Source organism: Corvus hawaiiensis, chromosome 1, assembly GCF_020740725.1.
Source record: "Corvus hawaiiensis isolate bCorHaw1 chromosome 1, bCorHaw1.pri.cur, whole genome shotgun sequence".
In the NCBI taxonomy this organism is placed as follows: Eukaryota; Metazoa; Chordata; class Aves; order Passeriformes; family Corvidae; genus Corvus; species Corvus hawaiiensis.
Window position 1 is genome coordinate 42,894,963 of NC_063213.1, and position 144,179 is coordinate 43,039,141.

At 39.2% G+C, this 144,179-nt stretch overlaps 5 protein-coding genes across 6 annotated transcripts; 3 read left to right on the forward strand and 2 right to left on the reverse strand.

The window, feature by feature from the left end:
- Positions 1-16,346: 16,346 nt before the first annotated feature.
- Positions 16,347-21,365, forward strand: SGO1 (shugoshin 1). 2 transcript variants are annotated; one of them, XM_048302115.1, is made up of 9 exons: positions 16,347-16,611; positions 16,997-17,139; positions 17,223-17,419; positions 17,834-17,938; positions 18,406-18,470; positions 18,631-18,770; positions 19,359-20,195; positions 20,385-20,559; positions 20,814-21,365. In XM_048302115.1, exons 2-9 carry the CDS (start codon positions 17,004-17,006, stop codon positions 20,953-20,955), a joined length of 1,797 nt encoding a protein of 598 aa, XP_048158072.1. In that variant the 5' UTR covers positions 16,347-16,611; positions 16,997-17,003; the 3' UTR covers positions 20,956-21,365. The 2 variants fall into 2 exon arrangements, with proteins under 2 accessions (XP_048158072.1, XP_048158080.1); XM_048302123.1 differs by lacking the exon at positions 17,834-17,938.
- A 1,728-nt stretch (positions 21,366-23,093) lies between these two features.
- Positions 23,094-63,058, reverse strand: KAT2B (lysine acetyltransferase 2B). The gene is made up of 18 exons (XM_048321206.1): positions 62,837-63,058; positions 54,339-54,465; positions 49,421-49,566; positions 48,824-48,913; positions 46,962-47,143; positions 44,536-44,727; positions 41,961-42,067; positions 41,247-41,372; positions 39,715-39,851; positions 38,123-38,331; positions 35,829-35,955; positions 33,474-33,584; positions 32,351-32,494; positions 29,576-29,690; positions 28,778-28,814; positions 28,354-28,417; positions 28,172-28,256; positions 23,094-25,103 (listed from the first exon to the last, which is right to left on the reverse strand). Exons 1-18 carry the CDS (start codon positions 63,056-63,058, stop codon positions 24,910-24,912), a joined length of 2,415 nt encoding a protein of 804 aa, XP_048177163.1. The 3' UTR covers positions 23,094-24,909.
- Positions 63,059-64,364: 1,306 nt separating this feature from the next.
- On the forward strand, positions 64,365-77,906 carry PP2D1 (protein phosphatase 2C like domain containing 1). The gene is given in 13 exon segments (XM_048321217.1): positions 64,365-64,491; positions 69,071-69,228; positions 72,594-72,980; positions 72,983-73,098; positions 73,100-73,297; positions 76,709-76,744; positions 76,746-76,786; positions 76,789-76,827; positions 76,830-76,853; positions 76,856-76,958; positions 77,208-77,354; positions 77,585-77,789; positions 77,791-77,906. Coding segments are annotated over 13 exon segments (1,692 nt in total). The 3' UTR covers positions 77,902-77,906.
- Positions 77,907-78,088: 182 nt separating this feature from the next.
- On the reverse strand, positions 78,089-94,687 carry RAB5A (RAB5A, member RAS oncogene family). Its single transcript, XM_048302137.1, has 6 exons — positions 94,468-94,687; positions 88,496-88,748; positions 85,008-85,159; positions 83,889-84,011; positions 81,963-82,056; positions 78,089-79,575 (listed from the first exon to the last, which is right to left on the reverse strand). The coding sequence occupies exons 2-6, from the start codon at positions 88,656-88,658 to the stop codon at positions 79,460-79,462; spliced, it is 648 nt and encodes a 215-aa protein (XP_048158094.1). The 5' UTR covers positions 88,659-88,748; positions 94,468-94,687; the 3' UTR covers positions 78,089-79,459.
- Positions 94,688-100,818: 6,131 nt separating this feature from the next.
- On the forward strand, positions 100,819-114,763 carry EFHB (EF-hand domain family member B). Its single transcript, XM_048302149.1, has 13 exons — positions 100,819-100,929; positions 101,254-101,316; positions 102,106-102,249; positions 103,563-103,743; positions 104,332-104,442; positions 105,510-105,636; positions 105,996-106,079; positions 107,778-107,842; positions 109,205-109,359; positions 110,182-110,389; positions 110,770-110,973; positions 111,471-111,652; positions 114,512-114,763. The coding sequence occupies exons 1-13, from the start codon at positions 100,864-100,866 to the stop codon at positions 114,674-114,676; spliced, it is 1,755 nt and encodes a 584-aa protein (XP_048158106.1). The 5' UTR covers positions 100,819-100,863; the 3' UTR covers positions 114,677-114,763.
- Positions 114,764-144,179: the final 29,416 nt, after the last annotated feature.

Below are 144,179 nucleotides of genomic sequence, written 5' to 3' on the forward strand. Positions count from 1 at the left end.
TGGAATGTGAAAGGACTATTTTAGCTGAAATGCAGTTCATGAATCTAAATCAGGATTTTAATTTGTGGAGCTATAAATATTGTGTAAATATCTACATCTTCACTCAACACAAGGATGGGGTATTCCAAGCATTGTCACTGAGGTGTCTTTTTGCAAGTATACTGATGAAAATAAAATACACAGGGCCCTGAAGACCCTCAGTTAACCAAAAACTGTTGCCATCTGTTATCCTTTCAGTTAATTCAATCTCTAACTCCAACAGCTACAACTCAGTGCCAAATATATGAAGCAGTGCTGCCATCTGAGAAGCATATGAGTATGTCCTGAGAACAGAGCAGATAATGTACACCACCTTATACTTAGTAAGTAACTTCTGCTTAACATTAAACCTCCTTGTACTTCTGATGCAGTTGCCTAGGTGCAATGTCAAGTATTTTTATCTTACCAAGACTATGCTTCCACGAGCAATTATAATCTAATTAAAGTCATTAATGTTTATGCCCTAGGGAAACATTCAGTTATTTGTAGGCATCTGAGTTTTTCCTTCTTCCGATCCTTGTTGTAATTTATGCTTTGTTGAGCACTTCTAAATATCCACAAGTTACTTCACTTGCCACCTTAAAGCTGTGCCACCTGTAGCCTATGGCACTGTTTTCAGTGCTTCTATTTAGAATTATACTGAATAAAAACGGTTTCAGAAAAGTTTCCTAACTGGAGCTACAGCTTGTAAAACCTTTTGGTTTTTTTCTTTTACCAAGGATGTTCAAGTTTTCATACCGTAAATCATGCCTTAATCAGAGTTCAGAATTGTCTGTGCCTTTCAAATGCAAGCAGAACCCTAGGAGTGTCTGAAAGAACACACCAGTGATTTCAGAACCTAGAGCACTACTATAATCCTCTATAAAAACTATTTTGGAGCTAAGAAGTATCAGTGAGGTAAAGATTTTAAGATAGGGTTGGAAAATTTCCTATTATTTACCAATTATATAGCAAATCTTCTCATCACTAAATTAATAATATTTTGTAAAGTGCTTGAGTATTATTTTCAGAGTTCTACTGGGACTTGATCCATAGACATTAAAGCCAATCCTAAGGATCCCACTGATTTAAGTAAGCTCTGGAGCTAAGTTCGGTGTCTCTCTTAGTGTGAGTCCACAGGCCAAGAGGCAAAAGAAGGAACAGTGGCATCATTACCACAGGGTGTCTCTAATAACTTCCCAGGCTTCCAGATTAGAATTTTTTCTGCTTGGAACTGAAAATGTTTGAGTGCAAGGTGAAGCAGCCAGCCAAAGAGCACATGATTTCATTTCAAGCAATCCAGCTCAATTACTGCAGAGGGTGTGGGAAGTGATCTGTCTGTATCGCTGCTGTCAGCCCAAGGGAGGATCACTGCCAATGGCCTGTGACAAGCAAAACATTTTCACGGCTGTGCCTACTAGTCTATCAGCAAAAAATGTTCCCATAACTTCAGAGGAAAAGGGATTTTAACTACAGCTGTGAAAAAAAGTATTTCCTCATGTAATTCCACATTTCAAACATTTTTCATTCCACATGAGTGTGAAACTAAAACTTCTTGAAGGTTTTCACCAAGAAAAAGCATGTTTTCTCTGACATTTCCAGATCAGGTTCAATATGGTGTACAACCTGGTCTAAACAAGGGGTGTAAGTTTAAACCTTTTTCTAATATATCATGAGCACCGGGCTATCTTGAGGTGGAACTGTTGCATATATACCTTATCTGCAAACACTCAAACATTTCATTGCAGACAGGACTTGATCCCAGTAGAGTTTGTGAACTCAATTGTTGTGATTTGGGACGCCTGCTTGACCATCTTTATCTCTCTCCAGCACGGGGTCAAGATAGCTGTCCCAAACTAAGCTAAATATACTTCAGTTTGACAACCAGTCATTTAATGACAAAAGTCATTTCAGTAAAATATTCCCCACCAGTGGCAGTAATGCTCCTTTTGGAACACATTTAAATAGCAATCAGCATGGCCAGCCTGACCTTGTCTGAAATCTGTTCAGAACAGATTTAATTAATGAGACTAGAAAGCTAGAACAGAGTCTGACATGGCCTGTATTCTCCACAGAGTGGGGTGTTTTTAGCTGGAGTGCCCTTTAGTAGGGGTCTGCTGCCCATACAGTACAGTCCCATGGCCAAGGCAGTATGGGTCATTAATGTGGAGTCAGCAGGATTGAAGCACATATTGTTGCATACAAGTTGTTCTAAATATGGATTATGAAACCATTGATCCTTGGGAATTATTCTTAATATCCGCAGAATTAAGAAATCCAGGTGGACATTCTGTCTCATTAGTGTAAGCATAACTTTATTTACAATTTTTTTAAGCTGACTTCAGAACATGTTCAGAAATAGTCTTCTTTCTACAAACTGTTGCATTCACAATCCTAGGGAAAAAAAGTAAAAGCTAAAATATTTTTCTCTATTTTCAAACTAGAAACATGTCAAGCAGTTCTGAACAGCTGAGTTGCTTGTGTTACTCAGAAGTGTTCATCTACATTTAGGTATGTAAACTCCATATATTTCAGGTTCCTTCAGCATACCTTGTTTAGTGTGCATATCAGGACATCAACATTATGCTGAGCAGGTTTAATTATCTGCTACTTACATCACATATCTTCAGCCCACACTTTATGGTCCAAGCTATTAACAGAAACTTTGGAATATGACTACAGGTTAAAATGGATTTATTTGATTAATGTGTGTATACAAGTGTGCGTTCTCTTGTGAACTATTCAAGTGTTGAGTTTAATTGAGCTACAGCTGGTGCTGACTATGTTTTCAGAGAGCAGGGATTTACTGACTGATTGACTGTCTCTCCCTTTTAACCTGGATGAAGATGCATTCAGTAAGAAGTGAAATTTCCTGATGATACAAAACCACAGGGAGAATAGAAAAAAAAAAAAACAAAACACCAATAATCTGAATGAAAATAAGAGCACATAAAATCAAGTAGTTTATATAAAAGGAATGAAACTAGACATACCAGTTAGAAAATGCATGAAATCAGGGATTTTGTTTGTAAATCTCCAATTCAACTGGGGAGGAAGGAAGAGGGAAAAAAAACCAAATAAGAGCTACTATTCCAATGACAATGCAAATCTCCTTTGGAGAGGCAGAATAAATTAAATTAATGAACTTTTAAAACCCTTCAGCTGAGAACCTCTCTCCCTTGCTGGCAGAGATAGATACAGCTGTTCAAATGGTATCGCAGAGGGAAAGCAGAAAATCAGAAAAAAAAAGAAATATAAAATATTTTCTTCCCTGCTCAAGGATGTCAAACATCCTGTGTGACTTGTCATAAGTACTGCTTATCCAAAGGAAAAGCAGTGAAACCAAATGCAAATTGCCAGGGTGTCACCAAAAGTATAAAAATGAAATAGAGCTATCCAGTTAGAAACAAAACAAAGAAAAGTAAAATCCCCCAAACCTCCATAGGCTTCATTATCTGAAAAAGCACTGCAAAAGGTAACACTTGTCATCATTTTGCCTGAATAGAAGTTCTGGACAATGATCCAGAAAGAGGCCACCACAAGGGCTCTTTCCAGTTATTCTGGATGTGCAAAACCAACACTTCACATCTATCCTGCCCCTATTCCACCTTCCATTAACAGAGCACATCCTGCCCTTCTGTAGGTGGGAAAGCCTATTCTCTATTTCAGGTTTTTCTTCTGTTTGACCTTTCCTCTTTTCACCAGGAATGTCATTGCTGTCTTTCCATAAAACGTGATCTGTTCTTTACATGAAAGTTTAATAAACCATTTTTTTTCCTCCCTTGCAGGGAGGAAATACAGTAATTTTTAATTCTCCTTAACATATATCTTGCTGCTGCCCAAAGTTATAATTTAAGATGTTCTAGAAATATGGTTTGTTTTCATGATGTATGTTTTCATTCACTGAGAAAGAACGGGTTCTATGCCAAAATAATTGAGGAAAGCAATTTATTTAGAAAATCTTACTTGTTCTGAATAATGTCCCTACTATGACTTTGTATGTACAGTCTAGGAAGCTGTAACATCAGATTTTCACGTAGTTTTTCACTTTTTTACGCTAGGGTAGGAAAAGTTATAAGAGCACTGTGTGCCGGGTTTGCCAGTATCTTGAAGGTTTGAAAATCTCAATTGTCATCTGACTCGCCAGGTCATGGAAGCAGATGTACTTCTAAAAACACACACAGGAGCTGGGAGTGAAGACATGCAATGTGTGGGACTGTGATGCCATCATGTCACTGAGAATTTTGTCTTTTAACTTGGATTTCAAAGCATAAACCCCCTCTAGTTGGCCAATCTTAAGCTCCTCTCCTCAGTGTTGCAGCTTCTCTCCTGTTCTATAACCCTGATTGCCAGATATATCTATCAACAGATGGCTGATTGGGAGAATCGGCTCCTTTTGGCACAGGGGGTCACCAACCAGGAAAGAGAGATGTGCTCAATATATTTTGCAATAAAACATAAAGCTTGAGCTCAAATGACAGAGCCTATTCTGGGTAAATGAGATGTGACAAGTCTAAAGAATATATTGAAAGTGTAAGATTTTATTCACATGCTAGTCAGAAAAACCCCTCAAAAATACCTATCCTTATCCATCTGTCTCAGAGGAATTCAATGCATGCAAACACTAAAAAACCAGAGTAATAAAAAAAAACAAACTCCCACAAAACCACCAGAAAATATACACACTCTCAGTAGTAACCTCTGATTGCTGAGTATCACAATGGCAGACAGAGCCATAAATTCCCCAAGTTCTTTGTTACAGTGTGCACAATACATACAGTGCAGAATAAGAATGAGTCGGTGCTTTTACTGTGACACTTCTTTAAAGAGTGTCCCATTCTTACAGATGGAAAAGAAACAAATTGTGAAGAAAAGTTGCTGAGAGTTCTTTATACTTAGCAGAGTATAGAGTAGGTGTTTACAGTGTGGTATCTCCTCCTTTTTTCCTCTAAGTATAGTCTATTCTCTACGCCAGAAATAAATTAGTTGTCTTTCCTGATTTTATGAAGAACATTTAGAAGAGAGATACAAGTATGGAATAAGTTTAAAATATTAGAGGGAAAATGATGTAAAAACATGTATAAACATTAACAAGCTGAATTTTTAAAAATTTTACCAAGATTGACAGCTATTGCTTCATCCTTGCAGGTTTGCATATACATTACCAAAAATACTGTATTCCCACCTTATTCCAAGATAGCCTTTGCTTTGGCCAGCAAGTCTGTTACTTCTTCTGTTCTAGAGTAATTAAAACCAAAGCCATAAAGCTTCTAATTCCTACAAGGATGTATTGAAATTCCACATTTTTTTTATTGTCTTCCTCCAAAGTACTATTTATAAATCTGTCTTTGCTTTTCTGCAAGCTATTTGTAAAGCACATTCACTTGCAGTGTAATCTGGCTCCACCAAGTGACAATCGCTGTGATTGCTGGTCTACACCTGGACCTAAGATAACACAAATGGGTACTAAATATTAAACTAATTTGGTAACATGGGATTTTGTTGAATAGCTTTGAACTTCATTATATCATACATTTTAAATAGATTATCTTGTAGTGTAGATGGTAAGTGAAAACACTGAAGCAATGCAAGGAACTTATTTGTTCCACTGGATGATGATGAAATTTTGTCTTAACAAAAGTACCCATTGGATTACTGTTAGTAACTCCACCAAAAACAACTGTGAGAATAATTGTAGGAAGGTAGGAGGGAGGCAAGAGAGTAAATTATTTTCCTGAAATTCATTCCACACCTTCGAGGTGCAGATAGATAACGAGAGAAAGCCTGCTGGAATATGAGGGATGTGTATGAATGAACTTGCTACACAGTCCTTAATGTAAAGTCTAAAAGAACATGCTCTGGACAGTCAAAAACAAAGTGGATGAAAATCACAGATGTTAGGAAGATTAGTATAAAATGTATTTGGTAATAATATTTTTGAATGATGGCATATTATGAAAGGGAAGTTTTTAAAGCATTTCAGGCGTCCAGGGAGATACCATGAAAAGCCTGACAGTGAAACTGAAATTGCTTTGAATGCTGCCTGCATTGACTTTGTGAACCCACCCAAAGACCCTGGCCTTAGCTTTTGCAAGCTCATGGGGGCATGAAAAAGTAGCTCTGCTGAAATTTGAAACTACCATGATGCAGTTGATAGGTTTTAAATATCACTGTTAGTCAACAGTAAATTTTACCACAAACAGCAGGATTTGCTTTATCATCATTGTTACTTGCAGTTTTTATTTTTGGTGAAAAAGACTATGGAAAGGGTGAGCAAACTGTCTTTTGCTACCTTAGAGTTTTACTTTGATTAATTCTTAACAGAAAAACCAATATAAGGGGTCAGCAGCTATTGGAAAGAATCATAAACCAATGCACATGGATACACAAATGTGCACTCACACATGGGGCTTACAAACTGTTAGAAATTAATTTAATATATTAATATATTTGGATTATAGTTCTCTCTGCCATCGTGCCTAGCTACACAGAACACGGTGTTTGTTTTATTTGTGTGTTCTGTTACATGTTCTGTTCCTTCGAAAAGACTTGTTGAGGAGGAAGCCTGCTCCACGTAACAGGAGATAACTCAGCATGCCCAAGAGAGAGAAAGCCAGAGGGGATCACAAGAAGGAATAGACAGGACATTCACAAGAAAGAACGGCCTGGCTCCAGAAAGACTGGGAAGAACTTGCAAACAGGACTACACAGAAATTGTGGGCACCCAGCAGATCAAACCTAGGGTCTGTCTGCAGCGATAGTGGACGAGAACAATGCCTAAGTCCTTTTTCTATGGTGTCACCTCAAGTTGCCTTAAGTTTTCTTTATATTGAGAAGTAGAAATGGAACTATTTATTTAAATAGAGTATATCTTTTTTTAGTCTAGAACTTTTTGGATCTTTTGGGGGAACTCATTATAAGATGAAAGCCTGAGGCATTTCACAACAAAGCTGCATTCCACACTGCATCTTGTCACAGGAGGGGACAGACAACCTTGCAGGCCAATAGAAGCTGCTACTGTCCTAGATCCTGGTGTTATTCTGAGAAAGGGAAGGGGGGTATGAATAAAATAGCAAGGAAAATCACCTCTGGATCTGAACTGACTCCTTCTGAAGAATATACTCAGTGCTTCTAAAAGCCATATTTTTGCTTGGATTCTTTGTTAGTCTGACACTGTACCTAAGGTGGGGGGGGAATTACACTTACTCTCCTGGAGATCGGGGCAAATAAAAATTTTGGGGATTTTTTCTAGATTTTTACCAAGATTCTGTCCTTAGCATTCTAGGACCTTATTCCTTTGAAGCTGCAGACTTTTTATGATTTATGGACTTAAGTATCAATTAGCGAGAAAAGCAATCCTTGGAATCCTGAACAATTAGTGTTAGTGTTATTGTTGCTAACAAATGCTAGCAACACCAAATTCCACTGGCCCACTCTAGGGTTAAAATCATAGTTATCCCAAACTGTAAATTGACTGTTTAGAAAACAGCAGCTTAATCAGGAAGCAGAGAGCAACAAGCTGGCAGAATACAATACAAATTAAAAGAAGAAAGTATAGATCTTAGTAAAATTTGTTCTGAAGACTGCACTGAAGAAAAGAGATACTCAGTTGAAATATCTGGTAATTTTGCATTAAAAATGGACTTTGGTGCAAGATTTCAGGATTAAAAAAAGCCACAGTGAGTTTTCATGAGGCAATAGATAAGCTACAATAAGCAGTACTAAGGCACAAGAAAATATTATTTCTAGCAAAAGGATTATGGCAACTGCAGACTCCCTCATTGCTTCCTCACTAGTCAGTACTCCAGTTGACTACAGAAGACCACACACTAAGACCTAAGCCTCTATCAAATAATGCACAGTCTGACAAATTATATAAAAATAGCAGAATTAAAATGGGTTTGCAGCTGGGTAATATGTGCTTGTTCAGCTCACAGGCAATCAGATAAAATATGGTGTGCACATTGAGCTCCTATTTTAAGCACAGCAGTATCTTCCTCCTATTTCTAGAACTTCTGTGTTTCTAGACCTCTTTAAAAAAAAAAGAAAAAAAAGAGACACCTAGGTTAACCATAATTTCTTAGATGACCTAAGCTGACCAGGAGTATCTATATGTGTGTGTTTATTTCCTTTGGTGACTGGGGCAGCAGCCAGGGTATCTGATGGAAGTGCAATAGTACCTGTAGGAATTAAACTAGGAAAGGCAGAAATAAATAGCTTTATCTAAATGCCTAAATGTATATAACACAAACCAAAGACTCTTCTGCAACAGTCTACATCTACTTTCCAGCACAAAAACGGTAGGAGAGATGTGTAGGAAGGTGACTGCATGTTGAGTGGGCTCCACATCTGCAATTTCATTTTCTCTTCATCATCTTCACAGAAAACTGTCATTTGAGCATCTCTGTTCAGATTTGTGCTTATTTCTTGGCAAAAAAAGTACTTCAATCTAATTTATCTCATTTACATTTCTATAAAACTCCTTTGTAGTAAAGAATTTTGAAAGTCTTCTATTAGGTCTCCTCCCAACCTTTTATTTTAGCAATTGTTGGCTTAACTACAGTGAAAAACTTTCTGGGAACATACTGATTACATTAAACTTTGTGACATAATAGTTTAATTACTTTTTTCAGTAATATTCCAGCATTTTACAATTATTTTATCATGACAAATGCTGTGCTCTCTTTTTATTGATTTAAATAGTTCAGAATGAAGGAAATTTGGTCACAGTATCTCATTTTTCAAATGTTCTTAAATTTTTAAATATTTGAATTACACAAAATAAACCATGGAACATCCATTAAAACATAGTCTTTTTCAACATACTGGTTTTTTGCTTCCTCTTTCTTAATACAATCTCTAGTTCTTACCATACCAATTGTGTCTGCCTACAAATATAAAATAACAATATGGTATAATTTTATTCTGATTTCTCCAATAAAACTGAGAGAAAATATTCTGAAAGGACAGAAGATCAGATGAAATTGTGGGAATGAAAAGCTGTAACATTGGACACTACAGTACAGTTGCAAAGCACGATAATAGAACGATAAAAGGTACCGAGATACAGGGGAACACAAGAACAGAAAAGTGCAAAGATAACAGACCTTGGAGAATTCTGCCTCTGTTCCACTTTTCTGTCAGTCAAAAACCTTGTCATGTTTGAAGTTCACATCTGCAGCAGTTCAGCTGTCTTTCCATATCTCTTTACCATTGTCATGCCACTTACAGCTTTTGCTGGTGACAGATCTGTTTCAACTGTTCAAGTAAACATCAGGATGTTAGTGGCAGGCTAAGCTACAGAAACAAAACATCCTCAAACCTTAGAAGCCATTTCAATGTCAAATGTTATAATGTCATTTTGGCCATACAGTTATGATTTCAGTTGATCCTCATAAGTATTTGTCATTCAAACCCCTCCCTTCTTCAAAAGGAACAGCAGCCTTTTGGAGTAGATCCATTATCAACAGAAGCACTGAATGATGGTTGCAGTGTATTCCTTTATTCTAGGACTGACCAGTCTTTTATTGCCTTTGTTTGGTGTCTGGTATTACCCACAGCATTTCCCACAAAATGTTTAAGTAATAAAACAATCCTGCTTATTTTAATACGGGCAACATACCTAGAGCAGAACCAAATGGAGTACTACGGAGTAACGGTGTTTGCTTCTTGGTCTATCCTTGCCTGTTATGGCTATATAGTTTATTATACCCTATCGTCCCCCTGTCTACCCTATCTTGTTCTCTGTGGTGGACTGAAGTCAGTAAAAAGTGTTTGTGCAGGACCTCTTGTGAGAGAACAAAGTGTCAATCTATATCTCTGTCTCCTACCTATGAACAATAATTAGCTCTCTGAAAGTCACTCACCCATAACCCAAACCTCAAAGAGCTGACTGCAGCAATACAACCCCAGCAGGAAGGAAAATGCATTTTCCACACTTCATAAAAATCCTCTTCCACCAAATATTCTGATCTAGAAGCAGTGCTGGCTGTCAAGACATTTTTTCCCTACCCAGTACCAGTATGCTCCAGCCAATGAGCATGCCAAATGCTGTGGTTAATTTCCTCATGTCTTTCATCATGTTCCTTCTGTCTTTCATCATGTTTTACCAGTGGCTTTAGGAGCCAGTAAGGATTGTACACACTATTACAAGGCCTCAAATAAATACTTGTATTTAATGTGTACATAAAGAGTAGTTGTGTTTAAAAAGAAAGCTAAAAGCAAAGAGATCAGCTCTAACCCCAGGTTTACCCATATAAACCAAGACCCTCTCCACTGACACCACAGCACCTATAGAAAGAAGGTATGTAAGAGTGGGAAGCTGGTGGCACTCTGCTCCATCGGGATCCAGGATTTCTGCACTTATTATCATATGTTTAATATTCACCTCTCAGATTGTGACAGGTGTATTAGCACTAAGAAAAGCTACACTAAAATACATTCTTGTATACATGAATGAGTTTTGTTCCATTGTGCCTGATAGTATCATCATCATCATCATCAACATATTAGCATAAAGATCCACTATGCAGGTCATTTTTGCTTTTGTATCTTTATGCTACAACTCTAACGGTGGCATATTCTACTCCTGAGCTATTTATTCATCATGAAAAATGGGGTAATAACTGGTGGAAAGCCACATATTTGTACAAACAAGAAGGAAAATAAATAGTTTTGTCAGTAAATATTCCATTTGATGGTTAAAATAAAAAAAAACCCCAAACTTCAAAGCTTAAAAAGTTTACTTACTTAAAACCACCTGGAAACCCAGAACCAGTGCTAAGCTTCACTTCGATACTGTGAGACAGAGGTTGGTAGGAGATTTGGGGGTAGAAAATTTGAGGGAGAAGAGGTTGCTTCTGACTGCATGCTCTGGAACTGCCGTGTACTGGAGAAAGACAGGCTTCTGGCCTACTGATAGGTGGTACAATGATAAATGAAGATATGTACTCAATGGAAACGTTGAGAAAATGTTAAACATTTAATATACACTTGTACTAGTTTGAAAACAAACCAGTGGGAGGCACCAAGTCAGAATAACAATTTAATAGGGAAATTAAAGAAAAGGGAAAAAAAAAAATAAGAGAACACTGGTTCAAACTGACAGAGTCAAGATACAACCTGACTCCCTGTTGGAGCAGTCTGGTAGAATGGTGGCTGCAGTCCTCTGAAGGGGTGATCCTGTAGAAAAGGGTCTGCTCTTCCTCAGGAGGTCCAGTGGTGGCTATGTAGCTCCTGTCCTCTGGAAATCCAGTGGAAGGGTTGTCCCTGAGTCATGAGGCAAAGTGTTGATTAGGCTCATTAACAGAAGATAGTCCGGAGGGAGTTATCTCTGAGTCAGGCGGTAGGACAATGATGGGCAATTAACAGAAAGATAGTCTGGGGGGAGGAGGCAAGGAAACACTGCCCCACCTGGTTTCAACAGCTCATGAGGATGGTAATAGAACACACTGCAACCCAGGACAACACTTTTGACTCATGACTCCTCCTCGCTCATTAGATCTATGTAATTTCAAGGTTTCAGATTGGTACTTATATTGTTGCAATACTGCTACAGATTAAAACACTCTTTTGGGATTCTGGATTTTCCCTGGCACTAAAAGGAAAGATTTTGTGGCAACTCTGACATGTATAATTCAGAGTGTCTAAAGTGAAAGACACAGCTGTATCTGACCCATATAATAACCATTATTTTTATATATATTAAATTATATATTTATATAATAAAATTGTACATTTTTGTCTCTGAAATATCTCTCATGAACAGATCAAGATACTTATTAATCTTTCACATCCTCACTTGCATTAAACTGACTAATAATTAAAACATTTTAATTTAGATTTAATTAGAACATAAAGATTTATGTCTGTATATGCATTTAGAACAATTTAGAATACATATGTACATCAAAAAGACACTGATACAACTAATGTAGGTATGCTGATTTATAGCTCATTAATTTTAGCTTAATGAAACCCATGTTGCCTCATGCTTCAATTAACTCCGGCTTCTTTTCCTCTTACATTTATGGTTTTGGTTGTAAGTAGAACAAAGTTATTTTTGAGAAAGAAAAATAATAGCATCGTAATTAGAAAGTGCTTATGGACAACTCAGAATAGAGAATGTAATACTAATAACATATTCCAAAACAGAAATGGTCTGAATTTAAGGAATTTATGGCTCCTATTTGATAAATCCTTCTGAAATGTGAAAGAAATAGCACATATGGACATACATAAAAATAATGACACCCCAATAATGCTCACATTTCTTTTTAACCTTGCTGAAGGAAAAATATCAATTATCTGGTCATTATTTCTACATAATTTTCAGCCAAACTTGGTCAAGCTAGTACAACACCTTTTTTGCTCAAATACGTCTGTGTCAGCTTCTTCAAAAAATGTTTGCTATTTTTCTGTTTTCAGGGAAGAAGAGGCTGCATCAGCACCTTGCAGTCCCCACAGTTCTCACACACCAAATATTCTTAGACTCCTGTCGTGATACTTCCACGATGATGACAGCTACAAACATCCTACTCCAAACTGATCAGAGCTGAACAGTCTGAAGGCAGTTCACAAATGAGCCATCCGATGGGCAAGCAGAAAAGCACTGCAAGGCACCATCAGTGTGCAAGTCACAGCAAATGAGAACAGAACTGACTCAGCAAGACATAAATGATCTTCCCAAACCCCAAAAGTAATGGAAAGTCCTGTGTGCCTGTAGCGGGTTCAGTTTGTAACCGTGCACTCATCAGTCTCTCTCTCTCTCAGTCTCTCTCTCTTGCTAAAGGAAATAAATACTGTAGGTGTGTAAGAGCCACTTCTAAGGATGTCCTCTAACAGAGAACATCAGTATTCATTAATTTGCTACTACACATAATTTTATATTGTATACACTTTTCTTTCTGTCCTCACAGTATGCACTGTATTACATTCATTGTGACTTCCAGCTCTGTACCTTTTTGTGATAGAGGTAGTAAAATATGAGTCATATGATGGTTAACACCAGACAGTACAAACATCATCATTGCGGTTGCCAGATGCAGGGTTGGATGTGGAGCAGCTGGAAAGATGGGTGGGGTGTTTAAGTTGGGTATCTGGAGGTTATCCAGCTGCCTGCATCAACAAAAGTTTGCCATGAGTCACCACATCATGGCTGCTCTTTTGTGCCCTACTGGTGATCACCAAAATCGAGTGAAAAAGTAGATTCAGCAAGTCTAAACGTCTGTTCTTATAGAGCCATACACTCCATCCTGTTATTGAAACCAGTAGTTTTAAAAATATTTTCCATCAAGTACCAGATTATCAATGCCTCTCATAGGCATCCACTCAAAAAGTTAAAGTTCCATTTATTTGAAGAGTTTGGTGTTGGTAGCAATAGAAGTAACTAATTAAAATTGCATTGGATATCTTATATCTGATTGTTTGCTTAGTTGGAAAAATCAACAATGTCCTGACTTTGAGCCCTAACAGAATGTATTGGACCTCACCATGTAACACCATACTCAGAGGTGAACTCTGATAAGAAGTATCGAGAATGCTCCCAGAATCACAGCTCTGATTCCTGTAATATGCTGTCATTATATCAAGCAACTCTTGCCTTGTAATGCAAGACAATAAATCTAAGATGAGAGCAAATCTTTTCATACTGCAATTCCAGTTGCAGTAGCAGCTGTTTTGCCACATGAGTACACCCGCTAGAAATAAACTAATAATCCACAGCAACTCTGGCATCAATGACAGCATCAATCTTTATAGAGGAAATTGTGAAATTGCTTACAGCAAAGATTCAGTTGGGCTAGAAAAATTCACTACTTGGAATACTCCGCTATAAATAAATAAAATTATACAGTGGATGTAACCTGCAAATAATCTAATAGAAACACAACTGTCTAGAGATGAGACTAATGCACAAATGAGCACACCTCAGTAGCAGTGAAAATGTGATTATCAGGATATAGAAATTCAAATCCAGGAAATCAAAAATAATCTGCAGAAAGATTCCAAAGTGTTTCTGAAAGAGGTGTAACAAAATTGATGGAAACAATAGAACACAAAAAGGCGAAGAGAGGATTTTTAATCTTGATATAGGTATACTCAAGACCAAAACCAAAATTTAATTAAGAGTAGCACTTAGATAGTAACGAGGAAAGTATTATTTTTTAATCAAAACAGGGTTCATTTAATCACAATCAGTGCATTTGTGTCAAGCTAATAAATGACTAATGGATAAAAGACCTTACCAGCATTGCTGGGAACTATCAATTGCTACTTGGCCAAATGCAAAACACCTGCTGCCTTTAAACAAGACAAAGTTTGTAGGGAAGGGCCTTGCTTTGGGTTAGAATAGCTGTGCTTAGCTGAAAAAAAAAAAAGCTGAAAAACAACCCCCCAAGCCCCCAGGAGCGGAGTTCAACTAGATAGTTTCATCTATGTTTAGAGACAGAGAGATTTGCAAGGCTCCAGGTGACACTTGGCTGCAGCTGAGTGGAGGAGCGTGCCCAATTATTGCCTTTAAAACAGTGAGAGGCCTGTGGGAAGGGGATGGGAAATTAATCGTACCAGAAAATCAGTATTTCTACAGACTATGTGACTTTTAATGTCCAGTACACATATATTTTTCTGCTGCTTTGGGGAGGGGGGAGTTGGGGTGGTTTGGGGTTTTTTTGGTTGCTTGGTTGGGTTTTTTAAAATCTTTGTTTTCTTTTTCCCCCAAGCCTGTGAGATTTTGTTTTGTTTTGGGGGAGTTGTTTGGGGCTGGAAGGGTGGGTTGGTAGAGGTTACTTAGGCAAAGCAAGCAGACAGGAAAAAAGCAAAAAACATGTAAAGAGAAACTAAGATTGTGGGTTGCTGTGGTTTTGTGTGTTACTAGTAAGTAAGTGGGTCTAATGTGTGTATATTGCTCATAATCTTTCATGTTGAATCCTAAAGAAAATATGGGGTTTTTTACATCATCTCATGTCTCCAAAGGGGATTGTCAGACTGCATCAAGGGCTGGGTTTGCAGGACAACTTATTTGGTAACAGGAATGCAACACCAACTTTAACGATATCTATTGATGAAGTAGGACAGTAAGCTAAACATTTATTTATACTACTGTAAAAAATACATAGATGAGGCCAGCAATGCTGAACTGGACAAACAAAAATTACATGATCTTGCAAGGAGTGGGAAAGGACAAATGCATGCATATCATGGTTTCTGTCATGATCCACGAGAATTTTTCAAGTTTGAAATCAGATTGCCACACCACATCCAAGCTGTAATGAATAAAACCAGGAAATTGGGAATAGCTGTAAGAAAAAAAAAAAAGTGTAGCAGCTAGGAAATGCTGACTTAACACAATCGAGAATACCATTTATTCTGTTAGTAGGACATCGTTTAGCTGATTTTTTCTCTCCCGTTTCTCTCAGTGTTTAATCAACGTTCAGCACGCCACAGCCAAGATGCATATGAGCACACAGAAGATACAGCTCCCTGACGCTTGTCGGGAAAATCCACAAACGCCAGAGGTTTATGTCCAAAGAGGAGACAGAGGAATCCTGCAACTTTATTCGAATAAAGGGAGAGAGTCCACTGGGCCACACGCCTGCAGGGTGTTCTCTCTCGAGGTTTCGGAGGGCGCAGCCTCCTTTTATCCTGAACTCCGGGCCGCATGTTGCCGTCTTCCTTTCCCCAGTGGCTGAGGTACTAGGAAGGTACAGCCTTCCCGGACTGCCTACCCCATATCCCCCCTTGGACCTGTCGTTCTACCCCAAAGTTCAGAAGCTCGGGACTGTGCAGACCCACTTGTTTCAGCAGCCAAGCTGTCAGGGCTCTGCAACAAACCTGCTGGCCAGAGTTAACAGAGACATTAAGACCCATTTCAAAGACGTGAACACCCATACCTTCACCCATCAAATTGTTTGTAAAGACATTCGCTTTCCTTTTACGTTTGTCCTACACTTCACGGCCTGGCTGTGGGCAGCCCTCGCAGCGCAACTCTAGAATGCGAAAGACTCATCCTGCTGCTGCTGCTGCTGTTGCTGCTGCTGCTGTTGCTGCTGCTGCTGCTGCTGCTGCTGCTGCTGCTGCTGCAAGAAGCGGCCACTGAACTAAAGCACCGCAGATGACAGATTTCCATCTCCCGGCCCCGCCATTTACCCGCACTCGTTCGCTCCGCCCCCGCCGCTGCCCCGCGGCTGCTGAGGCGGTGCCGGGGGTGGGCGGGGCCAGGGGCGGATGCGCGCGGCGCTCGCGCCGTGACGCGGCGCTGGGACGCACCAATGGGAGGCGGCGGCGGCGGGGTTTGAACGGCGCGTGGCGGCGGGCGCGGGTGGTGCCGCCCCGCGGGGCCGAGCGGTCGCTCCTGCGCTTCCCCGGGCGCGGCCGGAGCGGGACCCGAGCGCAGAGCGGAGCGCAGCCGGGCCGCGGGGAGACAAGGAGCCGGACGTGCGGAGAGAGGGAGGAACGAGCTGCGGGAACAGGAAAACTCCGGGCCGCTGCTGCCGCTGCGCCTGGACCCTTGCGGGCCCTCCCGCCGCCGCCGGGGACTCGGGCGGCCGCGGCCGGTCGGTAGGAGGTGCCCGGCTCTGCACTCGCCCTTCCGAGGAGGTACGGCCGGTCGGTGTGGGGTGCTGGGACGCTGTGCCTGCAGCGTTAGAGGAGCAGGGGGCCGGCTGCCGGCGCCTCGGGAGACCCCTCCCCAGGCCTTGGCTCCGGTGCCGGTGCTTTAAGCCCTCCCCGGGCCCGCCGCGGGCGCCGAGCGTTCTGCAGTTCAGACAACGCGCGGCCGGGAGAGCGGGCACGCTGCAGCAAATGGGGTGAGAAGGGCCAGAGCTGCGGGTCTTTTCCGGGTTGCGGGTCTTTGCCGTGTGTGTATCTCCGCCTAAAACTGCCACGAGCTTTACTCGTGTGTCCCTGTGCCTTTTCTTTTGGCGTTGGAGGAGCGTGGTGCAACCCCAGCTTCATGGGTTCTTCACCTCTTCTACTTTTAAAGGTAGAAGATGGCAGAATACTCGAGGAAGTCCTTTAAAGACAGTCTGAGTGACATCAAACAACGTATGAGAGAGAAAAGAACTCAGAAATGGTCAAGGCTGGGTAAAACTATCCAGTTCTCCACCGTAAAGGCCAAAAGAGCAAGTAAGATGCTTAAATATCTTAGGATTTATAATTTATTTATTTTCTTTTGAAACCCAATTGAAACACTCACTGTTCTCTTGCAGCCAACGACTCCAACAAAATCAAGATCATTCAAGCAAACAACAGAGATCTGGCTCTGTCCTTGCAAGAACAAAAGCTCAAACTGAGGGAAGCTGAAGCTACCATTCTTCAACTAAGGAAAGATTATCACATTTTGAAGATTCAGATGTTTGACTTGCAAAGAAATCATAGGTTCCAGCGAGAACAAGGACTTGTGGAGGTATTTTTAATAATAACTTTATGAGCTAGTGAAGCTGAAAATTAGAATCTGCACCAATCCACTGATTGATATCTTTATATGTTTTGATGTGTTTCATAAAACATTAATTCAGTACATACAACAGGGGTTTTTTAACCTAACTTGGTATGCTGGTTTGGATACCATGACGTCTGGTAATGAACTACTTTTTTTCTCACTAGTCTTTTTTATTTACTTAAAATATGAAAGAGTAAACCTAAAATCTTAATTTAAAAAATATTAAAGTCTATCTTCTGTGAATTTCATAGGGGTTTTCTCACAGGTGAGGGCAGCTGACAGGTTTCTTCAGATTTTAGTTATCATAATGCTGATAAATTTGTAGTTGGTACTAGAGTATGATAGTAACAGTGTTACTGTCCTTCCATTGTCCATTAGAATCGACTATCAGCCTTGAATGAGATAATTTCCAAAGTCTCTCAGAATTTACTGGACTCAGTCACTCTCCTTGGCCCAGCAAAGAATTTGTGTTCCATAGATGTGGTAGGTACCTCTTCCTCTTGAGGAGCAGGACTTCTGTTACTGATTGCCCTCACTCCTTCCACCATAGATGCACACAGATTTTTAGATCTGAGCCTTAATTTAGTGGAAGGACTACTCCCACAATTCCCAGTATGCCATGGTGTGCACACTGTGGGGCTGTGTCAGTAGGCTGTAAGTAGGACTGAGGCTCTGCTAGGAGGTGGTTGGGGCACCCTGATTTTCTGGGGTTTTGTGCACAGTTCCTTCCCCTGTCCACTTGCTCTAGGATTGGGCTGGTGATGAATGTGCTGATGTGCAGAGGCTGAGAAGGTGGCTGGCTAACAGCCACAGCACTTGGTGCTAGCAAGACAGACAGAGTCAAGGGCCTCTTTGGTCCTTCCTTGGGTAACTTGGCTGTTGTCTAAAATTTGTAGATGGTGCAAGCTTGTTTCACCCATTTAATCACAGTAAGATTTATTTTTTGACAGAATCAAAGAGTGCTTTCTTCAGGTCCTGGAAGCAGTTGCAGTGTCACAGGACCAACACATTCAATGTAAGTATCATTGATTAATGCCTGCTTATGTTTGGAAATTCTGTTACAGGAAGTTTAATTTTCTGACTGGAAAAAGGGAAGAAACCCAATGTAATGAAACTGTTCCTTGTCATAAATTTTATTGCTGTTCAGTAAATACTACCTTTGGTATTTTCTCTAGAGGACCTCTAAAGTGTGTTCTTGAAGACAATCCTGTACCTCCAAGTGGGATGGAAGCTGGTGGTGACAGAAATTCTTTGTCAAAGATCTGTGTGGAATCTGACAGTGACATTTCCTTTACCAAAATAATTCCAAGCGAAGGTAACTAAATCAAAGTATCAGATACTGCTCTATTTTGAATTAGGAAAAAAATGTGTGAGTACAAGTTTAAATAACTGCTGCTTTTGAAGGAACTGACAAGTAATTTTCTGCTTATTTGCATAAGGGGGGAATACTAATGCTGTCCACTGGTAAAATGTTTGAATGAAGATGCCCAACAAAATGGGGAGGAATTTGAAGCTGCTTTATCTTCTCTATACCTGCAGTCCAGTTTCATTATCTACTGAACTGTTCAACCAAGTAAAATTACCTTTAGACAGGCATTAGCATTTTATGAAATCAATAAAAAATTGTTAACAAAGCGAAATACCCAGGAAAATAAATGACCTGTAAATAACCTTTCCAAAAGGAACAGTTTATAGGAAAATACTAATGTTATATACCTAACTGCTTTCTGCCTGGAACCTGCATTAAACAGAGCTTATCTCAGTTGCCAAATCCTAGTTTATAAAAATCTGGAGAAAACCCAAAGAATAGTCTGAATTTTTGACAGGTTCAGAATTTTTGCACAAAACCTTAACATGGTGTTTCTGTTTGGCTTTAATATGACATTTTTTCTTCAATCACAAGGACAGCCATCTGATTTTCATCTGAACAACACAGAGTCAGAGCTGGAAAACGTTTCTTCAAGTGTAAAGTTTGGATTTGGTAGAGCATTACCAAAAGGTGTGTCCACCAGACGTCACTTTTCAAAGATGAGGAACCTTGATATAATTTGTACTGGTGTCTTGGACCATTTAGAAGCACCTGATTCAGTAAAAGAACTTTCTGAACAGAATGAAATTAGGCTTGAGGAAAGTCTAGAGGAGTGTGCTGCAGAAAACATAAATGCAGCTATGCCTGACTTGAATGAAAGCAAGGTCGATTCAGGGCTCGTGTTGAGCCAGAAAAATTCTGGAACTACACAGTTCAAATTAAAACGTAATTCTGATCTTAAACAACTGGAGTGTAAAAGCAGAGAAAACCCTCAAAGAAAAGAAAAGCGCCAGAAAGGAAAACCGCAACGGCCGCTTACTTCCCAACAAAGACCAGGAAAACAAGGTAAAGAGGCTTCTAAAGAAAAGCTGAATTTCTTGGGTGGTAGCAGTGATGCTTATGACTTCTATTTGGAAGAGAGTGTCCATCTTACACCTTTCCGACAAAACAAGGTGAACAGCAGTGATACTGAAGTGGAGGACGAAGAAGACTCAGCTGAAACCAATACCACTGAGTCAAGCAGTACTGCAGAGGACTCTGATGACAGCCTCTATGAGCCTTACAAGAAGAAAAGGCGAAGTTCAGTGGACAAGAACCCTACATCACCAATCCATGCAAGGCCAAGGTCTAAAAGATGTTTGGCACAGCGTGAGCAGAAACCCTGTCATGAAGAAGAGACTGAAAACAACAAATCAAATGATAAGTCTACTAGTAAGTGCAGAAAGTGTTCTGTAATTGGTTTTGTTTCCTTGAAAGATAACATTGCTTAAGAGGTTTAGGCCTTTTTATTTTAGGGGGGTTTTTTTTAATAGCAACTAAAACTAATGTTTTAAGAATGGTTGGATTTTCTTTTAAGCTTGCTTACCTGAATGACCGGACCTGTGCCTTATTTCTTCACAGGGCAGCCTTCTGAGCCATCTCGTGGGCATCTCTGTGATGTTACCAATACAGCTGCAGTGCCCCCCAGCACTGGGGATGCAGCAGCTGTCCCTGAAGGTGAAGAACCTCAGACTCCAAAACGCAATCGGCGAAGCTGTACTGTTACTGTGAACTACAAAGAACCAAGTATTGTAGGGTAGGTTTCTTTACTTTCCAGTTTGATACAAAGTTCATGATATTCCATCCAACAGAGGACTTGAGAGGCCTATTTAGATCTTGAAAACAAGACCTTAACAAAAGAGCTCATTCAAAAAAGTCTGGAGTTAGTAACACAGCCTAGTTCATGTGGAATGGAACTCAGTAGCTAAAAGTTACTGTTTTAAGTGATGTCGGGAAAAAAACCTCAGTTTTGCCTTTTTTTTTTTTTTTTTTTTTTTTTTTCCCAAACAGGAAACTCAGGAGAGGAGATCCATTTACGGATACAAGCTTTCTGTGCTCTCCAATTTTCAAGCTGAAAAAAGACGCTAAACGACATTCTCTTAAGAAAGATTCTACAAAAAAATACAACGAGAAATTGGTTAGTTGTCTTTGAGATTTTCTGCAAAACCATGCTTGTACCATGAAGAAAGTAATTTTCTGGATGGAATATTTTGTTGCACAATCTGTTATATAAATATGTAAATAGCTGTGTATCTCATATTAAGGATATCAGATGAAGGGGGCCTGGATTTTTTCTAGTGACATGTTTTTAATGATACAGATTGATTACTTTTATAACTGAAGTGATTCTATTCAAGCTTCTTTTGAATGGATCTGGCAGTATATGAGAAATCTGTGATGGATAAGATGGTGAATGTTATTTCATGGGTGAACCTTAGGCACTTAAGATGTTTTGGGCAGGAAGTATTTTTAATACAGATCTGTGTTTGTACAGATCTTGTTTATGTGATGGTTGTAGTTTCATGTTGAATCTTACAATAAACATCTTAGTGTTTGGAAACAGCTCTGAGTGGGTTGGTGTTCCTGTGGCAGTTTCCATAGTTACTCCAAGGGCACTAATATCAGCACTGGGCATTACAGAGGCCTGTATACTCTGTCCCCATCTTGTGTGGTGGCATAAGCAGTGTTCAGAAGCAGTTTACCAGCTGTAATTTGATTCTGTAGCTGCAGCTCTCAAAAGCAGCAGTTTAGGCTTAGTCGGTCCTGCACTGAGTGCAAGTTAGAATCAACCAGATGGAAACAAAGCAAATTTCTCGTGAAGGTTGGTGAAGAAGGCTCCACGTGGGTGGAATGTAAACTATTAGTCCCAACTGTTGCAGGACATTCATAACAGTTTATAATAATTTTGTCCCTGCTTTGCACAGTGCCTTTCCCAGAGGAAGAGCTGCCACATTGGAGCTTGTGCTATCTATGAGAACAATTGCATTATCAGCTGTCCACCATTCAAACTACTTTTACTTTGCCTAAGACACACTTAAGTATTAAAGGGTACAATAACTACCCAAATGAAAGCTACATTCCAAATAACTAATGGGAAAGTACAAAAACTACACACTCTTCATTTGTTTTGCAAGATTGCCTGTCCCACTTCAATAGGTGCAAGATCTCTCCCTTTCTGTAATAAAAATGTTAATTACTCTTTTACTTGTAACTTCTTGCATGACTCTTAACAATAACACTAGCTGCAGCTACTGAGTGTTTGATAGTTGTTCACAATACAGCCTTCGAATGTTTGAACGGAAACTTAACTTTACCTTTGTATCCTAAAATTCTAGCCACAAGGCCTCACCATCTCAGTCTGGAATTCTAGTACTAGAGCAACTTGAGCAGAGTGGTTGAGTTGGTTAGAGCCTAGTGCTAATAATGCCTACCTTGTGGGTTCAATCCCTGTATAGGCCATTCACTCAAGAGGTGCACTTAAAGATCCTTGAGGGTATTCTGTGAATCTCAGGTGCTTTCATGAAGCAAATCTGCAACAGCTGTCTTATCAGGGACAGAGAAAGAACAGGGTGATTGCAAAGCAGCGCATGGCAGGTGTGGTGGGTCTGGGTGGGTTTTTTTTCTTATTGGATTGAGCAAGCTTGAAGAATTGAAGTGAGGGAACTGTGTAAGGAAGAAATCAGTCCTTCCTGATCTCAAATGCTTTCTCTAGAAGTGTTCAGTAAAACAACTCTTGGCCACTGTTGCTACCCTTTGAACAGAACACTTTCACAGGACCAAATCTGAGGGGATGGGGAAAAAAAAAAAAATCTCTTCCTCGATCTATAATTATCTGTCACATATTGGACAGGTGCAGGCTTTGTTTATGTGACCATCTCAGTACCATTATGGTGATGGTGCAAGCTCAACCTGGACTGTAGTTTGCTGCTATATAGATTACGTATTGTGAGTAAAGGACTCCTGAAGGCAAATACCAGCAAATAGCATAAGCATGCTTTGAGGTGAAAAACCCGAAACTTTGGAACAGCTAAGTCAAGGAACTGTTGAGGAGGTGGGAGTAACAGCACTGTATCCCAGTTACCATAAAGCTGGGAATGCTACTTGGACTGGTCACAGCTCAGCCCATTGTCCTCTTGGTGAACTCAAAGGCCATTTCACATATTTTCTATCCGACCTGGAAGAGGCACTGACAGCACTCCTGTAGCTTCAATGTGCTTGGTTGTGAAATTGCTTCAGTATGTATGTTTGTATCATAAGTACTAAGTAATGAAAAAAAGAGACCAAAATAAGTAGGGTTTTGTACATATATAATTTAAAACTATTCTGTACCAGTACAATATATTAATTTGACAAATGTAAGGTTCATCAGCTGTTAAAGCATTTGCAAAACCACATATCCTACCATAACTTTATTGCACAGTATCTATGAAAATATCAATTCTTAAATTAGAAAACACGTTTCAATATAGAAGAGACAATCTGATTGAAAGACGATAAGAAAATCTACTCTGAAAATAAGAAAAATTCACAGGTTACCAAGCTTAACAGGTGCATCTGTAGGCCCAATCTACAAAACAGGTTTATAGCATCCTGTTCTGGCTATTAAAGAAAAAGTACTCACTGTACCTTTGTTATAGATCCCAATGCAGGTCAGACTAAATTCATACAAAACACGATGGCAAGTCCAGCATTAACATTTTGAATACCTTGGGTAGCACATTTACTACTTCTAGATAGTTCTGACATCTCCTTGCTGAATTGATCTGTGATCTAACATTGCACAGGCATTTTGCAGGAATAGATTCTTTGACTCAGCACAGGATTGCTTTTCTCAGTCCCATAACTTGAATTTTACCAGTGTAACGTCTGTAAATATAAAACACCAAGAATGAAAGTTTAATCTGTTTTTCACAAAAGTAGTTATAATTTACAGTTACAAACTCTAATTAGAAAATGTCAAGGGACAGCTTTTTGGCCTGTACTGATCTCCATTAAGGATTTAGGTGTACCTCTCAAATGTAGTGTAAGCAGCAAAATATATATATATATTATATATATATATATATATATATGAGTGTGTGTGTTCTTTTTGAAGATATAATAAGAGTTGTAAAATGTTAATATGTTCCTGGGTCTAAATAATCACAGTTAATAAGCATTTACAATAAAGCTTAGTAGAAAATCCAGTTTACCACAGAGCCAAGTATCTAAGCTTGAAGCTGTCCTATGTTGTCTTCTTTTGTGTACAATAGTCTTATTTCTGCTGAACAATCTGAAGAATTTAGCAGTGAAGAGTAGTAACTAGGGTGGATCATGAAGTGCATCAAAACCTTAACTCTACTAAGCCAATTAAAATTGTCGAGTAGATGCGAAATAGTCTCTAAAGTTATTTTGGGTACTTATGTCCTGCATAAGCCAAGTCACTATGACCTTACGCATCTAGCGAGATTTTTTTCTTTTTCTTTTTTTTTTTTTAAAGAGTGGTTATGAGATTACAATTTGCAGGTAAAATATTTATCAAAACTGAAAATGAATAGAAAAACTTGCATCTATCAATGATTATAGGCAGTCCTTTTTCAGAACTGACTGCTCTTCTCTCACAGCTTCTCAACCAGCTGAGTGTTTCTTTTAAAAAATAGTATCTTATAAAAAGATTCTACAAAGAAACAAGTGTTTCAGAACCCCCCCACACCTGTTGTTTTCCCTTACGATTTTCTTTTTTACTGGAAAAAATAATAAAACTTTATCAAATAGGTACTGCATTAGGTAAGCTATAACATTTGTTGTCTGGGAATTTTCTTCATCTTCCCAAACATGTGCAACTTCCCCCATGTTTGTGGGGTTTCTGAGGCTGTAGCTGATAAACTTATTAGGAACATAAGGTAATCGGCACACAAAAGAAATTTTCCGTAATTAAATACATTATAAAGCATTTTAATAAAATAATTTTTGTAACTTCAGTATAATACATGTTTGCAAAACTAAAAGGGTTTTAAAAAGTGCTAAGTATTAAACAGAAGTTTCTTGAAAGTCCCACAACTCGGATATAGAACGACTTTCCCTGTCCATAACATAGGCACGCTATTTGGTTGTAAAAAAGACAGTGTCACTTGTCAATTAATCCAGCTTCTTTAATTTTTGTGTAGAAGAATTTCTCCAGTATATTGGCACATTTGTAGTATTCACTCTCGGGGGGGTTGTACTCTCTGCAGTTTGTAAAGACTCGCTGCAAGTCTGCCATGAATAATTTCTTAGACACGTAGTACCTGTTCTTGAGTCGCTCGCTCATTGTTTTGAGATCTGCACAGAAGAAAAATAGATTAACAGCGTTTGATTCAAATACTTTTTGTGTGCAATATCCCTTCAGACTGATTTGCCATTTAACATGAACTGGCAAAGGTAGGATTTGGAATGGAAATTGCTTTCATCTAAGGCATGGTCCAACTGACCTGCTGGAACTAAGTAATATTTCACTGTAAGGATGAATTCATGTAGAGTTTATTTTTAATTCTTTAAAACATTAAAGCTTTTTTTTTTCTGTTCTCATACTTAGAGCTCTGAGTTTTCTGCAGGTAGTAGATGTCTCTAATGCTCTTCTGACTGTCCTGAAACAACCTATTCTCAGCTCTGCTGGAGGAGGCCTTACGGGTATATAGGCAAAGAATTCAAACATCACAAAACATATATGTTAACCTAAAATCCTTACTGCTGTGCAAACACAGCAGAGAAGATACACTGGTCTATACCACAGGCAGGATTTGCAGCTTTGAAAAAAAGATTCAATTTTTTCTACACTCTGCATATGTTTTTATTACCTCTTCAGAGTTTATAGTTGTATATCCTTTTTAAGAATCATGTGAGAACTGATGTCCCCTGCTTTCAGAGCATCATGCAAAACATTTACTTACAGAATATTCTTTAAGAACTGTTCTCCTTTATACTAAAATCAGTCAACATAAAATATGCTAATCATCTCAGTGCTCTCCACATAGTCACTTTCCCAGTAATTCTCATCAGGCATTTAAAAATTCTGTCTACATTACAAGTGTTATAGGAGTGAGTACAGGAATAGAAGTAGTGGGAGGTGTGCTGGATGCCTTGGCTTTTCTCACCTCAGATGCTCCAACAACTATTTTTTTAGCAATGCTTGAGCCAGGCATCAGCAGCACGTTTGTGAAACTGTAACAGAAGTAGCTGTAATGAAGAAGACTTAATGTCCACGAGTATTTGCAAGGACAACAGAGACCAAAGACCTCCAATGCAAAGGAATTAAACTTTTTAACTTCAGGTTTAAAAATATGGTTGTATTTTTGTTTCGGTACTGTTTTTGGGGGCTTTGAGGGGTGGCTTTTGTTTTTTTTAAGGGAGATTTGAATTTATTAAAAGAGAGGAAAACCCTGTCAACTTGACAAGATGGGATTATTTAAAGAAAGTTTGATGGATGCTCTCAAATACCTTTTCCAATGATACAGAACTTGCCACTCCCTAATTTTGCACTATACTGTGCAAAAGTAAATGCTCATTCAGCTCTCATTAAGTCTGAAATTCAGGTACCTATATCTAAAGTAGATATCCATAGACTAATTATAGCACCCAGCTGAGAAGGCTGTTCAGCTCACCCTAAAGGAAATGCTGCCTGGCTGGAGAGTTAAGCTATTCTCCTCTAAGTGCAGTGAAAGTTTGGTTCCATCTGTCACTCAGCCATACAGCTTTTGAATGGCAGATAAAAAGGGAAAAAAAACCCCAAAGAGTATTGCTTAAAAGAGCACCTGAAGAGCACTTAAAACAGGGGTAAAAAAGCATTTATACATGAGAACTGACCTAAGGAGGTAGTAAAAAAATTTACAGCCATACCTCTCAAAAACTACAATTTAGTCTGTACACAAACATAAAGGCAACTGTTATATCTTGTCTGAGCAACTTTTTACAGCATCAGCATGCTGGCAGGAAGAGCAGAAAGAAATCTGAAGTTAAACACAAATCAGGGCAGTTTAGTCATGCTGGGTTCCTTAGCTGAAAAAAACAAAACAAAACTGAACCAAAGACCTCAGTTTAATCCTCACAGTAAACTGCTGCCCTCACCTCTAGTGTAATGCATCTGAACAAGGAAAGGACAGACAGCATTCCTACTTTGGGTTTGCCAACTCAGGTAAATTCTTTGTAACCACTGTTCAGATTAAACAGTCAGCTAGATCTGCTCAAAAAAGCAAATAGAGAAAACTCTGACACAGAAGGGGATTAACATTCTTTTTCTTCACTGGTAGAAAATACATTTATGACAGGGACACAGGAAGGCAGTGATTAGTTTATAAAGTATATGTACATCTGCTACTTGGGAATGATAAATTGAATAGAAAAAAATAATTAAATTGATATACATGGGCTTGGAGCCTATGCAAAGCAACATGAGCAAATACTTTTATTCTCTGAGAAACTGATGGCTAGTAGCCTGCCATGAACCTGTGTTTCATTTTCTAACAATATTAAAGGGTTCAGAAACTCTAATCAGAATGATAGAGGTGAGTATTGCATAAAGGAGGGAGTGCCAGAAATCAGTTTTAAATCTGGTGCAGTACAAATCAAGCATCCATTTAGAGTATCACTGAATTATCATTGAAATTATATGTCCCAGAAGTCAAAAACTGGGTCATAAGACAAGCAGTCAAAAGAAAAACATTATTAGCAGTTGTGTACTTCCCTTTGCAAGCAATCCTACATAAACAATAGCTGCATTACTTATGAGTAAGAATAAATAAATAAATAAATAAATAAATAAATATAACACCTCAGACAACTGTGGCAGATCTAAAAGACAATGATAAAAGTTAGCTTACAATCAGTTGTATGAAGCATTTTCCTAAACTTAAATTGGAGCAAAGTGTTAAGACTTAGTTAGAAAACCCTGGGACCTTTGAAAATGTTTTCTCTATGTGATTTAGAAATCTTAAATCTCTTTTTCAAAGCAACTCAAATGCTCAGGTGTTCCTGAAAATTTGCCTTCAGGTCTTTTAACATATGAGTAGGATCTGCAATGACCAGTTACGACACACAGGAACATATTCCTACAACTCACCTACACCATCTCAGTCCTAAAAGCTTCCAGCTGACTGCACCATTTAAGAGCTTGTTAGGGTTCTCTAGGGCACGCTGAGATTTCCAATATGTACAACATACATGTTTCACAAAGGTCACAGAGCACTCATCAATCTCAAATGACAGCACCACACTCTTGACACTTTAGAACTTTGTATTCAGCTGCAAGTAACATACATCTTTTTTCATAAAACAATCAGATTAAAATTTATCTGCTAAGTCTGCAGCTATAATGATTTTTAAACGCTATACTTAAAAAATGTTAATGGTATTACCCATGGGAAACCTTATAACTTCATAATATCCAGGAGCTTCTGTTCTCTTCACGGGTTCCATGAAGGGCCAAGCGCTTTGATGGCTCTTTGGTAAAGAAAAAAGTAAGGTATCTAATATGGAAACTAGATATTGGAAATAATTTTAAAATCTTTACAGAAAATAAACTAGAACTAGCACTCACCTTCACTTGCTGCAGGATGGTTTTTAATGTGCTGTAAAGTTGATCTGGATCCTTGGGCTCCTTACTTGAAGAAAAATATGAATACAAAAAAATTAGTTTGAATCCCTTATCTTCATTCCTACAATTTGCATCTTACCTAAAAGCAACTCCAAATTTTCAAGCATTTTATGAAAGAAATAAAATTTAAAACAACCAAACAAACACAAATGAAAATACTCAAAAAAGAACCCCACTACCCAAATCACACTTGCCCACAATAAAAAGAAAAACAAACAAAACCAAAAAACTACTTAAGAACTCATCTCTTGCAGATTATTTATCTGATTTCCAGGGGATGGAAGGAAATATCAAGTGACATTGTTTAAAGACTCTTCTCAAAGGAGTATCCCAACTGCTTCAACATTTTACTTTGTCTAGCACTTACCCTCTTTCTTTTCCACTTGGTTTCCAGCCAGTCTCTCCTGTACACCAACAACATGAGATATTATATGGGAACTACAGTAGGTCAAAATATTAACTGAGTTATTGCAACTCAAAGAAGAAAAGCCATTTCAGCACTACTGCAGTAAAATTGGTTTGTTATAATAAAAGCTACTCCTAATAAATAACATAACCATCTAGGCCACAGCGCCATTCAATTTCCTACATGACTCTTCCTGCAGACTTGAAAAGATTCTAAAATATTTCTATATGAAACACATTTCTTTTCAATAATTCATACATATTTTACTGCAACCCACCCCTGTAAAGAATAATGAGGACAAAGTTATCCAATCTGATTCCCCAGGGACAAAGAATAAATTGCAGAAAAGCACAGCTGAAAAAAAATTCCCCAGAATATGATACTTAATTTTTTTAAATTCTGTTTTGTCCTGTGAGTTCACACCTAGCACAGAAATCATTGTTGTTCAGGAGTGCAGTGCATTAAAATGGTGCTGAAGGGAAACTGCTGCCTATACTGTGATACAAATCAAAGAGGGATCACATGTAAGTAAAATTATACACACATACATAAAAGAGGATCAGCCTGGGATGCCTTGGGGAAATCTCAAAGACAGTAGTTGCAATGGAAACACAACAATCTTCACAGAAATCAAATCAGCAGACCAAAACAATTACATTCTAATCAAGAAGAACTATGTGACTACATTAGTATTTCTAGTCTTGGACCTTTCTTGGGCTATTCTGCTTCTGTTCTACATTAAAAGAGATTGATACATACTAATTCCAGGAATGCTTTCTATAGGGATCTGCCGTACTCCGTCTTTGAAGCAAGAAAGGCCAGGATAAACTTTTCGTATTTGAGCTTGCTTCCTTTCTATGAGCTTTTTAATGATCTGTAATAAAGCAGCAGAGAAAACAAAAAATAATTTATTTGGTCTAAAGTAACCCAGAAGATTAATGCAAAACTGTGATGAACAGAAACATTTTCACTTCCTAACCTTGGCAGCCCTTTTCCATGAAGCTGGTAATGGGGCTGAGCTACCCAACCAAACACTGATTCTGCAAATGAAGCTACCAAGTCTCTCAGCTTTTTTGGCACAAATCTAGAAGACAAGGAGTCATTGCTTGCTCTATTGATCACAAGCTGCACAGCTCCTGGGAAGACAGGAGCAGAGGTAGAGAAGGAAATTTTCTGGAAGAAGGTTTGGAAACTGGCTATAAAATTTTAACAGCTGGAGCTTCTGAAATGCTTCAGCACAGCTGGTCAAAAATTTCAAGGCACATACTCAATATATGTATTTTGATGTACATATACGTTCATATCCCAAAATTTTAGAAGTAACCTATTCACTTCAAAGTCTCAATATATCTATCTGCAGGAGTTGCTTATGTATCAGTCAAAGATACTCTCATGGCAGATTTTCTCTGGAGGATGTCAGAATGATGCCACTCTTCAGAACCAAAATTCTACTCTGTTTGCTGATGCTAGGGAAAGGCTTTCCCTGCTCCTGGATACACTCTGTTTTACTTTGCAATCTTATTACCTCAAACTCTAGGCAATTTGCTTTGGTGCTCTTGAAAACCACTTAGATACTTATCTAACCTTTGTGTGTCCTGGATGTGTGACTTTCAAAACTTCCTAACTTGGAGCAAACAAATGCACAGCCATTCAGACCACCAGTTTGACAGACTATTTTCTTTGGAAGTAATAAAGATGGACATATTTTTATTTTTAAGGACCTTCACTCCCTCATACATAGTATTTCCTCTCAAAGAAGAGAAAAAGATAAAACCAGACTTTCAACAGAGATTAGAGATGTTAAGAGAAATATAGTATACAACAGCACCATGGCCAGATTACAGCATAATATGAAAATAATTTCAAACTAATTATTAAATCCAACTTAAGCCCTTCTTATAATTTAGGAACTAGTGGCTCTTCCTGATTCAAGCAAGCTGTTCAATCAGCACCAGTGATTGCTCACAAGTCAGTAGGTCACAAAGCTTTGCATAGGGGCATTTGTCATATTTTTCAGAATGATTGTAAAGAAGCTACTGGTACAGGTGATATGGTCTTAGCAGCCACAGGCATATACTCCAGTTCTTTAAATAAAAGCTTAGTTCCCATGAAAAACTTCACTTTTAAAAGGACAGGTCCTGAAAAGTCTGATGTCTAGTACTGGGCAATACCAGCATTCAAGAAAACTGGTCATAATACAAACTGGTAACATTTAAAATTATTTTTATGTCCAGGTAGGATTTTCACTGCTTCTGATACAAGCAGACAAGCAAACACTCTTCATAAAGTTGCAGACTGTGAGGGCTATTTCTAAGTTTCCTTGCAACAGGGAGAATAAAAGGCCTGATCTGTGTTTTGAGTGTTAAACAGGCAATCCTAAGTTCCAAAGTTCCAAAGCTGTATGTAATTATTCTCAGAGAAGATCAACAGCACAGATCAGTGCATAACAGCAGCTAATAATTTTAGACACAAGAGGTCTGGAGGACCAAGGCACTTTATCTACAAGAGCAGTGTCTCCAAATTCTTTAGAATAATGTGGACATCCCAACAAATAATAAGGGAGTTAAGAAAGTTAATAAAGCAATCTCAGAGCCAAAATCTTGAAAACTAACAGGTTTCCAGAAGCAGCATGTTATGGTGATGGTTTGGGCCCAGAACTGGGCAGCTGGCATGTCCAGCAGTAGCCTGGAACCTGAAGGATCAGGCAGCCAACCAGAAGTGAAAGGGGAAAACTTATGGTCCCTGTTGTATGGACACATGAAAACTTTCCCAATGAGTGAAATTAAAAACCTTGTAAACTAAATGTAAAGCCATCAGATACTGTCTTTCCTTCTCCACACATGGGCCAAATCATTCTACTGGAAGAAAAATTATTGTTCCATAAAGAAGCTTTTTAACAAAACAAAATGTCAGGTTTGGGTAACCTTGAAAGAACAAATTATAATTTGTATTTCTTTAAAAACCCAGGAAGGTGTTTAAACACAACTGGAAACATCATAATTATTTTGCTAATAAACTGCCTTATTATATGGAATATTATTATGAACTAAATAAAGAACACGTCACATAAACTCAGACTGGAAATTAAGACAGTCCACCCTTGACTTATATAGTAAAAAATGGCAGAAAAAAGAATCCTCTTTTTTTCAAGTAAAATACAGGCCATGCAATACAGACACTCCATTTAAATGTCACTCTAATGAACACTACTGATATGGGGGGGGAAGGAATTGACAAAGCCATAAAAAAAAAAAATCAATCTCACAAGATTTTGCTTAGTTAACTACCACAAAATTGAACTGTGAATTACTCCTCAAAATACCAGTACTTTAACAGTCTTGTTCTTGTTAAGTCAGTAAGTTACAATTTGATACTTGAACTACAAAATTTTGGCACTGGGACTTGAATGAAGGGATTATTCTGACTAATAAAAGCATACACTCAATTTTAAGCACCAAAGCAAGAGAGCTAACCTGAACTGTTTCTAAACATCTGAATAGAGAATAACATTAAACATTTCATGTCAACCTTTACCTCTTTTTGCTTTTTGATGATGACGGAAAATTCCGTGTAGGGGATCCTTGGATTTAATTCACATCCCATTAATGTGGCACCCTCATAATCCTTGATGTAGCCAACATATTTTGCTTTTGGTACTTTAATATCTTTGGAGAAACCCTGACAAAATAAAATAAAAAAAACCCCTTATATTGTCATGATGCTATTTTCCTTTTACATTTGTACTGAAATGAGTGAGGATTTAGAACCAAATTCATCATAATGTTAAAATGCAAAAAATACAACAGAGTGAGTTACAGACCATGGTTCAGTGCTGCAAAAACCTTCTCATGGGAGGCACTTGATACAAGAACATTTAATTGCTAAGAAGGGAGATAGGGGAGATTGTATTCATTTTGAATGTGTGAAGAGTAAGTTGTGTCAGTTTTATATACAGAATCATAGAACACATTGGGAGGAACTTGAGGAGCTCCTCTAGCCCCATCTCAGCTCAGAACCTGTCTCATCATATCTGGTTGATCAAGGCCATGACCACTCTTCAAGACTAAAGGACAGGGATTTCCCCTCCCTAGAGAGTATTTTCTAGTATTTCACCACCCCTAAGACAGGAAGGGCGAAATAAAAATTTCCCTAGTTGCAATTTCCCACTATCCAAGTCATCTTCACTGCCTAACGCTGCACACCTCGGAGAATAATCTGACTCCATTTTGCTGACCAGGGAGTTGACACCTGTTTATCAAATCTATTTGACAGAACAGACATTGCCATCTTTCCTGAATTTGAACCTTATGCTTCAAATCAGGAGGAGCTGTAAGTGCAGGTCAGGTACGTTTTAGTCTATCACAGGTATGTCTCATCCTTTACTTCTTACAGAATCAGTGAAGGAACTCATATTTTACAAATTTTTAGACTAGACAAATTACAGACTATTCCATATACCTATATTCAGACTATTCTGTCAAAGTAAAATGTATTAGAAGCCAATATTACATGAGATGAACACATTTTATAGATAAAAAGAATATACATGTAAAATTGCACTATGCATTTTATCCAACTACTTTGCCATGTCTACTTATTTAGTTCATTACTGCTAGATGTTAAACTTGCACAAAGTAATTTCTTGCATTGAACTTACTTGTTTTTTGAAGTAGCCGATAGCATATTCATCTGCATATGTGAGAAAGTTGAGAATGTTGTGTTTGATGTGGTACTCCTTCAGATGGTTCATGAGGTGAGTCCCATAACCCTATGTGAAACATGAGGAAAAAGCCATGACAGAGACTTTGGGGACTGCACGTGTTAGAGCCTGTGGACCAAGGGTTATTACACACCGTTTTTCAAAATGCAGGCCTTCCTCTAGATCCTGTTTTAAAGATTTTCTCTTAATTAACCTGGTGCTGCACACTCAAGAGCAAACTCTTTTCAGCCTTGTAGGGGTATCTTTGTGACCCAGCATGGAAGCTGTAATTCAAGGTGCCCACCTTCTTTTTTTTGTTCCTCTTTTAAATTAGATATTAACCATTAAAATCACATACTTCACCAACAACAAAACTGCACATACTGTAACAATAGAGCATCCTTTCTGAGCCATATCACTTCAAAACCACAAAGCAGTAGCAATACTGAAATTATTCCAGTGTTCTGTGCATCTCTGGCAAAAGTCTCTGCCTCAAAGGATTTATTATCTAAACTTATCATAAAGCATAAAAAGGAACAGTGAACAATTACCATAATAAGGAGCAGAAAATTATTGAGTCCACAATGAAACAAATAGCTATGCCTTCTGACTGCACACAGGCATGATTTCCATTTAAATTCAACCCCAAAGTAAACAAAAGGTTGCATTTATTCACATTACCAAGTAAGCCATAGTCATCCCCTTCTACTGTGATATGAAGAAACGTCAAGTAGACAGGAAAGCCCATAATAATGTTTTGTTCCTGCATACATTCCAATTTTCTCATCATGGAGACTAACTGGACACTTAGAGAAACCTACATGGATTGCTTTTGGGTACTCTGTTCTTGAAAACTGGGAAAATTTTTACTTATATACAAAAACCAGAAAAATAAATTAGAAAATACAAACTTCTGATTTAATTTACAATTTAATAGTCCCAAATATGGCAATTGCCAGATAGGAAACTAAGCTACATACAGTAAAATTTAAAATTATTTTGTAGCAGGGGACCAAACTACCTCAAAAACAATTCAATTTGTATGGGAAAACAGTTCCCATATTTTTTACTCCAGCCTCAAAATGAATTAAAATAGGAATTTATTTTTCCTAAGACTAGGCAGGTCACCCATGTGTGAACATTTGTTTTTTCTCAGTTACCTGTTGACAGGGTCAGCTTACTCAGAGAAAAAAGGTGGGAAGGCAAATTTTCAGAAACACTTGACTGATACAGTGAGGCACCCAGAGGATAAAAGAATAAATAGTGTGTTATGCAACCCTGGGGGCAATCTGATGAGTCAGAATTATTTGCTCTATTATTTTGAAAGATTATTCCTAGAAAATCACAACACACCTTTGGCAGTCTCGCCTGTGTTGCGCAGTTAGGAATAGCTTAGGCATATTCTGTTAGGGTTTGCATTTGCTAAAACACTTTGAATGCTGACAGGTCACTGCTGAGTGTAGGGGATTGCTCCTCTCTAACACTAGAGTTGAATAAAAGCAAATATAAGCCAAGTATTAACAGCTGTTACAGACTTTCAATCCCACTGTGTTACCCTTTCACACCAGGGTGTATGATTTCTGCATGTTAACTGCTACACACTCTGAATTAAGCCACATCTCAGCTCTTGCTGCTTGAACTGAAAATCATGAAGCTACAGCACCATCTAAAGGCACAATACTGAACCAAACGCTCAGAGTTAGATCTATCCACAGCAGCTGGAAAAGCTGGAGGAATCTCATGTATTCATAGTGCTCTGTATTCTTTCAACACAGATGCTAATTCTCAAAATTCTGAGAAAATGTTGCAACATTAACTCAAAAAAGAGTGTACAGAATAGACCCTGTGCTTGTTTTGAGATGTAAAACTAAATCTAATTTTTTACTACATCTCATTTTGATTGAAGTCATGTAATGTCACAAAGTAATTGAATACAAATTACTGCCCCACACAGGCAATATGTATTCAGTCAACCACGATGTGTTACACTACACAGAGACACAACTACTGGGGACAGAGGCGTGGAAAGTACAAGAATGGCAGACTACTGGCCTCTATTGCTCTACTGAGAGAAGAATTTATTTAATTAATTAATTACAGGTAATCCTACTGTTATGATGATGATTCTAAATCCACACATTTTAGTTTGGGTTTTGTATATTATATTCAGAATAGCTATATCTTTCAAAATCTATTTCTGTCTGGCAACTCAGCAGTGTATTCAACATGACTAAAAATATTAGGAGCACATGCAGTAGGTGAATGAGACTCAAACCCATTTAACAAACACTTCCAATACAGAATTCTTTTTACCTTGACTTGCTCATTGGAAGTCACAGCACAGAAAACAATCTCTGTAAATCCTTGGGAGGGGAACATCCGGAAGCAGATACCACCGATAACACGACCATCTTTTATTAATGCAAGGGTTTTATGTTTCCTGAGTAGACAAAAATATCAACCACTTTAATTCATGTACATAAAGTGCCATTAACCTTCCTTTCTTCAGAAACTTGATTCACTTCTTTCCACGATGATAATGCAATTGTATATGCCTCCTAGGTTAGCCACTTGTATCTAAAGAAGAGTTGTTATTTTAATATCAGGCTTTCAATATACCATAAAGGTCACATAAAGCAAGCTCCTGGCCTGGCCAAGTACTCTGAGATACTCGGGTAATGCCCAATAAATAAAAGTTGTATCGCTTTCATTAAATCTATTGCTGACAGTTACACCATTGCACAGTTCTCAGGATGATTTTATCCTGAGTAAATAAGAAATTAATGGAGTTACAGGAGAGCAAGTCCATTCTAAGGGATTCCTGTTTCCTTGCATGCACTCTCCATAGCTAAGCTATCAGTTTCAAATGCAGCTGATGAAGTAAGAGAGGACATTTCTTATTTCTAATCACCCACTCCTAGGGGAATCAAGACCAGAATAAATATCCATTTCTGTTGCACTTATATTGACTACCAGGAAAGATGTAACAAGGTGCAGTCTCAATTCTTATGTCAAGGATAAAGAATTTTAGTATAATCCTCAAGGTGTGAAAACAGTGCACCTTTCTTTAGATCATTCAACACACAGTATCATATAAATCATATAAATGATACAGTTAATTTACAGAAGTTGTATTTGGGGGGAAAAGTTGGTGCCAAAATGTGCCCCTGCCAAAAAGCCCAAAGAGTAGTTATACGGTAGGTGCCACCATTGAAGAAGATTTTATACATGTTATACAGTCTTCTTTTTCTTGTACTTATTTTAGTGCTTTTTACTTGTGGAATGACAGCAGCAATGCAGTAGCTGGCAGTTTCACCCTGGCTGGATGCCAGATGCCCACCAAATATGCTCTATCACTCCTCTCCTCAGCTGGACAGGGGAGACAAAACGTAATGAAAGGCTCATGAGTTGAGATAAGGGCAGGGAGAAATCACTCAACAATTACCACCACAGGCCAAACAGACTTGACTTGGGGAAATTAGTTGAATTTATTAGCAATCAAAATCAGAGCAGGATGATGAGAAGTAAAACAAATCCTAAAACTACCTTTCCCCTCCTTCCTCCTGATCGTCTACCTTCTTCCTCAAGCAGTGCAGGGGGATGGGGAGTGGCGTTATGGTCAGTTGTCTATGTCACAGCTTCCTCTTCAGGGAGAGGAGTTCTCCGCCTGCTCCAGTGTGGGGCTCATCCCACGGGCTACAGTTCTTCAGGAACTGCATTAGCACAGGTCTCTTCCCACAGGGTCACAAGTCCTGCCAGCAAAGCTGCTCTAGCAGGTAGTGGAGGCAACTCTCTTCACAAGGCCACAGGATCTGCCAGGAACCTGCTCCAGGGCCACACAGCCTTCCTCCAATTCTCAATGGAAGGTTAAACTGCTGGAGCAGTTCATGAAGAACTGCAGCCTGTGAGAAGGACCCATGCTGGAGAAGTTCATGGAGAACTGTCTGTCGTGGGAGGGACCCCACACTGGAGCAGGAGTAGAGTGTGTGGAGTCCTTCCCTGTGGAGGAAGAAGCAGCATACACCACAAGGGAACTGACCATAGCCTCCATTCCCCACCCCCCTGTGCTGCTTGGGGGAGAAGGTACAGAATCATGAATGAAGCTAACTCTGGGAGGAAGGGAGGCATGGGGCAAAGGTACTTTTAAGACACAGTTTTTATTTTCTCATTATCCTACTGTGATCTGATTTGTAAAAAATTAATTTCCCCAAGTTGAGTCTATTTCGCCTGTGATAGTTATCAGTGAGTGATCTCTCCCTGTCCTTATCTCTATCCAAAAACTTTGTACTTTCTCTCCCCTGTCCAGCTGAGGAGGGGAGCAATAGAGCAGGTTTCATGGGAACCTGGCATCCAGCTAAGGTCAACCCACCACAGTCCCACAACAAGGAGTCACTTACCATTAATACAGCCACCAAGATGGTATTTGAGTACAACCCAATTAGACTGACCAGGAGTTACGAGGGCTTGAAAATATGGCAAAAGTGTAGCACAGGCAGAGGTGCTCTCCACACCACCTCTGCTGGCACCTTCCTACACCCATGCTGGCAGGCAAACAACACCAGACACCCTCTGCCTCACATGCCAGCCCCCTCTCCAAGGATACTCACGGATCAAAGACCAAGCGGGTGATGTATTCCTTTGGCATCCGAGGCAGCTGATGGGAGAACACGTTCTGCAAACCAACCAGCCACATCATGATCTTCTTGTTGGGCTTCTGGTTCAGGGAGTTGCCGACCACATGGAATTCAATCACCCCCCTGCGCTCCTCCAGCCTTGCTGCCTCGTCCCGGGCCGAGTGTGCTGAGAGGAAGTTGGTCTGTACCACACAAAAGAGGAACAAAATCACAGTTTTGAGACTTCACATCCTCTGACAGAACAGCCTTAATGAACAAGCAAATAAAACCCACTCTCTTTTTCCAACAGAGCTGCCAATGATTGCCTTTGTAATGTGTCTGCAGAAGGGACACCATCAAATAAGCCAGATGTAAGTCTACATTACAGTCTATAAAGGCCTATCTGAATTTATATTGGTACAGATTAGATAAAAACAACTATGGTTATGACCCAAAAAGTCCCAAAACCTCTTAAGAGATAGCGCTCATCCAGTTGAAGCTTATGACACTAAGTCTTCATATTTTAGTTAGTCCTAACCGGTTTGGGCATGACTTGTGGATTCGCCTACACATACTGCAAATCACACATTTTAATGGTACTGCAGGGGACGTCATATTTTTTTTAAATTTCATTAGTGCTTTCCACCATCTCTACCACTACTGTAAGAGCCTAAAAAGATTTTAATTCCTACAGTATTTGCTGTTATATATCTAGCAATTGCATCTGTATATCTGAATGCAGATTAAATTAATACAGAAAATTTATTTCACTTATTTTTTTTTTCAAGATCATTTTACAATGCCAAAACATCTCTGTATGCCCATACTGTTTACTTTTTTGAGCAAAGTTTGGCTGCTGGGTTTCTATTCACTGCCAGCCCCAACAGCCAGGCTGGCACAGCATTTGTAATATGCAGAGCCATCAGTCACAGTGCATAGTTTGAATAAGAAATGTAGGTGGTTCCAAATCTTCAGCAGTTTCTAGCTAAATCTTGGCAAATGAGCTGCTGGCAAAACATAGCCTGGCAGAGGGAACAGAAGGAGGAAAAGCCAGCCAAGGGAAAAAAAAAAGTGCAATTCTGTACATGGCACAATTCCGCAATTCTGTTTGTTTTCTCCTCCAGCCGAAAAAAAGAGCAACTGGGGAAGACAGAGCAAATAACTGTTTAGATCAGTTTCTGCACTAGAGAGAGGTTTTAACTTCGGATATTTCATTCTGCTGCAATTTCTGAACCCCATTTAACCTTATCTTACAAGGTCTATCTATGATTAACAATAAAAAGCATACTCTGGAACTGTTCTGTAATAGAAGTACCTTCCAGGATAACCTGAGATCTACCATTTTACTATCACCAGTTTACAAGTCTCTTTGCTAACTGTACACAATGCATGAAGAAAATTGTAGAACTATTCCTCATGTTAATGATGTATTTCACCAATGCTTTTTTGCTCACCTAATCATACTCTTTCAAAGTCTATTTTTCTTGACAGGACTTCTAGCTTATCACATTCTATCCATGTGGAACATTTACTAAAACCACACCATTTACAAACAGACCTTTTGCAACACCAAGTCTGTATCTCACCTCTGGCCCAAGCATTGCTGCAGGATCTGTAATTGTTGACATTACTTCATTGATTAACTCAATAGGAATATCTCCTACAACCCTTGGTCTTTTAGAATCCTCCAGAGAATAGGGTTCATTATTTTTTCTCTTTTCCCCTATAAAACAAAACTCGGACAAATTAGAAATAACCAAACTGTCACAGACTAGCACTATGAAGCCTAGCACTTGTTATATCCTTTAGCTTATATTACAAGTTTAGGGTTGGGGTTTTTTTTGGGGTTGTTTTTTGGTTTTTTTATCCACATAGACAAGGAGAAAGCAAAATAAAGGAAAACTGAAAAATATTTATCACTTCTCAATTTTGGCTTTGCACTGGGGTATTAGCATAAAGCAGAGTGAATATATCTCTCCTTCCACTACACCTCTGTTAATTCACTAGTTGCTTTTTCTTTTTGCTTCAAAATCCTCTGCATGGAACCTCTGTGCAGCTGTCTTGGAAGGTCTGTGCTCAATACACAAATTGCAGTGCATATTTCTGGATAACAAGAAATCCCCATTTTAGGATTCACTGGAACTAAGTAACCATCATTTATTTCTTTCACCTTTTCTGTAAACCAAGTAGCACATACAGTCTGATGTGTCATACATATTTGAAAATCCATATAAAGTTTTCAAATCAAAATGTACCAAGTTAATAATTAACTGCCCTTCTAACTGCAGAGCCACATGTATTGTATAGCAAAAGCAACTAGTTAAATTCATGGAAGAAAAGTCCACCAAGGACTAGCAGAGGTACAGTAACAGAGAGCCAGCTGCTAGCTCAGGATTATCCCACTCATCACCCTACTCATTCCCACTTCTGAGGGAAAAGTTGAGAAATGAATGACCTCAAGGAAAACTGCAGTTTAGGAGACGCCTTGAGTTTCTCTGCAGTGAACACAGACTAAAAATTCACTTTGGTTTTGCTTTTTCTCCTTCCTTGAGGACTCACTTTACCTAAGCTTGGGATCATCTCTCTGACCTACAACTTCTCTTGACAGGCTCATTAATCCCGAGGTGTTTGCAAATGGATTTATTAGGAGAATTTATGCATTCACCAACCTTTTTTCTTACAGCATTTTTTTTTTTTGACCTGACCTCATTCAGGTTTTAAACTTAACCTGTGTGGTTGTCTGTGTTTTTCTTTACTGCGCAAATGTATGCACTTTTAGTACCTTGAAAGATTGAAAAACCCAAATGTGATGGCCCCTTCTACTCTGCCATTATTTAAATCAAGCTTTTTCTCATGGCTTATAATAGATGTACTCCAAGAAAAGTATTTTTCAAAAAGCTCTGACACCATCAGACCTTTCCCCATTTTAATTTCTTTGCAAATACAGTTGCCATTTCTGTCAGTTAAACATTACCATAGTGGAGAAAAAGGTATGTGTGCGCACATCTTTCAGCAAAAACACCTCAAGTTTGCTAATGTGGAGTGAAGGCAAAGGTGACCATACATTGCAACTGACAATATCAACAGAAACCAAAAGGCAAGGCTCCTTCTCCATTACCTAAGTTTGGGTCAAGGGCAGAAGAAACTTTACAAGCTGGACTCATATTCCCACTGTTGGATTGCTCCAGAGATGATGGACTTGCACTGTATGCAACAGATCTTGCAACAGGAGGTGGACTGATAACTGCAGTGACATAAAAAACAAACACAAAAAAATCAGGTCATGGAACCCATTCTGGCGCCGATGGAAAGACTGTCACAAAGATGGACACCCACCACCCAAAAAGTAACAGTGAATACTGTGCAACAGAGCAATGCCACCAGTTCACAAATAGAGACATTGAAGGTTTAGCTCAGTGTATTTTTCTAAACTAAATTCTACCCAAGCAAGGACTGCTGGATAACAGGGATTGCAAACATCAGGCTTTATTATTTCACAGTGCTGAGCAGAAGCTAAGAAAACAAACTCCCTTCACATACCTGCCAAGCATGCTGGCATTTTGCTTCATGAAAAGGTTTTTTGTAGGGCTCTATTGAAAAGCAAAATCTCATCATTCAGCTTCAGCTGTCCACTTTAACAGTGCTCTAAGACTGGTTGGACAAATCAAACTCAGTAAAGGGAGAAGCTGTTTCACCAATTAAGAGAATGAAACTATTATTTTAAAAGGTCACAGACTAACATCTCTCTCTAATATTTTAAACAAAAAAGCCCCATATTAGTCCTAAAGAATGCAGTTTTCATTTGTGTTATCCATCACTAAATGCAAATTACCTGTCTGGATTCCCAGCTGGCCAGTTCGGGAACTAGACACCATGAAATCCTGATCCCAAATGGGAGAATTCTGGCTGTACACTTCTTCTTCCAGCATAGACAGAAACCTAGGCACAAAACCAGGCAAAATATCAACTTAATGGGGTCATTCCAAACAGGTTATTTTTCAAAATAAGCACTTGCAATGTTTTTAAATTAAAAACATTTACTAAGTCAGTAAGAAAATGCTGTTGGTCAATGCTATTAAAAAGAAAACCACACACACACAAAAATCACAAGCCAAAGTTGACATAAAGTATCATAATTCAGTAGAGTGCTTTCACTTACGAAACCTTACATGTGATTACAAGCAATATTTATCTAATTGCAAGTGTGAAAGTAGTTACAAACTACTTTTACAGAACAAAACTCCACTAATAAGAAAACTATGAGTTGACTACCGTTATACAATGATGGCAAAATATGTCTGTTTTGATAAACCAGTGTTTTGCAGATGCACTTGCTTTCTGCCTTTTATAAAATCCCAGTGTTACTAACAGTGCCTCTTAGGAAGACATTTTCATTCCTTTAAGTGTCCTACTGTAACATTTAATTGCGTGTTTGTGATTGCCTAACAGTATTTTTAACCTTACTTTGGTGCAGTTACAGTAACAGCACGATTTTAAACCTCTCTTAGCATCATTGTATTCCACAGATCAGACTCTCCAGCACGCTCGCCTTCTCAGGGCTAATACACCAATTTCCTCTCAGCAGCAAGACAGCTGCTTATCCTATGTGGCACAAAAGGGGTTTTCAAACCAGAAGTTGACATGGCACATTTCTACTCTCTGGAGTCATCTATATGTATAGAAACTGTTCAGCTGAAACCAACAGGACTGTTGAGTAAAACTTTGTTGAGCAGGATAGGGATTTTCAGGATCAAGTCAGATTCTTGTACTGTATATACAGGACAGCCATACCTAAGCAATGTACAATGTTTACTGCTGTCTATACAGCTGATAATAGCTAAAAGGTTTGTAACAGTGACCTGACCATCTGTGACAGAGCAGAAGGACAAATTCGACTTTAGCTAAAGCTCCACTTCCAGGCAGCACAGAGGCTCTGCCTTCATCCCTGTTAGTGACTACTTCCTAGGTGTGCACAGACACAACCCGTGGGTGCTCCCTTTGCCCAAAAGGAGAGCCCAGGGCAGAGGGGAGCCCTGTGCCAATGCTAGGCTCCCTGCTCTAAGACACAGGTCTTCTCCAGGGTTTACTCAGCACAATGCCAGAGAAGAGACAATGCCTCAGAAAAGCACAGCCCATTAAATATTTAAGTCGTTATTCATATTTCCCACAGATCATCTGCAAACAGTACTTGTCCTTTTTTCCTCAGCAGAATATCAAAAAGAACTGCAGTGAATAATAATGCTTTTCAAAATATGGCAAAAGGCTTTAAAAGGCAGTGAAAACAAGGGCATATGCACACCTACTTCTTCCACAAGTCTGCTCCTTTCATCAGTGAGGTGTTAAATCCTTCTTTATATCTGTTTCAGGGCCAGATCATGATCCTGTTCCCAGATAAGCACCAACATTCCTGTATCCATAAGAGCCTACCCCAAAGACAGTGTACATTTTTTCAAAGTGGTAAAATAAACTATTAATAATGGTAGGAGCAACAAATCCTGGCTCTGCTCAGCTTAGGGAAGTTCATGTTGTTTTTCATTCCCCTGAGCTCTAACCCATCTTCTGGCCCAACACAGTAGCTTGCATAGATAGCATCAGTGCCACCAGGTCTTCTGCAGGTTCAGTTCATTTGTTGTTAGGAGGGACAGGCTTTGAAGTATTACTTGGAGAACCAAGCCACCCTCGTAAAATAAGGATATTTTTAAAGTGATACATTACTTTAACAGGAATTCATTACAATGAATGATCCTGTCACCATCACTGCCCCTCTTTACCACCAGTAGAATGTTTGAAATTAAGGACTGTCAAAGTTGAGCATGTTTCAATACTCCAGCATGTAACTATTGCTGTTTTACTGTGAGAGATCACCATCAACATTCCAGTACTGGAAAAGATAGTCAGTAGGAAATTTAGGAGTTTAGGATTCATTGATGCAGTTTTATACTGACTCCTCCCTAATAAACCCATCTCTTCTGGGGGTGGGGTGACTACTTTGTTCACTATTACAATGTTGAATTAAACTGAAATTCTTATAAACTCTGTACAACACCTGCCCTTTAATGCTCCATCACCAAAGCAGATGAGAACACGTTTTTAGAGGTCTGGAGCTACATTGTTTCCAAGGACTACAGAAAAAGAAAGTAATTGACCTACAATATCTGCTAATAGGCAAAAAGCACAATCCCCCAGCAATATGAATAATTCCTTTCATAAAGTAAACCCTAGGACAAAGCAAAGCAAGCACCTGTGTACATAAAATACACTAGTCTAAATTATGGCAGTAAAGAAAGCTGCAGTATCTAGCTGCTACTGAATAAAAAGATAAATTATTTTAAACTGCAGGTAATTTCTCCCTTTCCACAACAAAGTTGCTGGTTAACTTTGAATGCAGGCACACTGTGACCCCTTACTTTGGAAAATGAGTGAGGATTAGTGTTCGCTTTTCTTGAGGAAGCTTGTCTTTTTCTTGCCTGGCCTGCTCCAGCAGTTGTCGTCTCATTACAGTAAAAACAGAGCGAAGCAATGTCCTACCAAAAACCTGGGTGGTTTCATACCGAGGTAGACTGTCACAAAACTGAGGGACATTGCAATAACAAAGCCACCTGTAAAGAGGAAAAAAGCCAGATAATTATTACCATCTAACATATGACTTAATGCAATAAAACCACTACCCACATCATTTATAATGCAGCTGAAAGCTATATGACCATATAAATCAGTTCCACTACAAGGCTGGACAGAGTTAAGCAGCATTTATATTGCCTGTTTTTTTAAAGACATGGCAACCAAGTACTTATAAGTTTCCGTATATTCTTTTTCTCTGCAGTCTAGTTTCCACAAAGTGCTCTTGTTCCAGACAATAATCATAGATTACAGACAATTCATACTGATGTCAGGGATTCTCTCCACAGCTCGTTCATTCAGCCTCACACATCTCCTGCCACTGACTCCAAAGACCCTAAGCATAGCCTGTTTTACCCTCTAAACGTCTATCTTTCCCCACATAGAGGCAAAGTGGGTGACACTTTTAACTAGCTCCATCCCAATCCAAGTGGACTCCCACCCGTTGGCTTCTTCCCATTATACTCTGACTTGTTACTCTTTCATTACCAGTATCTCCATCCATAATAAGCTTTTCATTAAGGAAAATTACAGCATGTCATGTTTCTTTTCTAGGAAAAGGGATTATGGTACCAAATAGATAATTCAGGAGGTACACTGCCTAAGTAGATCACAAAATCTGTTAATTGAATAAACAAGATTTTGGTATCTGTGTGTAAGTGAACAGTCATTGGTATCTGGAGCTTTAGCAGAATCAGACCACAGCCATTATGAAAGCTCCAACAATGGAAAGAAAATATTAGGAATTGGATGCAAACATATTGTGCTGGATCCTGCACATGTTTCCTCATCCAGACCTAAAGTACAGCCTGTCTCGAAATGTTCTCCCAAACTCTAGTGCCTTAATCTTTGCAGACAGGAGTTGCAAAAGAGTTGCGAGATAGAGTTGTTCACAGACTTCTACTCCCTGTTCTTGGCTGATAAAGCACAGCTCTCAAAACACAAGAATGCACGTGAAACTCTGATACAGTTTCATTCAAATCCTCAGGTTCTCAAATGAAATTGGTGACTGAAAAAATTCAGGCGTGCCCATGGTTCACAGCAGCACCCAGAGCAATGCCTCAGACAACCCAGAGGAGAGAAGCTCACAATGACAGGTGAGATCTGATGGGAAGAGCACTTTGGGTCAGGGGAGACCTATGGGACTATGGGTTTGAGAAAACACAAGTGGCAAAGTAATTAACAACAAAAAGCCACCAACCAGAACCAATTAGCCAGTGATTCCTAACCTAAGTTAACTCCTACCACCCCTGGCTGACACCTGTTATCACAAACAAATGGAGGTCAAACACCCACCAGACATGGTTGTAGGAGCACCATGGATTATAACTGCTCTTTATGGCAGTTATTCCAGGTGACAGAACATCTGAGTCGGACACAGGCACAGCGCAGTCTGCTCTGTCACTAGCCAGAGTCTCAACTCATACCAGGTTTGCTGTTCTCCTTCATGGAGAGCAGGTGTGTCAGAGGAAAGGCCACCAGGAAAGCAGCCAGAAGGTGGTGCTCATCCTTGGCCAGCAGAGGTGTCTGGGCCGTTCCTGAGAACAGGGTGCTGACAGAGGTTACCTGCTGTCTGCACCGGCAGGACCCTTTACTGCTCTCACTGTGCTCAGTGAAAAAGGCACTGCACTACTCTTGTGAGAAAAAGAAAATAGAGACATGTCTTTTTATCCTAGCTCTTCTTCCTCCAGCGACTGAGTTATCCCTTTGAATTCTAACAACACATTAAAAGGTCGTAACAAGAACTATAATTTTAAGGAACCTAGTAATATCTGTTCCCCATTTAGCATTCAAGCACTCACAAAATCAGTTTGGTTTTTCAACTCCTCTGTGATTTGGTTTCAAACAGTGATGCTTTATAATGCTTAATGTTATCTTCTCTCTTTTTCTAAGTTGAATAATAAACAGGGATCTTACACGAGGCTCATATCTTAAATAGACTGGGAGCGATTCACAGAGAACTTGCAAAAGCATCATTAGATACAAGTGTTCCAGCCTCTACTCCCTGTTCTTGGCTGATAAAGCACATCTCTCAAGACACAAGGATGCATGTGAAACTCATATAGTCTCACTAAAACCCTTAGGTCTTCATGTTAAATCCATGGCTGCAAAAATTCACAAGGTCCATCTGTGGCATAAAGATACTGGTGTACCCCTGAAGTTTGTACGTGCCCTATTCGTAAGGAAGACTCCTAACAAGCAAAAGCAGCATTACCTGGTATAATTCACTTTATACCCTGCAATATCATCATTGGGTGATCTTAGTCTTCGCTGAGAAGGGGTCTCCAGGTGCCAGTAGTTAATGCGGTTCAGGAACATTTTAGCCAGTTCCACTATTGTTTGCCTTTCCTTCGAGGGTAAGTGGCTAAATTTGTACTGCACAAAATTATTCACACCCTTAAAAAGTAAGAAAACTCTGTTTAATAATTTAGCCATAATTTTTATAGGAGCATCCTCAAACAATCCTCACTTTATGTTTATTATGAACTTGCATTGCATGGGAAAGAAAAGAAATATTGGAAACCATGAACTCCTTGCTCAGCTACTCATGTAACTGCCACAGGCTGGTACCTGTGTACACAGCAGAAGGTACATCCAGGTATTTTTAACCTACTGTCAGCAGCTGATGTAAAGGGAAAGAAGAAAAAATTCCTTTTTTCCTTCCTTTTTTAAAGTCAGCAAACAGAGAAAGTTCTGGTAGGCTTTCATCTATACATAAACCAACTACCACCCTCAAAACTCTCCAGCTACTTTTCGGTAATAGATTAGGGCTTATGGACTTCTACTTAAGTTTATGTCGACAAATCACATTATTTCTCCAAGAAATCTTAAAACTTCACAATCATGTCTCATTGCATGTTGGATACTGTCCAGTTTGAAGAAAAATCTACTGAAAATTATTAAATGGGTGACTAAAAGTACTGCAACACATATTTTATAAATCCATTATAACACTGGTACTTAGCAAATAATTTTGTTTGATTGAGTTGTTGAGCTGCTAAAAACTGAATTGAAAATACTGGTCTTTTTTAAAGGGAAAATTATTTTAAACCATAAGAAGAATTACCCTTTAATCTTTATGCTTTATTTTCTTAAGCAACTTAAGCATTATGAAGAATTTGACCAAAAATTGCATTGTACAAAACCTTTTTTAAAAGTGTATTTTAAGGATTAGGAGCCTATGGGGATTACATACACACTAAAGGAGAACTTAAAGTGAAGACTTCTCAGAAACTCAGCAATGAAGTGGTTTGATCTTCCTATTGATAAGAAGTGAGAGTTGTAAAGAAATAATTACTACACCGTAACAGTCTTCACATTTAAAGTGTCCTGTTTAACAATAGAACATCCACTCATCCACGGATGGGAAAACATTGAGCTCCTGTTTCAGCGAGGTATGTGAGCCTCTGCATAATCTCACTGGAGTTAATGGGCCCACTTGTCTGCCAGAAGTGCATTCTTAGGAGCTTGCTTAACCAAAAACTGAATTTGTTGTATGCTCTTTATCTACTGAGAGTTACAAAAGCCTCAATTATTCTTTGGTTTCAGCTTTCTTTTTTTCTTGTGTACCCTTTGAAAGAGAAGGCTATGATCTCACTGAATTGGACTGTAACATTTTTCTTGATATACAGAAGGCAAGTGTCATTTTAATATTGGATTTCAAAACTTCAACAGCATTTTTCATCACTTGAAACAAAGAAAGATTAGAACTGCCCACATAAAAGTAGCATTTCAAGTTAACTCTCTAAACCCACAAAAAAGTCAGTTTCATTAAAGCATAAGATGAATGATGAGAGAATAATAATGTAACTATTGTACGAACACTAAAAGAAGCAACAGCAATCTCCTATAATCCCATTTTGTCCTAAGCAGAACACAGAAACATCTGCAAAGTGCCTAAAATGCCCTGTTTTCAAAACTAGTGCCTGCATTTACAAAAAGAAAAACAAACCACAAAAAATCCCAAAACAAATCCTTCAAGCCCCCAACAAAATAAAATTTAAAAATAAATATATAAATAAAGAACAACAAAAAAAACTACCACACACTGACCAAACCCACATTTTGACTCTTTACCTGTTCAATGCTAGGTTTCTCAAATGGGGGACTTTCCAAAGATCCTTCTACTACAGGTTTTCCCATCTGTAAAATGCACTTCCTCAAAAGCTGTTAAAAATACACAAATTTTTTAAAGTTAGTATATTTGCATATATAGAGTCAGTGGAAGTCACGAGGGCACAACACACTGTGAGCAGTGTTGAAACTCTCCTGGATATCTACCTGTCTGCTTGTGTAATCATCTGAATTTGTAATTACTAAACTTCACTGTGAAATCACCTCTGAAATGTGTACAAGAGGCTTCTCCGAGGAAACGCAGGCAGCTACATTACCATTCATGTCAACTGACTTTTCCTGGTATGTCAGTGAAGAAGACTGCCGTTTATAGATGGGACTCAGGGTCAGTTCCTGAATCATCTGGATGACTTTTGGAGTAAGAATCAGTATATTGTGGCTGGACACCAGAATGTCCAGCCCACAGTTACTTAGGAGAGCATCATCTTAGAGAAAAACTGTCTCGGCAGATACAGACAATCCATGCCCGAGGGGCAGTGAAATTGGCTTATGTGTGAGAAAGTGAAAAATCTGGGAAGATTCTCCACAAGTTCAGCTTACTTTGAACAGGTAGAAATAAACTTGCTTGGTGTCTGCATCTTCTTCTTTGTGGACACATGTGAACAGATATTCCACATCCAAAACAATCCCCAGGAGCCTATTCATTTCTTCTTCAGACACATTCTCCAGGTGAGAAACATGAGCAGCTAAACAAAATAAAAACCCAAATTTGTAAGAGCCTACTTAGAGAACCCATAGCATAGCTATAGCCCAGGAGATCTCCAACTAAGCCTGAACTGTCAAGGCACAGATCCTGTAATAAACTACTCAAACAGAGCACATCTTATTAGAGGTTAACTGAAACCTGTGTCACATCAGAGCAGTTTGTAAAGGTTGACCAGGGCTGATAACTTCCACAGCAGAGGAATGACAGCTGGTTGGAATCACATCATCTGCTCACACTTAAAACAGACTACCAAAGCCCTGTCTGTATTAATATGTTGCACTATATAACTAAGTACATACATTTTTGTCCTAAAGCTATGTCTTTGAGACAAGGTTTCTTGACTTAAGAAAATAAAACCATAATTTCCATAAATTATGTAATTCAGATGTAAGCAGCACCTTATTTTGTGAAGAGTGAAAAAATGGCTTTTAGTTTTAAATTGGGCATAAACTGTTTAAACTGGGGAAGTCTCTTGCTTTCATATCATGTAAGATCAAACTGTGCTTTGTGCACACTATACTAACAGAGACTTTGCAAACTGTACAGGCTCATTTGTTCAGAAGTTTACACACATCGCAATTTCCAAGTCACAAACTCCCTTTTATCATCACCAAAGGTAAATACAATTCCACATCTGTAATTTTCAAAAGCTTGAGGTTTCTCCCTGTAAAGCAGGACATTCATTTCAAGCTGGTTTGAACAAACGGCCTGGGGAAGAAGGAAGGCACTGTAAAAAAAAACAACTCCCAGAAAGAAGATATTTTCATTACAAAAAGCAATGATCTTCCCTGACTCCAGGCCAATGTAGACGGTATGCATATCCTTTCCTCTGAAATGACAAGAAAATATCCTTTCAAAGAAAGAGAAAAATACTTTAAAGTTTGGGCATATTAGCTTTTTATATTTTATTAAATTTTATCTCTATTTACTTCTTAAGATCAACACAGTTTTTGAAGAGAAATCTGACTCCTTAGTTGGGGAGTTAGTGAGGAAAAATAACACTAAACTTGAAAACGATCACATTTATTGGCCACCCAGCAAAGATGGTTTGTTTTGAGAAGTTCAGTATGATACCAAAACATTTAAATTCAATATCTTTGTTCAGCTTCAAGTAAAAAGTATACTGTAGCTCAGCACTTCAAAAATATGCCAGCAACTGTTTCCACTTAAATGAAAATTTATAATATAGTGTCTTAGGCACATGGCCATCATGAGCTTCCTTTGAGGATAAATATCCAGTATTCTCGGTAGAATAAAATTATTTAATTTCTGTCCTTAAGACAGGTATGAAGGGTTAATATTCCCAGCTGTGTGTCTGGATTGTTTGCAAGTAATAAATACCCTCCTAGAGGAGCTTTGCATTAGAAACTGATAATGCGCTAGAGAAATGTTGCATTCAACTAATAAATGAATAAAACATCGGCATAAGAAGCCATTTCTATGCAGTTTCCATAACAATACTGAACTACTTGACTACTTAGTGGCAGTGTTTAAACATCTTATTAAACTAGTGAATTATTATTCATACTGTGAATCTGAAAGTTAAGTGTATTACCAGCATGTATTTACCAAAGAGACACCAATGTTTATACACCAGCCCAACAAACTATCTTTCTTCAGATGTTCACAGCCCATTCCCAAACTCTGTGGCCATTAGCAAGCGTTTTATTAAAATTAAAGCTTTAGTACACTGGCATCAAATACTGCGTCACTCTTGACTAGAGTTACACAGTCCCAATCACATGCACTGCCCAGCTGGTACACCCTTCTTCAGTTGCTGTTATGCCTGAAAAAAAGAATTTAAATATCACATGTATAAGTTGCTACAGCACGCAAGGAAAAAGCAAGCAGAAAGAACAAGGCTCAGCGATAGGAGGACCTGCAACTTCAGCAAGCAAGCACTGGAGTGTACAAATTAGGAATAGTGGAAAAATGGATTGACAAGGAATGTGTCCACAGTCTATCTCAGAACAAGTAAATGTACACTGTAGTGTACACTGAACAAGCAAAAAAATACTCAAATATGCTATGAGAAGGTGCGTAGCAGGAACTGAGGACAGTGCTGGGGGGAAAAAAAGAGAGACTGAATGTGTATGCAGTGTATTAATTAACTAGTTTTAAAAGTGATTCAGGACTGACAATGTTTACCAGTTAAAAAATGTGCCCTGCAACACAGGAGAAACAATCAAATAGGAAAGAGAAGAGCTCACACAACACCTGGTCTTGTGGCTGGTGGACAGTGAATTCTCCCAGCATCTAATGCAGTCAGTGTTAGAAAATATGCCACCCAAATAAAAGAAATATTCATTAAAACAACCACATTGGGCCAAACTGTGGGGCTGGGCACCAAAAGGACGAATACAAGTTGTAGGTAAGTAGACAATAAAACACACAATCAAATAGATTTATGCACCAAAAGCTGCACTGACTTGGCTCTAAGATCAAACCACACCCCCAAAAAGAGATATCTCAAGCAAGACCAGTATGTAGGACTATCTCTGGATGAAAATAATAAATTCTAGAAAAGAAAAGAAAAAAAAAATCCTATCTTTTACATCAGGTACAGCTTTAACCCGTACAGGAATTTCTACACTGCTACTTCAATGGCTTTCTGAGGAGAAGAAAAAGCAGGACAGATAATGTGAAGCCCACACACCTTGTGGTAAATCTGGTCTTCCAGGTATTCAGCAGAAACACGCTAACTTAGAGGAGATGAATAGGAAAATTATCTTGGAAAACACAGCTGAAAGACATATTCTTTCCAGTAGTATGAGGAAGCACACAGCAAATCATTGCAGTTATTTTAAATGAAACATCTTCCTCATTAGCTGCAATCAGAAGAAGCCTTTTCTAAAAAGAGCAGTAAATAAAAATACAGTTTCTTTATAAAATACTTTTACTGGTTTTACAGTACTGGTTTGCCCTGATTCCTAGCTAAATTACTTAATATTTTTTAATAGGCCAAAACCAGGCCCAGCCTTTAGAAGAGATGAGTTTTTTCAACAAAATACAAAGCATCCACAAATTCTGCTGAAGAACAGAGAACTGACAGGCACATCTTGCAAGTTTAAAAAAAAAAAAAAGAAAAAGCTCTTTCTTCAAAGGCCAGGATTGAAAGGGATGGGTAACACAAGCCACCCTAATTGCATAAACAGAAGCAGCACAGAGAAGCTGTGTGATGAAAAGTTGAAACTAACTTGGCTGAAGTGACTGAATTTTCCGTGATATTATGTATTTGTTAATCTTCTCCTGCAAGCAAACCCAGAGGTTGGAATATCAGGAAAAAATTCTCCTGAAAAGCCTAGAAATAAATCACATGTAATGAAAGCATAAAAAAGAAGAGAGCAGAAATAGCAATAAATCCCATGCAAAAAAAAAAAAAAAAGTATTCCATTCAAAGTACAACATTTTTTTAAAAAGTAAAATAATAAATGATCCATTGTGAATGTTTTAGATTTCCCTTTTTTTTATTTCATTGTCCTAAGTTTTGGGCAGCAACAAAAATTAAATAGCAACTGCTTCTTTTCAGTTAGTTCTGAATTTTATTTTAGCTGAATTTTTGTGCAATATTTGCGAAGAAGGAAGTGGATCTATGCTGGAGCAAGTCTAGAGGAGGGCAGTGAAGGTGATCTGAGGGCTGGAGCATCTCTCCTATGAAGTCAGGCTGAGAGTGTGGCACTGTTCAGACTGAAGAAGGTTCCAGGAGACCTTAGAGGAGCCTTCCAGGACCCAAAAGTGGCCCACAAGAAAGCCAAAGGGGGACTTTTTCAAGGACACTTAGTGACAGGACAAGGGGTGGCGGCTTTAACCTGAGAGCAGGTTTAGATTAGATATCAGAAAAAGGATTTTTTACAATGAGGGTGGTAGAATACGGGAACAAGTTGCCCCGAGAGGTGATGGATTCCCCATCCCTGGAAACATTCAAGTTGGATGGGGCTCAGAGCAACCCAGTCTAACAGAAAGTATCCCTGCTGACTGCAGGAGGGCTGGACTAGATGATCTTTAAAAGGTCTCTTCCAACTCAAACTATTCTCTGATTCTGATATATACAGAAACAGCCATCAGCTTCTATTTTGGATAAGTTCTTAAAATTATAACACAACTCATCACTGTTTTTCAGGCTATGTGGGTAACAAATTGTTACTTATTCTAAGTCTGAAAAACAAAACCAGAAACTACAACAGTATTTAACAGCGGATTTTGAGCACTTGCATCCAAGGTATGCAAGCTGTCTGCAGAATAATTAAGACCATTCCAAGACATGCAACCCTAGTTTTACTTTCTGTGACACAGAAAAGACACAGTTCTTTTTGCTGGTAGGAGTACCTGCTTTAGTGATGTTCAAGAATATTTTATACTTTGTTCTAAAGCAAGGAAACACAATGCAGCCTGCAGGAGAGAGCTACTCGCCTTGTAGCAACAGATAAAGCTAGGCAGCTGACAGATAAAACTATGTGAGGTTAAGACATATGTAACACAAAGTATTAAAATTGTTATGGGTAGCTTAATGGTGCTTCTGCATTTTAACAACTTTGAACGTCAGTGTTGTTAGAAGTTGTACCTTAGCTGCACTTCTTTAAAACAAATTTTAGGATATTTCCATATTAAACACATTTTTAAAATATTAAACATACTTTAACCGAAGTTATTCACATTTACACCTAATCGTGACTCCCATTCCTAGGCCTTGGCACGGCATCCTGACTGGGAATTTTGGGGCCCGGCCCGCGGGAGGACGGGAGGAAGGCTCACCCAGCGCGTGGCTGCAGCTGCGGCACGGCTCGGCCAGGCTCACGGCTGCCTGCTGCAGCTCAGCCCGCGGTGGCGTGGGAGGCGGGTTCGGGTTCTTCCAGCCATTGCATTTACAGGATTCCTCGGCCTGAAACCAAAGCAAAAGGGATATCGATCAACACCATAAAACACAGGAACTTGCTGAAACGGCTTTATTTCAAAAGCAATAAAAAGAATTACAGGTTGCTTCCTCTTTTTTATTTTTTTTTGGGGGGGGAAGCTGAGAGGAGGGGAGTTGGGGTGTTTTGCTGTTGTTCAGCTTGGGTTTGCATTTTTATCTACCTCATTACTAACCCTTATTTTCTGGAAATTATCAGAAATAGAGTAGTATCCCAAACAGAGAGATTAACACAGTATGGTAAGCAGAATACATAACAAACCCTGTCTAGTTCCTTTAGAGAAAACCCTCACCCTAGTGAAAAAAGTATTCAAACATTTACTGGTATATCAACACTTATAGTTCCTGCCACCGAGACAGATTTAATGATTTAAACATAAATAGGTTATCTAACATGCAACACATTTGTCACTGCTTCATCAGCTACACTGGCACCAAGGAATCACACAACTGAAACCAAGCCCACGACAGCCCAGGCAGGGTTAACTAATGCTGAAATAACCAAACAAATAAATGGACTGTTGGAAAAGGCTGTTTAAGGCAAGGAAGGCTTGGCCACAAAAGCAACAGATGCCAAAGACAGTGACACTTCCACTGCAACCTGCTGCTTTCCCTGGAAAATTTACTTACCCTCACTGAGTGTGAAACAACCACCAACAGACTGCAGTTTTTAAAAGGGAAGACCATGAAGGGAGAGGTTGTGACTTTGGAAACCATGTCTCAAACCATTCAGAAGTTCAAAGTATCGATTCCAGTTATCCAAAGAGCAGCTTTACAGGAGGAGATTTTCTTCTGCATATCCAAAAGACCTTGGTTATTCTAACATCGCTCATCACTCCCATTTGAAGATCTAATTGAAAGGAAAGCCTGCTTTTCTACTCTTCAGAGATATCTGCACTGGGTTGTAAGAAGATACTCATGAATTTGCACTGCCGAGACCTCAGTGAGGAAAGTATGCCAATTCCTGCATAATATTTATGGCTGAAACAATCTTAGTAGGAAAAATTGTGATGATAATATATGCAGCACTAATGTATCATTTTTCAAAACTGATTCTGCATACATTTAGTGTGATCTATTTCAGGAACCTATTTCATTTTCCTTTTAAGTTTCCAAATCCCATCCTACCTAAGGAAGAAGAGCCCAGGAGAAGCAGAAAAGATCACAGCTTGACAGCTCCTAACACTGACAGCTTCGTAAATGGCTGGTAAATTGTTCTTTTAAACTCATTTCAATATTCAGCAACCTGAGAACCAAGAAAACTGCTGCCTGAAGTTTCCTGAGCACCACATGATGTTTTTACCATCCCTACGGCTTAAGCATTTATCCAGCTGGGCTCCTGGCCCTGGGTGCCATGGCCTCTGCCTGGCCCGGGGCGATCTGGCAGGTACCAAGGGCTGTGAACAGCATTTTCTGTAGCCAGAGGCAGCAGGACGACTCAGAAATCCACCTGCAAGTGCCCAGCAAAACCATTTCCACATATTTCCCTTGAAGAGGGGACAACCTGTTTTGCTCTCCAAACTCACTGAGTGGGTGCAGACTGCCTGCCAACCCATGCATTTATAAAGTGAAATCAGTGAGGCTTCAGGATGAAATGAGGGGAAGATTAAAACAAATTTTTGTCTAAGTCTCATAAAATGCAATCTGAAAAGATTTATGGTGAAGCTTAGGTTCTTTTTCTATCGTGTTTTCTGTGAGTAATATGATTGGCAGAGAACTGAAGGCAGCCTGGTGTAATTTTATGGCAGAAAGCATAAGGCACACAGGCATTGAGCCAGCCGTGTTTGTCATCCAGCCCTACAGGCCCTCAAAGTTTATTGGACCAGAGAGATCAGTGATTGAGTGATACCTGTGAACCACAGATTGCCCCGGTGCAAGGACTCTGGACATCTGGGAGATGACATGAAACCCCTTATTTTCAAATAGCATCCCAACACAAAACCTATGCCAAATAAACTATACACATTTGTTTTGTGGGAGAGACAATGTTGCCATGAAAGTTTTTGCATTTAATATGAGGATAGAGAAACTGTCAACAACAACAACAAAAGTCTGAAAATTAGATTATTGACAAAAAAAATGCAAGAGACAATTGTGAAGGACTTGTCGAACAAAAAAAGGATTGAGTATTATTTTAGTGAAGTAAGATTTGACTCTTCCCATGCAGCTGTCTGGACAGATGCTCAACACTCTAAATTACTGACATATCACCATGCTTATTATTAATTGCCTTAAATCAGGCCACAATGAAACATATCCAGAACTCCCTCCTAAAAACAGGCACGAGCTTTTTGAGATGTTTTTCTCCGAGTGGAAGCAGTATGTCACAGAAGCTCACCAAACAATGTTTACTATCAAGCCAAAAAATTGTAAACAGTGAGTAACTATGCAAACTTTAGCGTCACACCATAATTAACAGCAAAGATGCAAACAGATGTACAAATCGTGGTAACAGCTCAGTTAAACTGACAAAAATAAATATCAACCCACCCACAGAAGAATAAAACCAGCATGTTTAACAGGAATTTTTTTTCTGCTGTTGTTGGTATTTCCTCACCAGATCTTTTTGCAACAGCTGCTAATTGGCATTATTCTAATTATTCTAGAGACCTTACTCAAACAACCACTAGGGTGGGTTTTTTTTGGTTAATCTCTATAAAACACCAGAATCAGCATAAACGTTCTGTTAACCAAGGGGAAACAGAACCTAAAAAGGTCCTCTTTAAAACTTAGCTTTCATTGTAGATGTTGACAGAGCAAGTATTTTGCAGTGAATATGCAATGTGCATTCCTTAGTGGCTTAAATTGCTGAGTTGTTTTAAATCTTCCACAGCATTTTGCTCATTCAATCCTTTCTTTGACTATCTTCAGCTTTTTCCTTTCTTCCTTTTTTTTTTAATGCCACTCATCTGCTTTTCATTAGAAAATAAAGCATGACTTCACCTCTGCAAAAACTTAATTTAAGATCAAAACAGTTTTGAGGGAAGGAAGGAAAAGTATTTGAACTAGCACATCCAGTCCTTGAAGCCTTGTTTTCTGGGACATCTGCAGAGCTTTGAGAAGTCCACTGTAGAATGATGGGGACTTCTGCCCTAATGAGGCCTGCAAAATAATGACTGTCCTCTTTGCAGGCCCAGGGATAAAGAACACCACACCTTCATTGGTGGTTTTTAACAAAATTAGATGAGAGCAATAAAATAAAACACAACAACTACATGCTGTTGCCTGGCCCCCTCACTACAAACAAACAAAAAATCCCAGTGCAGAAATTATGTAAGAAATTATTTTGCACAACACAATTTCAATTTTCTTTTTAACTCCTTCCATGTTTGGTGGAGTGTAACAATGGGAGAAATCAAACCGTCCAGTAGCTCTGGGAAGTGAGAACTATAACTCTAGGCAAATTAGGTTACCGTTTCCTTTAGAATACTGAATATACTGATAGGTAAAATATGGACAGTGAAAAAATACAGCACATTTTAACACAAATTGTCAGTATTTATATTTAGAAAGGAAGCACCTGAATGCTACAACACTGCACGTATCTCAGCCCCCTTTAGGTGGGTTTCAGCTGTCCAAATAATAATGAATAAATGAAGAATGTTACAATAACCTATGGATTACAACATCCCCTCCCCCTTTCAGACAGTGAATAAGCCTAAGAATGTGCAAACTTCAAGCTAACTTAATTATAAGGTAAAAGACCCCAACAGCTCTAAAATTGAGTTTCAAATAGTTGTTGTGCTGGATTTTTATTTCCAACTTAAAATCATACAGGTTACCCTATTTGGTAACTGAGATGCATAGCAGGCTCAACAGATTATACACAGAACATCACAGATCTTCTCTATTTCCAGCAAGTATAATTACTCTAGAAAACATATTCTTCCTCCCAACACAAAAGCTGTGTAAAATACCCTATAAGTTTTTTCCTGCCAGCAGCAAGCTCAAAATGATTACTTTATCAAAGAGAATCACATAGATGACAATAAATACATTGATGAATTTAAACCATATATGTTTCCTACTCAGATGTCCACCACCCAACAACCAGACAGCTGGACACTACTTGGAGAGCCACTCATACATATCAGGGAATTAGCTGACCCATTTAACTTTAATAATACAAAATAAGCAGTTCAATGGGCAGCTCAAAGGGTATGTTCTTCCTTTATTGATTGATCCAATTATTTTATTCCCTGTATTTTACAGTTTCACTTATGGAAGAGAAGTAGGCTACCATATAAAGCTTTTATTAATAATAGGCACCCAGTTCCTACCTTGTAAAGTTAAGAGTAGATTTCCTATTTAAAGGAAGATGCTTTAATTGGGCCTGTATTATAAAACAGATTCACCCCACTATGAAAGTGATAAGAAAGATTTAGATATCTCCTTTGTCTCGTACATGCTTCTGCAGAAAACAATCTTAATACCTTCCAAGTTGAGCTTCAAGGAGCTGTACTCCCACTATACAGAGCCCAGCAGTAACATGGCCAAATTGGCCTCATCTTAGCCTGTCTTATAAAAATCAGGAAAGAAAATATTTTATTATGGAAAAGGTGGTACAGGTTTACCTTATGAACTCAGTTTTTTTATGTGTGGGAAAACTAGAGGTCACTCTAGAATGAGAAGTGGGAAGAAGTGCTTCAAGAAAGGGTCAGCAGCTGGTCTGGAACCTAGGGCTGGGATTTTACTTCCACATCTGCACACGGCTCACCTGCTGCAGGGCCTTGGCCAAGTCATCTCATCATAACCCTTCTCATTCTGTCTACTTTGCTTATCTAAAGCAAAAAGCCCTTCTTCAAGGAAGTATTATTGCTTGTGCAAGTGCTTTAGGCTACTGGGTTCTAATTATATTTATAAACACCCAGGCATTACTATAAGATACATACAATGAAAAATAAACAAGTTTGCAGAAAACTTAGTGTACTAAAACAGTACATATTTCACCTTGTTTACAAGAAAAGCTCCCAGTGAGACTGGAGAGAGAGTTGTATTTTCACATACTGTAAACCAATAGGGAAAAAAAAATGCAGAGGAGACTTCCTCCTCCATCTTCATTAAATATATTTATGTGTGTAAGTCACACAGTGCTGCTTTGATACAAAGCGCTGCAAGCTCGCATGCCTAATGCTCAATTTCACAGTGGACAAAACCAAAACGATGTATGCAGCCATTCATACACGCACAGATACAGCAAGTGCCAAATACAAAACCCCTCACAGCACACAGCACTACTGTGTACCTCCAAAAGTAATGGAAACTGTACCAACTCCTATTATATATCTTGTTCAGAATGCCACCCTCCTCCTTCAGACTTGGGCTTTTAAGAAGGTTTTTTACTCAGAAGAGCCTGTTCTGTGCCTTCCACACAGACTTTTCTCACAGAAGAACAAGTCAAGTGGAGCAGCTCAACAGCTACAACTCTCCAGTTCTTTCATCAGGAAGAAAGACCAAACCCCACATTTTTCTAGCCTCAGCAGCAGCCCCCTAAACTTCAAGCTCATTCTGCTCAGGATACGTGCACACCAAACATGTATTTACCGGCAGTCTTTGTCCACGTTTCCCATGACAAAAAGGGATGGGTTGAAAAGAAGGACCAGGAGGTCCCTCTTGAGGACCAAGCACCCTGCCCCAGAACAGTGCCTTTTACTCTCTTCTGCTCGGCATTTCTGCTGTCACCAGTGAGACGTCACCCTCTGCACGGTCACTGACCTCTCCACCTTCTTGTTTTGTGACTCTTCATCCCTAGCAGACAGATGCTCTCTGGCTGTTACTCCAAACCCCTCTGAGGTTAAGCTCCTAATAAATTCTGCATGCTGAATTTTGCAATGAAACTTATGTGGGAGAAGGTGATTGACATTAAGGATGCCATTACATATTTTAGCACTCCAACTTGTACAGCTCTATGAAGATTTACGTAAGATCCATGTACAGTCACTACTTGAATGAAAACAGATGTCCCCTTTGAAGATGGTGCAAGTGTTTGCCTTCTCTCACTCTTTTGCATTCACACACACAAATGCAAAACCAATGGAAGAGAAGTTATAGCCCGAAGAAAGAAAAAGTTCAAAGTTACACACTGCACTGCTACAGTTGGCAAACCAGCTTCTTCAGGCTACAGTTTCTGACAAGCCACTAATGTTACAAGCCAAGAAGTGTCCTTCTGAAGCAACTGCCAGGTGTTCAGGAAGAAAAATAAAGCACTTTTCCACCATCCTTCCCACCTTATCCCACTGGAGAAGCTGCTTGGTTAGCTTACAAGGAGCTTCCAGTCTGCCTACTTGCTTCTGTTATGAGATCTGAAAGCAAGCTGTCTGCCACTGAACTACTGAAGAGAAGTCAAACAGCAAAGGTAGGGTTTGCATTTTAATCTGAACACACAGCAGCATTTAGTGCTTGGAGCTGTGCCTACATCCTGGCAGGAGGAAGACCCCCTGGCCATGGGTCCTGCTCCACTCATCCCTGCAGTACCAATGGGACACGCATCCAAGCCTTGTCACAGATGAGGGCCAGCAAGGACACCCCGGCAGGGCACTGACTGTTCCTGCTCTGTACCCCATCACCAGAGTCCTGCAAGAGGGAAAGAGGAGCTGACAGCAGGCCATGGCATGCCCTCCTCCCCTCCCAAATGGCACCTGCAAGAGAGAGGCTGGTGAGTCCCCAAAAAAGCAAAGGGTTTCAGAGGAGACAAAGCTTCTTGATAGCACGGCAACCTCTACGGGGCAGAGCACCACAGGAGAAGGCTTTCACCCTCAAAAACATCACCTGGAGGTGCATCAGAAGGAAAAAAAAAAGCACCAACCAGGGAAGAGAAAAGCAATTCAAACACACACATACTTCCCTAACAGCCCATGAAAAATTTACCCACTTCACAACCAGTTTGGTTTATAGCAAGTCTTGCTAACATTAAAATACGGAGATGTAAAGGGGACTCATCACTGGGAAAGCGTCAAACCAATATCATTGCCCACAGTGAGTGTTGCAAAGTTCAAGTGCACCAGCTGCTCTTTAACCTTATTGACACTGGTGTAATCTTGCACTGTCCCATGCATGCACCAAGGCTGAAGCGTAGGTGCCTGCACATTTGGAAACAGCTAAGACATTGCAATGTGTGTGGCTTCCGAAATTTGCCCTCCCACGATAGCATTGCACCATGCCTTCAGCAGCTTTCAGCATACAGCTAAATCTCCTCGCACCACCAGACAGGACTATAGAGCCATAAAACGATGCTTTGTCTTGTTTGTTAGCTTGGCCTTTCACTTAACGTCTGCCGAAGTAGGAGAACAGAGAAAACAAGATGCACTTTTCTCACAAACAGCTACTCTCAATGCTGAAAGCATTATTAGAGGATCTGACATCAGCGCTGCCAATCTAAACATGTCAGCCCCGTTGTGCATCCACAAATTGCCCTGACAGCAGCAGCGCAGCCAGCGGCCCGTGCTCTGAGCACAGGCGACAATGCCCGCGGTCAGAGCTCCGAAGGCGGGAGCGACAGCTCTGACCGAGCTCCCTCCCTCCGCAATAAACAGGGGAGTCCCGCTTCCCCACCAAGGAGAAAATCGCAGGTGGACAGAAAGTGCTTGTGATGGGAAACCAGGAGCAGCACTCCTGAATGCGAGCGCCGGGCAGACACGGAGCAGAGAGCTCCGCTGGGGCGGGGTACAGGTGGATGGGGGAGCCCGCCGTCGGCTCGGGCACCAAACACCGGACACCGGCCCGGCGCTACGTGACCGCCGGGGACACAACTTTCCCAAGCGCGGAGGCCGCGCCCCTTCGCTCCTCTGCCAGAGCTGCTGGCGACGGTGCCAGCTCCAGCTCGGGGCAGCGGCTTCTGCGGTGTCAACAGCTCCGCGCTGCGAGGCCGCCGCCACGCCCGGGCCGGGGCCGCGACCTCCGGGCAGAGCAGAAGGGTGCCCAGCTCGCCGCCGGGATGTTTACGCGGGGAGCGCTGCGACAGCGCTGCTAACCCAGCGCTCACCGCCGGCACCGGGAGCCGCCCCGCCCGCAGAGGGACAGACGGAGCGGCGGGCGGAGCAGCGGCGGCGCCGGGACGGGCAGCTCCCCGGGCGGGAGAGAGGCGGCGCTGCCCGCGCGGTCCCGTATTCTCTGCGCGCGGGTTTAATTTTTGCGGCCGCCGGCCGGAAAGCTCCGGGGGGAGCGGGATCCACGGGCAGCACCGTAGCGGCCACTTCCGCGGACAGCGCCGGGCGGCAGCCGGGCCGCCCCCACGCCCGGCAGGGCAGGGAAGGGCACGGTACTTCCTCACCGCCTCCCTCCCCTCCCGTAAATCCCCACCCTCCGTGGGCGGGTGGGCTCCTGCGGCCGCCCGGCCGTGTACCTTGCAGGCGGAGTAGACGCCCAGTTTCTCCAGCTTCTTGGCCCGCGGCGCGGCGCGCAGCTGCGCCTTCTTCCCCGCGGTGCGCGCCGAGCCGGGTCCCCCGGGGCTCTCGGCGGCGCTGCGGACCGGCCCCCCGGCGGCCACCCCCGCGGCGGCCGGGGAGCCCTGCTGCGGCCCGCCGCCGCCCGCCGCCCCGGCCCCGCCGCCGCCAGGCTCCGCCATGCCCGCGGCGCGGCGGCAGCCGCCCGTCCGTCCGGCCAGCCGGCGCGGCGCGGTGCGGTGCGCCCGGCCTTAGACCCTCCCCTTCGCCGCTCCGCCGCCGCCGGCTGCTCCCCGGGGGGGCGGGAGGAGGGACCCGCCGCTCCGCGGGCGGCTCCTGCCCCGCCGGCGGGGGCGGGGGGGCCGCACCCGCCTCCCGCCGCTGCGCACCGCAAGGGCGCGCCCGCCTCCCTGCGCGGGGGCTGCGCGGGGGCTGCGCGGGGCGGGCGGCACCCCCGCGGGAAGGGCGGCGGCGGCGGCACCCGCTGCATGCGGAGCCGCTATGGAGCCATCCCGGCCCTCCGGGAGGCTGCGCGGAAAGTTGCCCTAGAAAGAGGCGGCACTGCTGTCAGTGTCGAACGGTCCCGAACCCCGGTGAGCCCGCGGTGCTGCCGCAGCCATTGTGGCCCCTCGGAGTGCCGCTACTTTGTTTGGCTTAACCACTGCCTTCCCACACTGTGCACTCTGCGGCCACCTATGAAGGGTTCAGTCTTCTTCCCCAGATGATTTCTAATTGAATGTAAAAGTACGGGTCAGTTTGTGATACCAGAAAATTCAAAAACTCTCTGCTCAGTTCCTCATGTCTTGGTTCTGGGTCTTGGTTTTTTTTTGTTTCGGTTTTTTTGTTGTGTCCAGAAACAAGTGTTGAGAGCAGGTCAGTTTATATCTTAAAGGGATTACCCTTTAATTGAAAATTAAATTAAGCAAATGGTCCTGCCGCAGAGAGTGCACTCCATGCATAGCAGCAAGTGCACCGGGTGTGAGGCGGTTCTGCCCCGTTGCACATATGTAAAAACGTGGTTGAGCCGTGAGAAACCGCAAATGGCAATTCCGTAGTACGGCACCACGGTTTAAAGGGTTGGGATTGTGGCTGGGCGTTTGCGTGGGGTTTACGGCTCTTTGATGTGTAAAGCTGAAGTATCAAAGTAGCAGTATGAGTTTGGAAGGGAGTCCCAGATCAGGGAGAGTTCTTGCAGGCGCAGGGCCTTGGCACCTTGCGTGGGGAAAGCAAAAATAACTCTAGGTTTATGTGAAATAGTATTTGGGGGGAAGGGTAGATGACAAAACCCTGCGGTCTCCTTCTTCCCTCGCAGCTCCTGGGGATATTTTCAAGCCGGTGTTATACGGCGAGTTAGCATATTCATGAAATTATAGGAAAACAGAATGGAATAAAATTACGTATTTCATGAGACAAGGGGGTCTGTTGTTTTTCTTTATTTACTTATTTATATTTTTATTTTGCTGAGATTTCGAAATCGACAGGGTGTTGATGGGGGTGGGGGTCGGGACCTGCTCTCCGGCCTCCGCCGCGGGCTCGCCGGAGCCGCGGTACCCCGGGGTTCGGCGGCGGAGGCCGGGGCTGGCTTCGGGCTTCCCAGCAGCTGTGACAGCGACCCGTAAGATGGCTGCTGCCATCCCCGGCGCTTTAAGACGGACTGGTTAAGGTGGAGGAGCCACTGCCCTTGGCGGTAGCAGCCTCAAGCTTAACAGGAAATTAAATGTCATAAAAAATCCAGTTTCTCTGAAATTTAGGAGAGAATTTTCTTCGTCTTTTATTTTTAAATTTTTAAGTGTCCGAATCGCGTTTTAAAATAGCAAATAGCCGCTGTATGTTAGCAGCCACCTATGAAGCCCTTTGCTTGCATTTTCTTTATGCCGGTTAGGTTTCTCCTTTCGGACTTGAAAATGAAACTGTTCTTGCTTAGTTTCACTTTCAGCTTTCCCACGACTCCTTCTCGGCAGCAAATGTTACAAGCAAAGAGCACATCTGGAACAACACGCTGGCTTCCATGGACCACTTAATATCCATGACTGAACATAGACTCCTAGTTTTCCTGGGAGCTGCTGTACCTTTACATCCCCCAGTATGTTTTTCCTTTTTTTTTTTTTTTTTTCCAAATCACCAGGTTCTCCTTTAACCAGGTAGTTAATGATATTTAACCCAGGGTTAAGTTTGCACACTTGCATGTAATGAACTACAGTTTTGATTCTAAAAATACATTTATTGTTTTCACACGGGTGAATAACTCCACTCGTGCATTGAGGCCGTTCAGTGGCCATTTATGTCTGAAGCTGCACAGGTGAATGCTCACAGGATCACAGCCTAGGTGAACAACCTTATTCCTTATGGTCCTTAAAAGCCTGAAAACCTATTAATTCCATTAAAGTAAAATCAAAGATAAAAGTTGTCAGGAAGCAAATAATTTTACTGCAGTTCCTTCTTGAATCCTCAAGAGCATGGCTGCCTTACAATACCATGTCTTTTTTTTTCCATCACACTCTGATGCTCACCAGATAACCAGAAATGTAAGTCTACCAGCTTGTGGCTACAGATACAGTTACTATAGTAACATTTATAAACACTAATTTCACTACACTTGCAGAACTGCTGCCTGCTAGGAGCATCTTAGATAGAAACCACTCTAACTGCAAATAGGTACCTCTTTCTCTTTTTTTTTTTTTAATATTAAGCCTGATCATTGCTCACGTTCTAACTTCGTGCAAATATATTGTTAAAAAACAACAAAAAAAAAGCTTTACTTTGTCTTAAATTGCTCTAGTGAAAAGTAAAATATTACATTCAGAATTTTATCAAGAATCAGGAGTGAAAAGGCCATTTACTGTCTGGAAACATGGGTTGTGCTGTCTCCAGTGAATGTAATTAGGTCATGACAGGTTGCACTGCATTAGGGAAAAAACCAAAACCCCCTATGCTTTGACATACAAGTGGATACATGTCATTGTCGGTTACATATATCCAAGCTGTTCTCTTCTGTTGGCTGAATTCACAAGTACAGTACATACTAATTTTCTAATTATAATGCATCCATAAATCTGAGCACTACATAATCCCACTGTTGCTTGTTTTTCATCATTAAACATGAAGATATTAAATTTGATTCAAACTCGAACTATTGTCTGAAAAACCCTCACCACATTTTTCAGTTTCTGTCCTTTGGGGCATGTCAGTGGGTTTGCACTAGTCGAGCTGACTCTGAAACCTGTGTTTAGGAAGCACAGGTGGGAGCAGATGATCCTGCCTGCCTGCCTGTGCTGCTCAGCTCCCAAGCTCAGGTGAGTAGCCAGGTGACTTCAGGAAGGCTACTCATCTGCATCAAATTAAGGAAGCCAGGAGCTAGGTGAGACACCAGTGCCAGCTCATGTGGGTTTCAGGTCTCACTCAGGTTGCTGATAACCCCGAGGAGGTGCCTGCTCAGAGCCCATGCTCCCAGCAGATCAGACATGCATTTCACATGCAGACGTGCATGGATTCACCGTGAACACCTGACAGGCTTAAATGCAAGAGCGTGTGTGTTACCATTATTCCAGCAAAGGAGGCAGCTGCATTCTTGAGTCACAAAAGGGGAAATTAAAATGCAGTTTAGGGTGTGCCTGACTTCTGGTTATTACTTAGTTGTCATTTAGGGCTTTTGGGGCCTATCTTGCTTCCATAAATTAAAGAATGACTCAGCTAATAGCAGCCTAATGCTGAATGTACTGCTCTGACAGGGACCACCCAGCCTGAAGCTGAGCTCTGGGAGCCCACCCCTAACCCTCATCCCTGTCTTGCAGCCCAGTCAGATCCAGCATACCCAACCCAGCCTTGTCTCCCTCCTTTTGTTCAAGCGAGATTTTCTTCCAATGCTCCCACCTGTTTTTATTCTTGTCATTCAATTCAAATAGGAAAAGTGTAGCTCTTGCTCTTCCAGGGAACCTTTCTGAGTAGAAAATCCTGTTGTGTCCTTTCATTAGTGCATTCCTTGAAGGTGAAGTGGCCTCCCTCTTGGCCACAGTGCATTCAGGACTGCTATCAATATTTTATGAATCACTGGAAGTATTAACAGTGCTGAAGTTTTGCTCATTAAGCTCTCTAGCATCTCATCAGCTTCCCATGGTGCTTACATGTGACTCTAATAATACAAATGGCAGACCTTCCCATCAGGTTTTTGCTCTTGTAGGAAATCTTACACCCCAATTACCCAGTTTTTAAAGGAAAGAATGCATAAAAGTAAATGGAGAAAATGTCATTGCAACACCCATGGCTGCTTCAGTCACACAAATTTCTTGTTAGCGATGGACCATTTAGCAGTTTTTATATGCTTCTTACCCAGAGAATGCTCTTCTTGACTGCAGTCAGACTTTTGATTTAACACAAACCAAGTGAGAAAATTAAAGGCTGGAGTCACACAGCACAGGACAATCACTCCTGCCTTTGCACAATTTGAGCTGTGTGTGTGAAGTCCAGAAGCTGTTTGTTGAAGTTATTTAACCATCAGCAGGTAGGCTTACACATAGGCTACATAGGCTTACACAGTGTTATTTTCTGGTAGCGAGAGCTCTGGATTTCTTCATGCAAACATGGGATGTACTATCTATTTTTCTCTTACTTTCTCTTTCTTTTGACTCCTCACACTTCTTTTGTTTATTCCTTTCTCTAATGTATTTTTCTGTTCTTTCTGCTTTTAATTCATTGCAGAGATCCCTGTAATCCTCTGGGACTCCCCTTGGTGTACTTTGACTGCATGGTCTGTGTAGGGCAGGTGATTTGGTGCTGGAAGCCTGACAGACCCCTGGAAGACTGGCACAGGCATAGCTGGCAGGGATGGGAGAGCAAGGACCTCCTTTCTGCTACCTGCACACAAGGTGCAGGTGCCAGCCAGCACCCTTGATACAGCACTGCCTTAGATAATAGAACTCTGCATAGAAGATCCCTATTATTTCTGTAAGATGAAGTTACAGTGACCTAAGCACTGATTGTGCAAACCCAGTCATGGGCCTTCCCCACATCTGTGTGGGGGACCACCTGGAAATCCTGGGAACTAGAGACACAGCCACAGGCACCACAGCTAACCACTAAGCAGCAGAAACTAAACAGGCTAAAAACTTCATTTGGACCAACTGTAACAGTGCTGTGTACAGCTGAAAAAAGCAGGGGAACCCCAGGAGTACAGCACCAACCACAGATGGGGGTTTGTGGGGTGAGGGAGGCAGGATGTCACTGGGAGTGCAGAAGGCACAGTTATGTTACCACCACCCATCTTCTACCTTCTGCCACAGCTTTCTTTGTGGATTCCCAAACCCTCACATTCCTCCCCTCCTGTGCCAAGGCCAGCAGGCTTGCCATCCCCACTCGATGTTTCGTGGCCTCTCTGCCCCACACACACCCTTGGGGGGTAGCAAACTGCTATCTCTGCCCCACTGAGACTGACCCATCTACCAGGAAGAGCTGCAAAATATCTGGAGTGTAGAAAGAGCTGGTTTTGTCATGGTTTCACTACTCCCACTTCCCAGTTCAATGTTTCCTCCCAGCTGAGGAGTTGCCCCTCTGCACAAGTGGACGGTGTCACAAATAGTAACTCCTGCCTAGGACCTAATGACAGGGACTCCTGTTTTATAGGGTGGCACAAAACCAGAGGGCCTGGAATCCTGGGATTCCAGTTTTGGACAACACTTTAGAAGATAAATAAGGAGACTAATTATCTTAATTTATTCCATAATTATTTTAATTATTAATCACTTCTTTCTTACTTATTATCAGGTTTACAGGTGGGAGTGTTCCCAAGTCCTGAATGCAGGCTCTGCCCCTGGCATGCTCCCATGACTCATCAAGTTTGTCTTTATCTCTTCCCATACCTTTCATAACTAGACTTTCTTGAAGCTGCATCATTGCTTCTGGGGATGGAGTAAGCAGGCTATACTGTGCACTCCTAAGTTGACTTGGGAATGCACAGTATAGCCTACTTACTTGGGAGATGTCTTGTTCCTTCTGCACTGTTCCCTCTGCAAATGGTTTTAGAGAATGAGAGGGCTAGCTCTGCTAAAAAAAAGCGATGGAAGGTACAGGGCATGGCTCCTGGGTTAGCATATGAGTTTGGTTTTTCAGTTGAAGAGCTTTTCAGAGGTCTTATATGAGTTTAAGGAAGGCTTTGTAAGGGTTTTCATGTACGGTATTTGCTGGCTGCAACTGTGCTGCAGGACATGAGCTGCACAGCACAGTCACACTGCACCAGACAGATGCTAATGTCCCACTGCCCACCCAGAGTGGCTCCTTGCCAGGTACTGGTGGCATCAGGAACCCTGCAGCTCAGGGACAGACAGTCCTGGCCATGTTGAGAGTCTCTGTCATGGTTTCTGTATGTGGGTGTGATGCACTCACAAGTTTTCCAGGGGAGGTGCTGCTGCCAAACTGGGTGACAGGCAGGGGGGAGGGAGGTCAGCCAAGACAGGAACCGTGCCGAACATGTGGAGGCAATGAAGCCATATCCTGGCATCACAGGCACATGGGAAACAGAGGACTGAGAGGGAAGTGCTGACTGAGGCATGAGCAAGAAGTAAATCAGGGAAGAAGGAAAAGACAGGCAAGGTTGGTGCTCATTCAGCAAGAATTTGCAGCAGTGAGGCCTGTTTATATGTATTAGAGGATAATATTTTGATGAGCAACTCAGGGAGATCATGACCTCCATTTTACATCATACAGCTCATCTATGCTTCTTCCCGTCACCCACAGGCAGGCAGGCAGGCAGGCAGGCATCTCTCCAGTGCTGGTTTCAGCATCAGTAACAGTCAGCATTTGCTAAGACCACAAGTATGTAGCAAATAATAAAAGCCCCAAGTCTCACAGAGGAAGGAGCTCAGGCCTGGAGATTGTGCAAGCTAAGTTCTGACTGTGTCAAAAGGGAAGTGAGGAAGAAGCCATGCTCTGGGTGGAGATAGGAATGACATGTGTCAAAGGGAGATAACTGCATATGGGACTTGTCTGTTTGGATACAAATCAGGTCCTGGATCCTCTAAGCTTAGGAACAGCTTCCATCTTTGCTAATTAAAAATGATGATTGTAGTGCCAAACTGCAGAAACAGAGAATAATCTTGCCTTACCTTATTAACAGCAAGCAGCTCCAAGTGTCATAGCTAGGAAGGTTTTCCAGATATACGAGATTTACTGAGACAATGGTATCCTCTGCCATATGAGCCTCATGCTCTGCCTCAGTTCTGTCCCTTTTAGACAGGCCAGTGTATGGCAGAGGTGGAGGAGCCTCCCTTTCCAAGCAGCAGGACTAAGCACTGAGCAGGAGGCTCTTTGTTATGACACATACAGTAAATACGATTTTTTGCCCTTGAAAACATGTACAATCTTAAACTGTGGTTCACTCCCCATTCTTCTACATCTAATTTCTTTTTATCTCCTTCTATTTTCATCTCAGAACATTAAACTGTGTTGGGTTTTGGCTCCCTAAATAGGCACAGGGAAACTGCAGTGAGCTAGAAAGCAGTATTTTATCTTTCACTGTGAGGCTGGGAGTGCTTTAGCTTGTTGTATTGTGCTGTCAGTATCTCACTGTTATCCTTTAACCTGACAGCAAAAAACCTCCCAGTCTGTACCTGTTCCTAATGAGAGAAATGCAAGGAGAGAAGGAAACACAGAATAATCTTTTTACTTCATAAGAGATCAACAAATCAAATGTTTTTTGGTTTTTTTTTAATTTAATTTTTACAAGGTTTTCAGCTATTAACATAAGCAATTTATGCATACCATAAAAATTAACATCAGGGAGGCCCTTTTAATAATTATAAGAAAAGTTATTGTAACTAAAGAGTTGTAGCCTATCTTGCTACATGAATTATTATGTATATTATCCTGGTTATTTACACATTGTAATTAACTGGGACTGTTTTGGTGCCTTGGAAATATGATTTGTTAGCACTTACAGCCACTTACAGAGATACAGACCCATGTAAAATGTATGTGAGTGTTAAGAATTCAGTTTGGTGAGATCAAACTAATATTTTGCTGGAAGTTTTCAATTTCCTGTCTGTAATCCCAGGGGCTTTTATGTACAATGGATTCGTATTTAAAAGACTGACAAAAAATAGCTTACCAGGTGTTTTGTATACATTAGTCCTAATTTTTCTCAGGCCTGAATGCATCATTGCAATGAGAGCAGTGAAAAATCTTGTGCCATGTCTCAGTCTCAAATTCAAACTATGCAGAATAAAGGAAGAAAGATCTGCACAAGCAGTTTTATCCATGTACCTCCTTACCTTGCCCTGAAGTCATGCAGCATTTTCAGAGGAGGCTGATGTTCATTCTTGTAGATAGACAGACTTTCCTATAAACTGCTCCTACAGCAGACTGGGAGCTGTAGCCAGCTGCAAGCCACTTCTGCAAGGATAAGCTATACTATGCTGTCATAAGGAGTTTTTAAGTGGCTCTGCTTAATACTATCACCCATTACAAAAGATATGTTGTAATTGATCTACCTCAGCTGATCAGAAGCACTGGATTCATTAAGATGTATTAGGATTAATTTGGGCTGGAGGAGGTTAGGGCTTTGATTTTAAGGAAATTTTATCTAACAACTCTCACGACAAGAAAGGGGCACACATTGAAACACAAACTGAAGAAATCCATATAATACAGGTGATGGAGAGAAGTAGTGAGACAGAAAAAAATGTACTTCCCTAGCTGAAATCCTGGAAGAGAAAACGGGTGCAAAATAGTTTATTCAGGTGTGGCTGTATCGAGTGTACAGGAATGAGGTTAAAGTAGGATGAAACTCCCAAAGGCTGCTCTTGTAACGTGGCTGAGGGATATTACTGCTGCTAAACTACCTCTGTTTGCTCTTTTGATGAATTAACAGCAGTTAACAAATATTAACTGAAACAGAAAACTCATAGCAGAGAATACAATGGCATATGCATTTTTGTCTGATATTTCTCATCCATAAATGCTAACTATTGAATATAAACACTGTGTTTTCATACTTAGTAGATAGATGATGTATAGGCTGGCAAGCTTAGCTGCTCACATGGTGTCAGGATTCTGTGTTATGGTGTCTGTGCATGTATGTCACGTGCTGGCTTAGGGGGAGAGGATGTTACGCAAGAAGCAGTTCATACTGAAATTTTCCAAGCCTGAAGCAGAATGACTTGGAAAAAAATTCTAGGTAAAATGGCTTAGCTGTTTCTGAGAATGTGATTTGGAAAATATGTTGTTTTGAATGTATTAAGCCAAAAGTCTAATTTTTTTCTAGAGAAGCTCCAAGACCGTCACATTTTGAACTACCACTTGGCAATTTGGCTGAAATGGCACCAGCAGTGCATCTTTTGTCATTCTTGTCAATTTGCCCAAATCAGAGCAAGTTACAGTATTTAGAAATCAGCATCACTTTGCCTATGCCAGGTAGAGACGTGCCAGTGTGCAGATACTGAATTCAGGCAGGCCCCTCTGCATCACCAGGGTCCTATCAGGAAGCACCTCACTAGGAGGCTCTACAGCTCTGACTCTTGGCTTTGCAGCACCAGCTGCTAGACCTGGGAATAGTACTGAGGATGCAGAGTGAGGTGAAAGAGACTGAGCTGATGGGGGAGACTGGAGCAAGGGGCAGGAGTGGAAAAAACAGAGGTACGTGCAGATGGGGAAGATACAAGCTCTGGCTGGAGGATGGGTAGAGAGGCTGGTGCTGACTAGAGTCAGGTCCTTGCAGTTCCTAAATTCTAGAGTGCTAAATTCTCTGACACACACAGGCAGAAGATTCATTATTCAATTGAATTCCTTGTGGATAATCCCACTCCCACACCATATTGTGATCTTGCCAATATCAGCAATACTTCTAAGTAAGTAAGTAATTCTTTAATAAAAGCACTACTGATTTGCCAAGATAAAAATTCCACATGGCAGCGAGACATGGAAGACAGGTTTATTGTGCAGGACAACCATGAAAGTAGGTCAGATACATATTTTCTGGAGATTCTTGATGGCTGTCACAGTGTGACAGCTACAGAAACAATTGCAGCAAAGCTTCCATTTTTATTTCTTGACCAACTTCCTCAAATAGGTACCTCCTACAAAAATAATAATGACAAAGAGCAAATTTTAGGTTTTTTTTTTTTTTTTCCCCCACAGTAATCAAGGCAGATTACAGGGAAGAAGAGAAGAACCAGACAAGGAGGAGACCAACAAGACCAGTCCCTATGAAAGTGTATGCCAAGTCCTTTTGGAGAATGCAGATTTTTACAACTGGGAAGGAATAAGGTTTCCAAAGTTCACTGGAGTGGTTGTTCAGTGGTAAAAAGAATTCCTACTGAAGAGATAGATGGCACTGGGGAGGAAGAAAGAAAACATTTTGAAAACAACACACACAGTCCATTAGCCAGGACAGTCGAAGGTGTTGCTGGGCTACCCCACGTTGCTATTACAGGTATGTCTTTTCCACACTAGGATTTTTTTTTCCCCTTCATCCAATTAAAAATAAAAAAAAAAAAAAAAAGGGCAAGCATAAATTAATCTAGAGATTTGTTGGCAGTTGGTATCTGGAGATAAAAAGCAGCAATTCCTTTAGCTTGACAATGTGAAAGAGACATGATAAATTCCCTCACAACTGATATTGCTACCAGACAATAATATTCAGCTTATTAGATAAGTAGCCTGAGCACAATATTTGAATTAAAGCATTTAAGCCAATTTACTAATGTAAAAGACAGAGTTAGGAAGCATTCCATAATAAACAAGTGATGTCTGTAAGAATAGTATGATTTTTTAAAATTTTAAGTCAAGAGGTTTAAGGTCATTACTTTAGAACAGGCAATCACAAAACTTTTGATGTTTGATCTGATACAGTCCTTGTGTCAATGAAACATGCTTAAGATACTTTTAATTCATTTATTTCATTGGACTAAGTACCACCACATTTTGCTACCAGCAAACTGAAAACATGATTTGAAGGAACAATCTGAACGATTACTTTCAGAAAGTAGGAATCTGTTGTATTTTACTGTTATGAAAGAACTATTCAGACCTGTTTCCTTATGAAGCAGAGCCTTTTTCTTTAGTACAGAATCAGTTATTTATTACAATCAGAAACAATGAAACACTCCTAATGCTTCTGCACTCACCCCTGCTACAAGGAACACCAGAAAAAGCTCTGGCAGACTAGCAACTCTAGGCATTGTATCTTCCCACCTGGTGATTTTTGTTACCCGTTAAACCCTCTTGTGTACATAAGACAGCTGTAAGGTTACAAGCAAGATACTTGCTTTCCCACAACGGAGTGCCCAAGCACAGTTACATAAAAAAAGCTGGTGGATGAAGAGTTTCAAATGGTTTGTGTCTACAGTTACATTCTCTTCCTCTCTGCTTGAGGCACATGCCCAGCACCACATCATTTTTCTACTACTCTCCTGGGCATTAGTAAGGAGTGGGCTGACACTGCAGCTGACATCAGAAGCACTCTTTCTTCCTGTCATGTGTGCATTCACACAACTTGTAAGACTTCTTCGTATTTCTCCATATGAAATTTGACCAAAATTAATGAAGAGGGTCAAAGATCAGTAGGAAAAGGGAGAACCATTTGAGAGGCTTCACTGTTGTCAGGATGAAAAAAGTCATGTTCCACATTTGAAAACAACACCACCGGATATAAAAAAAAATGGTTTTGCTTAAGAAAAATTTGCACTCATCTGCCAGTCTGAGAAACACCGTAAACCAACTTGATGATGCACTGACACTGAACTAGGTAATGGTGGTGTATCCCACCACCTCCATTCTTCAACACTTGCTGCTACAGCTGTACTTTACCTCAAACAAGCTTTCTGCAGCTATGTGAACTTTACTGGCACAGGAATCCAAACAGGTAGTTTAGCACTAGCTCAGTTTTCTTTCAGGAAATGCAGTCACACCTTTACTGGAATGCAGCATTAACTCACAGAAAGGTTGCAATGTTTTCAGATGCATTTGTTTCCACCTTATTCGGACAGAAACACATTTTATTCCAAACAGATTAATAAAGGCAGGAACTTAGGCTGGGTGAACTCTCCACCCAATTCCTTCTGGATCTTGTTACCTGCCTCCATCCATTCCTTACAGAGAGGGTTTCATACTGGCTGCAATTAAGGATACCATAAATTCAAGCTCTGCTAACAAGTTAAGGTTTGAAGGTCATCAGAGATACTTTACACCTTTTATGATTAAAATCCACATTTTTGAACCAATGTCAAATAATATTTATTTAATCTAATACAATTAATTTTCCACCAAATGTACAATATCAAAGGAAAAAATTCACAGAACATGAACCTTCATTTTCCCCCAAGGAGTGTGTTCTTACAGAAGTACAGACATGTTCCTTCAGCTCCAGATAAGCAACTAAAGAGGATGATCAGATACAAGGAGCAGGAGATGGTGACACAGGCCATCATCTTCATTTAGTTCCATATTGATAGGTCAGCTAAGTTCTGTTAATTCTTTTGCCCTGTCTGTGGTTTGCAGACAAGAGACTTGCCTCCAAAAGGGACTAGATTTTACTTTCTTTCAGTCAAATTGTTCCACATGGGTTCTATTATGCCCTTTGTTAGGCTTACAGTTGGCGGTCTTCCTCCAAGGGTTCAATGGATATTTTACACATTCTTCTAGCTCTCCATGGAAATCAGAAGGGGGAAGCAAGCACAAGGAAACACACAGAGCACAACTTAAGGCATCTACAGTTTATAATTAATTAAAAAGGTGCGTCGTTCAGTTTGGTATTTTGAATCATTTTCTGACTTAAGGCAGAAGAAATCTGCCTTCACAGACTACACTTAGCTGGCTCCTACACTCAATGATGCCAATACTGCCCAAGAAACACAACCACTGTGTAAGCAACGCCTACTTACACACCTGTTTTAGAGGTCTGTGCCCCAGAACAGCTAGATGATATTCAAAATACAATATAAATGATCACACCACAGCCAACTTCATGTATAGAAAGCTACCACTTCCCAAGCAAGTTCCTTCTGCCTGGCATAGCTTTTGCCCTTATGCCAACACATTGGAGCAGACTGAACACCTCCCCTAACCCAAGAAATGGTCTCCCAGAGCACCACAGAGGATCCCAAACAATACAGCACTTTGGTTTGGAGTGCTTTCCTTTATGCTCTCTGTTCAAATCTGCTATGACCAGTCTCCTGCAGTGTTGCAATTTCTAACACTTTTAATTCTCAGATTTCAGAAATGTTGAGGGAAAGGGAAAAACACCTCTTCCTACTAAAGCAAAGCAATTAGTCCTCAACTTCCCACAATGACTAAGAATTCTTGCTCCCTTGCGTGCCTTAACCAAGTAAGAGATTTAAGGCAACATGTAAGTAAACAGTAAATCCTACATCACATCCAAATTATTTTCAGGTACTAAAAATTGTAAGCTGCTAGAAAATGTCTGAGCCTGAAAGTTCTTGATGAGTTCATTCAGACACCTGAAAGCACACATTCTCATAGGAGGGAAAAAAAAAGTATTTGAGAAAAATGGAAAAGTTGCACCCTGACTGGTTTTTAAACAAGAGTGCTTATTTTTCATATTAGACTGCACTTTAAGCTGAATGAAATGTCACTTAAAACTCCTCATAAATTTATTTGCAGTCAGGAGATTAAGATTCCAGAACAGTCTTCTAAGAATGGAGGGGGAAAAAGCACAGAAAACTTTGCTGTGACAGAACCAGATTCAATGATGGACATATTGTTGCCTGTGACAGTAGATTATTAACTCTGATCTCAGGTTTTTTTCCAGTCCTTAACAAAAGGCTGTTACTGTAACAGCAGTATCTTTAAAAAACCCCAACATGCTATAAATATTATTTCAACTCCAGATGATGTGCAGCCTTACATAAAAATGGAAAGAGTCACTGTCTCTCAAGAGCACAGCACTTCTAATGTAAGTGAGAGGAAACACTTCAGAACAGCGGAAACATCAGCACTAATAAACCAGGTGAGTAGAGGGATACCTGAGAACTACAAGCAGAGAGATCCAGTAAAAAAAACATCTGTCATACCTGTACCTCATATTGTATCTGTCCCTACCAATGTTACTTGCCAGTTTCTTATTTTGGCTTCTAATGAGCTTTGAGGGGGTTTGGATTACTTCTAGCACTTGCACCAACTCTTAACATTCACTCATTATTTGAGAATGCACAAGCAGTGTTCAACAAAACAGAACTTTGTGTGTCAGTATCTGATATCCCTCACTGGAGACAACTTAACTGACTCAAACCCTATTAATCATCTGCAGGATGGAATACAGCTACTTTATTCCAATAAAGGTATTTTTCAGAGTGACTCAAAAGGCAACCTGAAACAAAATTAGTGAAAATGTTCTCGGAAGAATTATAGGCAAAGTAAAAATGGAATTCCTAAAAAGGAAACCAATCACCACAAAAAACAACCTAATCCAGAACTGTCTCTTTTCAGTAACAACAAAGTAAATTCAAAGAATAGAGATACACTACTCCAATTCTAGCACACAAGGTGACTCCGAAGAACTCGGTTTGAGGACAGAAAATATTATCTAAGTTTTCATCCACAGTGACAGACTTCAGAGCAAGAAGAAACTGACATCTTCTGTGCAACAGGTCCAAGTCACAGCCATTACAGCTGCAAGAGGATGTGCTGGCACCAAGGTCTAAAGCCATGAAATTGCCCCCAAAATAGACAAAACAATGTCCTCTAATTCTGACTCAAGTACACAGCTGGCAGAAAAAATGGACTCCAATGCATTTTGTGACAAACTGTGATGCTGGTCAAAAACTGCTAAAGACTGTATCACCAGTGGGTTCTAAACCACCACCACAGTTTGAAAAAGAAACAAAAATGTACTCCATCAATTGCAAATCACAAGCTGCAGAAGAGACACAGTCAGCTCAGAGACACTACAATGCAACACAACAAGTCACTTTGTGAACAACTGGCACAGACTGCATTAGCTGCAGGTTCAAGAGAGATTATTACTACTTTGATCGTACTTCTAAATGGATGTGATAAGATACCCAATTACCTCAACATTTAAAAATTTATCATAGGATAACTGGAGTGCCACTATATATATATAGGACAAGCTTATATTTAGCTGTGGCATGAATTTACTTGTAAGCATCTTAAATGCTGACCCATACAGTGAATCAGACATCTTGTCTGGAACTGTACAAATGCGATAAAACTTTCTGAAACTCTCAATAAGAAACGGTAAACAAAAAAATTTTTAAACCACTTTATTCAAACCTGAGCACCTCAATATAAAACTAAACACTGGTGAACTGTCATTTTTCTTGCTAAACCCAGATTACTGCAAATTTAAAATCTGCACAAGTAAGTTTCTATCAGTTCAACATTTAAATAGACTAATTCATCTCTTCTGACACACCTTGTAGATTTCATATAATGAAAATAACTAAAAGAATTAGTGCAATATACTGGACCGATCAAAATAAAATGTACTTTGGAAAACAAAGTTGCGAAGTTCATTACTGACAGACAGCAGTACTTATGTTACAGATACAGGAGCATCATTTATTACTGTTCTAGCCATAAAGGAAGAACTCAGAACCCCCTTTGATTAGAGAGGAAAAAAGTTAGCTTTAAGTAACTGTACATTCTGTATACCTTTAAGCAACTCTTAAATATTACAGAAAGTATTAAACAAATGTAGACTACAATGCAGAGTACCTATTTACAGTACATTAATATCCAAATTTAAAATCAAGTTGGATGTACATAATCGTTAGTGCACTATTTTTTTTCCTTAGGGGAAAAACAAACTGTAATGGCCAGCAATGATCAGAAACAAGAAAGAAGTCACAGACACCGAGTTTGTTGTGGCTTTACTTGAAGAGCTCTTACAGTTTGTAGAGGACAAAAACCCTATATCCTAAGTTGTAGAGTTGAATTTACTGGTCTGTACCCTCTGAACAGATTAGAAATGAAGTTAGACTTGATTCATCACTAATTCGTTAAGATAACTAACTGGTTGATATAATTTACATAGAGTGTACCAACTAAAACTCCACTTTCTGGCAAGCATAAGATTCTTAAAATTGCTAATGCAAGTATTATTTGTAATAAAATTATTAAACTATGGAATGTATAACTAAACAGTGGATATCTGCAGAAACAACTGGTTGCATCAATACTGCAAATAAGTTTAAGTAATTTTTAGACCCTGTTTCTAAAGAGGTTTTAAAGCACAATTGAGAATTATGAGAAGACCCAATTCTATTTATTATGACAGTGATCAGTATTGAGGCTACAGGAACCGGCCAATTAGGTCCACAGAAAGCAGTTCTTCTACACCCCTAATAATAACAAATTATTTTTAAAATCTTTCAACCGAAGGAAGTTTATTCCGCTTCCATCTCTCCTCTACTGCTGAAACACTGCAGCCAGTGGTGGATACATGCATGTTAAAATTTTAGGTCAAAAGAAAACTCTGTATCATGAACTTGACTATTATCATAAGTCTCTTCGCTGTTTGGAAGCTTGTACTGGACCAGGTTAAGCACTCCAATTCCATGGTTATTAACTGTTAGGAAGCAGAAGAATATTCAGAACAGTTTAAAGCAATTGCTCTTTTAGTTACTACAACATTGACTCTTGGGTGGTTGTGTGGGTTCAGTAAGGTCTACTCCTCTTCCTCTGGCAGAGCTGGCTCCTGCATTCTGTGGTTCATTCTTGGGCAATTTCTTTGCTGTAAGATGAACAGGAAATAAGAGTTAAACCTGAGATTTTACTAAGATTAAATCACCTGAGTAAACAAAACAACACATTATACGCATATCAGTATACTTACTGTATAATCTGATTTGATTCAGTGCATTGGTAATGAAAGAAGTTAAGACACTTAACTTCTTAATGCTCAGCATCTTATCTATGGTTTCCAGGAATGAAATACATTGGTAACTTGAGCAGTAAAATGTATCTGCACAGGTGTGCTATGCCACTATATGACAGCTCCTGTGGGAATCCACCCACACAGAACAGGCTTTAAGATCAGGATGTTAGTGCAAAAAGATACAGAAACACTGAAAAGGCACAAAACACAGACAGAAATGGGTCAAACAGCTCCCAGATATCCAGCCAGAAATGAGTTTTTGCAAACATATAGAATGGCCCTCAGCACCAGATCAAGCCTCTCCTATTTTTTTCAAGCTGCCTCTTCTGTCCAGCTCTTATGAGTCAATTGATTGGTAATTTCTTTGTTGCCCTTGTAGCTCCAAGGTTCCTCCTCAGTCTTAACATGAAAAAATAAGGGTGAAAGCTGTCACCCTTCTGAGCAGTAGCTTCTCCTAGATTTCTCTCCATCAGAAAATTGCTAAGTTCTACACAACAGGACTTCCATGGGCCTATCTTACCAGGACCCAACAACCACTCTTGTTCCACAGTTTGGTTTACCCCCCGAAGTAGTTACTTCTGTCAATTTTTTAAAGAACAACTTTTTCTAAAATCAATGAAACACAGCCAAAAAAAACCACATCAACATGCTGTGGTCCAAGATAACCTCAGGGTGCTGGGCAAAAGGGTGGGCCACAGGGATCTTCTGAGGTCCCTTCCAACTTGGGCTGTTCTACAGATCTGTGACAAAACCCAAGAACCCACACAGTACTAAGCTGCTGAGCCAGTACAAAGGGACTGTGCACCAACAGAAAAATGTCTTCAGAGCAATGTTGTTTTGAATTCTAGAACTATATCTAAAGCTGAATTAATATTATTTTTTTTAACTGGAAGTTCTGAATGAGTGCTGAAGCAGTCAATTTACAAGCAGCTGCAGCTTGCACCCAACAGTTCTTTCAACATTCTCATTTTTCATTTTCTCTCCGCTTTAAGATCATATTTACACACGGTCCTGAGAACTGCATCCACATTTTGCAGGCCATTCCAAATTACATGCGATACTTAGAGCCTCATCAAAATTTTCATTCAGAGTCTACTGCTGCACAGATCTTGTTCTGATGCCCTGACAAAGCTGAATTTCACCCCACTGATGCAAAATACTCACATGGCCTAACAACATTGCAGACAAAAGACAGTTATTAAGTGGGCATCTTTTTCCTCAAATTTACTTTGCAGACTTCATTAAAATACAGAGAGGGAAGAATTCTTACTGACATCTCAAATTACAAAAAAAGAAAAAACCCTCAGGTTTTTGAGGATTTTTTTTTTTTACAGGATGCAAACTGCACCATTAAACACATTAATTTTGAAATTTCACCAGCGAAACACAGAACAGTGTAACTGAGCATTTCTGTATCATTAAATGCAGGCCTATCTTGAACATTCATGAGAAAAATATACTTTCCTGTCAGACAGTTAAGTGTTTGTGTCTATCCCCCCTCTTCAAGTATTTATAGTTAATATGAAGCAAGTACTTGTAATAAAGTGTTGCTATAGTGATAATTTAATTTGCATCTGCTGGAAGTTTGAAGGACACCACAAATTACCTTCTGCTCTCCTGACTTAAAAAGCAGAAGATTAAGACCTCTTTAAAAACATTTAATTTTAATATCAATGATGTTTTTTCACCAAAAGTAGGTTAGAGAGATGCAACATACAAAACAGATTTAATGAAATTATTTGATGCTATACATTACTATTATCCACTAGCAAAGCATCTACTATAATTAAGGTTACTACTAAACAGATTAGTGCCCAGCCTAAAAATTAATTATTTTTCCTCCACTTTCAAAAGTTTATTAACAATTAAATACAATTTTGGGTATATCAATGGAATACACAAAAATTCTTGGTTTATACTCACTACTACACGTTAGCATCATTACAGAAATCCATAAGATTATGTCAGGTCTAAAAATGTATCAGTAGATTTACTTTTAACATGCAGTGTCCTTTACTTATAACTTGGACACTGAATTGAAGCACACATTGCCATCTTTGACACAGCTTGTGGATGACAGATAGGTGCCTAAACAAAATTAAACAAATAAAAGGGCCTAAGGAAACTCTGATGCCAGAAATAATTTAGGTGAAAAACAAAGATCTTAAGTTAGGAAGATTGTCATGGTCTGAATCTCATGAAAACTATTCCCCTTAAAGTTCTCAGTTTGTTCATAAACTCACCAATTGCCATGAATATTTCATTTACGTTCATAGATGTTTTAGCAGACGTCTCCATGAACAATAGGCTATTGTCATCTGCATAAGCCTGAGCTTCCTGAAAGTTAAAATAAGAATACATTACTTCATTAAAAAAAAAAATTTAAACTCAGACAATCATTACACACTGTACTTTCAATTGCTACAAAGGAACAATCTCTACAGCATTTGGGAAAGAAAGACAGTTTGCGGAAACACTCATCTGACAATATGTTATTCACCAGTTATGGAAAAGTTACAATTCCACCAAGCAGTTAAACAACTAGAAATGGAATCTTAAAGATCCTTCCTAATCTTAGAAATATCCAGATGGAAGAATCTCAGGCAAAACTAAATAATAAATGAAAATATTTATGGAAGATACAAGCCCAATGCAGAACACTAGCTGTGATAGCAAGTACAAATAAGCTTCAGAAAGTGCCATCAAATGTCAGCAAGTCCATTATTACCCTGGAAAAAGGCAGTCTGTGAACTATCTTGAATCTTTCAAGCACTGCAGCAGATGGATCAGAACAGTCTCATTATCCTGATACAAATTCATAATTACAGCAAATAAGCAGTATTAAGTATTTTGCCATGTTACCTCCCTTTTCAGTATGAATTTTCATCTGATACTCTGCTCATACGAACTTTACTATTTTTGCCACTTCTTATTAGTCAATTCAGCTGAGAATCTACAGCTTCTTATGATTATGTAACTGCCTTTGCATTCAATAAGAAATCTGCAAAAAAAGCTGAATTACAGAACACCTATGATGATAAGAATAATCTACAGCACTCTACAATTATTTAAGTGACACCTGCTAAGACCTATGTAATTATATCTGAAACAACACATTAACAAATACCTAGGAATCTAATATGTGATTTGAAATGAGAAATGCCTGTCAAACCCACAAGGAGCCCATAAATCCACAGTAGCAGACCCCCTAACATTTGAAAAACATTAAGACTGTAATTGTTCAAAATATAGTTAAATTTGATTACATTATTGACTGCAGTCATGTATGAAATTTTTGTTAAATACTACAATTTTTCATAAAACACCGAAGTCTCCTGTCAACTGTCATGAAAGTATAAGATTAGAAGACTGGCAGAAAAACACCTAAACCACTGCTAACCTTCATAGTTCAACTCTAGTCTATAGTTACAAAAGGATTCATTACTATATGCAGCTGTATCTCACATGACCCCAAACACAGATTAAAAACTGTAAATTAATGACTAATTACTGACTAATAAATACTATCTTAATTCAAATTCAGTCTATCATGAATGGACCAAAACTACCTGCAGTTAGTTTTATTCACTTTGGAAGCTATTTTCTGATTACTTGATTAAACCTTCTAGAAGATAAAATACCAGTGAGAGCACAGATGTAATCACTAAACCAAAAGAAATGCCATGAAAAGCTCAATTAAAATTTGAACACTTCTTCAACAGTACAACCTAAGCAAGTTAGGCACATCAACCAGCTTTGTATCATATGATGATCAAAATTCTCTGTCTGACAGGCCAGACAGAACAGTTTGGTGTTAGAGTTACTGCTATCTCATCCATTGAAACTCTAGTTACCAGTAATTTTGGGTAGAAGACAGAAAAAAGTCACATCAAAGAACAGATATTCAATTAGCCTGAAAGATATGCAAATAAATTAATTATTCCTCTAAGTCAAATTAATTATTCCAAAAAGTCTATTCCTCCATATTACTTGTACAGAAGTAGGTTTTTCGGTAGCATGTATTATTTAATTAGTCTCAGCTGACATTTATATTTAACAGCATGACCTCCATAACAACTAGCCAGGCTATGCATATAAGCTCCCCCTAGGTTTATTTACTATCTATTCAAACAAAATGCAATTTCTATGAACAAAAGTTATGTACATACCTGGAAATCCACAGCTCTTTTGTTAGCTAGATCAGCTTTGTTTCCTGCTAAAGCTATTACAATGTTAGGACTTGCTTGTCGCTGAAGTTCTTTGACCCAATTTTTCGCTCTGGCAAAGGACTCCTGTTAATGATCGCAAAATGATGCAACTGAGTTTTGTCATCCTTTTGTATTCATCTATGATCCCCATCTCTGTTATCTACACTTCAAGCACAAAACACCAATGCAAGGCTGCTACCTTAGTCCAAAGGCACACTCCAAATTGCCAAACTGAGCCTTTAAAATGAAACATTCCTACCTTAGTTCTCAACTGTGCTTAGCTGGGATAATGCTGAAGTAAGTAGGTAGGAAGATCTTTGTGTAGACAGAGTAAGGAAAGAAGTGGTTAAGAGAGAAAATGGGAATTTCAGTTTCTCTAGAAGAAACAAGTATATGAACAGCTATATTGAAAAGGCCTCAAAATTACTTTCTAATTACTGAAGACTGTTCATTATGGTACAGGATTTCTGAGTTTTTTTAAAGTTTTGGGTTTTAAGTCTCATTTTATCAGAAACAACCCAAGATTATCTGATCTAAGTTCAAATAAAAAGAAATCTAATAACCTTAGGGTTTGGTCTCAATACCTTATGCTACCCTTCCAATCTTAATCAAAATTTGCAATAATATTCAATGTTAAAATAATATCTTCCACTGTCAGAAATAAAAGTGCGACCAGCAATGTGACGAGAGTAACAGCTCAAACTCCGTGAACTGACTTAAGGGTGGGTGAGAAACACTTCTACAAGAGGATTTGTTTTCTTTCTGTCTTTTTGATATTAAAAAAACCCCAAACAATCCAACCCTAGAAATGGTCTTTTAGCCAGATAAGTTTACAGACACAAACTGACATCACACAGTGCAATATGAAATGAGCAACCTAGTCCAGCAGAAGGCATTCCTGCCCATGGCAGGAGTGTTGGACTAGATGACCTTTACAGGCTTCTTCCCATCTAAACCATTCTATGATTCTACAAAACAATTAATTGATTCACACAAGTCAGTGAGAAAAAAATAAGTAAAGATCAGTGCAAGACCGGTAACTTCTAAATTCCCCTTGTGCCTCTGTAACCCAGTACTTACCTCATTTGTAATGTCGTACACCACTATAGCTGCTTGTGCTCCTCTGTAGTACATGGGTGCTAAACTGTGGTACCGCTCCTGCCCAGCTGTATCCCAAATTTCAAATTTTACTGTTGTATCATCCAGACATACAGTCTGGGTTAGAAAAGCAGCTACAAAAAAGACAGAGGTGCTGAAACCAGAAGTCTGCTTATATCTCTATATTCACATATAGTTATGTTCACAGAGATGCAAAACAATTCAAGCCTACTGTTAAAATACAGCAGGTTTGATGCAAGCATTAGCTGACAGACTGTAACTGATCAACACAGAGGAGTTATTTAAACAACAAGATTTTCTTCAGGTTAGACATAAGAAAGCAAAAATTGGCAAGAATTCCCTTTTTCGTAATAGTGAATCTGAGTAACCATAAGCCTTCTCTTAAACCTTCTAGATAAAGTCTGTTGAAGCAGAATGAAATGTATTACAGAGCACCAGTAACAGCATCCCATCATGCTACAATCCAACAGTTGAGATATTTGCAGTTCTACACATTTATGTTACTTGAATACCATCTTAAAACTTTAATTTTCAGCTCCTGACAACTTTACCTTAGCTAACAGATCTGCAAGAAAGAAGCACTTCTTGTAAGTTCTTGTTCTCAAAGCAGCTCTATTTTTGACTTTGCAAGTGATCTCAAGAATTAATTTCAGCATTATTTCAACAGTCTGCAGTTTCAGGGAAACTTGCAGCCATTCCTACTACAGCTGAATACATTACCATAAATAATGGCCTTCCAGTTGCAGAAAATACTAAGTAACTCATTCCAAGTCTTCAAACAGTTACTCCTAGTAAAACTTTTCCATTTGGGTCAAGGTACAATCAGAAGTATGGAGGCCAGTGCCCACACAGCACAGAAACCAGTATTACAAAACTAAGGAAAGCCCACTACTTAGCTGAAGTGGGAACTCTGATCACTAGGCACAGTGATGGACTGTGGCCAGTTTAAATCTAATGTCTGAAGAGACACTGACCTGTAACACTTGCATACCTGGGATGTTATCCTGTCCTACATATTTGGAGACATCATAGCCTATGAACAATTCCAAAACTGCTGCAACCTTCAACTCAACTCATTACAGAAACCAAAATGAAGCCAATCTTGCTCTGTAAAGGACATTGTAACTAGCATACAGAAGTGTCCCTGTCTCAGCTGTAAGCAGCAGCTGCACAGTATTTATTTGCTGGCTGGGGTTAAACTGTGACCAGAAGCTGACTCCTTAAGCGGTCAGGTGCTCTTGCTTCAGGGGTATTAGCATCCATCACAGATGAGCAGGCAGGCTGGAGACAGTAAAGGCTTTGATGTTCCAATGTTAAATCAACATAAATCTCTCTAAATGCTACATATACAAACACTGGTAGAACAGGCTCCACTTGGCAGCTCTCTAAGCAGCCAGGAAACAAAACAGTGAAAAAACACTATACATCCTGCACTAAACTAAGGACTTCCTCCCCAGAACCAGCTCAGTATTCTATTTCTCCAAGGCACAGACAAGATGTTAAGCAAGCGGATTTTGAAGTTCTCACAGACATTTTTCTCTTAACAGAAAAACACTCCCTAAATGAAGGTATGTACTTGGAAAGAAAATTAAACAAGTGGTTTATTCTATGCAATCCTCTGGTTTTTGTCAAAAGGAACATTTAAACTACCTTAAAACATCAGTTAATTTCTGCAAAAAACATAACTTTCTTGCATCTTGCCAAGGCCATAGTAAATTGACAATAAATCATCTGTGTTAATTATCTAAAGGCCATCATCTTTAACAGCCATACTTTTGTCTTAAGCAACTAACAGGCCTTGCTACACCAGTCTGAAGTGGCAAAACCACACCACCACCATCCAACATGTCCACCTTTAACTGCACTCCCTTTCAGATGTTTTTATCCAGATTCACAATGCACATAAGCCTCTCTTTGTTAAAAGGCCCTTCTGTATACAAAGAAAATTATGCCTTGGGCAACTACAAGCCACACAGCTAAGACAGCTTTCTCTATAGAAAACTTTTCTGAATCCAAACATTGCTGCATTTAATAGCTCTCAACTGTATTATATAGCATTTCATTGTTTCTATGTCATATAGAAGAGGCACAATTTAATAAGATTACACTAAAGATCATATACCTACTTAGGCTCTTGTTTAAGCTCTGTTTAGATTTTGAACAGTGTAACAGGGTTTGGGTTATGCCAAACACTAAAACAAGAAAAAACTAAATGGAAGTTAAATGAATTGGAGATCACTGAAATGGAACAATGAATTTCACTTAATTTTAACAGTTTTTTTAAACCAAAAACCTTGTTGATATTGGAAAGTTAATTCACTACATATTTTTTGAGAATGCTCTCCATATTATCACACAGCCGTGTAGTATCAGAGAATACAGAAACTTTCATACTAGCACCTATCCTCGAGCCATGATAAAATGCCTAAAGCCAAAAGTGTACATTAGTAAGATTACTAAAGTAGAAAATATGTGGTTCTCTATTTATGCTGACAGATACAAAGAATAAATACATGTAGCAGCTAGAAATAGGGGAAAAGAAGAACGCAATGAAATTCAGCTTGTATTTATTTTTGTAAGCTTTGTGGAGTTTTTTACATTTCAACAACTGTTGGTGTGTGAAGGCACACAGACCACTGAAAGGCCTTCACATAAATATTACAATGGAACAGACTGACTCATACAAGCTGCAACAGCAATTACTGGAGAGTATTTATCAATTAATAAAATCCATACTTTAAGTCTGCATGCTGTTGGGTAGTTTTGGGATACTTTTAAATTTATCCAAGGAGGAATGCAGCTCAAAGCACAAACATCTCCAAAATACAATGTAACTTAAGAAATCTGGCAAGGGGAAGAGTATGATAAAATCTGTTCACAGACAAACAGATTTTTTTTTTAGTTCTAGTAGCCAGCACCTGTTTTGTTTAAAGTCACAAAATGGAAAAACAGCTCAATAAATTCTGTGATTACTAGCACAGAAATATATCCAAAAATGTATCAAGTTCTCCAATACCAAAAGCAAAGCCAGCATGCGTAAGTGACAAACACAAGCTTTTTGCGAGATGCAATGCTGTTTGCTTTTTTTTTTTTCATAGAAACTAAGCTCATAATTCTTACTAAGCAGTTATTTCATGCAGTAAGCATACAGCACAATTAAAAGAGCCACACACCCACTTACAAACAAAACATGACATTGAGCCCAGGTTTCAAAACTATCCAGTTCAAGAACACATTTACTACCTCCACTTGAAAAGGATGTTTGCTACAGCCTTGTGCCAATTACATTTAACTTAGAAAGTTATAGTTCTCAATTACTGACACAGGGCTCAGATTTGATCCTTGCTGTCAATGACCCACTCTAGAAGTGCAATTACATTAAAGGTTTTCAAGGGCAAGGACAATATAAAAACTCAACATGAAACAAATTAACAGGATAATTTTCTCACCTCCAATCGTACTTTCTTGAAATTCATGAAACTGTCCTTTTACGAAACGAAGCACCAAACTTGACTTGCCAACTGCAGACTCTCCTAAAAGTACTAGTTTGAATTGGCAAATTTTATTTCCAGCATTTGGCCCATTGGGCCTTGTTGCTCCTCGATTAGCCATGTCCAAATTAGAAAGCAGTCCTTTATTTCAACAGCTTTTGAAAGCAAGTTCCACTGAGATCTGAATCCTTGTTCTTCTGCCAGTAACAACCTAATCGTGAAAAGACAGTGGATGCATTAGATTTACAAACCAAGTAAGAAAAGTCTCATTCACTAATGCAATATATATAATATATAACTTGACCTAATATTTACTAAAGTCAACAGGCCAGAGTACAGGTACCATCACTGGTAAGTTGTCAAGTATAGCCAGAATTTATGACACATGAACCAGTTCAACTCCTAGTCTTGCCATTAAAGCTTCAAATTAGGACATTAAAATCCAATTATGTTTCTTCTTGCAAGACCTCAGTCTCCTGTTATTTCTTAACAAATTGAGACTGATGTTTAACACAACAAATTCAGACTTTCAAATTATCAGTAAAGTAACAAATGACAAGAAGCAAAAACTTTTCATAATTATGCTATTGCTAACCAATATTCCAAAGTCAGCACTGCTGAAGGATGAGCAAAAAACTGAGCAAATTGGGAAAACTCAAACACCACAGTTAAGTTCTCTGCAAGTATAGTTCATCAATTCACTTCTATCCCATCTATCAAACACAGTTTGCTTAAATAAGAGTACAGATCTTCACATACAAACTATTAATACCCTCTGAAATTAACAGCTGTACTAAGAAGCAAAAGTGAAGCCTTCCATACGAAAAACAATTGTCTCGACCAGTAAGAATTCCAGGCTGCTTTGTACAAACCACCAGAGAACTACCATATGATGATTAATTTCTATTTCCAATACTTACACGTCTCCTAGATCAATATTAACAACAGAGATTTTTGTTAAGAACAAGTATGAACAGCATATTGCTTAGGCTGCCTACTCTTCTTTCCAGATGCTTAAAAATACCCACCCACAGTACTTATTCATATGGACAGGGAAGCCTTTAGACTCTGCTGGTATCACTTCTGACCCTAATCATTATGCTTTTACACACTTAACAGTAGATACAAAATAAAAGACTCCCACAAGCCAGCCTATAATTTTGTCTTACCCCAGCTGATTATTTCTTTGAATTGAGCACACTTTGTGGGGATACAGTTTTTCTAACATGTAGGACGCAAGTTAGGTTAGAGTATACGCTCCTGCCGCAAAACATACTTTAAATGTTTTTAAACATATGTTGCAAAAAAGTAAGCAAACATAATAGTTTCAAATGACTTCCTGTTCTTTATTCCTTGTGACAAAGCAACTACATTTTAAACCAAGCAGTAATCTTTAGCCATCTTCCTATTTCAAACCCCTTAGCACATAGATCAGGCACTTGAGCATTCCAGTTTGCTACAGGCCTAGCTCAGATGCTAAGCCTTCCATCTCCTTCCTAACCCTCCCCTTCCCTCAACTCAAGTCCTGAAGAACCTTTTCTCTGGAAAGTCCTTGAGCAGTCTATCAGAACCCTACCCTTCAGCAAGATACTCCCCTACAAACTAATATTCATGGAATAAAGGAGAACAAAAATCTTAGCAGTATATAGTGAATAACATTACAGCTGAAAAACAGATATTCTAATTCTCACTGTAAACAGAATACAGGTCTTAAAAATATTTTCAACATCTTAGACACTTCTATTTGCTCATGTTGCTCCTTTTCTCATATCTCTCAAAATAATTTACCTTCTTCAAGGTAGATAACAATTTTGCATTCTGTCCTGAGTTTGTGTTCTATTTGACTATTACATCATAATTAAATCAAAAATACATATTTTTAAAATTTTAGTTGTACAACATAAACTAGTATCACATTTTAGCTCTATATTCTTAGAAACATATGAAAGTGTTCCACAGTGAAAGAATGAAGCAAAAAAGCCCCTGCAAATCCTATCACCATTCTTATTAAGTACCATGTTAACTCTAAGATTCTGATTCATTAAACTAATTTTGGTGAAGTGTTTCAGAATACAGGAATGGATCCAGTTATTTTAAAAATACCACACCTTTCATCCTTACACCATAAACCAACAATTTTACACTACTAGTGTGTTGGTTCTCAGGCAAAACTCTTCCCCCTCCATGCTGCTGAAATAGGCTTCAGAAGTTGTGGAGTGATTTGGATAAAGATGGATCAGTGACTACAGTTAATCTCTCTGTAATTGTACTACAATAGAGAAAGCGGCAAGGCATAACCAGAATATAGGTGGTTCAGAATACTGTTAGCCATTTGTTTATCTTTTCCTTTGGAAAAGTAATAAAGACAATTAAGTTATTTCTGTTTTAAAATGAAAAAAAAAAAAAAAAACATCTGTATGCTGTAGCATTCCAGTGTGTTTGGACAACCATGAAATAATTTTAAACCCTTTAATCTTAATACATCCCATGTTTTTCCAGACTCTGCAGCATTCATGAAGACATAAGGACAACATCTAGTGACCATGTGACTTAGTACTCCTGTGAGCAAGTGACTTCTAGATGACACACAGCGAAGAAAGCAAGCCACTGCACAGGTTATTTGTTATGACTGCTTTTTTGCTTGCTGTTTCCCACACTGAGAGCAAAAGGAGGTAGGAGAGAAAAACAGGAAAGACTGATTTAACTCGTGTAATATTTATCAGTTTCACCTGAGTATTTACAGCTTGTAGTTAATTCAGAGTTTTATCACTTATAAAATAGTAATTACTACCCCTTGCAATACTACTTCAGAACACAAAGCTGACACAGGTTGTCAAGAAAAATATCTAGTTCGGTTTTTATAGATGCCCAAGCTACAGAAGTTGTAGTTATCAGAGAACTTCAAAGTTTACACTCTTACAGCATCCCCCCCCAAATCATTCTAGACAGTCAGATAGCATGTACAAAAATAACCAGCTGTCAAGCTGATAGCAGACCACAGTACCTGAGAGGAAGGGCATCTGAGAAACATACTGCAAACCTCATTCATTCAACAGTCACATCAATACATCTCATAAATTAATAATAAAAACTACTAGTCATACCATCCACTTTTCAACAGCTCAGGATAAAAACAAATGCAAGACTGAAAACCTGATAGAGCACATCCAGATGATTTTGACATATCAAAAAATTCATTAACACCTTCTCTAAGTGTATATGAAAATCATCATCTTTTGAAGTATCAGATGATGTCGAAACCCTGCAGTTAAAGTTCACAACATGGCAGCATACATACACAATAAGCAAGGGAAGTATCTGCTTAATCCAAAGAGAAACAGTACTGCAGATTGACATGGCCACTACAGAATGGTTTTGGCCTGTTTTTTTCCACATCTGTGAGTTGAGTACACAACGTTTCACAAAGATTCAGAAGTAGATTTCAATGCTGCAGTCCCCCATGCACACTCCAAGTCTCAGGTCACATTCATTCTCCTATTCCTTAATTCATCAGTAAAATACAAACCTGGAGAACTGGGAGGAATACTACACTCAGTACCCTACATATGCAATGCAAACTGAGCTCTGGTGAAAATTTCCTGGGAAAAAATCCACTAATATTCTTCCCCTTATCCTCCCCTCCCAATTTTGTATGCAATGTAATCAATATATTTGGAATATGTAAAGAAAGAAAACCTTGGTAAGACATGTTCATTCACCTACACAAAAGCAAGTACACGACTGCTTGACTTGAAACAAGCTCTTGAACTGATACATATGGGAGTTATGCAAGAGATCTACTAATACAAAAATGTGCTAAAGAAAATACTATAAAGATTTCTGAGATGGATGGCTTCACATGGATGGAAATGAGGGAGATTTTCTTACTTTTACAGAGTTTAATGTAAGAACTCCATTTTGCAGTCTAGAGCACTACAAATACATAGGTCACTCTGCTAAGTCAGAACTTTCACTCTTTCCTGAACATCCTCCCCAAGACACAGCAGGTTCATGCTGAAATGCCAGAACACAAAGCTTGGAGAACATTATCTGTCAAGTACTCCTGGTAACCCCACCAACTAATTTACCAGATGCTGGGTATTCTCATCACTCCAGAAGAGAAATTTGTATGCTGTTAGATAGTCTGAATTTTATTTACAGAAGAGTCCTAAGATTTTAACAGATTGAACACAAATCTTATCATGCTTGAGTCTGTGTGCAAAATACCAACAGCCCCAGCCAACACCTACAAACACACAATTTAATGGCATAATTCAGTCATGTAAGCATAGGCACTGGCCTATTTTCCACTACAAGACAGCTAATACAGAAGTATCAAAGTAACACTGGTGACAAAAGCCAGCCTACTGAAGAGATTAAGACAGTGAGCACTGTTCCTACATTTAATGTGATAAAATGCATTATCAAATACAAAAGCCACACGAAAAAATTAATGATAAATTTAAAACTGGAACATTCCACCACTTTTATATCTCATAGCAAACAACAGTGTTTCTTACTAATCAACTTTTATACACTACATTAACAGACACAAACCATACAATGCTGAGGCTACAACCATTATCTATCTACTTTAAATTTCTTTATACTGGACTTTCTTGAATGTTTTAAAAGAAGTAACTAAAAATCCTTATATATTAGCCACTCCTACTAACCAAATTGTCTGTTACTCCTTTCCAGGTTCAGCAGAATTACTGTGACACCTTACTGCAGTGGTCAAGATAGTAACAGGGACAACTTGTCACATGTAAGCCAGTTTATATTGAAACATAATGAGACTGTAAGTAAAACAAGTGAATCAACACAATTGCTGCAAAAAAATTACAGCCTTCCAAATAAAGGTAATAGCCACCTCATAAGCTCATCCGAATGATGAATGGTACCAATTGCTTTCAGATAAACCGGTTTATCATACAGGAAACGTAAGTGATGACTATAATACCATTGTCTCTAGCCACCTCACTTCAGCCAACATCTACCTTTTCCTGACATTTCTCGTTATGGAAGAACAATACCTACATGCAATCTAGCCTGACTGTAACTCTGAAGAGTCACTATAAAACTGGAAAAATTCAAAAATGCCATGATTTTTACTTGGGCTGAACATTACATGAAAGAAACTGATTCATTTCAGCTGCTTAATTAGCTCTTTAGCCTCTCATTTCCATCCCCAAGATCTGAAAGAAGTGTAAGGTAGGAAAAAACCAAAAATCATTAAAAATGCTGAGAGAACAGCCTTTCATGGTCCTGTCTGGAACATTTTGATAGTTCTTATGCCATTCAGCTCTCCTCTAAAACATAAAAAAGCTTAGGTTTGTTCCTCCACCCTACCCTAGCTTTGTGTCTAGATCCAATTCAGTGCAATGCAGAAGATACCCAGCATACTAGGCCTGTCGCGATCCCCCCGATGGCGACGCCTAATCGGGAGTATTTTACTTCCCACCTAGTTCACCGTCCTTCTTCCAGCCGCAAGTGAAAGGGAAAGCGAGGGACCCATCACCCAACCTCCCCCTTCATATATCTCACAAGCAACTCGAGGAGAACAGCTTTCACGGGTGGCTCCAGACAGCGATACCTCTCTGCAGGAGCGCCCGCACGCAGGGGAGGATCCCCGCTCTCCCGGGCCCAGCCCCTCCAACCACCCCCGCCACCTCCCCTCCCCCGCGGCTCCCTTCCAGGCACAGGAATAAGGGGAAGTGGGAAAACCGGGGGCGCCATTTTGCGCCGGGAAGGGAGAGAGCAGCCTCCCCTCCCCGCACGGCGGGCTGCCCACCTCGACCACCCACACCGCGGCACGACGCTCCCGCAGGGCCAGGGGAGCGGCCGCCGGCAGGAGCCCGGACAAGGCGCGTCCTCCGCCGTCTCGCCGCCGCCGCCGGGCCCCCCCCGCGCCGCCACCGCCTCCTCACCTGGCCGAGGTGGGGGAGCCGGGGCGGCGGCGCAGCGATGTCCGTCCGTCCGTCCGTCCGCGCGTCGGTCGGGGCTGGCGGGCGCGCCGGGGCAGGGTGGGCGGAGGAGGGGGAAGAGGGGAGGCGGCTCCTCGGTGGGGGCGAGGGGCGGGGGCGCAGCCGTGCCTCACCCAGCCCCGCCGCCGACTTCCGCCGCCGCCTCTGCCCCGACCAAAACACACTCACACACACAACACGCACTTCCGCCGCCGCCACGTCACGCCCGCACGCGGCGTGCCCTTCCGGTTCGCCCGCGCCAGTCACGTGGCTCCCTTTCTTTCCCACCTTTTCCCCTCCTCCTTTTGTTCCCGTTCCCTCCCTTCCGCCCAGCCGCTCCCGCGGCAGGCGAGCCACATTCGTCAGTAGGCTGTTGCCCATCTCCCGCTTCTCCCCAGCGCCCAGGGCAAGAGCCCCTGGGAGCGACCCCGCATCTTCCATCTTCCATTTACTGTGGGGGTGGTGAGGCTGGAATGGGTTGCTCAGAGAAGTTCAGGATGCCCCATCCCTGGCAGTGTTCAAGGCCAGGCTGGGTGGGGTTTTGAGCAACCTGTTCTAGTACGAGGTGTCCCTGCTCAAGGCAGGGGCTTTGGGACTGGGTGATCTTTAAGGTCCCTCCCAACCCAAACTATTCCATGATTCTGTACCAGTCCTCTAGGGACTGCAGTGCAGCCTGAGGAGGCCACTGAGGTGCCAGGGGTGGGAGCCGGGTATCACACACACAGGCAAGTCCTGGTTTAATCCTTCGAAAGAACCAGTTTCCAAAGCTATTAGTCAGATGAGTTGAAAGGAGGACCTACACAGAAAAACCTGAATTGCCATTGGGAGTTTGCCTAACTTTTCTAAACACCGAACGGCCACTGATAAAGGCTTAGAGGTTGGCTCATTATTGCCAGAGTGCTAAAAACTTGAGAAATGCGTTGCTAACAGAACAAGTCTTGACTGCTTCATAGATGGATATAAACAATGTCTTGATTGCTTCATAGCATGAAGCATGACCTTGTGAGTGAGCTGGATAAAGGCCAGTTGGTCACAGAGTGTAAGTGGGTTGTAGAGGAAACAACAATCATGGTAAGTGTTTCTTCAGTATAGCAGCTTTAACAAGGTCTAAGAGTTGGCATTTGAAAGAAACTATTAAAAAACCCCAAACAAACTGGTAAGACGTTTAATAAGTTTATCAATAATGATATTTAGTAATTGGTACAATTTAATGAAGATTGTTTAGATACTCCATCACAGGAAATACTGAATCAAGTTGATGTTGCCATATTCTCAAAATATATTTTAGTTCAACCACATATATTTAAATGAAGCAAAAATCAAGTTATGTAAGCCCCGTGGTCAGTGCTATGCTAGTTTCTCCTTTCCTAGTATGACATATCAATACATTAACATACTGAAGTGAATGGAGTGAAACAGATTGTGCTTTTTCTTTTCATCTTCATCAGTTCTTCTTTTCCATATACTTTTCCATTGGTACCAGTTTGGTCTGAGAGTAACAATTTCCCCTTTCTGCTTTACTAAGTTGATCACTTACATAAGTGCTTTGTGAAAGGCCAATATGTGACTTCAAAAAAAGTTAAATAGACTTTGCATTCACCAGTGATGTAGAATGCCAGACTAGCTCCAGAGAATCATGTTTGAAAGTATACAAATTTTTTTGAGCTGCGAGTTTGCTGAATGTTTGTAAGAGTTGTCCTTTAAATCATGTAATTGTGCCCTAATACACTGCTTATTTGCCATAACCCTCTGACTAGTCCCAATATGTTCAACTGGACTGCAGGATTTGCTGAGCAAACAGTAGATTCCTGATAACCAAATATGTTTTACTACACACCTGATGGGCATACATTCGAACACCAGATAGCATCCAGTCAACCTGGCAGCTGCTCACTCACTCACTCACTCAACCTCCCTGCAGTAAGACAGAGAACAGAACAGGAAGAACAAAAACAGGTAAACTTGTGGGTTAAGATAAATACAGTGTAATAGATGAAGGAAAGAGGAAGTGAAAAGGCAATACAAAGGAAATCGCTGGTTACCCCCATAAACAGACCAGTGTCCAGCCAGTCCCCAAGCAGCAGCCAACTTGGAAGACATCTCCTTTGTCTACCTCCATTTTTTTATTACTAAGCATAGTGCTGTGTGAGATGGAATATCCCTTTGATCAGTTTGGGTCGGCTGTCCTGGCTGTAATCGGCTCCCAAGTTTCTCACCATCACCAGCATTCCTCCCTGGGTGGGGCTGATGACAAAGTGGGGGAAAAGAGAAAGTCCTCACCCTATGCAAGCACTGTTCAGCAGTAGCTGAAGTATTGCTATGTTATCAACAGCAGTTGAGTCACAAATCCACAACACAGCACCATTCAGGCTGCCATGAAGAAAATTAACTCCATCCCAGCCAGACACAGTACATATATGAACAGTTTTTGAGGAAGAATATTGTACTGTATCTTTAGAATTACTTGAACTAAATTCAGTTCAGAGATTAAACACTTCTGTCATACATAACATTTCAAGTTTCACTTAATCTTATCAAATGAAGGACCATACTATTCCATATGTAAGGATCATTATGTTTCTAATATAAATAAATACTTTCTAAAATTGAAATAATTTTACAGATTATCAGATGTATCTGAAGTTCAAGGCTGAATGGAGTTTTTGATGCAGGAATTCTATTCATATGATATAGCTGCACTAATGAAAAGGGGGCAAAAGGGATAAAGTATTACTTTCACATGAGAGATTAGAGAATTTTTCTCTTCAAAATGATTTGAGCAGACTTCAGATGCGTTGCAGTAGGTAATTTTGCTGAAAATGCTAGCATGATTGGAAATTTCCCATGCTTTTTGTCTATTAAGTATGTAGGCAGTCTGTGGTTTGGATTATGTGATGGATGCACTCTGGAACTCAGATCCCACAGCAGCAGAGCTCTGATGCTGTGTGTATCTGTGCCGGTAGGAAGCCTGTGTTACATGCAGGAGGTTCCTGCTGCTAACTTTAACTCCCTGACTGCAACACAGAGCTATAGCACATCTCTCTTGCTTTGTGAAACGCCCAAATTGTTCACAGCTGGTTGACGCTGACAGAGGGGGACAGCAAACACCAAACGTTCACTGTGAATGTGTGAAATAGAGGCATGTGAGAATGTGGCAGTGATCAAATGACCAAGTTCCAGTTACTGTATTTTGGGCTTGACAGGTCTCTGTGAGTTCTAGTGGTGAAGACAACGTTCTTCTGTTGTAGTCTGCACAAAAAGATGTTGAAGGAAAGCTCTGAACCCACGCGGATAGCCCTATTAGGAGTCATGTTTTTGTATTTTATTTCATTGTGGTTCATATATCAAATACCAAAATTGAAACTGTGCTGGGTGATATTAACAAATTTATGTTAGTGGGTCATGGTTTCACCAGGTGGCTTTCCATCTATTTTAGCATTTCTCTGCAGAGTTTAATAGTATGTTCTGCTCAGCCTTTTTGTGTTTAAATCTAAGGCTAATTGTGTACTAATAAGTGGAAGTTGACTTTAGAAGATATGCAGAATCTCTTTATTGTGTTTGAACTTTCCAATTTATTTAAGTGTCCATCTGCTGTGACATTCTTTTTTTCTGTCTTCTATCTCTAGTTGTGGTTGGTCATATCATAAGGTATAGAAAGTGTGCAGCACACAGAAAACAGCAATTTTCTATCTGTAAATGAATTGAATAAAAAACCATGAAAGCAACCAGGCAGTAACACCAACGTGCATCAGCATGGCTGACATAATTCAGGTATTTCACCAAATTTGGAGTGTTTTACACAGAGTTCTCTGGCCTTCAGAGACCTTAAGGCATCTACAGACTTAGTGCTTTGGCTGTGGTCTATGCCAGCACCATAGTCAGAGAGAGAACTGTGTTGCAGAACATGGTGTTTACACTTCATAAAGAAAGTAAAATGCAGGGGTTTAGACGGTTTCCATTCCTCAGTTTTAGCCTAAACAAGACAGAAAAAGGCATTAGATTGTGGGAATTGGATGTCAGAAACTAGTGAAATGTCAAGTACTGTTGAGGAAAAAAAGTGCTGCTGTAGAATGGAAAATTTTGTTCAACTTTTTCCAAACAGCTTTCTCTAGAGATTCTACTTTTAACATAGATGACAAATTCATGCTGAAGTAAAGAAAATTTTGATCTTTTTTTTCCTAAAATTGAGTTCAATCGGTTTTTGCCAGTTCATCAGCTTATCTTTAAAATTTCAGGTCCTTCCCTCTCTACAAATATTCTTTCTGTGGCCAAAATAACTTTCAATATAACAAAGAATGGATCTGACACTGATTCCACAATGAGAAAATTATAGGAAAGAATGTATATTGTTAGTAGGTTTCAAATTGATTTATAGAGACCCACATTTCTGCAGAAGAGAAAACAACCACAGAGAGGCAAAAAAAAAGAAGGTTGAGGACTTTTGCTCTACTTGTTTCTGCAATAGGCACTCTTGTTACATGTCCAAGTCCTATTTTTATGCCTTTGACACAAACCACTCCATCGGGACTGAGTGGATGCTTTCAATTAGCAAGTGTGGCCACCTGCTGGGGAAAAAACAAGGTAAAAATAAATCAGCAAGGTACAGAATGTATAAAAATGATAATAACCTGAACACAGGTAGAGAGCCAGCTAGAAATACAACAAACACGAGGATAAAAAATTCAAATCCCAATTTCCTATACCCTATTATTACCATCTAATTTTCACATTACTGTACTTTGCTCTTCCTCTGTATAAATAGTTCTCCCTTCTCCTGACTTTACTAGACAGAAATTGCACCTTACAGACAAATGGGTCACAAAGCAAGACACCACCAATCATTTTATTTATTAAACTACCAAAAAATTACTGCTTTATTTGGCAGGAACACTCTGAACTTCAAGCAACAACAAATATGACAAATATGAAAAGAACTGAACACATTAAGACTTTACAAGAGCTTCTTTAGTTCCCAAGTGGACATGGATATTCCATATTAGCGGTGTGGTGCAGCCATATCTACAGCAGAAAAACACGTACCTTCTTTTGAGAAAGGGCACCAGCATTGCCACAGCTAGATCATAGCTGATGCTATACATGATGCTTCTTGCCTGGAGAAGACCAAGCTGTGTTAGTATGTGCTGGAAGTTCATGGATCATAGCACTGACAAGTACTGTTGGTGACCTGGACAGCCGAAGCAGGTCATCAGACAGCAGTGGCTGCCTGAGCCTCTCACCTTCCATTTGTAGAAAAGGAATTTAGTTTTAATTCAGCATCATTCATTTAAAATCCTTATCAAACAAATGTTAGAGCAGAGAATAAAATTATAACACATGGTAATGTTTGATTAATTAGAGTTACAGTCTGTGTATTTATCTAAAATGGATTTTGCTGTCATGGGACTATAGAGAATGGAGCAGGATGTGATTAAATTTAGATGTTTTGCTGGGAAGAAGGGGATAGTTTGCTAAATGTCATCTGAGAATAAAAGTCTTTTTAAGAGCTGAGGGTCTGTTAAACAGCGGTGAAAGTTGTTCAGTCTTACCCACGCTGCTTTTCTGAAATAATCCACATCTGTTTCTAAAAGGCAAATACAGTGGGTTAGATATATGAAGTGTTGACTCATTTAAGACAAACAGTGACAGCACTCACGTGTTTGATAAATGGGGTAGTGCTGACAGGCTTCTCTCACCCACCTCCATGCTGTGCGTGGGTGGGAGCTGCAGTTTTCTCTAGAGGTATGCCCCAGCATACAATATTTTAATAACAGGTGACAACATTCGTGAAAGGGGCTGTATTTTTTATTACAGTAATAAAGATTGAAAGTTTGATCAGACTTTTGACCATGTAAGACCTCATTTCAACCTCAAGATTCAACCTGCCTGTCTGAAAGCTGGTAGATTTTCAACGATTTTATAATCGGTCTAAGGAATGTGCGACCTCTACAGCTGGGCCTTAATTATTTTTCTAGATCATGACATTTACAAAATAGCCCAGTGCAATCTATTTCCTGACTTTCGCCGAGGGGTGCAAGATGTAAGGGGGGTGGCGGGCGCTGAGGGCAGTGGAGGGAGCGCTGTGAGGGGCAGGACGGGGGGCGCTGGGTGAGGGGGATGGCGGAGCGCTGTGAGGGGCAGGACGGGGGGCGCTGGGTGAGGGGGATGGCGGAGCGCTGTGAGGGACAGGACGGGGGGCGCTGGGTGAGGGGGATGGCGGAGCGCTGTGAGGGGCAGGACGGGGGGCGCTGGGTGAGGGGGATGGCGGAGCGCTGTGAGGGGCGGCAGCACCGCCCGCCTCGCACGAGCGCTCCTGGCCCCGCCGCCGCCGCCGTTACCGAGCGAGCAGGGTAAGCGGTGGCCATGGCGGAGCAGCTGCCGCCCTGCCCCGAGGAGACGACCCTCGACGGGACTCCGGAGCAGGCCAACGTGAGCGCCTCCGCCGAAGGGGTCTCACCGATGCCGGGGAACCTCCCCTCCCTCTCCGCGCCTTTCTGGGGCGGGGTCTCGCCGAGGGAAGGGGCTGGAAGAGGGGCAGCGTGTGGGATGGGAAGGAGCGTCTCCCTGCGAGCCCCCTCTCTCCCAGAAATGGGTGTGGCTCCTTCCCACCCTCCAACCCCCACACCCCCCCGTCAAAACGGGGACAATTGGACCACATCCCGTGCATAGTGTCACATTCCAGTTTGACTAGTTGTGTGCATTATTACAGTGAGTTCCGTTATTCCTTATTTATTTTTTTATTGCATTGTTTAGGCTGGAAAGTTGCGACCCGCAGGCAACACGGTTGCGAGTTGTCTCGAAGAGGTGTTACCCAGGGTGAGTTGGTTTTGCAGAGGCTCCTGGTTTTTTCTACATCCCTTCTCTTTTGAAACTACCATTTATTTCAGTGTTGGTTTTTGTCACATAGAATTATAGAGACTAGCTGGCAGGATTGAAAAACACTTCTGGCAGTACATTTTCATTGCATGTGTTTTACGAAAGTCACCGTGCTTGCTTAGTTTGGACTAAATATGATTGTTTTACACAGTTTTTTCCTCTGGTAATACAATTAGAGTAATTATTGGGAATTATTATTACTTTTGATGCAGGTTCTTCTTTACAGGGATGCCTGCCAGAATTGTGATTCTCACTGGCCCTGCCCCATGCCCCTGAAGAGTCAGAGGCTCCTGAGACACAAATGGATCCTGTAAATAGCGGGTCTCCCTTTAAATGATAATTAAAAAAACCCCAACACAGTGGTTTAAATAATTTCCAAAATTGCTACACTGATGGTGTAATTGCTGTGAATCAGGTTCAAGGTTTCTGAAATTTATAAGTGTAAAATCTAGTTTTCATCACAAACATGTGAAGTAGCTGTTATCCAAATTAAAACTGGAGAGCATTGAAACTTAGCAATGCTGGTTTGATAAAATTTAGTCTGGGTTATTTTGACCTTATGCTCACAATATCAGCATCTGCAGGAGTATATGCATGTATTACAGCCCAAATCACTCTCATATTTTGTTCTTACATCTGGAATGACACAAATATCTGCAGTACTTTTTTTTTCATTAATGTTTTGTGAATGTCTGGTGTAAACTTGTTTTTGCTTTGCCTTACATATAGCCCATTACTCCAACTGTTGTGCGAAAGTTTCGAAATACAACAGATCCAGCTCCTGGTGCTAAAATAATATTCTATGGCACAGCAAATGATCCTGACGTTGCATCGCACTTGACACATGGCATAAAGACAACCTCCAAACTCACTGTAAGAATGTGACTCATTTACTTTTGCTTAAGAATGAACCTCTTACGAGTGTTCTTAATGAAAGCAACTGATTTCCTCATAGTCAGGGGTAAAGGTACATAGCTGAGTGATTTATAGTGCAGCATTTCACAGCCGTTATGAATTGCCTGAGTTCTGAGGTCAAATCATAGGATTTACTTAGCATTATTGAAATTGGAAGATATTTGAAGTTCAGTGACTGTTACCAGTAACATTATTTTTGTAGTGGCTACTGAATTATTAATTTCATTCCAAGATTTAAGTTAATGAACAGTCTTCTACCCATAATTTTTGCTGCTTGCTTCTTCTGGGTTACAGTGATAAAACCAGTTGAGCTCTTAGCAAAAGAGGTGTCTGAGAATGTGTTTACAATTTGGTGTAATTATTCTGTATGTTTTCTTACCTTTGGCTTGAAACTGATTTTTTTAGCTAAAAAAGTGATGGTTTGGATATGTCAGACTATTTTGCATGTGTTCTTTAGAAATTATCTTTGTAATCTGTAATCAAACAACTGAAGAGATCATTGGTAGTTTTATCACACAGTTAGTGTTCATATCTCTAAAAACAGAAGTTGTGTTAGTAAAGTGCATTTTTATGAAGTAAGTAAGTCCTAGTATTAGAGGATGTTGAGTAGGACATTTATTAGGCATATCCAAAATGAAAGACAACCAGGTTTTGGTGTCCCTCCTTAGAAGTTTTTTGTTGAATGGATTGATCTGTTTAGCCTGTACTGTCTGTTGAAGACTTTGCATTACTAATTAAATATTAACTGGAGGAAGATTTGGAAGCCTTGTCAGTTTGCTAAGCATGGGTTTGGATCAATTGTACTTGCTACTACTTTTTTCAATATTTCTTCATATAATATTCAATGAGAGTCTAGTAATAAATCTTCTCTAGTGTCCCCATTACTTTGATGGATAGCCTGAAAAATCAGATCACTTTATTTTTGGTCATACTATAATTTGAGTATAGTTTCTAATATGTGCTAAGAAAAACATTGCAGTCAGGAAATGTATATATTAACAAGTGGAAAAACTAGCATAAAAATAAAAATATCTCACAATAAGTATTTTATTTAGCTGGAAATTTAGCATAGCATTGATTAATAGTGGTCTTATCTCAAGACACAGTTTTGGTTTGCAAATTGGTGGATAAAATTATCTCAGTGTAACCATGTAAGATCTCATTAGGACACTTATAAGCAAACTTTTGTTTGTGTGGATAGTCATAGTGATGTGTGAGTGATCAAAGTTTGTTGGTTTTCCTGCCTCTGGTGTTGTTTTTGATGTCTTCAGGTAGCTTCATTGATAAGTCCAGTTGCTAAAAGTGAATTTCAAGAAAGGATGCAAGACATGAAAGAAGCAATTTACTCCAGTAATCGTGAAGCACCTTTGGGTAGATCACATGATCAGTCTTCTAAATTACCTGAGGGCTTGGATATAGTTAATACTACATTTGGAATAAAAGTCTTCAAAGGTAGGAAAATGTGCCATTAAAACATACTTCCTGTAAATACAAGATAACTTGCAATTTAATATCTAGCACATGCTCTATGATTCCAGCAACTCCATTTTAACAGAAGAGTTATTATATAACAGCTACTGAAAGGCCTAAAAATTTTTCAGTTACGATGAAGAAACAAGCAACTGAGAACATATGGTATCTAGTTGGGCTTTTGGCTTTCTTCCTGATCTGTCTTTATAGCCTGGGAGAACTGTTTAGGTAGCTGTCAACTTACCTTCCTTTCCCCAACAACTCTAATAGGTCTAGTGAAAGAAACTTCCTTGACATGTGTATCTTTCTTCCATAGACTGGAGGAAATCACATCTGTGTTGCCCACGTAGCTTTCTTGCAAAAGTTCTGTACATCTGGGTTTCTGTGATTCTCTCCCTAGTCCCCCGTTACTAGATTGAATGTAGATTGACTAGAAATGTGGTGAGAAGTATCATTCTTCCACAGTATTAGCAACTTCTCTAACAAGATATTTTTTACAATTAAGAACCAACCAAGCAATACATCCACTCCCTTACCTCCCCCAACCATACATTATTTATTTTTTTTCAGATTTTTCAGCTGGAGAGGTTGTAAATCCATCAAAAAACTTTGAGGAAGTGGATAAAGAAGCGAGAGAAGGACATGATTTGTACGTTCTGTCACATGAGGATTATTATGTGGGTAAGTTCAAAGGCTGATAAGAAACCCATAAAAAGTTCCTCTATGTGTGTTCAGTGCATACTGTATGCTATTTTTTAAGATATAAACTACTAATTTTAACCACTGTATTAATACAGTATAAATTATTAAAAAAATGTGAAAAAATATGCAACTGACAGAGCATGATGTCAGTTTCTAGAACTGTCAATCACTTCATGATGGGCATTTAAAACAGTATAAGAAGTTCATGGAGGAGTTGGAAGCCTGATTTCTTTTGGGTGCTGTTTGAAAAGCAAAATATTTCCAGGAAACTAGAAACTTACAGATGCCCTGGTTGCTTACTGAGTTTGGCATTGTCTATGCCACTGAAAGCAATCTCAAATTTAAGGTCACAGACTGTGAGCCCAACCCACTCCATTACATTCTCCTCTAGTTCCTCTCTTTCACCAGGATCCAAAAAGCATTTCAGAGCAGACAGACTTTCTGATGAGGAGCTTAGCAGTAGCATAAGAATTCCATGCTGCCATACAGCCATATGAAGCCCTTATTAGAAAACATGCAGTGAATAATATTTTTGAAAGTCCTAAATATAATTCTTTTTAAAAGGTGATTGAAAAGACCTTGAAGAAAAATAATGACGGTTTTTTCTGTGACAAAAGACCATAGCAAGAGTGTATCTGAAAATGCAGCACCTCAAAAACATTTTTGCATTTTTGAAAAACAATAAATCAGATGGTATACATTTCTGTTCAGGTATAGATATTACACAGCAATTTGTTTGCATGACCCTCACCACTTAGGCTACATTAGGTTTCATTTATTCTGTTGGGCTTGTCTTTGATCAGACATAAAAGAATATCCAACTGAAGCAGTTTTTGCTTTTTATTTTGCCTTTTATCTTCACTTTTGACAATGAGGTTGTTCCTAACTACTCAATAAACAGGGGGAATGCATTTATCTTTAATTGAACGGGTTTGTTAGTTATTTGCTGTTGTTTTTTCATTGTTTTGTCTTAAGAATGAAGATACTGGGTACATTTTTCTTCCTGAGGTTTTTTACATAGGTTGAAATGCCTACTTTTTCTGCAGGGGAGCCAATCAATAGGAAGTATAACTCACACTTCGACAAGTCTTTTGTTTACGGAATGGAAACCCCTCACTATGAAGATGGGCGAAATACAGCTAAGACCTTAAATTGGGTCTTGGACCTGGATTCGTGAGTTGCAATGAGTTAACTAGTTAATTAATGGGATGAATTATCAGGAAGAGTGGGTCTTTGTATTGAAGGAAGCTGTACATCTCACAATCCTATCCTTAGCTGTATTGAACTGAATAGAAAATGCAAGGGGTGATTTTCAGAACAGTTTATCCAATCACTTTGACCATATAACAGCACTTGGCATGTCTTAAGCATTGTGTAAAGTCCTTTGATTTTAAGTAGCAAGATATTTTAATTACTAAGTTGAGAGAAGTTGCTGTTTTCTTTTAATATACAATAATATTTTAAAATATTATTGAAAAAATCTTGAATATTTTTAAACAAATATATGCAGGAGTTATTTTCATAATTTGTAGGAAGAGAGCACCACACCTTGTGTCAAAACGAAGTGATGATTTCAAGGAAAAATACCAGCCTCTTGTTGGAAAAGCTTTTGATCCGTAAGTAAGCAAAGATACCTTCCAAGCACAAAATTCACTCACTTTTGCCATTTCTCCAGTATCTTTTTATGTCTTTTATCTTTTTATGGATAAAAAATATAACTGAGTGCTTCCAGTGCAGCACTCATTTAACAGAAAAGGACCTTTTACCTGCCCTAATTAGGCTGGTAAGTACACAAGTTACTCGTAAGGGCTGTACTGTGTCCATGTAATGAAGTTAGATCTTACTGTTTAAGTGGTCTGTATCTGACAAGCACTCTTTAAAAGACATTTTTCCCCCTGTATTTTGCAGTTAGGAAGGTTTGAAAGGACTGAAACATCTCACCTAATATTTTGGGATTTGGCCATTTTGCTTACTCTGACACTATTTTTGGTCTTCTTTGTTAAATCATTTGTTATCTCAATTTTATTACTTCCTTGGAAAAGGATGTGGAACTAAATTGTGTTAATACCTAGTAGCATTTACCAATCTCATCTCTCAGCTGAATCATTATAATGACTGAGGTTTATGAAGCAATCTGGAACAGTTTTGTAACGCTTAAGAAACACCATAGAAGTCATAAGGTACAGTGGGGTGAGGATCCAGGTATGCTGCAAATGTAGGGCTCCTGAATGTATCCAAAGGCAGTTGCTCTGGATTTCTGCAAAAATGTGTCAAAAACAGCATCGTTGACTTTGGTAGCAAAAGGTGATTTTAAACTCAAGATCCCAGACTTAAGTACATGTGAGGAGTGAATGCAAATACGAGTCAGTTTCTCCTCTCCCCTTCCCTGTGTCCCAGCTTACTGTGGGACAGACCTGGAGCATGAGAACATGAGGCAGTGGGATCAGTCAGGGATGGGTTGCAGTGCAGCCTGAAACCAGCACTAATATTACAAGATAGATAAAGGCTAAACAAATCTTATTTAGTGAATTTTATGCCATCCACATCCTGTGTGTGATATTAAATTATAAAAGAAAAATATGCATAGTAGTTTTTAGATTGCAGTGTTTTCATTTCTGTGTGTGGGTTTTTGTTTGGCTGGTTTGTTCTTTAGAACAAAGCATTGATTATCTTTTCAATTCTGATGGGGATTTTTGATTCAGATTACAGTTTTAATTATTTAATTGTTAAAAATAAAATGAGCATTGCATCTTTTTCAAATTAAAAGAAGAATTAGTTCTTTAATGTCACAAACAGCATCTTCAATTCTGGTAAATAAAACTGATCCAAGTTTTCCACATGGATATGGGCTTGGTTGCTGGTTTTGGTAGACACAAAAATGCATGTGGAAAAGCAGAGATGTGATTCAATTTTTCCACCTTAGCCAAAAGTAGTTTATTTGAGGTATTTCAGTTGGAGATTCTGTCTAAGTATTCCTATTATTTGACTACAAGGACTTTTCTCACACATTTCTATCATTTTCTTAGGAGAAAATAGCATTGAATGTTTTTCCTTCTAATGGGCATAAATGTTCAAAAAGTTAGTGTTTACTTTTGGCTGTGTTACATTACAAACAGTGAATATTCTAATCAGCTTTGTAAAAGGATGCTTTTCAGGAATGGTAGTTTTGAAATAAAGTCCTGATAAACAAATTTCAGGTGAACTATTTATATCATCCCTAATTATATAATCACTTTTTCTAATAGTATCAGGGGTTCTATTTTGGCTATTAATAAACTGTTTGACAACTAACAAAGAAATGTTCTTATTGACAGTATAGCAGAAACTATGAATGTTCCCCCAGACCATACATTTGGATTGATAATCCCTCCAGAGGATGGTAAGTTCAAGAGCAGAATAAAATCCTATCTTGCTGAGGAAACTATGCTGAAGTAATTGCTGTTGGTTGTGTATATAGTTTTCCTAAAATCTTAAGAGGCAAGGTACAAAAATTTATTGACAATAAATTTTTGGAATGAAAATTTGGGAGGATTTGAAGTTGCTAGTGGGAAAAAAACAAATGTCAGAAATAAAGAAGCTTTAGGTTTGGGATTATCATGATGGTGTGTTTTTTTCTTTTTTAAAGCCTTGTATCTGAATGTAACAAAATGGGAAACAGCAGAAACCCCTTATTATCATCAAAGTGACAAATTAAAATGGCTATTTAAATCAATTATGCATCTTCCCTCTCAATGATTTCTCAAGCACTTCTCTAAAAAGATTAAAAGTAACAAGAAGTAAATAGGAATAATAAGTTCTTGAAGGTTGCGAGGAGATAGAAAACAGAGTAAAACTGTTAATTTTCATTATGACAAAATTTTGAAAGCTAGTCAACTCAAATAGTCAGTGTTGGGATTGATGATGTTTTAACATTATGTTTAACAACTAGGGAATACAGTCAATAATTGGGAAGCAAAAAAATGAAGTAGATCAAAGTTATCCAATTAATCTAGGCCAGAAAAAGCTTGTTCAAAGAGTGCATAAGCTTTTACATGTTTTTCTATGTAGTGTAATAAAGTTCATGCTATAAGGAAGAGCAGAAGAAGCTAAACAAAGGAATTCATTATTAACAATTAGAAAATAATGCTTGTACATTGCTGTGAGAGGGGGATTAGGTGAGCTACTCATGTTTGTTACTGAACTCTGAATGAACTTGCACTCTAGAAAGTGACCTTGGCATCTTGGGGATTTGGATGAAGATTGTAGCTCAGTGTGCCAAAGTATTTAAAAATATTAGTAAAGTTAGGATGCATAGAAAATGGGAACAGTAACATTAAAAAGTACATTGTCTTTCTAGAAACCAATGATATATCATTATCCAAAATACTACATTGGCTCTCATAAGCATCTGAAACATGACAGACTGGAAGTGGTAGATTAATAGTGTATGTTCTTTTTTGCTCATTTATCTGGACATTGAGTAACAACTACTGCTTTCAGAAGCTTTTGGAAGCAGTGGATAGATTTGTGAAGCTACATTAAGATGTTCCAAAATTTTTGATATTAACTGTGTGTGAGTAGAGAGATAATGATATGGACCATTTGATCTTGTAATGAAATGGCTGTATCAGCTGTTCAGCAGTGCTGAAAATCAGCATCTTGAAACTGAAATTCTCCTTTCCTTAAGAATGCAAACTGGTTTTTTGTATATGTCTGTTTACTGTATATGCACAACTAATTGAGGAATTGTTCATTTTTACAGATGTTCATGGTCTTCTGCATGTCCGGGTTCCATGTGAGTTCCTACGTGGGAAGGACAGAGAAAGAGTTATCTTGATTGCAGTTCGGCAGTGTTTGAAGAAAGCTAACTATGAGAATTTTGATCTGTTATTAGAAGCATTAAGACATTTTGATAAGGTTAGTGCTCTGAAAAAGATAAATGTAAAAGAATGTGTGACACTAGTGCCGCTGTGCTGTAGAGATACAGACATGAAGAAACATAAGCATAGCAAGGTAAATATGGATGAAGACTGTAACTGTGAAGACAACTTCATAGTTATTGTATGTTTCATCTGCTGTGATATGCTATATGGAATTAGACACAATAGTATTTGGAGCTTTTCATAGTACTATTTGCAATCTCCAGGCTAGAGGGAGCAAGAGACACACAAGCAGGAGTAATCTTAACAATTTTCGGACTTCAAAATCTGGCATTCCTTTGTAAAGGGAAAACAGTGGAAGGGATTATGTCCATATTTTTTTCCGAGCTTCACTTTTTGACTCAGTTGCCAAGCGTCAGAATTTCAGATCTTTTCTTTTTTTCTCTCTGGAGAAAAAAATTATAATTGACATTTCATATGTAACATTAATTGTAACGTATACAGAATGATTGATGTCTTACTTTTGAAGACATCTTGGCTTTTCTTCAACATTTATTATTCGATTGTTATCTTGTCACAATATCCTGTCACACCTTTACTCTCAAATCACTGTATTATTTAAGTTGAAAATTACTTTTTGACACTTTCCTATTCATATTTCTTATTTTTAAAATACTTAGGGTTTATTTTTGTACTCAGCAATGTTACTCTTCTTGAAATGGTGTGTCTGGTGCTATTTGTAGATATGTATCTATATATCTGTATAAACACGTGTTTGTGTTTCTTTTGGTGAAGTTATTTTATCATGGCTGTTAGACAATGATAGAATATAACAACTGTTTTATTTTCTTCATAATAGAATGGTGATGGAATTATACACAAGGACAACCTACGAAAGATCTTTTTTCAGCTGAATGTGAATTTAGATGATGAACTCCTGGATTCCTTATTTGACTGTTGTGATTTGGATAAGGATGGTCTGATTAATTACCGGGACTTTGCAAACTTTCTGAACTGGAAAGATAAAAGGGGTGTTAAAGAGTTTGAAGAAAAAATAATTACAAAAGGTAGATGCCTTAATACTGGGAAATTGTGGGGCTGATCTTGTTCTTAGAATAGCTGTTGAAAGGATGTTGCTGTTGTAACCTAGGTGCTCCTTTAGAAGAGTAGGATTTAGAGAGTGCATTTACCTTGCTAACCACCAGCAGAGTCTCAGGTACAGATGTGTTTCAGAATCCTGGAGTTCTGTGTTGCAGAATGAGATTGTCATTGGGAAGTTTCCTTAATACTACAGATCAAGAGAAAGTAAAACATCTCCTAGAAGTGCTATCAGAAATGCAAATGAATTATGTTACCTCCTTCACAGTTCTTCAAGCAAAGTTTTTTGCCTCTTATTTTATAATGTGTTGATAATATATCTTGGCTGTACCATAACTTTTGTATATAGGGAAAAAATTAGATGCCTATCTTCACAAAGACACAAAGAAAGATGATGAACCACTGTTGAAGCTGGAAGATCTCATGTTAAAAGAACCAGGAAGCTCAGCAAAGATGCCAAAACCGCTTACAAGATCAACAGACTGTGTCTACACAAATTATCGAACATCATCTTCTCAGTACAATGCTGTAGTAGGTGGTATCCCTACATCCTGTAAGTACAGTGGACTGTGCTACTCACTTCTGAGCATTATTTAGGACAAAATCAGGAGCAAAGTTTAAAAGTATTGCTACAGGTTCTACTAATGTACAATATTGAATTAATTTATCTAAGCTGAGTCTTTTAAGATAGGGGCTTGGAATTTGGAAGGGATAGTCTATTCAAAATATTGAAGTTAATCTAGATGTCTTTGAGAAATTATGCTAGTAATTTTGGGAGAACCATATCTCCTTGGAATCACCTAAAATACTTTCCGCTGGAAATACTAAGTAAGTAAGTTCTGGTACATAACGGCAAGATTCCCTGTTTTCATGCTTCGTGATGTAGCTGAAGCCAGGTTTTCTAAAAATGAGAAAAAAGACACAAGGAAGAAAATTATATAACTTGTTATTGAACCTATGTCAAGCATCACATTTCTTCTTATTTCATGCAAAATGTTTTATCCTCCCTGGCACTATCTATCCATGCTGCCTGTTGATTGATTTTCACAGGTTATCCATTGTGTGGTATTCCAACAATTCGTTCAGATATTCCTGCTCCTCGAATTCGCCGCCTCAGTGACACAACTAATTATGGTGACCAGGGCAATAGTTTTTCAATATTGTTCCCTTCTGTCTTCAGTCAAAAGGGAGTATATGAAAGAGATCTTTTAAAAAAGAGACCAAAGGCAGAGGTATAGTGAATTCCTTCAGAATATTCTTCCAAGATAATTGTTCTGCTAGCCATGTGGGAGTGGGCAGTCATATTATCAAGTAAACAGGTTGTAAAATTCATAGTGCAGCATTACCATCTTGCTTAACATCCATTCAGCTGTCTGAAAAATATGTACTCTTCACATTCTAAATTATTCATAAAGATGGTAGATGTTGATTTTACTGAGATCCAACATATTCAAATTTCTGAGCAAGGTCTTAAGCAACATGGTTTAATAGTAAAGTTAGCCGTGCTTTGATTATGTCATTGGATGGATGATGTCCAGAGATCTCTTCCAACCTAAGTTATTCTGTGATTCCATGAGATGTCTTTAAAAGCCCTAAAATAAGATTTTTAGTTGTATAAAAATAATTTCTATCACAGAGGGATGTTTAGTGGAAAATTTTGGCAAGAGCATCTCAGACAAACTTGGCAGGTTTTGCTAATGGCAAATTCAGCAAACCACTTGAAAGCACCTTTTAAGTGCTCTGCTGAGTCACAGTTGTAGATGTACAAAGGATTTGTACAGTGCTGGAGGACATTGGGAGTCACACAGCAATGCTGTGTTGTCTCATAATTCTGAAGAGGAAGATGGGATGTGAGACTCTAGGGACTTACTTGGGGACTTCCATGATTTTTCTGTCTGATATCTCTGCAGGGTGCTGCCACTCTGTTTCCTCACAGACCAGAGTTTCTCCCACATAAATACTAAAACAACTTTGCTGCTTCTTCTTCAGTATTATTTACCACTTTGTTTTTACATTTTTTATGCAATTCATAGTGAAAAAATACTAAGAGAGAGCTTCATTACTTGAAGTACAATTTATTAGACAGTTGTAATGAAATGTGAAATTCCAATCTAAAATGAGAAAAGAAGCCATGACAACCTCTTCCTCTCTACTACTCATTATATTAAATATTCAGCAGTCATGTTTGAAAGTGGATCTGGAACTCGAATATATATTTTACAGAGAAGAATGTTGCTAGTTAGTGACTGGGGGCAAAAGGTGTGGTGTCATGTTCATAAAACACCTTGTCAGAATGTTGTGTACATGAGCATTTACCACTTTATAATCTAGCTCTGAAAGCAGGAAATGTGTGTGTGCAGCATACAGCTAATGGTAAATGGCATTCCTGCTTCATTGAGAAGCCAATTACATCTGTCAAGCACTAGATAGAACTCTTCTTTGAAGTTATAACATGTCCTGAGATGTCATACTCTGCTGTAGACTATACCAGCTATAGAGAATTCAGTGCAGAACTACCTCTGAGTCTGTTAAAACACCCTATGTTCATGTCTGTTTGGGAATTTTATGATTATTGTTTTGATGTATAATTAATGTTTTCAAAAATTTCATAGTTAATGAAATTATTATATGATTGTATGATATTATTGTTAAATGATAGCCCAGAGTAATTTAATACTAATAGTTTTTGTATACACTGGTGAAAATGAATGCAAATTCTGACTATAAAACAGTTTCATGAGGTGACTCATCATGTTACAAAAGAACAAAATAGTTCTTGGGTTTGCTGTTTTCTTCACTGAAATTCTCTCCAGTCTGTTGAATAGAAGTTATGTAACTGAGGAATAGTGTGTAATTTATATGCCGCATGATCATGTTGATCACAGCTGAGAGTGAGTTTTATCCTGCCTGCACACAATAGTCTGTGGTTTGGTCAGTGATGATTTTACAGCAGTTGATGAGTCCGGACAGAGCTCTCTCTTATAAATATGGTGAAGCCAAATTATGAGAGCATGTAGTCCTTTATTCTCCCTGCAGTGGTATCCTGTGATGGAATATTGCTTTTAGTTTAACTTCTATATTTCACTAGCTCATTGAAAAGATTGGATCATTGGTTTGTTTTACTTGTGGGTAATATGATTGATATAACTGGAACAACACCTATGCTTAAAGAAGCAAAATTCAGTCTCTTTTTTCCTCCTGCAATTTCAGCTTGCATGAACTCTCATAGGTTTATTGGCTAAGATGAAGCTGAAGACTTGCTGTACTGGGGTCAGGCCTATATTTATACAAAAGACAGTTTTAAAGGAAGATGATCAACGAGGTTGATTTGACTGTGTTAAAGGTCTTTATCAATGCATGCATAAAATCTCCATAGTATAAATGTAACACACACATACACACACATATACGATACAATTGAAGATGCCAAATATTTACTGTTACTAATAGAAACACAGGGCACATCAATATTCTTCTAAAGGTACCTTTCTCTGATGAGTCAACAGGTCAGTGTAAGGAGGCATGCAACAGGAAGCAACCAAGTGAGAAAGTATGGAAAAAAATCCCTTCTGCTGAATTATTCTGGCGTAAAATTATAGCAAGGCCCAAAGTTGATGTGGGCCATTTCATTTTAGTCACTTCACCAGCTTATCTATACCAGCTGATGATCTTGTGTATAGTACTCTTGCTGTGAAATGCAGATAATAATATAATCTGATTTGTGCTGGTAACTGCAGACAGCAAAAATAGAGTGGATAAACAGAACTAGTTTTAGAGCTTTTAAAAAACATTTACTTTTCCCTGAGTCTTCTGTGTTTGATTTTTCCCAAGTGTTGAAGTAGTGCACCAACATTACTTCATTAATTACAGACAATTTTGTAAAGCTTTCATTGCAATAATATTCAGATTTACTTAAATAGGAACTTCTTTGGTTAAGGATGAAAGATGTGGTCTGTAGTTTTACTTTAAGAGTGGGAAAATAGTCTGTGGCAAATAGAGATTGCTAAATATGTAAAAGCCAGATGCTGTATAGTTTAACAAAATGCTGACCAGAATTACATGAATTGTATTATTTTGTATTATTTTTGTAGATTAAACAAATTCTCCACAATACTGGCATGAATGTTGCAGATGAAAGGTTTGAAGAAATATGGAAGAAAGTGTGTACGAAACATGAGATAAAAGAGCTTTGTGATTGTGAAGAAAGTATGTGGAATATAATGAATAAGATACATGAATCACGCATAAAATTCTAGTCTCTGATTCTGCTCTTTGGGCATTGCTTTTATTTGACATCAGTCATAGTTCTGATGCTGAATAAACAATAAATATTTATATGTGTATTTATATGTGTGTTGTCTTTCTAAATAGTGGGTTCACCACATATATATGAATCTTTGTAGGTGGTAGGAACTGGTATCCGTGCTTGTAAATGTAATACAAATATTTATCTTGTATTCCATTTTGCATTTTTAATTTTTTTTCTCTTATGAGTGGAAAGACACTTTTGAAAGTACTAAAGATAAATGTTTCAGATATTCAAGACCTCTCAAAGATTATTATCATATAATGGCATTTTGCCTTTCTTCTTATGTTCCATAATTCTTGTCAACAGAGATCTGATTGTGGCAAAGTATTTGAGACGTTTAAAAGTTCATGTGAGAAAGTGCTTTACAGTAAAATAGTCAGGAAGCTACACAGCAATAGGTGTGGGATCTAAAGTGTTGTCGTGAAATAGACTCCATTAAAACCAATAGGTTAAGAAGTCCAGAAATGAATGTCCATTGTGTGGCAGAGGGCTCCTATTCTTTATGCAAGCTTATGACTATTAATAGTATCCAGCTTTCATAATCAAGAAAAAAGAATGGATATTTAGAGGTGTTTATGAGAGCTCAGGCTGGGTAGTCAGAAAAGTTTGTCAGGGCTTTCAGAGGGCAACTGTTCATCTGTGACCAATGTGGTTCCTTGGGAAGAGGGAGAGTCATTAATGGAAAACACTTGAGGATCATTATGCAAATCTCAATGAATATATATAAAGTCCAATAAGAATAAACAGTGGAAAGCAAATAATACTAAAATATGCAACCGTGAGTTGGACGTTCACTCTTCTACTACAGTACTGAACTTTGGTATAAAACAGTGGAAATTGTTCATTATGAACAATGAGAAATATTACTTCTAGACGTTCAAATTCAAAAGAAAGATCCTTGCCCAGTGTAAGCTTAACATACAGGATTTCCAGAAGGATGTTACTTTGTCACCTATTGGTTCTTTAACTACCTTAAAAAGATTTGGAGAACATTGCCAGCCAAAAGTGTTACTGAGTTCTACAATGAAAGTAAAGGTTCTGTTGTGTTAAATACTAGAAATTCATGAAATGCCAGCTTAAAATTTCACTATAACATACTCCTCACGATTGTTAAGATTTCTCTTTTGCCTGTGTTCAAGGAGCTGGTCATTTCCATGTAACTGTCTTGTTCCATGAAATCCACAAGCCAGACTCTTCTGTAGCGTTAGTAGTAGCTGTCTTACATCAAGTAGAAAGAATTTGCTTTCTGCTATCTCCAGGGAGCAGGTGGTGGAAATGGTGCTTGATGAAGGCAACTTGTTTCCTGCTGTGAATGAATGTTGTTCTGCACTGTTGCTGCTTTGCCTCCCCATCCTTCTGGAGCTCTCTGCATGTACTGAGAAGCATGCAAGAAGCAGACTGAATGTCCCAACTGGAGTCATGGCAGAAAGATAAATGTATGGCTAATTTAAATTGAATTTATTATGTTAGGATTTTACCACCTTCAGTGAAATCCCCTAAAGCTGCTTTTCTGCTCATATTATGTGGGAGGGAAGAATCCTTTACCTTTGTTGCAGCAAACTTTCAAAAGCATTGGAAAGAATTACTTTAGAAAAAATGACATATTTTTCTTCTTCAATAGAAGATTCTAGATGAAAGATTCAAGCTCACTTCACGGAAAAATTAAAAAAACAATTACTGAATCTGTGTGTATGTATGTATACGTATATGTATGAGATCTGTTGTGTTTGTTCAGCAACTTGAAATTCTGTGAACTATCTTTTTTTTAATCTACTGTAAAGATACTCACTTGCACTCCTCTACTTTCAGTAGAATATCTTCCTTTGTCAATGAAATGGAACTAATGTTGTTCTTGGTCAGTCTGCTAAGCGAGTTCCAAATAAAGAAGACTGATAAATCATGGTTTAGTTTTTTGTCAGTATATTTGTAACCAGAGACTAAAGATTTTCTTTCAAGTTTGGGTTTGAAATTAACTCTCTGAAGCTTTAAATTATTAATTACTGAAAAGAGTTGTAAATTCTGCTCGTCGGTGCTTGTTTTTTGTCATGATATTCATTAGGAGGCCCCTGAAAGATTTAATCACTGTGACACAGCAACTTCTCAGGAGTTCCCCAATCCTTTTGCTTCCTTTTGTTAAATGCTTTGCATACACAGAGCTTTGGTGCAGATTTTTGTGTTTCATTTCTGTTTGGCTTCCCAACATGTGAATTCAATGATGGTTTTTTGGGCTTTATAGCTGCAAGTTGTGTTCTGTTATTTTTATGGTTCCCTCAATATATTCCAAATGACAGAAAATAAAAGGTTTGCTTTCTTCTATATTTCAGTGTGGTTCTAGGTATGGAGCTAATGTAACTAGGACAGCACACTACCTTGCACTAACCTGGGGGCTGCATCCAAGGCAAAGTTTTCGGGAAGAGTTGTGAAAACAACTCAAAAGGCATGTGTTTTAAGAGTAAGTGTGTAAATTTAGTGCTTGAGGCAATGTATTCTGTTAACAGTTATATTAAAAAATTGCATGTTGACTGAGATTGGGGACAAAACTAGTTAACAGCAAATTGTAGCAAAGGTAAATATTTTGTTAAAGATCGGTAAGTTCTAGACATTTTGTGTCAAATTTTCATAATGGAATTTTCCATAAAAGTAGACACTGGATAAAAGACACAACACATTCAGATACTATGTGCATTATTTCTCCATTAATCTCTGTTTCACTGTGGTGATTATTCCAAAGAATAATGTATTTACTAATGATGCGTTTTGAATTGGTTCTGTCAAATGAACAAAGTTCATTTTAGAGAGATGTATTGGTTTCCAGGAACAGAGCAACGAGATCTTCCTATATATGGAGATAGAGGCCAGGGTTTGCTGCTCCCCAAAAGCCATGACAGGGAAACTGACTTTTGATACCTAAACACACCTGTAAAAGATAAGGGTAAAGATTTGAATGTGCAAAATTACTTTTTATTCATTCTGTATTTCTGGCTCTTAATCTTTAGAATGTGAATATTAGCATATATTAGAATGTGACTATGAATGTACAGCTAGTATGACTTATTTGGCAGTGACTTGCGCTCAGTAAAGCAGGTGTTGGACTCGACTATTCTGTTATTATTACTGTTATTATTTCAGTTCTCTAATGAAAAAAATCATCTGTGCAATGACTTTTATTTGACATGCTGGAAGATCCAGCCCACTGTCTTCTATAGAAATGTATGTACAAATAAATGCAGACCTTTCCTTAATATTATTATGAGATAACATTAATGTATCTGTCTTAAAAAGATGTAGTATTTTTTTTCCTGTACATCAAGAATTACTGGTTTTCAGTGATTTATCTGATCAAGTGATTCCTGGTCCTTGAACTCATTCCTTGAAGTGAATGGCCAGTTTTGTTTATTTGGTTTGGTTTCTAAACAGCTGTATGTAATTATTTGTGTGCTAAATGGAATGCTAATAATCTTATACTAAGAAGAGTACTTCAAATGGGTGTCTAAGCAGAAAAGGTACTGGGGAAAAGTGCCTAGAAATATGACTAAAGTCTTTGTTTTGTCAACAGGTATGAGCAGGTAGGATGTTTTTGGAATGACTATAGAGCCTAATTATGTTTGCCATTAGGATGCATTTCTTTGGACACTACTTACTTGCATTTGACAGTCTGTCACGGAGCACCATCTGCCTGCGTGGCTTCACCTTGCTGGATGGCCAGAGAGCTTTTCTAGCAGCTGGGTACAGGTTTAGGCACGCCAGAGAAACAATAAATGCTACCATGGTTGAGTAGTTCCAATAGGATCTGTATTTCTTTACTACTCTTTAAATACCCTACTAATTTTGAAGATGCATGCAGAGGTTATGCAAACCTGTAGGAAAGATTTTGGAATCTTTGATCAGGATTAATCTGCCAGGGGGGAGGTAGTTAAAACAGTCTCCACTGTGCTCTGATTTCCTAAGACAAGTGCTTGCTGATTTCTGCCAGATGTGTGTGGCTTCTCTGAGGCCTGGAGGAGGTAGAGAACTTGTGTATCCTGGGTCCACATTCCTACTTCCAAATGTGGAAATTTACATTCCTGGGGACACAGATATGCGCAGCTGTGTTCTGAGATGATACCCTAGGAGATGAAGTGTTAAATTCTGTAATAAAACCAAAGAGTAGATCTGCTATATTCTGCATGTTTTCAGAGCTCACTCCTCATTCCAGGGCCTAGATAGAGATGAAAATGGCAAAACCAAGACCTAATCTGAAAAAAAAAGAGGACCTGAGTACCACTGACAGGTTTTAGTCATGTGGCTTTTGTGAAAGCCACTTCCTCTAGTGATAAGGATCATGTATTCTGTATCCTAAAAAAATAATCCTGTGCATGGGGTATGTTTACTAGATAAGGTTCTACCACACAATCAGATCAAGAGCAGACAGAGGAGCTTAAGAACATGTACTTCTAGAAATAGCTTTTCTATAAGCCTTGACATTTTCTGCAGATTCTAGAAACTGTCAAGTACTTATTTGAATCTGGGGTGGAACAAAGGACTGAAGCAAGATCAGAAGGGTTTTCAAATGGTACCAGTTAATCACAGGGTGATTTTTTTTTTGGTGGTAGTTTTCAACAGATTTTAGAGACCGACATACACACCATATGACTGCTTCACTAAAAGTGTGTTCCCCAGTGAGTGACAAGGCTGAATGCACGACAAAATTTAGAGCTTTTTGCTTGTGAGCAATGAATATAACGTAAGAGTATAATGAGTATCTGCACAGGGCAGCACAGAGGTTCTGTCTAGCCCAGTGTGCCGACTGGCAGTGGTCAAAAATGTGTTTTTGGAGAAGTAGCCCATCAGGGCAAATGTTTCAATGTTTCTTCCAAGCAGTCTCCCAGTGTTTCAACCACTCGAGCCTCAAGTGTTTGAAAAGAAGGAAGAACTTGTCTGAAAAGCATGTATTTTTCTTACATTCAATGATCTTAAACACATATCTCTTCATAAACTTCCCCAGTGCGCCCTTGAAACTTTGGGATGCTCTAGCCTCTACAACATCTTTTGTCATGGAATTGCATAGCTTTAGCAATACACTGAACAGAAAACCTAGCTCCTTTTCTTCTTTTAAAACTCCTTTCTAAGGGCTTGATATAACACAATCAGTCTATTTGAAGAAACAACAAACAAATCAATTTCCAAATGCTGTCAGAGATACAGACATTTATAGACCTTTGTCACATCCTTCCTAAGTCTGGACTGGGGACTGCTTGCTTACCTATTGCCTGCATAGAAATTATTCCTCAGTGTTCTTTTGACAGGTTATCTTTTTCTGAGATGTTTCTGATTCTGCAGCACATTTTCTGAGGTACCATGAACATGGATTTAAATGTGCAGACAGGAGCTTTCTCTGCACGGTCAGTTTATTTCCCTCAGTAACAGCGTTAGGAATAACTACTGTATTTCAAACACGGGAGCAGGGGCAGTTTCAAAGGTGTACAGTGATTTTGCACTGAGTCAGAAATCCTTGCTGAGGGCAACAACCATGTAATATATTGTATGCTTACTGCAAACATAGTTCCCCATGACCTGCTTTGCTCTTACATACTGACTCAAGTGGATTTGATTCCAGGTTGTGTGTTGCTTGGAGAACAGAACTCGGTTCATTTTATACACCTGGACAGTCTACGTGTTTTCTTCCATAAAAGATGTAGGATGTGTAGGATGGAAGATGAAACCTACAATTAAACTGGTTTTGCTTTAATAAATACTCTGTTGTTGTTCAGTTGCAGTGGGAATGTAGACTAGTTCTATCTCTGTATTTATTGGTCTTATTCCAGTGGATTTATATCGATAACAAAATATCACTCGTATGATGTTTAGCTCAAAGGACAGTCCTGCTGAAAGCCCAATGTGAATGGATTCCAGACTTCTGATCTCTCAATAAGAATTCTTTTGGAATCCTTATTTGCACCAACTTTAGAATGGAGAGCATTACAAAGACTTTCTGAGGGAAAAAACAAGCTGGTGATTAATTACCTCATTTGAACTGGGCTTAAATTGCAGTTAAAATAGTAACATGATGAATAGGGATGTAGGATTGGAGGGGTTTTTGTTTGGTTTGTTTTGATTTTGGTTTTTTTCAAGTCCTCTTTTGTCCTCATTCTACAGGTAGGGAAACAAAGACTCATATTACCATATTTTTTGAGAAGTACTAAATGTATTTGTAGCTGTGCAGCTGTCTACCAAAGACAGTAGGCAACTGTCTCTGTTATATGCAGGCATATCATTGTCTGTCACAGACCTGATTTTCTTCTCTAATTTAATCACACAGGTGACTAAGTCAAGCCTTGTTAAACCACCAGTAAACCCTTATTAAACCACCATCATCAATGTTTAATATATCCTTGCTTAAGAGAGTACACAGGTCACCTCTCAAGTTGCTTTGATGTGAAATCTAATGCCAGTAGCAGAGGGATAAGAATGAGACCAAAAGCTTGGATTTCATGCCACGTATTTACCGTTAGAATAATAGCTGTTGTTCTTGAAGCTGTGTTTGTTTGTGTTGGATTTATTGTTGTTTTGTTATTTTGTATTGGTGGAAACAATATCAGTAGCCTGAGTATGTTGTCACAGAAAGTGCTGGTACTTTGTTACTGACTCATTTTTTGCTTCATTTCCCACCATTTATTGTGTTTGTCAGCTTTTCTGTTCAGACAATTTACTTTGGGCTTGTGAGATTGACAGAGCTGGAACACACAGCCTAACAGTGTTTGCAGGTGGTCAGAGATGTGCTAACAATGTTCCAGTGTCATGATTACTGGTCTTATTATTCGAGAACAAAAAGAACTGAAAGATTACTCAATAAAATTCTGCATAACGAATATTTGTTTGCAAAACTAGGCATGGTTCAGATGAGTGATGAGTGTTTCCCTTTCCACTGCTGCTTCACTGGAGAATTAGGGAAGCAAAGTACTATCCTGGAAAGAGCTTTGCATGAATTGAAGATTTTCTGGCCCTGGGGCTTGAAAGATGTCAAGTGTCATGTCAAATTCTCCCTCTGGTTAACAGTTAACGGAATTGGTTGGGAAAACTGACTCTGTTTGGAATGAAAGGAAAATAAATTAATTGTTTTGTATGCTGTTACACAGTTCCTGTGGATTATTTTCTTCTTAAATGCAAAACCAAACCAACCAAACAAAAAAGAACGTGGGGGAAAAGAGTGTTTCCTTTTTAATTTTGTTCCACTGGACAAGTAGAAAAAACACAATAAGAAAAAAAATAAGAGAATGTTGGGAAATTGGAAATGAGTAATATATGAAAAGAGAAGAAAAACGTGCATCAAAAGGACTTTTTTCATTTTTCTTTGATAAGAAGAACAAAAGTATGAAAAGACTTTTCAGTCAACTCCATCCATTTCTGCTGAAGAGACTACATGGAAGAAAGATGTGATTCCCTAAAGGGAAATTCCTGATAGGACATTGAACCTTTCTTGAAATATAACAAGGGGTTTGAGAGAAAAACATACTGTAGCTGTCTGTAGAGTGGTAGTTTTTCTACAGTATTAAAAGATGTTTTGAAACATTGAGAGGAAGGTTGTGTATTGGATTGTATGACAGCAGTGTGCCAGTACAGAGTGTGCCTGATTCTTTATTTTGAATGACTGTATAAATATAATAATAAGTCACCATTCTTCCCTAAGTTGTTAGTCATGCAATAGAAGTACAGTATTTTATTATTCTCTTTAATTTCCTTGGAAACTGTAGGAATATCAATAATTATCGCTTTATTGAGTGACTGCTGTTGGGGTGATGTAGAAAATATACTTGCCTAAATATTTTGTAGTGTTTCATACAAGTGGGAGGATATATTGTATTGCTTCAAATCCATTTTCCTGTCAGAACTGAGAGCTGCAACCACTGCATTTCTGACAAGCAACCCATTTGTTTGAATTTCTAGATGTCATTCACATCTTTAGTTCCAGGATTCCAAGTTAGTAATGATATTCTGGAATGGTGAGTCATACAAAATGGTTTTACCCAGCATTTTAGAGTATATTTCATTTTAAACATAACTATTATGGTGATTGAGATTTGTATTTGTGAGATAGGATCATTGGTGATATTAAGCACAAGGTCTTTCTGTCTTTCTCCTTAACTGCAGGCAATCTATTGAAGCATCAACTTTCCTAAAGATTCCTTCACATTAAACAGAAGGAAAGATGTGCAGTTACCTGGCAGTTGGGTTTCTCAAATATTTTTCTCACGATTCAAAGACTGATCAGAGATTTAGAACCTCTTTAAATTAAAGCACATGAGCTTGGTGTATGTTTGGGGCTGCTTAGCGTGGAGAAGAGAAGGCTCCAGGGAGACCTTAGAGCAGCCTTCCAGTACTTAAAGGGGGCCTACAAGGGCTGGAGAGGGACTTTTTACAAGTACATGAAATGAAAGGACAAGGGGTGGTGGCTATAAACTGAAAGAGGGCAGGTTTAGAATAGATATTGGGAAGACATTCTTGACTGTGAGGGTGTGGAGGCACTGGAACAGGTTGCCCAGCAAAGAGATGAATTCCCCTTCCCTGGGAGTGTTCAAGGCCAGTCTGGACAAGGTTTTGAACAACCTGGTCTAGTGGAAAGTGTCCCTGCCCATGACAGTGGGGTTGGAACTAGATGATCTTTAAGGTCTCTTCCAAGCCAAATCATGTTTCTATGATGTTTCCAGACTCAGCATTTCATTTACCTTCCTCAGTTCCTAGGCTTCATTTGTGCCTTCCATTTCTATGTACACTGTATTATCATGTGGAAGAGAGTATCTTTCCTTAAAATTGTTTGTGAGTTTGATCTACGACATTATTAAATTAACAAATTAACAAATTAACAAAAATTAACAAATACCTTGTCTTGTAGCACGGGGTTGCCTTAGCATTCGCTCTTAGCGATTCACGCGACTTAAAGCTATTTACTTTTTTCTCGATGGCAGTGGAAAGAGCGGGGAGAAATCCTTGTCCTTGCGAGATGCCGTTTGGAAGTTTAAACTCGGTTGTGGCAGTAGCGGCTGTGCCAGCGGCAGGGGGAGCTCCAGGATTTCCAGAGCTCTGTGTTGTCCAGAGCCTGTGCCGTCAGGCGGTGTTTCCCTCCTCTGTCGAAGCCCGGAGTAAATGTCGCCCCTTCTTCTGCACTGAATTCCAAGGAGGGGATGTGTAATGTTGCATGTACACTCTGGTCTGTGTAACCTTCCCTGGGAGAAAAGCAATTCAATAATTCTGGAGAATTGTGATGTGTAATTATCATACTTTCTCTCCTGCTGTACATCTGTGTAATTAATCATGGTGTTTTTTCTAGTGTATGTATGACTGGATTTCAACATACAGATTTAAGCAGGTAGAAGATTTTCAGTCAAGTCCAATAAGTATTAAACTAACGCACGAATGTCCAGAATATTTTTGTCTGTTAGGGTTAGCATAGCTACTATCTGCGGCAGACTTTGTTCATAGCTCAGAGATCTTCAGGAAACATCACATTTTGTCATTGATGCAAGCAACAGTGCAAGTTACATAAAAATCTGTAGATATATACTTTAATATCTATGAAATATATAAGGTATGTAAGGTATTCCTTTAATGGTGAGGTTTTGATTTGACATATATAGCAGCCACAGTGAATGGCAATTAAAATGGGAAAAGAAAAAATCCAGAAAAGATTCCCCAAAAGCAGCTGCAGGTTTTATGGTAACAATGCAATATGGCAACAATTTACAATAACCAAATAAGTGTGGAAAAAGATTCATTAGTGAGTGCATGTTTTAGGGAAATATTTATGTCTTCCGTGTTAATATACAGGGTTTGATCAATCAAAATACAAAAATGGTGTGGCTTCTTTTTGTGTGTGTGTGTGTGTGTGTGTTTTTCTTTTTTGTTTGTTTTGTTGCTGTTATTGGTTAAGCATTGATAATATAAAATACTCTTGGGCTAAAAGGATGGAGAAAGTACTTAAAAAAAATTGCTATTCATATTTTGCTAATGATGTGACTGGTAACAAACATATTTTGAGTTAAGCATTTGGCTGTATAATGCTAAACATGGTGTTTTCAGTAGTGAAACACTCACTCTGTTGCTTGAACACACACAGGTAATGTGTTTTCTGTTTGATTCTCATATTTTCTCAATGCTAAGCTTACTTCACGGTAAAATATATTCCAATTCACCCAGTAATAGGTTCACTCTAAACACCTGGCCCCAGGAACTGTTGCAGAGCATGGGAGGAGAACTGGGGAATGTCACATCTGTTGAGATTGAACTATATTAAAACCTATCAGTCTTTCTCTGTAGAAAGCCAAATGAAACCAAAACAAATTGAGCTGAAAATCGATGAAATTGTCCCTGTATTAAACAAAACTAGAGAGTATACAATTTTTTTTCTCTTAAATCCTCATCTCACACTCCTTTTTCCAACAAACACCCAGACTCTAAGCCGAAAGATACCTTTCTGTAATGTTATAGAGATGGGGAAAGAAAACCCATCTGAATTTAACAGGAGTTTTTTAAGAAAGGGGGGTTTTGAGTACTGGAGATTTAACCTGCTTTCAATTATTTTTTTCTGGGACTATTTGAATTACTTTTAAGAGGTCTGGTATTTCAAAGGATAGGCTATCAGCATTTTCTAAAACTAAAGGCCATTAAAATTCCTCACAGAGTAACTAGGTAAGTGGTCACTCATAGGCAGGAGACATTACAAGCAAAGCAATATGTCTTTATATTACTTAATCCATAATCTTCCAGTGATTCATGCTCTAACTTTGTTACAGGGATCCTGAATTTAACTTCTGCTTTTAAAGAAATGAATAGAAAGCAATAACAAAATTGGTTATGAGAGTTTTGTGTTATTACAGAGGAACTGAACCAATGTTTCAATTCCCTACTTGTATATTGCATTTTCTGATTAATGGAGGGAAAAGACCAAGTTCTAGTCCTGATGTTGCCTGATATTTATTGTTTTTTTCTTAAAGGTTGGTGAAAATTTTAAAATTTCAGCTGAAAGAGCAAATACAACTGCAAGTGTATTTGGACTCAGTTTGAATCTACCCTTAGGGTTGAATGGGAATCCTGCTTTGCTTGCAAAAGCATCTCCTCTGCAGTGCCATCCAACAGCAAAACACTGCGGCCCTTGCAAAGAGGTCTCCGTGTTGGCAGGAGCTCTTGCCGCCAGCAGTGCTGCAGAAAGTGATGATAGTGACACAGAAGTTGCTGACAGGCTGACACCGTGTATTAGTCTGTGGACAAACAGTTCATGGTCATTGTGCAAGTCACTCGAGCCATGTTCCATCCTTTGTTCCATGGGTGGGCTTGTACGTGGAAGTGAAGTTATGTAATTAAGGGCTTTTTACCTACCCACTGTTTTCTTATGGTTGTTGAAAATAATTTCAGGTGCTTTCCTAAGTGTAACTGATTAGGTTAAATGGAAACTATTTTCTTGGCACTAGCAAAATTATGGCTTTCACTAATTTTTGCTGTTAAGTATTTGGTGCCAAGGCTGTCATCTTTGACTGTAATCTTAGAACTTCAAACTGGTGCTGAATTTTAGTTCCCTTTTTCTTTAAACTCTTAATTCCTGGCATCTATCCCAAAGCTCCTGCTATGGTCTCAGGATGAAGGCTTCTCTTTACAAGTCTTCCCTCCCACACTACTCTTGTACTTTCACTTTGCTTTCTCTCCTGGAAGCACAAACTTACCAACTTACTAAGGACACTCTTTCTTCCTCCCTTGAGTCTGTCTTGCATCAGAGTCCTTTATATGGTCGTCTGAAAATATTCTAAAGCCTCTCTTCCCTAGTTACTTTGGCTTTTGGATAAAACAAAATGAAGTTGAATAAAATATGTTGAAATTTTGTGCTTAAACTGCTTATCGAAATATAATGAAATAATTGAGTAGTTGAGCTCATACTTTTGTAGAGACTGCTGGAGTGACTGATGCCTCTCTATCTTGAGGGTGAACTACAGGACATATGAGACCCTCATTGATCTTCCTTTGTGAAAAATGTGTCTTCTTTGTCTACTACTTTAATGTGTATTTTGTATATGTTTTGACAGACAATAGAAAGTGAATAAGTCAGACATCTATGCCCAAGAAAATGAGGGAGAAAAGGATTATTTTTCAAAATAATTTGTGGTTAGTTTTCCCAAAGGAAAAAATCCCATAAACATAAAGAAACCTCAGAAGCTCAGTGAAAGCTGCTGGATTTCTTTGGTTGTTTGTTTCATCTCCATTGAAATGCTTTTAAGCAACATTTGCCATTGAGACCTCTGTGTGTCACTTCCTTTAGGTTTTAACTACCCAGGCACTTCAAGCAGAATCAACAGATGCAGCTGACTAAAATTAGTATTAACTCACAGGTGTAAATGTTGTTCCTGAGACTAGTAAGAAGCTATTTCAATTTCTTTAATACTCGTTGTGTTTTACATGTGGCTGCTGCTACAATGCTTCTTTTTTTGTTATTTTCCAATCAACTACTTTTATTTCAGAAATCCATAGTTAAATAAACTTATGGGCTAGCTTCAATACTTAATTCTGTGTCCAGTCACCTCTTTTTTTATGGTATTCACCTTATTTACTTTCACTGTTCTTCAGAACAACATGCTTTAATTCAAATACAACATGTTTTTGTACTTGAATTACTGATTCACTAAATCCCTAGATAAGTTGAAATCATCAGGAAGCCTGTGTAAGTATGATTTCTGCATTCTTAAAGAAAAGACAGATGTGATCTTTATATATATTTGTAATTTTAAATGAGAAACAAAGCTATTTTTCTGCACTTACATCATTGTTTTAAAGACTGAAGAAAAATAGGTTTATTGATCTGCATGTTTAGACTTGATGCATGTCCAAGAGGTGAAAAAATCTTTAAAGTAAATAGAGAAGTTTTGCTATTTCAGATATACAAGGGTATTGTGGGTTCATGTTCTAGTTACTCAAATTTCGTAAATACTGTGTTTTAGAACAAAAATTAACAACACAGAGAAATCAGTACTTTTCAGCCCAGTTAATAGAAATTATGGCAGACTTCTGCTGTTTTATGCCAATCTTATTGAGTCTTCAGTAAGCCCTCATATTCCCCTGCAATCTGTTTTATTCTTTGTGCCAGGTATGTGTGCTTTAATTGCATTGAGATGGTGTTTTAGTTTGAATAGCCTGCCCTCAGCCTGAAAGGGAATATGGTAATGTCTTTCACATGGGAAGAGTCACAGCTGCTTGTATTAACTGTAAACAACACCCAGATGAAGATGAAAACAAGTAAAAAAAGGTTTTCTCTCTCCACAACCCCTCAATTTCTCCTCAATTAGGTGGCTGGGATCTTGTCAGCTGGTGTTGCTTTTATCTCCCTGTTTTGGCCATGGGGGAAAGAGGGTGGAGAACTCTCCACCTCTAGTATGGCAGAACTATGCTTCTGCTTTCCCTTGGTCTGATGATTTTGCCTTTTTGTGGTGAGATCCCAGCTAACGCTGCAATGCTTTCATGTTAGATGGAATGAAAAGAGGTATGTGACGGTCTTTTTCTTAATTTTTGTGGTATCTATGTGGTTTATTTGGTTTTGTTCAAGCTGCAGTCCTAGAGGTAAATGGAAGTTTTACTTCTGACTTTTTTTTTCTCTTTAAATAAAAGCCTTTCAAATTCTTATAGCCTTAAAGAAAAACTTGAAATGGTTACTGGAATATGCTATATGGATACTATATCGTGGAGCTATTTTCGTAACACTAATTAGTGATGTTTTTATGAAATATGCTATGAAATGTTTCAAATTCACACACAGGATCACAGAATACTCTGAGTTGGAAGGCTCTCAAAATCAGGTAAATAACCCTTGAAACTGGGATATAGAGCTGAGGCAAAGACCTGGAACTTCAGGTTCAAGTATACATATTTCTTTGTTTCTGCTTTCCCACGGGGACCCAAGAAGTTGCCTTAACAAATGTCAAAACAGACTTCATCAAAATTTATTTCTGTTCATTCTCCTAAGTAGTTTTGTTTGTTTACTGTCAATGTTTCTGAAACTCTCAGCCACTCATTCTCTGCAACATCACACCATCACTGGCACTACAAAATGCTGCCATGGGGGTTTCAGAGGGTCTTCATAACTGCTGAGTTACAAATCCTCTGCACTTCAGTGGTGTCCAGGTCAAGAACTTGGTTCTGCCTCCAGCAATTCTGGTCATAACCAGGTTGAAAACTATATTAATCTAAATAATTTAAGGAAGTTGTCAAAAATATGAGAGCAGGGCTAATCGTTAAATCTAGCTAAAACCAAAAGCATGATAAAAGTGGTACAAGTACTGATTATGGCTTGATTGGTGCAAAACCAGACAGTACTGCTGTCCTCAGTGGTGTCCTGGATGAGGAGTTCAGCTGTACAGAACGATGACTGTTTATGACTTTCAGCGCAGTCCTGGGAGATGGAGGATGCATGACAACTCGTTATTTAGTACCTCTGAGCTCAGTGTCTGGTCCCCATGTGTTTAGGAGATTTGAGCATTGGTTATTCAGCTTAAGAAAAGGGGCTATAATTCTTTAACAGAATGGCTGCCCTGGCTTTTTATAAATTGCTGAAAACATTCATATCAGGAAAATGGTGAACCTGTTATGAATAAATGTATAACGAACAGAAGGCACTCTGACTTTTTTAGCTAGTAATGATGAGAAATCAGCAAACACATGAATAAGGTGATTGCAGAGCATCCTGTAGATGAGGTTGTAGAAATCCAGCTGAAATGTTCCTTATTTTAATTTTGTCCTGTAACACCTGATATTTCTCACCAAAGGTAAATGTTTTAGTTAATGTCACTAACTGCCTTAGGTTTTAAATCCACATTTATGTAATATTTCCCCCTCTTCCCATCTAAAGGAAAAAAAAGTATTAATATTGTCTTCTCTAGATAAGAAAACTATAGAGCAGTTATTTTTTGTGCCTCCTTCCCCTAAAGGAGGGGGAAGGAAAGAATTAAATTGGTTCTAAATACTCTTGTCTGAAATGCTGTACCTACTCTTACAACAAGCTTCCTCAAATGAACTATTGTAGCTATATCTTTTGTATAGAGGTTTTTCTCACTCAGGAGAAAAAGATTAGGGGTTCTTTCTTGTAATTTTGTTTTGTTTAACTCTTTTTCTCAAGGTTTTTGCTATTACTATGGGTTTTTTGATGCTTCAGAGGAAAAATGATGTCACACTGCTGTGATGAAACTTGTGATTTGACAGTTCTTCCCTTGTGCCCTGTGAGGCAGAAGAGAACAGAATGAAAGTGCTTATTCCTGTTTCATTGCACATAGGTGCACAGGAAAGACAGGCAGCCATTGGTTCATGCAAAGCAATCTGCTGCAGCTTGCCCATCAAGGAATAATCTCTGCATCCTCCTTTTAGCTTCTATGGATGTTACTTATGCACAATGGCTCCTAAACCTCCCGACTATGTGTTTGTACCCAATTCTATGCCTAGGGGCTGGCCCTTATGTTTCAAAAATATTTCCTGCATGAATGATGATGTTGAAGAGAACACTGTGACTACTTTATTTTCCTGTAGCACTTACGTATACCTAAGTCTCTTAGAAAATTAGCTCTGAGAAAACTAACCAAAGTTTACTCAATAAAAAGGTAACAAAAGGCATTACTTCTCTAAAATATAGGAGATTGTACAGATGGGAAGCAGTGTTGTTGATTAATTCACTGCTTAAACAGGACTGTGAGGTGTGCTTTTTTTTTTTTTCCCCCCTGAGTTAGGTTTTGGATATTTCACCTGTCACTAAAATACTAACTGAACTTTTAACATTTCTTGAGGTATTTAACCTGTCTTATAGCCTGGAGTCAGAGGTGTAGGTATCTGTTGTCTACATCTTTCTAGACCTTCATTGCACTAGTGACTTGTGTAAGGTCTCACTGAATAATGGGTGATAACTTGGGGAGTTCATTCTGGGATCTTCTGAAATACAACTCAGAGTAGAACTTGCTGAACTATTCATCTTTCTGTAGTAAAAGGGGAATATAACTGACAATATAAGTATTGAAACAGTCCTAAAAATAAAGGTCATTGTTTTAAAATTAATACTCAAAAAAGAAAATCTACCTGGTATTTCAAAGGTGGAAATGGTTTGGTGTATTGGGTTTGCATGGCCAAGCTTTGGTAGCAGGAGGGGCTACAGGGGTGGCTTCTGTAAGAAGCTGCCAGAAGCTTCCTTCATGGAACAACTCTGCAGACAAAAGTCAGTGGAGGAGAAGGGGCAGGAGCTGCTCCAGGCACTGGAGCAGAAATTCCTCTGCAGGCTTTGGTGCAGACCATGGTGATGCAGCTGTGCCCCTGCAGCCCATGGAGATCATTGGGAGTGCAGAGATCCACCTGCAGCCCATGGAGGAGCCGACACCAGAGCAGATGGATGCCTGAGAGGAGGCTGTGACCCTGTGGGAAACACATGGTGGAGCAGGGTCCTGGCAGGGACCTGCAGACCTGTGGGGAGAGGAGTCCACACTAGAGCAGGTTTCCTGGCAGGACTTGTGACCCCATGGGGGACCCATGCTGGAGCAGGCTGTGCCTGAAGGACTGCGCCCCATGGAAAAGTGATCCACATTGGAGCAGTCTGTGGAGAACTGTTGCTGATGAGATGGACTCATGTTGGAGAAGTTCATTGAGAGCTGTCTCCAGTGGGAGGGACCCCACGCTGGAGCAGGGGAAAGACTCCTCTCCCTGAGCAGTGGGGAAAACAGCATGGAATGAACTGATCATAACCCCATTCCCTGTCTCCCTGCACTGCTGGAGGGGAGGAGGTAGAACTGGGAAGGAGTGGGGGATGAGGGTGGGGGAGAAGGTGCTTTTAAGGGCTTATTTTACTTCTCATTATCCTGCTCTGATTTTGGTAGCGATGAATTCAGTTAATATCCCAGATTCGAGTCTGTTTTGCCTGTGACAGTGTTGGCTGAGTGATCTTTCCTGGTCCTTAACTCATGAATCTTTTGCTATATTTTCTCTCTTGTCCTGCTATGGAGGAGAGTGATAGAGAGGCTTTGGTGGGTGTCTGGCATCCAGCCAGGGTCAGCCCACTGCATATGGAAAAGACCTTTGACATCACTAAGTCCAACTGGAAGACTAACTGCTCATCCAAGAGAATACAGGTGTTGGAAATCACAAAATATTAGAGCGAGACTGGGGTTGTCTGCCTCTATATTAATTTTTGTCTTTCTTTCATGTAGTGCTATCTGTTACTGAGAAATAACTTTTGCAAACAGAAACAAATGTAATTTTTTCCAGGGTTTTCAGCAGCCTGCCACAAATTTTGTACAAAAAAAAAAAAGAACCAGCTCTAACTAAAGTGCGTGCAAGCAATTTGCATTTGCTTATTGATGCACTTTTCCAAGGCAGAGGAATGGTGTTTGGGTTTTTTATTACACAATTCCCCTATAGTATTAATGTAATTATTTAGGTTCCTTTAAGAGTTCGGCATTTTAACTTGCCTGTTTTAATCCCTTAGGCCAATATGGCCCCTAGAAAAAATTTTAAAAATTCCCAGACTCTTTCATAATAATATGCTCCATGAAAGTCAAAACACAGACTTTACATTTTGTAATAGGAACAAACTGACAACATTTCCAAAAAGACAAACCTAAATGAGCAAAACATTCAAATCTAAACAGATAACAACTTATAGAACAACTTCCGGGGAGCAAAAGGAGACCAAAAACCTATTTGGCCACATCTAGCAGCTAGTAGTTTCAAAGCACCATTTCATTTGCCTCTTGCAAATGTCTCACAAAGTAAACATCTGTAGTAGTTGTGTTCCTCCAGCAATCCCCAGTGAAAGAGGAAAAACTTGTGTAGTTGTGATTCCATTGTTGCATTTCAGCGTAAATGGATGTTGACTGCAGGTCTGTGGCTAAGACAATATGCCAATATGCTGTGAACTGTGATGGCTGGGCTCTGGCTGCTGCTTCTGTTTTTTTGGGTTTGTTTGGGGTTTTTTAACTCCTGTTATGAGGACTGCAACTGCAAGGAGCAAAGTACAGAATGAAGAGCTGCAGATAGTAATGCAACAAACTACCACAACCATATTTACCAGTTTGTTGCATCTGTAATAGTCATATTTCTACTATTTGGGGGTAAGGGTAGATGCATGTTAATGTCTATCAAACTGAGATCTTCAAGGGGCTGTGGCTGTGAGGGCTTTTCAGTCACTATTATTAAAGCTTTTCTTGATGTTCACAGAGAAATTCTACTAAGAACTGCTACAAAAATTAATATTGGTTGCGATTTTCTTTTACATAAAAGTCTTATAAGTCTGGAGAAGTTCCAGGAAACGGGAAGAAAAGCAAAGATCTCATCAGCACTTAAACAAAATAGACAAAATAACGTTGGTAACTGGGCTGGTTGCCTGGACACCACCACTAGACAAGGTGATTGAGACTGATAATGGGATGCAATCAGACAGTAATGTTAGCACAGCTAATGCCAATCAGCATGGTGCTATGGAAAGCAGGCTGCCCGTTGTATTTTCTGTTGAGTTAGACTGGAGGTGCTAAGTGAGACAGTCTTTGCTTACAATTCATGTATGACATGGAGCTTGGATGCAATGTGAATTTATTGAAGCAACATATGTGCTGACAGCAGATATGAAACAAATTAGAATGATGTCAATGCATATAAAAGTAAGATGTGGAAGCATCCAGTAATGTGGATATTTTTCAAATTCAGAGAATTCAAGTAGGACTTGTTCCTTTAATTTTAATGGGTCTTTTGTTGTGGAAGCATAAAGTCATTGCTGGCTTAAAGGGGGCAGGGAGAAAATGACAAAAGCTGGCCCTGTGTGCTTCTGAAATGGACAGTGAAATGGACTTGAAAGCAGTGAGGTTTTGGGATGCAGTGTATTAGCAATAATAATTACTTAAGAGAGTATTTTTGGAGGCTAAATACATGTGCTACAGTGAAAAAGAGGTCTCCAGGTACATCTATAAATGCATTTATAAAAGCACCAGTGGCAAATATCTGATCAAATTTTCGCCTTATAAAGACATCAATATGTTATTGCTGTATGCAATGGAATTTCTTTCTCCCATGTGCATGGGCAGGCAAGTCACAGAACACCAGCATGCTTAAGAATGCCTCTGTTAGTTAGACAATAATTAGTAGGTAACTGTTAATTGACTCACACCTTCTCTCATAGTACCCATTGTGGGCTAACCCTAGCTGGATGCCCAGAGGCTGCCAGGTTCCAGAGACCTTGTTTCCAGCAGGCACACAGATATCCCCATGGCTTTATCTCCACCTGGTTTGGTTAGCATAGCTCCTCGCAGATGCTGGTCTGTGCTGGTGGCCTTGTACAGGTTGAGCTGAACCTTGGGGCCTGATTTCTTCAGTCCTTGCAGATTCAATGGGACCATCAGTCTCCAGAGCTTATCAGTCTTTGGGAGATGGTCACACACTACCTTCCTGCAGAGGCGATGGAAACATGAGTTATTTGTTTTCCATAGCCTTCAGCTGCACCATGTGTTTTACCTCTTTCTGAAAATATAACACCACTTTTCTAAACAACGTTTATTGTGTTTCGAAAGACTTGAAAACAAAAAACCACCTCTGCTGCCCAAAGCTTAACTGATGCTTCCCAGAAAAAACCTCGTTTTCTTGTGACTTTTGCCAAACAGCAATAAAAATTAATGTATGCTGCTGACAAATCAGAGATATAATTTATTTAGTTACATTTGTGCAAGGAGGTGCAAAAGCTTTCAGATATATTGAAGCCCTAGTAGAGACAACATTTTTCCATTTCAGAGAATGAGCAAAAATAACTTTGCAGAAAGAAAAGCTGTGTGTTTACTGAAACTGTTGACTCATTCTTTAAGGGAAGACATCTCAGTTATAAGTTACCTGTCAGTCCTTCCACTCTGTGGTTTGTTGGTTTGGGTTTTTTTTAATGTTTACATTTTGTTTCAGATTCTCAGTCTTGTCTCAAAACTGTGTTTTGAGTGGTTATTTGTTGTAGCCTGCCAAATTATGATAATCCATCAAAAGCTATGTGGAAAAGGTTGGTCATATCCTAAATGGGACTACCTGAAAGAAATCTCTTTAAATTCTATAGTAGCTGCTGCAAGTAGGACCATCTTCCTCAGTCCTTTGTGGACTGGGTAAACCATCCCCAAAGGTGGTGTCATGGATGTTCATGAAAAGGTTAAACCCTTTTCTAGTGGTTTGAGTTACTTTGTTCTAAATATATTGCCAAACATAAGGAACTAAAATCCTGGCCAGAAAGAGATGTGTAAGGATTTTTGTTTGATGAAACGTAACAGAGATGCTGCAGAAAACAAAATATATGGTCAAACAAGAGGTGTAGAAATGGCCCTCAGGGAAAAAAATTAAGAATGCTTTTGGGGTGAGTGTTATCTGGAAAGGTCCTTGAAGTAAGGAAGACTAAGTTATAGCATGCCTCTTTTCCCAGAATGTGGAGGAATTTGGACTGTGCTACTTTTCTCTTTTTTTTTTAAATGAATGCAGTGTATGAAGGAAATGACTACATAAATATCTTCCACTGGAGAGTGCTGGAGGTGAGGTAGGTAGGGAGTGAGTGAGGTAGGAATTATCTTCTGAAAACAATAGAAGTAAACTTTTTTTTTTAAACGGCTTTTAAATAGGTCAGATATGCCTGAGCTTTTTCAGAAATTGAAGGAGAAAGGGTGAATGAGATTGTGTTATTTATCTGAAATTATTCATTATATAATGTCCATAAACATCTTCAACTGAGGACTGAAATTTTAAGCTTTCATAGGGATCAGTGAAGTTTAATTATATATTTCTGAGATATGGAGCAATGCTGTAAAAGTGAGCCACAAGAGTCAGCTTCAAATATAGACAGCTTGCAAGAAAATGTGAACATCACAAGGCATGATTTCACCTAGCTTGGAAATCCTTGCTTTGTTATAGCTTAAAGTAGATGGCAAACTTTAAAGGTTAAAAACTTGGATTTTACAGAAAACAATCTTTTCCCAGGAAAGCTGATGTGTAAAATGTTGATATTAATTGTGGCTGATTTAATGCATCTTTGGCTATTTATGATTACCATTACAATTAGTATCTCCAGAAGTACTTGCACATAATATGGTTTATAATTATAAATTGCAGACACCAGTCTTCAGAGCAATATGAAAGCACCTGAGCACTTGTAAAGGTTGCTACAGCCTGGAGAAAATGTGGCTGAAGGAAATGATCCAAGGGCCTTTCACTGCTTTGAGAAAGGCTATGCTTCATTTGTTGGGTCTGTCACCTATAAAGGAACTGTGGTCTTCAGATGGCAGCATCTGCAGCTTCAGCGTCAGTCACTGTCTGGCCTAGTCCTGCAGTAAGAGAGAACACAACCCATCCCAGTGCCAGCTACTGCTATGACAAAATGACAGGTGACAGTCACAACCAACGGGGCAAATGGGAGCTGCTACTTGTGAGCAGCTGTTCTGCGAGGCAGGAGAGACAGTTGGCAGGCAGGGTGCAGCAGAAGACACGGCTGCCCTAATATGAAGCTTCCTAGAAAATGGACTTATGTCACTTTTCTGAAATAAATCTCCAAAACAAAAAAAAAAAAAAAAAATAGCCCCAAACAACAAACCCTCACTTAAAGGGAAACCTCTGCCTTTTTCAACTGCTGTAACAAGAGTGATTATATTTTCTTCTACTGTTCCTTGTAGAAAGTGCCCAATTTCAAGCCTCTGTCCTCCTTTTTCCTGAACTTAACTGTAAACATAAATGAAGTTTTACTACAGAAATGTGGTACTAATCTGAATTAGAAACTTTCATAGAAACTGGTGAACAGGACCGTATGTCTTCCTGCAGAAAACTAAGTATTAGATGTTTAATTGAGAAAAATCCCCAGAACATAACTGCATTTCCAAAAGCAGTCTCTAAAAACCCTCAACGTTTAGTATGAAGGTTTTGTTTCTTTTTGTGGTTTTATTCTGCCTTCTTTTTTTTAATAAAATTTTTAAAAAGTGGCATAAGGGTGGGAGACTTTGAAGAAGTGATTCATATCTAAATGACATTTAGTCACATTAAATATGTACAGGAGTTCTTGCAGCTCAGGTCTTACACAAATAGCAGAGGTCAAACTTATTCTAAGGATAGATGTGAGACCTCCATGGCAATTACTTGGTTATCACATGGTTATCACTTCTAGTGTCCAGGACAGATTTAACTGTTAAGTATATGAAGGTAGGGCTCTGTTACCCGCTGTTATCCCACACTGAGGAATGTTAGTCATTCTGGGAAAAGTGTACGGCTTTCGATTTTTGATGAAATGAGGCGGGTGAGGGAACAGCTGTGGTTTGACCGTGGCACGGAAGTGTCTGTGCACAGCATCAAGTAGGACCAGTGAGTAGGGGTGAGAGAAAGGGCCAGATATACCATATTCCTCAGTAAATCCACGCCTGCATAGAAGAAATGCTCTGAAATCCTGTAGATTGGAACTGCTGCCAACAGACAAGAGCTGGTGATTAAAGAAAATAATCCTTGCCTTTTGATGGCTTGTTCAGAATTTGTGCAGAGGATGAAGCAGAGCATCAAGTGCACCTAAAAGGAAAAAATAGATATTTTCTGATGGCTGACATTTATTCTTATTTTCTTTCATTAGAATGGTTTTAAACATCCATTTGCTCAGGATTTTGTGTGACATTATGTGTGTGCTTCACATGTCTGTAAAAAGAGAGGTAACCTTTAAATCCATCACTTTTGTACAATATTAACTCAGTAATGTCCTCATGGGGGTAAAGGCTCTGGAACTTGTAAATGAAAGGGCTGTTGTTGAAATTCCATATGCTCAAATTCAGTTCCTTCTGCATTGGAATTACATATGTTCCTAGCTTAAACCATGCTTTTCCTGTGGCTTAGAATGGTCTAGCTAATTTTAATAACACATTGAAGTGGGATGTGGATGTATAGCTACAAAATTAGTAATAGACTTCTCCAATTTTTCTTTCCATTGGGAATGTGGCTATTTTCTACCATATTAGATGTTGCTACCTACCTCGCCTGAAGTGACACACTGTGTGTTTAAATCTGAAAAAAAAAATGGTAGTTAGGCATTGAAAGAATCATTAATAATTTGTAATTGCTCTTATGATGTTTATAACCAGGGTGATTTTTATCTGCCTTTTGCTTTCTCTAATTTAAGCATGGTAGTGGGGTGGGAGAGGTTAAGGTTCTCAGGCTACTGCTCCCTATAGATATTAAAAAATTGCTACTAGAGATTCTACTAAAGGATGCCACTTCTCTTGTGTTTTGCTGTGGTTCAGATCACTGAACCTCTGTGGAGATCCAGGCCAGCCAGAAAACAAGTAGACTCCATCATAATATGCTTCAAGGCTTGGAGGGACACGAGAAAGGTCTTCATTACCTCTCACACTGGCTTGGTACGAAATCCACTCAAATCAGCAGATTGATTTTATGCAGAGGAAGATGGAAAGAAACATGCCTCTCTGTGCTGACATCCCACACCCCTCAGGCAGGCTGGGTTGGCCTCACTGCAGGTTTTGTTTTTCTGTGTGGTTTTGGGAGTGTTTATGTTGATTTTTTTTTTTTTTTATTTTTAGCATTTCCAGACAACAGTATTAAATAGGATTTGGCTGTCCCAGCCCACACTGTATGAGGACACAGTGTGAAAAACACCTTAGTTGCCATTTGAAAGGTTTTTATTCTGTTCAAAAAATTTTTCAAGCTGAAAAGTTTCTTTGCAATGACAATGAGTGAAACTGAAGAAAGTGGTAGGTACAAACTGTACGGGACTGTTCCTGCGTCCTGTTACTGGTTATCTGAATCCTGCTGCATATCTCAGTACAAACTGCATTTCAATCTCTTTTCAGGCACTGCAACATAAGCCTCAGCTGTCTCAGTAAGAGTTGAGCTCTCAAAAGAGTGTGTGTCCTAAGATCAGGGTCCTGGGGAGCCTATTTGTAGTCAAAAGCTTTCTGCAAAAAGGCAGCTGATCTTTGCAAATGTGCAATAGGATTTCCCACCCCCACCCCTCCTTTTGAGGATGATGGTTCCCTAGGATCAAAGGTGTTGCCCTCTGGTGTGCTTCAGAGAGCCAACGTTGATTTGTTTGTTTTTCTTAGTTTTTTTTTTTTTTTTTTTTTTTTAATTCCACCTCCACCTCCTCCCTTCCCTCTGTGTACCCCCCAGCTACTTCCTCAGTTTGGAAAATAAAGGAGTGGATGAATCATCCTTTCAGCTTTCCAATCCTTATTTTATCTGTGATTTTTACAGCTTCTAATAAGCTGTAGGAATAAGCTGTTGAGATTTCTAATAGGGAGAGAAGACATTGCTATGACAAAGCAAATCAGCGGTGCTGTCTCTCATGGGGTAGGTTTCACCGACTCTGAAACTCCCAGAATAAGCATCAGTAATTTTATTGATACTGGCCATCAATAACTTAATTGGATTTAACTGCATACCAGTTAAATCCACTGCTCTTTCCTTGCTGTTTTCCATAGCATGTCTTGTTCAAAACAGCACCGTTATCTGTACAAACTTATTTTAGGTTAAATGACATTTCAGCCTTGTGAATAGTTGCCTATAGGAAATATCTGAGCAATTTCTTCCTTCTTTCCTTGAGAATAGAGTGGCAGTGTGGGTGCTAATGAATATTTAGAGTGTTTTTATTAAAAAAAGAACAAAAGAAACAGCACCCACAACCAAACACACACTTTCTAACAGCATTCATTAGAATTTAATTGGAATTTTATCAAGATGAATGTGGTTAAGCACTGCATTGCACTAAAGGCAAGGGTGAGCTTCCAGTGGACTCTGGAACTATGGCAAGAGTGGATTTGGCACGTTTTCCACATATTTACTTGAGGTTGTTCAGGGCAAGGATACTCAAGAGTTAAAGGCATGAGCTTAGACAGCATAATGGAGAGAAGAGTACATCTGTTGTCCTTGTGGCACTTTACTGAATTCTTAGGTTCCATTTTGCATTTCTTTTCTGAATACACATGTAAATAAATGAGTTCTTTTCTGAAAGCATTTTATAGGCAGGTAAAACCTTACAGCAGCTGTGAAGAGACTGCACATAACCCTGGAACAATCATTCTGTACCAAGAAGTGCGCTGTAGAAGAAGTGCTCGCCTAAGACTGAATCCATGGCAAAACTCCTTTGTGCTTAACCTTTGAAACTAATAATGGTTCCCTACATAGCAGTAATATGCTCAGCAAAATTTTGATTTACATTCACAACTTTTATTCTAATCTGTAAAGCCGTGGGAGCCTGATGGGTGTAAGTGACTTAATGAAAGGCTGGAACTGTTTAAACAAAGCAGATCCTGTTCTTGTCAAGCAGTATGGTTTCAAAGCAGGGCACTTGGCTGTAATGCAGAAAAGTTTGGTTTCTTGCCATACAGCAATTCTGTGATGTTTGGGAAGTCTCTCCTTCTTGTATGCTTTGTTTATCTTTCTGAAAATTTATAGTGATTTCTCTTATATCACCATGAGCTTCACAGCTTAAAATACATATAAACCAGGATGCAATCTGCAGAAAACCTGCTTTCAGGATTTCATGGAACAAGGGACTTTATGCTTGGCAGCCTTTGCCTTGTTGCTTTGGAGACAGACAGATATGTTCTGTATCCTGCTCAGTTCCTTGGTTTAGAAGAATCGAATATTCTTATGGTTACGAATCAATATTGTACATGTTTGTGCAAAACACTCTGATTGATCTGAAGCTTACAGGTTTTCTGGTTTGTCTAACAATTTCTTTTGAATGTTTTTAGATAGTTCCTTTTTTCCTTTTCCAGGACTCTGTTTCTGAGAGATGCATTTTCTGACATCTCCTGAAATTTGATTCCCAATAAGAAGTTAACCTTTCATTCCAGAGCATCATGAATCCTAATGTATAGCAAGGACACCTTCCCTCCTGTCTACCCTAACCCTTAAAAGCCCTCGTTGTTCAAGTACTTTTAACATTGCCTATTGCTCCCCTCATTTAAGTGTCCCAGGGACACCTTTTGTTCCCCTTCTCCAGCTAAGCCACCTGCTATTCTGTTTTAAGGCTGTCTTGTCTTACCTCATATCTAGAGCCTTCCTGAGCAGATGTTTAGATGTTTAATGAGTCTCTGGCACTGCATAACAAAAAGGGGCTACTTAAGTCTTTATAAACAAATGTTCAGATTTTAGTAACTCCACAGAAAACCTAGTTTTCAGTGGAAGCAAACTTGTACCTTTTTGAGGAAGAGAGAATTAAAATTTTACACTCAAGCAAGTAAAAGTTCTTTACAACATTGCTGATGGACTGCTTCATCAGAATCCCAGAAACATCTGTTGTATGATTACTGATAACTTATTTTTGTGCTAGATGCTACGTGGGCCAGTAAACTAGTAAGCTTTTCAATCCCATAAAAATTGTCTGGATTGAATGTGGAAGAAGGGTAGCAGGAGGTTGATTCTCAGAGCTTACATTATTTCCTTAAAAAGTGACAACTCATAAGGAAAAACTCTTGAAAAATTCAGATTGTTCTCAGCTGAATTGCTCAGCTACCCTTTAATAGAATAAAGTTTCTGAGTCATGATTTTCCTTGGGATTGCCCTCAGCAGCTGTGTGCATATGTAATAGGTTGAGGAATTCCTCCTTCTTGAAAAGTCAAATGGCTCAAATTTCTCACAAAACAGAATTAGTTCTGTGAGTTTTGAATAAAATGCAATGAATACACTTATGTTGCAATGGCAATAGTGGTGTTGTATCCTCCCTTGTAGCCAGCATTGAAGGACACTCAAGATTAAGAGCAGGTCAGGTTGGTTCACATATTTTTGTTGTCTAAGAACACAGACCGAAATGCTAATTTACTCAGATAAAGGGGGATTAAAACTCCAAGTTCTCTTCCTGGATTTGCCACATATTTGATTCAAAATGAACTAGAGGGAGTTCAACACAGGAATACCATGTGTTTCGTGGCAAGAATATGTGTCAGGGAAGAGAGAGCTGAGTCAACTTCCCAGTTTAATTCCATGAGGTTTTGTAAATGCTACATGAAAGGATATCAGAAGGCATCCCCACAGCACTGCCTTTCTATTCAACCAAATTATTCTTGAACTGGTCTTGACAACTATTCTTGCAAAAACTCTGAATCAGCCATTTGTGGTATTTGATGGATAAACTGTTTTCTAAAACAGGATGTCTATTCCTAGGCATCCTAATTTACAATCTAAACAGTTCTGGTTTTAGTACTAATAATTGCATAATGTTTTGTCACAGTTGAGCATGATTTTTCATACTGATGTCACCGTGACATTTTCATTGATCAAGCTGGTGATATAATAATTTTTTAAGATTTTGTGGAGTTTGTGCTGTTTTATCAAACTAATCAACTTTTCTCTTTTTTTTTGAGCTGTCAGCAACACTTGCAACCGTTGATCCCTTTTATGATATTAATTTTGTATTGCAGAAAACTATTACTTTTTAATAAGGCCTAATATTTACTGAAATAGAATCCTTCTTTAAAAGGATTCAGATATTAATACTTCCTTGTTACACATTACTTCAAAAAATATGCCATTGGAGAAAAGAGAATGCCCTACTCTCTGAAACTGTAGTAGTTTAACACTAGCCACGAATTAAATTCCAAATAAAACACTTCTCTTTCCCCTGCCCCTTCTGGTAAGAGAGGGACAAAGGCAGAGACTACGGGTTGAGATAACAATTTACTGAAAGCAAAACAGCAGTGGAGTAAGAAACAACACACTGAAAGCAGCACACACACTCTGCCCCCTCTCTGCAACCTGGAGAAGCTTGTAATACAGTGTCAGACATATATAGTGGCACAAAATCCCTTGAGTGTAAGCCAACATCCCTTTATGTGGTCAGAGACACCTAAGCAGACTCTGGTTTGCATATTCTCTGTTCTCCCCTGGTTTAATCACGATTCAAAACTATGTTATAAAGCTATTCACATATCATGTGAAGATATCATTCATACATGGATAGATTCCTGTGAGGCAAAGCTACTTGGCATATAAGATTTTAAAAAAAAAATAGTAGGAAACACCAATCCAAGGCTCTGGGAAATGCAGGTTCAGTGGTGATATCAAGATAACTGTAAAGGGAGACTATCAGAGTGGAGTCTATTTATAGGACGTATGTGTCAGGAGCACCATGCACTGAATAGAAGAAGAAATCTTTGTGCTAGCAGTGTGCACAGTGGCAGATATATATATAGATATATAGCTAGCTAGCTAGATAGCAGTCTTCTGTGCTCTATAGAGTTTTTGTGGCTTTTTTATTCTTTAATCAAAGGATTAAAGATGACAGATGACACCTCGTGGTGTTTACACGGTCATGTTACAATTCTAGCATTCCAGGGTTCCCATGGAGAATGTCTTTGTCCCAACACCCTTCTAATTTCTTGGCTAGTAAGCATGGCTTTGAAGAAGGAACATGTTAGAGCATTTATAGTGGTGACTGAAGAGAACTTTAAAGTTTGTAATGATGACAGTGCTCTGAAGCAAGTATATAAACTAGCAAAATGTTTCACAGGAATTGTAATGTCTCTTGTTTGCCAGGTGTATTCTTGCTTTTGGAGATATGGGAAGGCTTAAAAAAAGCTAAATTTGATTAGTGTCTCTCCTCTTCCTTCAAAAACCCTAATAAAGGAAAGAGGCAGAGAGGGAAAGTCACTATGTCCTGTCTCTAAAATAACTTGGAATTATCCTATCCTGAAGTGCTGCTGCAAAAGACTAGGTCTCAAAATATTTTGGTCCCTTGAAAAAATGACTAGGAGTGATCCAATTGAGGTCTTGGAGCAGTGTATGGTCTGAACATTTCTGCTAGTTTGCCATACTCCTTCAGTCCCTAACCTGACTGATGGCTGTCACCTGCTAGGAAATGGATTACTTCTGAAACATTGTTCTATGAAAATGGTTGGGTTTGGCTTCAATGAAAAAAACCAACACTTTTGCATTTAAAAGAAGCACCTGAGCATTTTTCTTTCACAATTCTCTCTTTTTACATAGCCTACATCTTTGCATATTGTTTTGGTTACAAAATATAATCCATATTTTTCCCTCTTTCTCTTTCAGCCAGTTTAATGTTCACGTTTTTCTTTTTGCTATGTTTGTTTTTAATTACTGTAGTGGCACAAATTATTCTTACCATATTTTTTATTATGACTACTGTGATAAATTAGTACAGAACATTGCAGGCCAGTGTTCTGCACTGTAATCAATTTTGCAGTGACTGGGCTGCAGCATCAGTAGTACATCAGTGCTCTAGAAGATCGTAGCGGAGTTTTACAACTGCAGTTGCCAATGAAGTATGAGAATTACCTGTGAAGGCATCTGATAACACCTGTATTTAGATGTTGCATTTCTACTTTGTACATCCTTGCCCTCAAAGATGAAGTTTCAGTATCTGTAGTGCATGAACTGACACACTGTGTGGGAAGTTCTTGATCCAAACAGCTGCCTTTGTTCAAACTATTAAGGAAACTGGCCTTGACCCTATG

Coding starts and splice junctions, on each gene's coding strand:
- EFHB (XM_048302149.1), top strand. CDS start 100,864: ATGGCGGAGCAGCTGCCGCCCTGCCCCGAGGAGACGACCCTCGACGGG. Junction 103,744..104,331: donor TGGAATAAAAGTCTTCAAAG/GTAGGAAAATGT, acceptor ATTTTTTTTCAG/ATTTTTCAGCTGGAGAGGTT. Junction 106,080..107,777: donor GTTGGAAAAGCTTTTGATCC/GTAAGTAAGCAA, acceptor TCTTATTGACAG/TATAGCAGAAACTATGAATG.
- SGO1 (XM_048302115.1), top strand. CDS start 17,004: ATGGCAGAATACTCGAGGAAGTCCTTTAAAGACAGTCTGAGTGACATC. Junction 17,140..17,222: donor CGTAAAGGCCAAAAGAGCAA/GTAAGATGCTTA, acceptor GTTCTCTTGCAG/CCAACGACTCCAACAAAATC. Junction 18,471..18,630: donor ACAGGACCAACACATTCAAT/GTAAGTATCATT, acceptor TATTTTCTCTAG/AGGACCTCTAAAGTGTGTTC.
- RAB5A (XM_048302137.1), bottom strand. CDS start 88,658: ATGGCTAATCGAGGAGCAACAAGGCCCAATGGGCCAAATGCTGGAAAT. Junction 84,012..85,007: donor TGTACGACATTACAAATGAG/GTAAGTACTGGG, acceptor GATCATTAACAG/GAGTCCTTTGCCAGAGCGAA. Junction 79,576..81,962: donor TGAAATATTCATGGCAATTG/GTGAGTTTATGA, acceptor TTCATCTTACAG/CAAAGAAATTGCCCAAGAAT.
- KAT2B (XM_048321206.1), bottom strand. CDS start 63,058: ATGGCGGAGCCTGGCGGCGGCGGGGCCGGGGCGGCGGGCGGCGGCGGG. Junction 41,373..41,960: donor CCAGCTGGGAATCCAGACAG/GTAATTTGCATT, acceptor ATGTCACTGCAG/TTATCAGTCCACCTCCTGTT. Junction 28,418..28,777: donor CCAAGTGGAAAAGAAAGAGG/GTAAGTGCTAGA, acceptor TTTTTCTTCAAG/TAAGGAGCCCAAGGATCCAG.